Here is a 139,833-nt window from a genome sequence, read left to right as displayed (position 1 = left end):
GTGCTTTCCAAGATGCTAACCCTAGGCGTAACCCTAACCCTAACCCTAGGCAGGAAAAGCAGGCCTGGCCTAGGGCTGCTCCCAAGGAAAAAGCCGTGGAGGCAGGCATCTTGTGGCAGTTTTGCGCTCCCCTTGGGATGCCTTTCGCAGCTGCAGTGTGCCTGGAGCTGGGGGCTTTGTGCTTTCCGAGATGCTAACCCTAGGCGTAACCCTAACCCTAACCCTAGGCAGGAAAAGCAGGCCTGGCCTAGGGCTGCTCCCAAGGAAAAAGCCGTGGAGGCAGGCATCTTGTGGCAGTTTTGCGCTCCCCTTGGGATGCCTTTCGCAGCTGCAGTGTGCCTGGAGCTGGGGGCTTTGTGCTTTCCGAGATGCTAACCCTAGGCGTAACCCTAACCCTAACCCTAACCCTAACCCTAGGCAGGAAAAGCAGGCCTGGCCTAGGGCTGCTCCCAAGGAAAAAGCCGTGGAGGCAGGCATCTTGTGGCAGTTTTGCGCTCCCCTTGGGATGCCTTTCGCAGCTGCAGTGTGCCTGGAGCTGGGGGCTTTGTGCTTTCCGAGATGCTAACCCTAGGCGTAACCCTAACCCTAACCCTAACCCTAACCCTAACCCTAGGCAGGAAAAGCAGGCCTGGCCTAGGGCTGCTCCCAAGGAAAAAGCCGTGGAGGCAGGCATCTTGTGGCAGTTTTGCGCTCCCCTTGGGATGCCTTTCGCAGCTGCAGTGTGCCTGGAGCTGGGGGCTTTGTGCTTTCCGAGATGCTAACCCTAGGCGTAACCCTAACCCTAACCCTAGGCAGGAAAAGCAGGCCTGGCCTAGGGCTGCTCCCAAGGAAAAAGCCGTGGAGGCAGGCATCTTGTGGCAGTTTTGCGCTCCCCTTGGGATGCCTTTCGCAGCTGCAGTGTGCCTGGAGCTGGGGGCTTTGTGCTTTCCGAGATGCTAACCCTAGGCGTAACCCTAACCCTAACCCTAACCCTAACCCTAGGCAGGAAAAGCAGGCCTGGCCTAGGGCTGCTCCCAAGGAAAAAGCCGTGGAGGCAGGCATCTTGTGGCAGTTTTGCGCTCCCCTTGGGATGCCTTTCGCAGCTGCAGTGTGCCTGGAGCTGGGGGCTTTGTGCTTTCCGAGATGCTAACCCTAGGCGTAACCCTAACCCTAACCCTAACCCTACTCCTAACCCTAGGCAGGAAAAGCAGGCCTGGCCTAGGGCTGCTCCCAAGGAAAAAGCCGTGGAGGCAGGCATCTTGTGGCAGTTTTGCGCTCCCCTTGGGATGCCTTTCGCAGCTGCAGTGTGCCTGGAGCTGGGGGCTTTGTGCTTTCCAAGATGCTAACCCTAGGCGTAACCCTAACCCTAACCCTAACCCTAACCCTAGGCAGGAAAAGCAGGCCTGGCCTAGGGCTGCTCCCAAGGAAAAAGCCGTGGAGGCAGGCATCTTGTGGCAGTTTTGCGCTCCCCTTGGGATGCCTTTCGCAGCAGCAGTGTGCCTGGAGCTGGGGGCTTTTGCTTTCCGAGATGCTAACCCTAGGCGTAACCCTAACCCTAACCCTAGGCAGGAAAAGCAGGCCTGGCCTAGGGCTGCTCCCAAGGAAAAAGCCGTGGAGGCAGGCATCTTGTGGCAGTTTTGCGCTCCCCTTGGGATGCCTTTCGCAGCTGCAGTGTGCCTGGAGCTGGGGGCTTTGTGCTTTCCGAGATGCTAACCCTAGGCGTAACCCTAACCCTGACCCTAGGCAGGAAAAGCAGGCCTGGCCTAGGGCTGCTCCCAAGGAAAAAGCCGTGGAGGCAGGCATCTTGTGGCAGTTTTGCGCTCCCCTTGGGATGCCTTTCGCAGCTGCAGTGTGCCTGGAGCTGGGGGCTTTGTGCTTTCCGAGATGCTAACCCTAGGCGTAACCCTAACCCTAACCCTAACCCTAACCCTAACCCTAGGCAGGAAAAGCAGGCCTGGCCTAGGGCTGCTCCCAAGGAAGAAGCCGTGGAGGCAGGCATCTTGTGGCAGTTTTGCGCTCCCCTTGGGATGCCTTTCGCAGCTGCAGTGTGCCTGGAGCTGGGGGCTTTGTGCTTTCCGAGATGCTAACCCTAGGCGTAACCCTAACCCTAACCCTAGGCAGGAAAAGCAGGCCTGGCCTAGGGCTGCTCCCAAGGAAAAAGCCGTGGAGGCAGGCATCTTGTGGCAGTTTTGCGCTCCCCTTGGGATGCCTTTCGCAGCTGCAGTGTGCCTGGAGCTGGGGGCTTTGTGCTTTCCGAGATGCTAACCCTAGGCGTAACCCTAACCCTAACCCTAACCCTAACCCTAGGCAGGAAAAGCAGGCCTGGCCTAGGGCTGCTCCCAAGGAAAAAGCCGTGGAGGCAGGCATCTTGTGGCAGTTTTGCGCTCCCCTTGGGATGCCTTTCGCAGCTGCAGTGTGCCTGGAGCTGGGGGCTTTGTGGTTTCCGAGATGCTAACCCTAGGCGTAACCCTAACCCTAACCCTAACCCTAACCCTAGGCAGGAAAAGCAGGCCTGGCCTAGGGCTGCTCCCAAGGAAAAAGCCGTGGAGGCAGGCATCTTGTGGCAGTTTTGCGCTCCCCTTGGGATGCCTTTCGCAGCTGCAGTGTGCCTGGAGCTGGGGGCTTTGTGCTTTCCGAGATGCTAACCCTAGGCGTAACCCTAACCCTAACCCTAGGCAGGAAAAGCAGGCCTGGCCTAGGGCTGCTCCCAAGGAAAAAGCCGTGGAGGCAGGCATCTTGTGGCAGTTTTGCGCTCCCCTTGGGATGCCTTTCGCAGCTGCAGTGTGCCTGGAGCTGGGGGCTTTGTGCTTTCCGAGATGATAACCCTAGGCGTAACCCTAACCCTAACCCTAACCCTAACCCTAGGCAGGAAAAGCAGGCCTGGCCTAGGGCTGCTCCCAAGGAAAAAGCCGTGGAGGCAGGCATCTTGTGGCAGTTTTGCGCTCCCCTTGGGATGCCTTTCGCAGCTGCAGTGTGCCTGGAGCTGGGGGCTTTGTGCTTTCCGAGATGCTAACCCTAGGCGTAACCCTAACCCTAACCCTAACCCTAACCCTAACCCTAGGCAGGAAAAGCAGGCCTGGCCTAGGGCTGCTCCCAAGGAAAAAGCCGTGGAGGCAGGCATCTTGTGGCAGTTTTGCGCTCCCCTTGGGATGCCTTTCGCAGCAGCAGTGTGCCTGGAGCTGGGGGCTTTGTGGTTTCTGAGATGCTAACCCTAGGCGTAACCCTAACCCTAACCCTAACCCTAACCCTAGGCAGGAAAAGCAGGCCTGGCCTAGGGCTGCTCCCAAGGAAAAAGCCGTGGAGGCAGGCATCTTGTGGCAGTTTTGCGCTCCCCTTGGGATGCCTTTCGCAGCTGCAGTGTGCCTGGAGCTGGGGGCTTTGTGCTTTCCGAGATGCTAACCCTAGGCGTAACCCTAACCCTAACCCTAGGCAGGAAAAGCAGGCCTGGCCTAGGGCTGCTCCCAAGGAAAAAGCCGTGGAGGCAGGCATCTTGTGGCAGTTTTGCGCTCCCCTTGGGATGCCTTTCGCAGCTGCAGTGTGCCTGGAGCTGGGGGCTTTGTGCTTTCCGAGATGCTAACCCTAGGCGTAACCCTAACCCTAACCCTAGGCAGGAAAAGCAGGCCTGGCCTAGGGCTGCTCCCAAGGAAAAAGCCGTGGAGGCAGGCATCTTGTGGCAGTTTTGCGCTCCCCTTGGGATGCCTTTCGCAGCTGCAGTGTGCCTGGAGCTGGGGGCTTTGTGCTTTCCGAGATGCTAACCCTAGGCGTAACCCTAACCCTAACCCTAGGCAGGAAAAGCAGGCCTGGCCTAGGGCTGCTCCCAAGGAAAAAGCCGTGGAGGCAGGCATCTTGTGGCAGTTTTGCGCTCCCCTTGGGATGCCTTTCGCAGCTGCAGTGTGCCTGGAGCTGGGGGCTTTGTGCTTTCCAAGATGCTAACCCTAGGCGTAACCCTAACCCTAACCCTAACCCTAACCCTAACCCTAGGCAGGAAAAGCAGGCCTGGCCTAGGGCTGCTCCCAAGGAAAAAGCCGTGGAGGCAGGCATCTTGTGGCAGTTGTGCGCTCCCCTTGGGATGCCTTTCGCAGCTGCAGTGTGCCTGGAGCTGGGGGCTTTGTGCTTTCCGAGATGCTAACCCTAGGCGTAACCCTAACCCTAACCCTAACCCTAACCCTAGGCAGGAAAAGCAGGCCTGGCCTAGGGCTGCTCCCAAGGAAAAAGCCGTGGAGGCAGGCATCTTGTGGCAGTTTTGCGCTCCCCTTGGGATGCCTTTCGCAGCTGCAGTGTGCCTGGAGCTGGGGGCTTTGTGCTTTCCGAGATGCTAACCCTAGGCGTAACCCTAACCCTAACCCTAACCCTCACCCTAGGCAGGAAAAGCAGGCCTGGCCTAGGGCTGCTCCCAAGGAAAAAGCCGTGGAGGCAGGCATCTTGTGGCAGTTTTGCGCTCCCCTTGGGATGCCTTTCGCAGCTGCAGTGTGCCTGGAGCTGGGGGCTTTGTGCTTTCCGAGATGCTAACCCTAGGCGTAACCCTAACCCTAACCCTAGGCAGGAAAAGCAGGCCTGGCCTAGGGCTGCTCCCAAGGAAAAAGCCGTGGAGGCAGGCATCTTGTGGCAGTTTTGCGCTCCCCTTGGGATGCCTTTCGCAGCTGCAGTGTGCCTGGAGCTGGGGGCTTTGTGCTTTCCGAGATGCTAACCCTAGGCGTAACCCTAACCCTAACCCTAACCCTAACCCTAGGCAGGAAAAGCAGGCCTGGCCTAGGGCTGCTCCCAAGGAAAAAGCCATGGAGGCAGGCATCTTGTGGCAGTTTTGCGCTCCCCTTGGGATGCCTTTCGCAGCTGCAGTGTGCCTGGAGCTGGGGGCTTTGTGCTTTCCGAGATGCTAACCCTAGGCGTAACCCTAACCCTAACCCTAGGCAGGAAAAGCAGGCCTGGCCTAGGGCTGCTCCCAAGGAAAAAGCCGTGGAGGCAGGCATCTTGTGGCAGTTTTGCGCTCCCCTTGGGATGCCTTTCGCAGCTGCAGTGTGCCTGGAGCTGGGGGCTTTGTGGTTTCCGAGATGCTAACCCTAGGCGTAACCCTAACCCTAACCCTAACCCTAACCCTAACCCTAGGCAGGAAAAGCAGGCCTGGCCTAGGGCTTCTCCCAAGGAAGAAGCCGTGGAGGCAGGCATCTTGTGGCAGTTTTGCGCTCCCCTTGGGATGCCTTTCGCAGCTGCAGTGTGCCTGGAGCTGGGGGCTTTGTGCTTTCCGAGATGCTAACCCTAGGCGTAACCCTAACCCTAACCCTAGGCAGGAAAAGCAGGCCTGGCCTAGGGCTGCTCCCAAGGAAAAAGCCGTGGAGGCAGGCATCTTGTGGCAGTTTTGCGCTCCCCTTGGGATGCCTTTCGCAGCTGCAGTGTGCCTGGAGCTGGGGGCTTTGTGCTTTCCGAGATGCTAACCCTAGGCGTAACCCTAACCCTAACCCTAACCCTAACCCTAGGCAGGAAAAGCAGGCCTGGCCTAGGGCTGCTCCCAAGGAAAAAGCCGTGGAGGCAGGCATCTTGTGGCAGTTTTGCGCTCCCCTTGGGATGCCTTTCGCAGCTGCAGTGTGCCTGGAGCTGGGGGCTTTGTGGTTTCCGAGATGCTAACCCTAGGCGTAACCCTAACCCTAACCCTAACCCTAACCCTAGGCAGGAAAAGCAGGCCTGGCCTAGGGCTGCTCCCAAGGAAAAAGCCGTGGAGGCAGGCATCTTGTGGCAGTTTTGCGCTCCCCTTGGGATGCCTTTCGCAGCTGCAGTGTGCCTGGAGCTGGGGGCTTTGTGCTTTCCGAGATGCTAACCCTAGGCGTAACCCTAACCCTAACCCTAGGCAGGAAAAGCAGGCCTGGCCTAGGGCTGCTCCCAAGGAAAAAGCCGTGGAGGCAGGCATCTTGTGGCAGTTTTGCGCTCCCCTTGGGATGCCTTTCGCAGCTGCAGTGTGCCTGGAGCTGGGGGCTTTGTGCTTTCCGAGATGCTAACCCTAGGCGTAACCCTAACCCTAACCCTAACCCTAACCCTAGGCAGGAAAAGCAGGCCTGGCCTAGGGCTGCTCCCAAGGAAAAAGCCGTGGAGGCAGGCATCTTGTGGCAGTTTTGCGCTCCCCTTGGGATGCCTTTCGCAGCTGCAGTGTGCCTGGAGCTGGGGGCTTTGTGCTTTCCGAGATGCTAACCCTAGGCGTAACCCTAACCCTAACCCTAACCCTCACCCTAGGCAGGAAAAGCAGGCCTGGCCTAGGGCTGCTCCCAAGGAAAAAGCCGTGGAGGCAGGCATCTTGTGGCAGTTTTGCGCTCCCCTTGGGATGCCTTTCGCAGCTGCAGTGTGCCTGGAGCTGGGGGCTTTGTGCTTTCCGAGATGCTAACCCTAGGCGTAACCCTAACCCTAACCCTAGGCAGGAAAAGCAGGCCTGGCCTAGGGCTGCTCCCAAGGAAAAAGCCGTGGAGGCAGGCATCTTGTGGCAGTTTTGCGCTCCCCTTGGGATGCCTTTCGCAGCTGCAGTGTGCCTGGAGCTGGGGGCTTTGTGCTTTCCGAGATGCTAACCCTAGGCGTAACCCTAACCCTAACCCTAGGCAGGAAAAGCAGGCCTGGCCTAGGGCTGCTCCCAAGGAAAAAGCCGTGGAGGCAGGCATCTTGTGGCAGTTTTGCGCTCCCCTTGGGATGCCTTTCGCAGCTGCAGTGTGCCTGGAGCTGGGGGCTTTGTGCTTTCCAAGATGCTAACCCTAGGCATAACCCTAACCCTAACCCTAACCCTAACCCTAGGCAGGAAAAGCAGGCCTGGCCTAGGGCTGCTCCCAAAGAAAAAGCCGTGGAGGCAGGCATCTTGTGGTAGTTTTGCGCTCCCCTTGGGATGCCTTTCGCTGCTGCAGTGTGCCTGGAGCTGGGGGCTTTGTGCTTTCCGAGATGCTAACCCTAGGCGTAACCCTAACCCTAACCCTAGGCAGGAAAAGCAGGCCTGGCCTAGGGCTGCTCCCAAGGAAAAAGCCGTGGAGGCAGGCATCTTGTGGCAGTTTTGCGCTCCCCTTGGGATGCCTTTCGCAGCTGCAGTGTGCCTGGAGCTGGGGGCTTTGTGCTTTCCGAGATGCTAACCCTAGGCGTAACCCTAACCCTAACCCTAACCCTAACCCTAACCCTAGGCAGGAAAAGCAGGCCTGGCCTAGGGCTGCTCCCAAGGAAAAAGCCGTGGAGGCAGGCATCTTGTGGCAGTTGTGCGCTCCCCTTGGGATGCCTTTCGCAGCTGCAGTGTGCCTGGAGCTGGGGGCTTTGTGCTTTCCGAGATGCTAACCCTAGGCGTAACCCTAACCCTAACCCTAACCCTAACCCTAGGCAGGAAAAGCAGGCCTGGCCTAGGGCTGCTCCCAAGGAAAAAGCCGTGGAGGCAGGCATCTTGTGGCAGTTTTGCGCTCCCCTTGGGATGCCTTTCGCAGCTGCAGTGTGCCTGGAGCTGGGGGCTTTGTGCTTTCCGAGATGCTAACCCTAGGCGTAACCCTAACCCTAACCCTAACCCTCACCCTAGGCAGGAAAAGCAGGCCTGGCCTAGGGCTGCTCCCAAGGAAAAAGCCGTGGAGGCAGGCATCTTGTGGCAGTTTTGCGCTCCCCTTGGGATGCCTTTCGCAGCTGCAGTGTGCCTGGAGCTGGGGGCTTTGTGCTTTCCGAGATGCTAACCCTAGGCGTAACCCTAACCCTAACCCTAGGCAGGAAAAGCAGGCCTGGCCTAGGGCTGCTCCCAAGGAAAAAGCCGTGGAGGCAGGCATCTTGTGGCAGTTTTGCGCTCCCCTTGGGATGCCTTTCGCAGCTGCAGTGTGCCTGGAGCTGGGGGCTTTGTGCTTTCCGAGATGCTAACCCTAGGCGTAACCCTAACCCTAACCCTAACCCTAACCCTAGGCAGGAAAAGCAGGCCTGGCCTAGGGCTGCTCCCAAGGAAAAAGCCATGGAGGCAGGCATCTTGTGGCAGTTTTGCGCTCCCCTTGGGATGCCTTTCGCAGCTGCAGTGTGCCTGGAGCTGGGGGCTTTGTGCTTTCCGAGATGCTAACCCTAGGCGTAACCCTAACCCTAACCCTAGGCAGGAAAAGCAGGCCTGGCCTAGGGCTGCTCCCAAGGAAAAAGCCGTGGAGGCAGGCATCTTGTGGCAGTTTTGCGCTCCCCTTGGGATGCCTTTCGCAGCTGCAGTGTGCCTGGAGCTGGGGGCTTTGTGGTTTCCGAGATGCTAACCCTAGGCGTAACCCTAACCCTAACCCTAGGCAGGAAAAGCAGGCCTGGCCTAGGGCTGCTCCCAAGGAAAAAGCCGTGGAGGCAGGCATCTTGTGGCAGTTTTGCGCTCCCCTTGGGATGCCTTTCGCAGCTGCAGTGTGCCTGGAGCTGGGGGCTTTGTGCTTTCCGAGATGCTAACCCTAGGCGTAACCCTAACCCTAACCCTAACCCTAGGCAGGAAAAGCAGGCCTGGCCTAGGGCTGCTCCCAAGGAAAAAGCCGTGGAGGCAGGCATCTTGTGGCAGTTTTGCGCTCCCCTTGGGATGCCTTTCGCAGCTGCAGTGTGCCTGGAGCTGGGGGCTTTGTGCTTTCCGAGATGCTAACCCTAGGCGTAACCCTAACGCTAACCCTAACCCTAACCCTAACCCTAACCCTAACCCTAGGCAGGAAAAGCAGGCCTGGCCTAGGGCTGCTCCCAAGGAAAAAGCTGTGGAGGCAGGCATCTTGTGGCAGTTGTGCGCTCCCCTTGGGATGCCTTTCGCAGCTGCAGTGTGCCTGGAGCTGGGGGCTTTGTGCTTTCCGAGATGCTAACCCTAGGCGTAACCCTAACCCTAACCCTAACCCTAACCCTAACCCTAACCCTAGGCAGGAAAAGCAGGCCTGGCCTAGGGCTGCTCCCAAGGAAAAAGCCGTGGAGGCAGGCATCTTGTGGCAGTTTTGCGCTCCCCTTGGGATGCCTTTCGCAGCTGCAGTGTGCCTGGAGCTGGGGGCTTTGTGCTTTCCGAGATGCTAACCCTAGGCGTAACCCTAACCCTAACCCTAACCCTAGGCAGGAAAAGCAGGCCTGGCCTAGGGCTGCTCCCAAGGAAAAAGCCGTGGAGGCAGGCATCTTGTGGCAGTTTTGCGCTCCCCTTGGGATGCCTTTCGCAGCTGCAGTGTGCCTGGAGCTGGGGGCTTTGTGCTTTCCGAGATGCTAACCCTAGGCGTAACCCTAACCCTAACCCTAGGCAGGAAAAGCAGGCCTGGCCTAGGGCTGCTCCCAAGGAAAAAGCCGTGGAGGCAGGCATCTTGTGGCAGTTTTGCGCTCCCCTTGGGATGCCTTTCGCAGCTGCAGTGTGCCTGGAGCTGGGGGCTTTGTGCTTTCCGAGATGCTAACCCATGGCTCACAGAAGGAGAGCAAATGGGTGCTGTGGTCCCCTCCATCCTGGCTGCCTGATCTGATCAGAGAGCATTGGCTCTTACAGGCCCCCAGAGCATCAGTGCTCCTTCTCCTGGCAGGCACAGCAGGGCCCCACGCTCAGGCGCCCCAGCTCCCTATGCCTCAACTTCAGCTCCATGAGGTTCCTGGGCATCTGAGCCCATGTCTCCAGCCAGCTCAGAGGGGTGGCAGGAGCTGGGGAACCCCCCAGCACAGTAGCTGTACCACAGGGCCACGATGTAGCCCTCAGGAGTCGGAAATTCAACTAGAAACTGCTCACTATCCCCAGGGGTCAGTGCCTGTGCTGGCGGCGGAGCTGCCAGGCAGAGTGTCTCAGAGGGCTGGGGGCAGCCCCAGGACACTGGTGGCCACAGGCATGTGAGCAAGCACTGCACCCTCGTGGCAATGCCACCAACCACACAGCACACTGCAGTCTGCACAGCTGGGCTCACATGCCAGTGCTCCACACAAAAATGGTGCAAAACAGAGTGAGTCAGGTGGTGGACTCGAGCCAGGCTGTGGCTGCAGCCCTGCCAGGCTCCTTCCTCCAAAGGGAATGCACCTTTGTCTTCCCAAACAGGAGGTTCAGAGCAGTCAGAGAAAAGCTCCAGAACACCCCCATCCTCAGAGGCTGAGGGCCCCAAGTAACCTCTCAGATTCTCCCCAGCCCACATTACTTTAGCATGAGCCCCACAGGCTACCACAGGACATGAAGAAACAGGTGGCAGGGGGACTCCAGACCCAGTGTGGTCACAGGGGGTGGGGCTGCTCCTCACCTGTACACATCAGCAATATCCATGCGGCGGTAAAACTTGGCAAGTCTGACAGCCAGGATGATGCTGGGCAGCAGGAACAAGGTGCACCAGCCCAGGCTGAACCAGAAGGCATTCTGCATAGGGTGCAGGAAGCGCCATTAGGTCCAGAGAGCCACTGGGAGAAACTCTTTTACTGCCAGGACTCCCCAGTGACCACCCATTCCTTCTCAGAGCCTGGCCTTTCCTCTTAGCCACAGCACTTTGCTGGGCAGAAGCTGAGCACTGCTTCCTGTGCCTCCCTATTCCTTCCCTGCAGCCCTTATCCTTGCATGAAGAGGACAAGAGGACCTCACCGCCACCCCACACGTGTGTGTCAGTCTACACACCGCTGCCCCACTCACCACAGAGTCCATGATATAGTCACAGCCAATGACCTCCACATTATCCAAGGACTGAGCTATGGGCTTGCAACGTGCCACATCTTCTGTCACCTGGGGACATGGTGGGGACAGCATATGTCAGCATCCACCAAGCCTTGCAGCTCATTCTCCCCTTCTCTCCGCCTCACTGAGGAAGGTTCAGCTTACCCTGCTCTTGGCCCATGAAATGTAGGTCTCAAAGAAATCCAGCAGCTGCTCCAGGAAGGCCAATGTCTCCTGGAGGGGCAAGCACAGAATGGAAATGTTGCACCACCAGCCCCCTCCATGCCCCATGTCCCTTCCATGTCAGGCCCAGGGCTCTCAGACCACCTCAGCCCAGCAGCAACAGGGCTGAATGCTTCACTCCACCTCAGTCCCTTGCCAGGGATGCCATAAAGGAAGGGGGCACCCAGGGGTGCAAGAGACACTCAGGGAAGGCAAGCAGGATGAGCAGCCAGACAAGGTTTGGCTTCCCTGTATAGAGGGAGGTCTTGGTGAGGGGGTCTGGTGTGTGACCTGACAGCAGGGCAAGGCAAGCTCACGTTCTTGATGATGTTTGGCATCTCCCTCTCCAGGAACTCCTGGGTTTTGTTGGCTTTGTCCAGCGCAGCTGTTGTCTGTCCCTGAGGTGAAAGGTGCTCTCAGCTCTGTGATCTAAGTGGGGTCTCTGCCCTTCACTAGCCCTGCACAGCAGCACTCCCTGGGCATAGCCTCTCGGAGCTGTGTTGTTTCCAGCAGTCACACGCTGGTAGTGCCAAGTACCTCAGGTGGAGGGAGCCTGCACCTGACAGGGTCCATGGCCTCCCTCCCTCTACCCCATGAACAGCCCTGCAGCACATGAAGAGTGCCACAGCAGCCCCCAGACTGCAGGTTAGCCCCACCACCTCCACTGCAGGACCTCAGGGGTGCTTTGCAGGGTGCCCAGGACTGGCATGCATTCTCCTTGTGCAGCTTACCTCTAGCTGGGCAGCCCCACTCTGCACTGAGTAGATGTTCTCCTTCAGACTTTGCTGGGGACGGAGAGAAGGGGGATCAGAGGTGCAGATCCCAGAGCTTAGGCAAGACCCTACCAGCAGGCTCTGAGCTCTAGGGAAGCCCAACCTAGCATCCCCAAGACATGCCCCAGCATCACTCACCAGTGGCCCAGAGAAGCTCGCCTGCATCTCCTTTTCCAGCTCCCTCAGTTCACGAGCATTATCTTCCAGGTCCTTCTTCACGTCTGTGCCCTGAAAGAGCTGCAGTCAGCAGTGCCCAGCTCTGTGCCTCCTTCAACACCCAGGCAGGCACAGAGGAGCCCAGTAACCAGTGGCTTCGGGGACAGGGTGGCTATGGCTCTGGGGTCTCATGGTCTCTCACCACTTTTTCTGCCAGCTGCTCCAACTCTGCAGCCAGATCTAGGAGGCTTCCTTGGGTCATATTCTGATCCAGCTGGAAAAGGCAGAGACAGAGCCATGAGAATGAGGAATGGGGTTCACAAGGGGAGCTATACCCCTTCTTTGTGGGACTGAGTGGAGCCAGGGACTTCTAGGCAGAGGATGTGCCTTGTTACTCTATCAGGTTGCACAGATGGCAGAGGACTCTCACAGTGGCAAAAAGGAGAGTGCAGTCAACCTCCTCAACCCACATCCAATCCCCCACCCCAATCCCAAGACCAGCACACCTGCTCCAGGGTGAGGGTGAAGTTGGGAGGCTGTCCGGCCTGACTGGCACTCAGCAGCAGGTCTTTCTGGCTCTGGTTGAGCAGGGAGATGGGGCTTAGGGTGATGTTCATCTTCTCAAAAGCTGTGGAGATGTCTCCTGCGTACTGCCAGAGCAAAGAGGGCCATGATGGGACATGTGCTGGCCCCTCACTGTCCCCTCAGCTCTTGGTCTGGATTCCTGCCCTCAAGACCCTGGCACCCCCACGCTCACCTGGCTGATGTTCAAGAGCTCATCCAGGGATACACTCTGATCCAAGTGCAGAGTTTGCCACAGGGAAGCATCTTGCTGGCACTGCCTGCAGGATGGGGGCATGGGGTTTAAAACAGGGCAGGCGAGGGCCACCTTCTCCCAAGAGCATGTCCTCACCTGTGCAGGCAGGTTGCACCTTGCTCCTTCCCTGTGATCAGTGCCTACCCACAGCCTGGGAAAGTAGGGCAAGCTGCCCTGCTCCTGGAGATCATCTGAGGGCATTGAACAGCTCTACCCCCACCAAAGACACAGTGTCAGGGCTGGGACCCACCTGTATATCTCTGAGAAGTTTGTCGTGTCACCCTTCAGGCCCAGCAGCTCTGAGAGATTGAAGTTAGGGATCTTGCCAGGGCTGTCCAGGAGCTAAGAGCAAGGAAAGAGATGGAGAAACTAGAGATAGTGCGGGGCAGGACACCTTGGAAGAGCATCTCAAATGGCTGCCTCTGCTCCACCAGCAGCCCTCATTTAGGAAGCAGTATCTCCAGGCAGTTTCCCCACAGCAAGCTTACCTGGAAGAGCTGCTGGTTGCGCCAGGACTCACAGAAGAGCATGTAAATATTCCCCCCCAGCACAAAGATGATCATCACCAGCAGCATGAGCAGCCAGTAGAAGATGAAACTGAAGCCAACCCCTCTGCCGGGACAGAAATGCCATCACCACCAGCAGCCCAGTGGCCCAGCTCTGATGCTGGCATTGCCCCCAGCTCGCAGAGCCCAGGGGCTGCACTCCCCTCACCCCCCCAGTTGTAGGAACACCACCCTTATCACAAGCTTGTCCCTGTTCTGCCTTCAGACCCCAGAGCATGGCCAGGCTCTGCCCTGGAGCTTGGACTCCAGAATAGCTCCCCACAGCTTTGCAAGCCAGCACTCCCCTGCGGAGCTGCAGGACCCACACTGCCAGCCCTCGCTGCCACGGGCCACACGGCTCCCCTCAAACGCCTCTCACCAGCACCACGTTTGACCTTCAATTTACCACCTGCACGGGGAGTTGCCACGGGGCAGGCCATTAGTAAAATGATGATTTGGGAGCTCGAGTGTTCCCAGGCCAGCCCTGCCCACCCATCCCACCGCTCCCACACGTGTCCTTGGCAGCCAACTGAGCCTCACGCCATGAAGAAGTTCCCGCCAGCATGCGAGAGGCTGCTGCGCTGTGTGGGCAGCACACATTCCTTCAGCCCCAGGGGCCCCAGCAGCAGCCCAAAAACATTGCAGAGGACCACCAGCAGCACCGTGCAGCACAGGAGGGCACACACGATCAACCTGGGGCAAGACAAAGGGCAGGAGTCAGGCAGCAGAACCTGGGACACTGAGCAGCACCCTGCAGCCCACTGGCTGCCTTCATGGGGAGGAAAAAAGGTCCCAGACACCACAGCAGGGAAGGGGCAAGTGTGTCTGCAAGGCACAGCTCTGACTTCCCTGCACCCACAACCCCACCACCCTGCAAGCCCCCACCTCCAGCAATGGGAGGAGTAGGAGCCTTAAAATCCCCCAGACAATGGAGTCCAGCCCCTCTCCCACCTGAGCCCATCCCAGGCTATGATCGGCTCCCTGTACTTCTCCAGCACGGATGTGGCATTGTTCACAAAGGCCCCAACTTTCTGCTCCGCATCCAGGAGTGGCAACCTTCCCTGCACGTTTCTGATCTCCTGCCTGATGAGGAGCAGCTGGTCCTGGCTCTCTGCGAGGAATGGGGACATGCTGACATTGTGAACTGCTGCCCAGGTCCTGCAGGGCAGCGGGCACTCAGAAAGGATAGGAAAGGGGCAGTCATGGCCAAGGATGACATTGGCATGATGGCACCTGGGGACAGCCAGAGCTGCAGGGAAGGCCTCCAGGAAAGAATGGCTTGAGAAGAGAGAATCCTGGAAGAGGGAGAAGTCAGCACACAAAGCCCTGCTTACTTGCCACCACTTCTTGGGACTGCTCTTGCACCTTGTCGGGGGTCATGCCCAGTGTTCTGTTAACCTGCATCCAGGGAAGCACAGCATGAAACTCACATCCCTGCCTGCAATCCAGGGCTGAGCAGCACATCACATTGAACCCAGACCCTAGTAACACAGAACAGCCAGGCTCCCCACAGCACCCAGTCCACCTACCAGTGTGCAGGGATGGTTGAGATAGTGAGCAGACCTCTGGCCAGCCCTTCCCTTGGTGTGACAGACTGAACTCCTGACAGAGCTCTTCCCAACCCACACCCTGTCAGCACAGCCTCAGCAGTTGCAGCAGCACCCAGCTTTGTGCCTGGGTGAAGGAGACACCCCTTACCTTCTCTAAATCAGTCTCTATGTTTGACTCAGAGACCTCATGCAGTGCCTCCAGCTGCTGCTCCACTCCTGGGATCTGTGGGGAAGAGCCTGGGGTGAGGGAGCTGTGGGGGCTGGGGCAGGGGCTGCTGGGGCCCCTCACCCACACCTTGCCCCTCCTCACCGTGCTGAAGTTGGCAGTGAAGGTGAGCCCATCCAGGGACACTCGGCCGCAGGGGAGGCCACATTTCTGCAGGGTGTCATTGAGCCTGTCCCTCAGGCTGAGCAGCCACTGGCTGTAGTTGCTCTGCAGCTCCTCGAGGTCTGAGCGGCTGATGGCAATGTTGGCAAAGGTGCCGTTCAGCGTCTCCATCCCTGGGGAGAGAGCAGGGAGCTCAGGGCCTCATCCTGCCACTGTGGCAGGGACTCCACATCCAGCTGAACCTTGGGAACCCATGAAAAAATGCAACATACAGGCACCCCCAAAGTGCTCCCATGGGAGCCTTACCCAAACATGCACCCACCCCATCTCTTGATCCCCCTGAGTCCCTTGCCAGTCTCCCAGGGATGGGGCCAGTACCTTGCAAGAGGCTCTGGAGAGATCCCAGAGCCCCGTCCGTGCTCCTCCTGATGTGTGAGGTGATCATACCGCCCAGTTTGGGCCCAATGTCTGCAGAGATGGGAGAGGTGGTGTCAATAACAGGATCCCTGCAAGGTCCTGGAGCTTGCAGGAAAGCTGGTGAAAACACTGACACCACCAGCATCCCTCCCTCCCCGACCCGCCAGGTGGAGGGCAATGGGAATATCAGAAACTGGAGCAGAGCTGGAGTTTGGAAGAGCCTCCAGACCCTTTAGATGTCCCCATAAGAACAAGCCCAGTGGCCTGCAGGGTCAGCAACAGGGCAGAAAGGTAAACCCACACAACACTCCCACTGCCCAAGAACCCCCAGCCCTGGAGCAGCTCCCACAGGGCCCTGGGGATGCTCCGGCCGCTCCTGTCACACACCCTCACCCTGGAGGCTGCGGTTGGCATAGTCCAGCGGGACATCGCTCTTGTCGATGACAAAATCAACTTGCTGTAGGGATAGAGATGTGGTGTCAGTGAGGGTGGGGACCTTTCTCTGCTGCCAGCCCCTCTGCTGCCCTTCCCCACAGGGCTATTTGGGCTGCTCCTCCCGCCTGGCCCCTTGCCCCCAAGACATGGCAGGGGGACCATGCGTGCCTGGGGGATGGAGGCCAGGTAGGTGTGGATGTTGTCCAGGGTGTTGTTCACATTGGGGAAGGCGCTCTTCACAGCCTGGGAGAAGCGGGTGTTGCTGATGAGGGCACAGACACCACCAGCCCTATAAGGGAAGGGTGGCAAGGTCAGTCCCAATGCTCCCCCCCCCAGTACCCTCCAAATGCACCCACACAGACCCCAGCCTGCAGGGTCTAGAGCACACCAATGACTCCTGCTTCCAGTGCATCCCAGCACGTGCCCTGCCCTGAGGGACCAGAGAGGAGGGACGCAGGAAACTGAGGCACGGCAGAGCCCGGTACGCCGTGGGGAAGCTGTGGGGACAGGGCTGCACGGTGCCGGTGCGCAGCTCCCCCGGGGCCAGCTCCCCACCGCCGCTGCTTCCTCTCCTTTGTCCCGCCGTGCCGGGATCTACTCGTGAACAATGGCAGCTTCCTGGCACGGCCGCCAAGCGCCGGCATTTCCAGCCACCCCTGGGTTCCATCCGGAGCCTCCCGGCCAGCGCACTCACAGGAGGAAAGCGGAGACCAGCAGGACGGAGGCCCAGAGCGCCCGGCGCCGGCAGCGCATCCGCCGGCGCTGCTTCTGGTACATGCGGCCCCCGCAGTTCCCGCAGCAGCGGCAGCAGCAGAAGCAGCATCCCACCAGCGGCACGAGGATGATGAGGAGGATTCCAATGGCCGCGCAGACCAGGAAGCCCAGTTCGTAGTGTAGCAGCTGTGATAGGAAGAATGAGAAGCAGCGTAACACTGGTCCCTCAGCTCTGCGCACCCTGTCCAGACCCAAACAGACAAAATGGGTCCCCCCAGGGAGCAGAACATGTCCCCTTGCTGCTGCCCGGCATCCAGGGCTCAGCCTCAGAGCAGTGCCCACCAGCATTCCCCAGTCCATGGTGGTCTGGGGATGCCAGCTCCCCACCCCAGCTCCTGCTCACCTCATTGATCTCCTGGCTGAACCCGCTCTGGGACTGCTCAAAATTAATCAGCTCTGGGAGACAAGAAGCACAGAGGGCTGTAAGCAGGTGCTGGGTTCTGTGGAGCTCTCCAAGAGGGTCCCAGACCCTGCTCACCCCTCCCAACCCAAGGCATCACCTGCAGCTCAGACCAGCTCCGAGTATGGCATTTTTCTCCCTTGCAGCTGCCCTCCCCAGCCATCACATCCTGCAGCATTTTTGCAGCCAGGAAAAGTGCTGCCAGCTCCCAGGCTCGCAGGGGTTCACAGAGAAAGGGAGTTCCTCACCACTGTGGGCATAAGGGACACTGCCCTGGGGCTGCCCTCCTGCTGCCCAGCCCTACACAGAGGCCCAAGGGCACTGCCAGTGAGGAATGAGTACTGGGGCAAAGGCCCACTGCCACGCTGCCTCTTTCATTCCCAGAGCTGTCCCTGCCTGTGCCCTCATTACAAGCCTTCATGGCACATGGGGACATTGATCGTACCCTGGTGTCTATGTGACACAGGTCCACAAAGCAGGACCTGTGCTGCCAGCCACACCTTTGCCAGCATGTTGATGGTGAGCAGGGGTTGAAGCCAGTGAAGGAGGACGCACAAGTGGCAGTACCCAGAGTGGCATTTCCCTCCAGGTGGGCAGCACTTGCCCCGTGAATATGGAGCAGCTGCAGGGTCCTGGTATCACCTGTGCAAACCTGCAGATGCTTTGGGACAGAGCTGTGACAGCAACAGGAGCAAGGGCAAGTGCTGTCAAGCAGGGCAGTGCACAGGGAGAGCACACAGTGCTGCCACTGGCACCAGGACACACTGCTCTTGGTGGCCAGCAAACACCAGAGGGCTGCAAGACAGGCAAAGACCCTGCAGGCAGAGTGGGGATTGCTCTGCACATTTTTGGGGGCCTAAGAATAAGATACCTGGAGGGAGGATAGGACAGGACTCTGCAAGGTGGCCGTACCTCTAACGCCTGTCCTGGGGCCCAGCTAAGATAGCCCCCTTAAGACAGTTGTTATGGGACATGAGCAGGACACAGCTGGCGATCCTGGGGATCCCACTCCCGATTACCCCAGCCATTACACCCCTACCACCCCCCGCCATGCACCCACCTACAGGCAGGGCGTTGGGCTGCACCAGCCGCAGGAAGCCGTGTGCCATTGCCACCAGCCCCGGTGTGCTGCTCCCCGGCGCCTCGGGGCCAGGGCCGTACGTGGGCTTCGAGATGTTCCCCAGCTCCATCGCAGCAGCTCCTGTGGACACCTGGGCACCGAGAGGAGCTGTCGGTGTCGTCGGGGATTGGGACCACCCAGCCTGCCCTGCCTCCTGCCGCCGACCAGGAAATGCAGAGAGAAAAAATCAGGCACCTGCCCGGAAGGACAGAGCTGCGGGAGAGCACCGAGGAAGGATGGGCGCACACATCCCCACCCCTGTGAGCAGTGGGGTGGGAAGCCAGACAGGAGGTGCCCACGAGGGTCCGGGGGGCTGTGGGGGGTGAAGCGGATTCAGAGCACTCACCCTGTCCTCTGACACCTCTCTGCACCCACAGCTGCGGCAGGGTCCGGCCGCAGTGTGCCAGCGCCCAGGTCTGTGGTTTGTTTAAGTTTCAGCGGTGATTGCTGACAAGCTGTTTGCCGGGGCAGGCGGCGATGCCGGGATCGCCCCACCCTGCCCCTTACGGCTCTTGGCACCCGGTCGCCTCGGGCCGCCTCCCTACCCCGGGGTCAGGGTCACCACCGACCTGTCCCGATACAGGCATCGGGAAGAGTTTCTCTCCTCCCTCTTCGCTAAGCTCCCCTGCCCGTGCTGGTTTCCTCCTGCCCCAACCCAGGAGCTGGGTGGCCCGGGGTGATCCCGAGGGCAGCCGTCCCGCCCGCTCCGCCCCACACCATCTCCATCCTTTCGGGATGGGGTGCGTTGAGCCGTTCAGAGTTTCAACACAACCCAGCTGTAGCCACAGAAGCAGGTTTTGCATCTAAAAACCTTTCGAAATGGGGCACTGCGGCAAACCCGGCATTTTTCACACGCGTCCCGGTCCGCCCCCCCCCCAAGCGGGGAACAGCCTCAGGGGTCCCCAGACAGCATTTTTGCCCAAAGGCTGGGCGCCCGCTCGGCTCCATCCCCACTCCCCGCAGAGCTTTCCCACGCCGCGTGCCTCCATCCCCCGCCTCGCCGCCGGAGCTCCGGGAACCGCAGCCGGAGACAGGGGCGGGGAGGGGCCGGAGGTCGCTCCCGGTTGTGCCGCGGACGCACCCGGTGGACGCGGGGCAAGTACCCCGGGCGTCACGTCCCGGCAGGCGGAGCTCCCCAGCCGGGCACGGCTCCGCACCGAGCCCGCGGCGCGGGTGGCTCCGAGAGGTGCGGGGAGGGCCGGACAGAGCCGCCCCTTCCGCCCCGGCCCGCCGGGGTCTGTCCGGCCGCGCCGGCCCCCTCTGCTGCCGATGGGGAGCCCTCTGCCCACCTCTCCCCGCTGCACCTTGGCACCCCTCCTCCACCCGAGGGGCAGCCCTGCTCCTGGTCCCAGCTCACCCTGAAATCCTGCATCTCCTCCAGGAGACCCTGGCCCCTGCCCTGTCCCGCGTGGGAGAGCCGGCCGCCCACAGGCCCTCTGCCTGGGGATGCTCCTTCCTTGTCTAAGAGAACCAGCACTCATCCCACACTGCCAGAGCCACTGCTGGCCCCTCCAGCAGCCCACCCGGCTATAGCACCCTTGCCCAGAGCCCGCCCAGCTGCCCGCCTTGCCCCTATGGCAGCCCTCCACTGTGCCCTGCACTCCCCACCCCCTGCCCCGAAATAGCTGGAGCCCCCAGCATGGTCCTTGGCCCCTGCCCTGTGTCCCTCCATGGGACACCCCGGGCTTTTGGACAGGACCAGCAGGGACTCTGGGTGAGCTATACCTGAATGACCTTTGCATGAAGGGCTCCCTGGCCTCTCCAGCACCCACGGCTTGCTCATGGCTGCCTCCTGGTTACTGCTTAACCTTCCTTGGCAGAAGCAGGCATCACTGCACTCTGTGACCTTAGGTGAAGGTGGCCCAGGGAGGAAGGCAGCCCTGCTTCAGGTTTTCTTCCTGGTCTGGCCCATGCTGGGTGCCAGAGTGTCATGTGGGACCCTCTGGCACAGCACTGGCACTGGGGCAGAGCAGCCGAGGACACAGATTCATGCCAACAAAAAAAGAGGGGAAAAAAAAAAAAAGGCAACAACTAGTGAGTTTCCCACAGCACTGGAGCTGATGTAGGGGAAGGAGGTTTGGGAGATTCACAGGAACCCTTGGGCTTTCCAGCTCACACCTCAAGCCTGAAGTGTTGCCTTGGGACCCTCCAGCAGCTCTTGGGCGCATGTGCAGGATCCAGCCAGGTATATGGAGGATCCACCACAGATGGCAGGATCTGCTCCTTCAGGGCATTGCTCCCTTCCCATCCAGGGCGTCCCACTGAGCCTGCCAGAGCTCAGGGCATGTCAGAAATGAGGGTATTTATTGACACCCCAGCTCTGGGTGCCACACCATGGGCTCACTGGGGCCACCCTGCCCTCACCTGCCCAGCCATGAGCTCCTACCACAGCACCTGTGTCCTGCAGCCCTCCAACCTCAGCCCTGTCACAGCCTGGTGACATCCCTCGCTGCAGATGTCAACCCAACCCCTGCTCCTGCTTTGAAGATAGAGGCCCATCCTGCTCTCACCCTCTGCTGCATCAGCCCTGTTTTACAAGCACGGTTTCTCCCATATCTCTAATAAAGCTGGCACAGGGCACCCTAGCTTCAGGAAGGAGATTGTTATAGTGCCCTGTCCCTCTTTTGCTCCCCCCAGGACACCTCCATGGTGCTCAGCTGCTCCTGCCCTGCTCCCAGGCAGGATTACATGGCCCCCACTGCTCCCCAGGGAATGTGCCCACCACTTTGGTGTCCTGACAGGCCTCGAGCTGCTTGTTTGCTTGTCCTGAGGGACTGGGGCCATTTCGCAGCAACTCAGTACCTTACCCTTGCTGGGATTTCTGCTTTCCATGGCATGGCAGGGAGCCAGCTGTGGCGTGCCTGGGAACCAGCAGTCAGAGGCAGGCCAGCATCATCCAGGGAACACAGTGAGCCCTGTGCCCACACTCCTTGACAAGGTACCAGGGACATGAGGGGACAACTCCCCTCTGCCTTGCCCACGTCAGCCTGGTCCCATGCTCAGATATAAGTGATCAGGACAGCTTCAAACCGAAAAGTCATTTTATTGGTACCATACATGACTCATAAATGGCACAAACTATGGAGAGGGGAGGAAGGAAGAAAAAAAAAAAAAAAAAGAGAGAAACAAAAAGGCATTACAGTGTGCCCATGGCATTGAGGGCTCTGCACCCTCCACAGCAGCCGTGCAGCATGGCATGGAGAATCGTACCTTAATTGTGATGCAGAGCCCCCCTCCCTGCCACACTGGGCTCCCACCCCTGCCTGCAAAGGGGCTGTGGGGACCCCCGTGCCTGGGGGTCTGAGGGGCCAAGCCCTCCAGCTCCGGCCTGCCCATGGAGGGGTCCAGGAGCCAACACAGGCATCTCTCCAGGGATCTTCAGCTTGAGATCACACTAGGGCTGACTCAAGGCTCTGCCTCCCTGCCCAACCACAGGGACAGCAGGAGAGGACACACAGGGTGACCCCCATCCCATCTCAGCAACCTCCTGCAGTCTCATCCACAAGTGGGCAAAGCATGGGGCACTAGTAGCACCCCTGCAGCCGCCAGAGCCTGGGGCACAGGCAGGCCCTCAGTGACACCTGCCAGCCCCAAGCCCCATGGGGCGGTGGGACACAGGCTGTGGGATCCCCAGCAGGGAGCTGGGGGTGTCTGACAGAGAGAATGGAGTGCACCCCTCACTCCCCCAAACTTCAGGGCTGCTCTGCCTGCCCCAGGCTCCCTTACGCACGCAGACAGACACACAGACCTCTCGCACACACACACTCTTACACACACTTATACCCCCACTAGGGCAGTCCCCTCCCACAGCAGCACTTGCCGCAACCCCACCATGGGGCATGCCAGGGGGTTCCCACAGGCAGCCCAGACTCCCATCTTCCCCCAAAACCCCACTCCAAGGCTGCTGGGGTGAACTGGTTAGTTAGCACAAACACCCTCCCCCGGCACCTCCCATCTTTTCCTTGGAAAAAGCCTTGGAAGGGATTATTTTTTTTCTTTTTTTTTTTTTTTTAAACCAAAAAAAACCCCCAAAAATTATTATTTTTCTCATCGTTTCCCCTAACATCAATGGAGGCACCTGCTCTAGTGATAACACATTGAAAGAACAGTATCGTACACACTGTCTACAGCGCGGAAATGTACAAGCACGAGGTACACAAACCCGAGGGGGAGAGCAGGGACAACAGCACACAAGATTTACATTGAGAAGAGAGGCGGGGGGCTGCCCGCCCCAGCCTCTGGAGGGATTAGAAAGGAAGTCTGCAAAGTCTCTCCTTGGTTTGAAGCTCTCCGAACTGGATATAAAATGAGACTTCCAAGAGAAGAAGCCTGTACAAAAGTCAGGACAGGGTGAAAGGGTTCAGGACAGGAGGGGGAAAATGGGGAAGGGGGCTGAGGGGGTATTTTCCCATTTTTTTTTTCTTTCTCTTTTTTAAACTTACAATTTAATAATATTATTTTTTTTTCCTTAAAAAAAGACAAAAGTAGGAGGTACCAGGAGCCAGGGGTTGCAAAGGGGCCCCAGGCAGACTCACGCAGGGTGGAGGGAAACACAGGGGCTGCAGGCAGGGAACAAGGGCACCGGCTGCTCCAGCAGAGCCACGGGTCCTCCATGCCCCTCCCAGCCCCCCACCACGCACTTCCTATATACAAGAGTCCCCCCATGGCTGTGCTGCGCCCTCGCTCTGGGGAGCGAGGGGAAGGGGAAGGTGCAGGAGAGTGGGAAAATGCGACGGGGCCCTATCCTCAACACCATCCCAGCACCGCAGAATCTGACCCTGGCAGGAGGAAGCTCCGTGGCAGAGCCCGAGGCACAGGGAAGGCTTTCCATCACTGCCCCTCCCAACCAGCCCCACCTTGGACAGGGAATGTGCAACCCCACTGCAAGTGGCTGCTCAGCAAACACCAACCACAGGGCCCAGGGAGGAGGAGGGTCTCTGCGCTGTGCCAGACCCCAACACATGGCAGCCGCTGCCCACACCTCCCCACTAATTCCCCCTCACTCGGCAGGGAGGGGTTGGGCATGTTGGGACAGGGATGAGAAGCTCTCTGGGCAAGAAGCAGAAAAGAAGAGCAGAGGGGGAATAATGAAGCTACGGCCCCGGAAACCCACCCCTGCCCTGGGGTCCGTCAGGGAGGGAGGCGTGGGGGTGCGGGGAGGCGGCGGGGGTGACGGCTGGGGGCTGCCTGCCTGGTGTGCACCCCGGGCCGTGCACCCCATCTTTCATGTGGCGCTGGTCCGCCCCCGGTACCTCGCCGCTTCCCAGTCACTCTCCGTTGCAAATGTACAGGTAGATTGGTTGGGACTGAGTCCACGGGGCGGCAGGGGGGCCGTTACTGCGACGCCTGCGACGTGGGGTTCTCTGACTTGCTCTCCTGGCTGGAGGGCGGTTTGCTGTTCCAGGGGCTGTTGGCCCCCAGCGCCGGTGAGTTGTTGAAGCTGTCCTCGTCGTCGATGCCGTTGGCGGCGTCAAACTGTGTGTTCTCCAGCCGGGTGATGAGGCGCTCATCCTCGTCCCCAAACTCCCCCCCCATCAGCGTGGGCTCGCCTACCACCATCACATCCTGAAAGGGGAGACGGTCCCGAAACATAATCGAGGTGGGGGGAGCCTGGGCCACTAGACCCCCCCTCTCATCAGCACAGCCCCTTTCCCCAGCTATAGGGTCAGTTCCTCATCTCCACTGCAGAACCTGAGCTTGGGCACTGAGTGGGACAAACACATCCTCACTCCCTTGCAGGAGAGCAAAGGGACTCCGGGAAGGCAGCTGGGACATCCCTTCCTTCTTTTCCCCACCACATGGGAATGACTGAGGTGGCTCAGATAGGCAGTCCCTGGGGGTCTCCCCCTAGCAGCTCCCAGGGGCAGTGGCAGAGAACCCTCCCCTCCACCCCAGAGCAGGAAGAGAGAATGGAAACGGGATGCTTACAGGTACCTGACTGGACAGGGCAAAGGTGCTGGCTGGGCTCTTCTTCTTGCTGTTGCTGTTGTTGGTGTTTCCCCCACCAGAGCTCATGGTGCTGCCCCCTGACATCTTCCTTTTCCGGCGCTTGCTGGGCTGCTGCCGTGCTGGCTCAGCTGGTGAAGAATGGAGACATACATGGTCAGTCCCAACAAAAGGAAGCTGGTGCCCCCAGGCCCTTTTATGCAAACCCTACTTCTTCAAGGAACACACTTCCCCCTCCAGGCTGTATCACCACCCTCCTCACCTCCACAGCTCTGCCATCCTCCCAGAGCAGAATACAGGTGAGGGGGCAGGAACATTTCCATCCCAGCTTTGCTTTCCACTAGCAGCTGGCAGCCCCAAGACAGGGAGCACTGGCTGCCTGCAGCCCTGCTCTGCCCCACTGAGAAGGCAGACCAGCATAGAAGGAAGCCAAATGCCTGGTTCACCACCCCCAGCCTTCTGAAACAAAGCCAAGAACAGCTCTGGGGCTGGGAGAAGCCTGCACCGAGGGCAGAGCCTGAGCAGGCAGTCCCAGAAGGCAACACAGCAGGCAGTGTGAGACTCACCGGGAGGAGCGACCATCCGCTGCCATTTCTGGAAGAGGCAAGTCTTGAGGCAGTCCCGGGGACTGAGGCTGTAGGTCTTGTGCCGTGACATGAGCTCCTGCATTGGTTCTAGGATTACACAGAGCTGCAGAGAGCAGACAGACTCTGGGTTAAAATGCAATGCTCTGAGCCTCAGCAAAATGGAGACCCCATAGCCCTAACCCTACACCTCTACAGGCAGGCATCTGCTGCAACGACCCAAGCCACGCCGTGAGTTTGTGGGATTTGGTAGACCCACTGCCCCATAGCTCTCTACAGCCCCTCTGCAAGATCCCTTTCGCAAAGCCAGCTTTGCAGCCTACCCACACCCCAGAGCAGCCAGGCATCAAGCAGCTGAGAGCACAAGACATGGCAGAGCTGCAACCCCTCCTCTCCTCGCACACTTACTCGGAGGTAGTTGAGTGTGGAGTTTGAGAGCCCACAGCGTGTGATGTTCTTGGATAACTGGTCCAGCATCTGGGGATCCTGTGCCTAGGAGTGAGAGGGACAGAAGGCTCAGCTGCATCCAGGCTGGGAGCAGCCCTCCCATGCCCTGGCCTGTGATGCAGGACTGGGTTGAGGTCCTCCACCTGCAGAGCAGCCTGAGGAGCTCAGCAGCCCTCTATCATTCATGCCCAGGGGAGCTCGTGGAGCTGTACTCACATGCATGGCAAGGATGCTGCGGGGAATAAGCTCTCGATGCTGGCGGATGCTGAAATGCCACGTCTTTATCCTCATCATGTCATCAAACATGAACTCCAGGTAGAGCCGCCCCTCCACACACACCTGGACGGGCAGGGCACAGGGTCAGGCACAGGCTGCCCCAGTTTCCCCAGCCCAGATCCCCTGGGAACCCACTGCTGCACACTGGAACACACTTACAGTGGCTTGCCTCTGCCTCTCACAGAAGACATACCCATGAGCCCAAAATGCACAGCCTCGTGGGACTATCCACGTGGGGGTAGCCACCAAGAGGGCACAATAAACCAAGGCAGGAGGGCAGCAGAAACTGCGGGTGCTGGCAGTACCTGGGTGAACATGGGCTTGCCGTGCTGAGTGACCATGGTGCACTGGTCACAGTCCAGCGAGACAAAGTTGTTGTGGAAGGATTCCTTGGGGTGCTTGAGCACGTAGTACAGCTCTGTGGCTCCCCCTTCAAAGATGCTGCGGAAGTAACGGGGAATCAGAGTCCGGCCAATCGCTGCAGCAGGAGAAAGAGGAAAATAAGCTCATCCAGATGTTCCTTGGAATGTACATGAAGAGGGTCCCCCCATAACTTCTGGCTGGAAGCAGCTAAGCTGTGACACCCTACCCACATCCCCCATAGTGCACAACAGTCTCCTGCTGAAGGGCAATGCTCTTAGGAAGGAGGGCTCAAGCTGGTACTCACTGTATCTCTTTGGTCCATCCTCCAAGCAGAAAGTGATTGTTAACATGGCATCATCCTCAAAGAACTCTGTGGTAAAGGCATCCCACCACAGATTGTCACATTCCTGGGGATGGCAGAGAGATGCTAAGTTATGGGGAGGAGAGAGACAGACATACAGACACTGGCTGCCAGGCACAGCAGCCACGTGCTCAACTCAGGGAAGACAGCACTCTGAGCTGAGTGCTCTGAGATTGGGGTGACAAGTCCTGTCCCATGGCCACATGTGGGAAAAGGCAGTGGGGGCCCCCTCTACCAAAATACTGCCCTGGCCAACCCTCACCCTCCCAGCTGCCTACCTCTGTCCAGTTCTGCAGCCGCTTGTTGAGCTCAAATATCCTGTAGTCAGTCTGGTTCCCATACGGCGTGTGCCTCCTGCCCAGACAGCACAGCAAGCCATCAGAGGGGAAGGCTGCCACAGGGTGTGGAGGGGTCCTGGGCCCACAGGGGGAACATATACAGCCCCTCCAGGGCTGGCAGAATCTGAGCAATCCTCCCAAAAGCCCCAGCCAGCCAGCATGCCGGCCCTGCTGAGGCACCCCCAGCACAGGAATGAGCTCCCCCCAAGCAGGGTCCACACCAGCCCCTCATGCTTACCCGATTCCAGGCTCCAGGTACGTCGGTGGGTACATAGGAGTAGGTCTAGCAGTGGAAAGAGATGCAGGCACATCAGTGCTAGCAGGGATCTCCCTGCTCACCACAGCTCCTATTTCCCTGGCTACAGCAGGCAGTCAGGCTCACTGGAGCTGAGTGACTCCCCACAGTGCAGACTGTACTCTGGCTGCCAATATTTGATAGCCCCATGGGGCGAGCTGTAGCCCAAAACTGGGCTCTGATCCCACAGCATTGGCTCCTCCACCCCACCCCTGAGACCTAGCCAACTGCTCCTTGGGGACATACCCAGCTCCTCTGCAGCAGTGACCAGTGGCCGGGCAGGACAGACATTGAAGAAGGGGCTGTTTTGGCAGGAGCTGGGAGGGCTCCCTGTCATTCCAGGGGCTTGGTCAGGCAAAGGGCTTGGCCTGACAGAGCTCAGGACCTGGAGGCCTCCTTCATTCCAAATATCACTCATTCTCAACCCACTATCATCTGTGCCTGCTCCAATTCCCTCTTTGCTCTTGTGCTAACTGAAGTCCATGCACTGCAGTCTCTGTTTGCTGCTGGGAAGCACAACAGAGACCCTGGGATGCAAACTGCAGAGTGTCCTCAACATTGCAGACCCGTCCCTGGGCCCCAGCTCACCCCACATCTCGATCCAGCATGGTGCCTGGGTGGAAGGGGGGGAAGGCGTTGCCGTTCGGGGGCTCCTTTGGCGAGTACAGCTTGAACGACTTAGAGGAACAGCCTGGAGGGAGGGAGGGAGGGGGAGAGAGAGGGGACATGGGTCAGTCAGGGGCACCCGGTGAGGAGAGACACACTGCTGCTGCTGGAGGAGGAGGAGGAAGGATGCACTCCATCAGCACACCCCCGTCCCTCCTCTGCTTCCCTCCAGATGTCAGCCTACTCCCTTCATCCCACACACAGCTCCAGGCCTCCCCTGTGCAGGATGGAACTCACAGGGTCAAGGCTGAACTCTCAGGATCAGCAGCCAGAGGGGCCCAACCACATCCCAAGAGTTTCTCACTGGTACCCAAAGTTTGTCAGTTCTCAGCTGGCTGGGCTCTGGGGATGTGCCCGAGGGGGACAGTCCAGCTGGTGAGCCTGAAGAGGGGCTGGCTGGGCCCTAGCCCTCCCTCTCACACTGGTCCTAATCCCACTGACCGACCCACCCGGGAATCACACAGGATCTTTTTGCTGACCTTTCTATTGTCATGGTGACGGGTGAATAACTGCCCAGAGGGATAGATGGCGAATCCCCAGGCAGCCACCATCTGCCACTCAGAAAGGCCAGTGGCCACCCAGATCCAGGCAGACAGAGAGATCCCACACACCAGCCCCCAGCTGTGATCAAACCACCCCAAAGCCTCACTGCCCACGACAGCACCAGGGCAAAGGACAAAGAGCCCAGAGAGGCGCATGGGGTGTGATAGGGTCTGCAGCAGAGCACATGATCTGTGAAACCCGCACACATTCTGAAAGCAACCTGGGGATCCCCAGACCTGCCAATAGAAGACATTAGGTATGACGGGCAGAGCCAGCCCCATCCAGGCTCCTTAGGGGCAGCCAGGGGCTCCCACACTCACCAGCCCACTGCCACTACAAGGGCAGGGGCTGCCAGCACCGCTCCCAAGCCCCGCGGGGGCTGGCAGGACCCAGCATGCTGCGCCAGGATGCTGCTGAGGCATGCGGCTCCCTCCCTCCCGGCAGGCAGGCGGGCAGACGGGCTGACCTGGATGGGGCGCAGCAGTGGGCGAGCTGCCAGGCAGCTCCGGCTCCACCGGCTCAGCCGGCCCTGCCGAGCACAGACATGTCTCGCCCGTCCCGCCGCAGGCGGGGGCCCCGGAGCCGGCAGTGCCGGGCTACCGCTGCAGCCAGGGCCAAGGCGGGATCCCCATCAGCTGCCCGCCCGCACACAGCCCTGGGACGGGCACTTCCCAACGCCCACCAACTGACAGGATTGCCGCCCAGTACTGCAGAAAGCAAACCCAGCAGCGGAGGGAAGCGTCCCAGAGGCACCAGACACACCACTGCCCCTCTGGGCTCCACGGCCACGCTGTGCAGAAGGGTGCCAGGACAGGATCGGAGCAGCAGCTCGACCATGATGGATACAGGAGGGGAGCAAAAAGCACCAGAGTCAAGGAAAGCAGTGCCACCAGCACAGGGACCCAAGATGTCCAGCTTGTTGCAACAAAGAGCTCATTAGCCAACAGAGGTGAATAACCAAGGCATCACCTTCACCCCTGCTGAGCCATCTGGGGCCCCAAGTCAGCAGTCACAGGGATTGCACACGCTGCTGAGCAAGGGCTGGTCAAAAAATAGAAGGGGTCACCTCCCAAGCATTAAATCCAACTTGCAACGGGGGAAATGAGTGTTTTACTTCTTGATTTTCTTGGGGCCTTTTCACCACGTTTCCTCACAGCAGCAGAAGCCAGCTTTTCTCCAGCACTCACCAGGGTCTACCAGTCCTGTGGGGCTGAAGCCAGCCCAGCCACCGTGGCTCACTGTTCCCACTCCCGCCCGCCTGCAGTGAGGATAAGTGGGACATGGCACAATTTCTCATATGGCTGCTAACAATGTCGGCCCCCGGCTCTTACTGAATGTTTTCACAGATAAAAATTTTTAATAGGGAGTTTAGTGCTGGTCAGCTGCTGCTGAAGAGGAGTTTTTGCTTTCTGCTTTATCCACATCAATTTGTACCTAACAGACAATAATTCAGCCCAAACTGTACTAGAAACACGGCATTTAAATTTCCTCCATTCCACGTTGTTATACAACATGACACTGAAGCATGTTCAGCACATAGGAAACTTCCCAAAACTCCCAAACCCAAACTTCTGTTGAAACCAAACCAATTCATTAGGCAGAGACAGCAGTGGCTGATGCACTGCTTGTTTCTGGTCATCATGTCCTGAGGGGCAGAAAAAAATCAGACACAGCAGGTCTCATCCTTCAATTCTTTGTTTTTATTCACTGATGAGACATGGGAACACTAAATTCCAAAGGCTTCTTGCTATCCTCAGTCCCCATCTTGTTTTTCAGGGTGCAGGAAGGTCTCCTGGAGTGGTGAGACCAGGGAGACACACCACTCTCCATCTACTGTGCTTCTCATGCTCTTCCCTACCTCCCTGCTGCTGGGGACGGGACAGAAAACAAGCCAGGCCATCACTTCTACCCAAGCCTCCATTTCCATCCTGGGCCTTTCCCAGCAGGTTAATATGGAGACACCCTGCCTTTGGAGCTCTGAGTGACCTGTGCCAGGATCTAGAGGAGTTGAGAGAAGCCTATTATGTGACCTCAGCAAGACTGGCATCCTGACCAAGTATTATTTTCAATGAAGCGTAAAATATGTCACTGGATTCAGTGGTAACAACAGCCTTAGGATTTGATACAAGCTGTCTAAATTCCATATTCACTGTAGACACACTGCACACATTACATGAAGTAACACAATTACTTTACAGCAGCAGGAACACCAACTTTTACTCACACACAGGCCATGCTGCCTGGTCCAGGACATCCCTCCGTCACCACCTATTTTCTTCATACTGCCCCAGCTGCCTGCAAGCCCTGTCCAACCAGGTGCAGTGACACAGACACGCAGGATATGGCCCATCCCAAGCGCCTGGCCCTAGCTGCTGTTTCTGCATGCCCCTGCTCAGCCTCCTGCAGTGAGCACAGGACCTGGGGCAGGCTTGGTGCAAACAGGGATGCTGCTTGGTGGCTGTGCATACAATGCCCCTGTGGAACAAGAGGCAACAGGAGATGCTTCCTGTGGCCACTCACAGGTGCTGGCCCGGCAACATAAAAACATTAAGCAAGGGAAGAAATCAGGCTGATGCTGCAGCTGGTGAGCTACCGGCCCAGGCAGGTCTGAGCAAACAGCACAGTGCTTGTGGCCAGGTGGGAGGCTCCATGGCTTCCCCTCAGCATGGAGCTGCGGGAGAAGGGAACCCTGGGAAGGGATCTCACAGCTCAGCATCCTCCACCGAGGCCAGGTCCACAGACCTGCCACAAAAGCGTGGGCAAGTAAACAGCTCCAGGTGGGCAACTGCCCAGGGAACAGAAGGCAGGTGCTCTGACTTCTGATTCACATACAGCCCAGCAATGCCCGACCCTCCACATGCCTTCTCCTCTGCTGTTCCTGCTTGTGAACTGTCAGCCCTTCTGGTGCACTGTCTGGTGGGTTTGCTGGAGCAGGAATGAGTCACATCCTAGCCAAGCTCACAGAGCTGGGGAACATCAGATTTCCCAAGGCACCAAAAGCATGGTGGACTCCTCATAGAGCCAACACAGTCAGGAGATAGCAGGGTACTGTGAGCTGAGACCAGCACCTTGGAGCTGCCTGCCTGGTCAGGGGACATGGAAAGCAGAGAGAAAAGCCCTGCTTGAACTCCCATAACTTCAGTTCACCATCAAAGAGCAAATAACTGCTGAGGACAAAGGCAAAGCAGCACCATCTTGATCCTCCTATACCTGTAACTGCTGGCAGGAATCGGTGCCCCCCTACCAGACAGGAGCTACCTGTGTCTGGGCAGCCAGAGTGCTCTCTGTGTAAGCAGCAAAGCTCACCAACAAGGCAGAGGCTAAAAACATAAATGATGAAAAAAAATTAAGGAGTGGAGCATGAAATGGGCTGCAGGGTTACAGCTCAGCCGGGGAGCGTCCTGCTCCTCCCAGCAGCCGAGAAGAAGAGGCCAGCCTCTGCTAAAGGCGGCCGGGCTGGTGCTTCCCGGAATGCTCCGTGCCTGCTTCCCGGCTGCCTAACGAGGCTTTAAAGTGTAAATAGCGGCATTGTTTCGCAGGGCTGCCTCGATGGGGTGTGGGAGCCCTGATAGGGGAAGAAACACATCTTCCCAGGCCAGTACCGCTGGCGTGAGGGTGGTATCTGGGACTGGGTGCAGGGCAGCGTCTCAAATAATTCACGTGGTTTTGCCCAGTGACAGTGCCTGGTGTCCGGGAAGTTGGCAGGGCTGGGAGGCAAACACGAAGTATTCAGAGTGACTGGGACAGGCAGAGGCACATGGAGCAGACCATGGTCCGCCCCCACAAGCCTGCCTTCACCTCTTCTTTCTCCTTTTCTTTGGAATAGAGGGATTTGGGAGAGGCCAGTTGCAAACTCTGATGCTGTTGTTAAACCCACAGGAGCCCAGGTAGAACCCACCAAGACACGGCCTGAGACATTATCAGTGACAATATCAATTTGCAGAAACCCTAATTGCTTTAAAAATGCACAACTGGTAAAGCTGAAGCTCCCACGAGGCTGGGCTCTCCAGGGAAGAGGAGATACCACTTTTGGAGGAGACCATGCGCCACGTACTCAGTAGCATCCAGAGGCTGACCCCAGCCAGGACACTGCCTGGCCCTGACCTGTTGAAGGCAAAACCTCCATCGCCACCTGCATGCAGGGATTACTCTCTCACTTTTCCCAAGCTGCACATGTGAGCCATCCAGAGCTTATCTGGACCACAAGCTGCCTCCCTGCCCACACCACACCACGCGCACGGTGTGGTGCAGCCCCAGGTCAAATTCTGCAACATTAGTGCAAAAGTCCTGCCCAGCAGCACACAAAGCATCTGAACCCCAAGGTGCTCTTCTCTGCACACAGGGTCACAAATTTAGGGGGACAGCCAGAGAAGGGATAATTACCTACAGCTAATGATTACAAAGTGACAATCTTGATGTAGACTGCAAAGCAGTGCTATCTGAAAGCATTAGGTGAAGAGAACATGTCTGGGATGTGGATTTGCAGGTCAGAGCTCAGCCTCCCACAGCCAGGGCCAAGGGTCTCCCAGGAAGGCATCCTCTGGAGCTGGACACTCGCCTGGGGCCCCAGGGAACTGCACTGGCCTACAGCACCTAGGGACAATAGGAGTCTCCCCTTTCCAATTTTCTTCCTCAGATGATTCAGACACATAGACGGGGAATTCTCCAGGAGGGAAAAAGGGAGAAAAGCACACCCTGCCAATTGCAAAACAGCCAGAAAATTGAATCACGTTCACGGCTGCAAGCCCCAGATGCAATCCTACAGATAACCCAGTTTCAGCTCCACTACTATCAACTTACCACGAGGCAGTCATTTCCTGCAACTCTCAGGGAAATATCCCACCGTCCCTAATTACTCCTTTCAGTTCACTGTCTCAAAGATGATCCATAATCAAACGCTGTCGGTTTCAGCCCCAGAAATGCACCTTTCAAATTTTCAGACACTTTCCCTCTCTCCCAGACCCCTTCACCCTGGGGCCCTGCCACTCTGCAGCGACCAGACTCACATCCCTCCTGCAGCATGCATCGGCGCAGCGCTGGCAAACAATGTCATGTGGGAACCATGGGGCTGGAAAAAAACCCCTGTCAGCATACCTAGAATAAAAGCCTCCTGACAAACTAGGATTTTCATCATCAAAGGCTTGCTAGGCTCTGCGGCAACACAGAAAAATTCAGTTACAGCTAACCATGCCTATGGCCCTGCAGAACCTGAAGCCAACATCCCCACTCACAGCTGCTCGTCTGCCACGCACATGGTGGAGCAAAAGTACACAGCTCTGCATGGTATTGTGGGCTTGCTGCTCAGAGCAGCCCTCCACAGAGACAAGATTTGCCCAGGAGAGCAGGAGCCGAGAGCCACAGTGCAGGGAAGTGACAGCAAGAGGCTGCGGTCTGTGCATACACTGAGAGAGGGGGATCCACAGTGATCCTCCAGGCCGGCACGACCCCCAGCGCTGCTGCTTCGGACCGCAGGAGGCTGTCAGCCCCCACGTGGCGCATGGAGAATCGCGATCCCGGGATGCAACGCTCCCCTCGCTCCCTGCCGCGGCCAGGCGCCGAGAGCTGCACGCCGGGACGCGTAGTCTCTGGAGACGGCGGCCCTGCCGCCGCCGGCCGCCTTGCTCCATGTTGCCTCCTAGGTGGAGCCCCGCAGCCCTGGCAGCCGGCCAGACGCCCGCTCTGGAGGGGAGAAAAAAGCTGGATAACTCCCGCGGCGAGGATCCAGCTGGCCTCGCCGGGGCAGCATGCGCCCAGGGGCAAACCATGACCAAACCATGGTGCAGCGCCTGCCACAAGGTCTGGACTGCTCACAGATGCCCATGGAGAGGAGGGACAGCGCGAGCATGGCGGGAACCTCCTCGGTGCGGCCTACAAAGTGCCTCCATTGCTTCTTCGAGCTGCCAGGGCAAGCCTCTGCCCTCCTGCTCAGGCAGAACTTCTCTCTTCTCAGTACTTGGTTAAAAGACAACATGGGAGCTGCTGAACAAGGGACAGGCAGGCTGCCGGCAGCACTGGGGACAGAGCAAATGCAGTGGTTGCAGGACTCTCACCTCTGAACAGGCAGCACATGCTGCCACTGATGTCAGGCCTTTGGACAACCAGTGCAGGACGGGGCCAAAACCCCAGGAAGCAAAAGGACACGGTATGGTCAAGCACACCTGCCCAGTGCTCCTGAAGGCACGAGGAACCCAGCCCCAGGGAAACCCTCTAACCCCAGCATCCCCGGTTACAACTCCACCTGACACAACAGCAACCCATGGGGCAGCAAACCTCATTGCCGCAAGCATGACAACCCACAAACACACACACAGAGCAAACAAGAGCAGGAGCACTCTGTCCCCAGATCACTCAGAGGATGATGGGAGGTTTCAAAGGGAGAGGGCCAGGAGAAGTGCTATCCTGCTCTGCCACCACATAGGACTTTAGGTTCGTATGGACATGTCAAGCTCATGCCAGTGCAGAGCTGCAAGCACATGAAAGAGGGCACACTGAGAGAGACCACTCTGGGCCAAGCACCGCTGCCACCCTGCCAGCCATGGAACAGGAATGGAGTCCTGGGGCTGGACGGGTCCATATCATCCTCTGCTCCCGCATCCTGAGGAGCTGGGCAAGCTCAGGACCTCCAGCTATCGCTGCTCTCTGAAAATAAGTGGAAACAGGCTCCAGGTCCCAGCCTGGGGAACCTTTCCTTCAACTGAACCTGTGGCTTTTCACTGCCCTTTTCCTATTTTACGTGGATTGTGACCTGCTCCTGGTGAGGAGTAAAGTCACCAAACAGCAGCAAAACCTTTGTGTTACCAAACCTTCCAGCACCAGCCTGTCCCCCTTGGATCACAAGTTTTCCAGTTTGAGGCAACACAACTTTATGTCATTCTGCTCAGCACTGAGCACCTACTCAGTCTTCAAGGGGTGCTCAGATCACAAACCTGGGATTTCTACAGCATCATGAGTAGAAAGACCATATTCAGTTCAAATCATAATCCCCCTACAATGAGAACACTCCAAAACCTAAGGCTTTAAAGGAACAAGGACACTGATATTTACCCATACTTGCAACAGAAGCAGAAAGAGCTGATACCTGACCAGTACCGGAGGAGTCGCTGCAAAACTGCTCAGACAAGGTACTATCAAAAGCACGTAGAGAACAACTGGGAAGACCCTGGGAAGGGGTATTTGCTCTCACACCTGCCTGGCCCAGCCTTGAGCAGGCTCAGACCCTCCTGGTGAGAAGAAAGCAGGTGACGGTTTGCAGTGTGGGGTTAGTGCACACTGTGTGCCCCCAGAAGGTGACTCCATGTTAGACCCCACAGCCCTGGAACCCTTTGCTCACACTTCACCCTGAGAGTGGCTGACACCTCTGGTTTTGGCTCCTGCTGCAGCACTGGCTTTGGCTAGGGACAGCACTTGCTCAGCAGGTTCCCCATGGTGCCTGCCAGCTAAGGCTGCAGGGATGGGATTGGGGGCTGCCCAAGCCAAGGGAGCCCCAGCAGTGCTAATCACCCATCCCTAGCGGGCGGGCTGGCAAGGACTACTAGGCCAGACACCCAAGATCAGGGCAGCCTACCAGAGCAGGCTCTATCAGAGGAGCTCCAGAAAAACACCTGCTGAGCTAAGACACCCCTCCACAGCTCTGGCATGCATGCTGACTCCTAAACTGGAGCTGCTGAGGCTTCCCCATTCCCAAGGATGCTGTGCTCAACCTCAGCTTGGTCCCCACTTCTAGCTGGCCCAGGTAAAGCCAGTGCTTTGTCTGCCAGGGAGAATGAGCCCCCTATGCCCACAGCCCCCTGAGCCTGGACACCCAGCAAGGCAGCTTGTGAAAGATGTGTGGCCCTCATGTGTTTGCACCCCTTGGACCTTTTTATTCCCTTTGCACCCGTGGGAGGCTGGCGGGACCCTTTGAGCTGCGAGCAAGGATGAAGTTGCAGCAAGCATTCAGGTGCGGCAGGCAAGCAGCCCCAAGAGCAGGGCACTGGCCCTGTAAACCCCATGACAGCACAGGCAGGGGGACCAGGAGGGCATGGGGCAGCTGTCAAGGGGCTTCGGCAGGGGAAGGAACCCGGAGAAGAACAAAGGGAGCTGCGGGCTGGGATGGAGCAGGGCACAGCAGGGCATGGGGGCTGCTGGCAGCACCCCACCAGGTTGGGGGTGCCACTCCAAAAGCCAATACGTGGTGGAAAGAAAGGGTAGCCAGGGGAGGGGAGGAACACCACAGGCAGGGAGGGGGAGGCCAGACATGGGAGCTGGAGGGGAGGGAACGAGCTGAGGGGCCAAGGATGCACTGAGCAGCTGGGGAGGGATGAGGAACGGAAGAACTGGGTAAGGATGGAGAGGGAAGCCGAGAAGGGAGAGAGGAGCTGAGGAGAGGGAGAGCCGGGCCGGGGGAACAGAGAGCGGGCAGGGGGCTGCCGCGGGGACCCCGGGCCGTACGGGGCCCCGGTGGAGAGCGGCGGCGCGGTGCGGACGCGCACAACTTCGCAGACGCGGGGGCGGCGCAGGCGGGACCCCGGCCCTCACCTCCGCCGCCCGAGCGGGGCCGCCACCGGGGTGGGGGGGACCGGGAAACTTCCGCGGGGGGGAAGGGGGGCGCGGGGGGGCGGGGTGACTCACGGCGCGGCGGCGGGCGGGGGTCCGGCGGCGGCGCGGCGGCGGCGGGCGGGCGGCGCGGGGCCGCCGCGGGGCGGGGCGGGCGGGGCGCGGGGCGGGGCGGGGGCGCTTCCTTTGTCTGCGCCGCGGCCGGGACCACAATGGCTGCGGCGGCGGCGGCAGCGGGGCCCGCTCCCCCCGCACCGGCTCCCCCGCCCCGCGCCGCCCGGGGGCCCACGGGCCAGGGGTGACGCCCGAAAGGGGGTCCCCGGAGAGCTGTCCCCCGCCCGGTACAGGCACTCCCCGGGATGGGAATGAGGGAGCCGCGTCCCGCTGAGGAGCTCGGCACGAGCCGGGGCAAGGATTCTTTCCCTACTGCGAAAGTTTGAATAAAAATAGACCTTTTCCCTAGCTTGGTTTCGGGGTGTCTGAAGTTTTTTTCAGGATTTTTTTTTTCTTTTTGAAACTTGTTTCCCTTTCTCCCAGTTTCAGACGAGAAAAGAAAAATACAAGCGGTTTGTTTGTAAGGGGGCGATGAAAAATAAAATGTTCCAGTCTGCAATTGCCATCATACCCCCAGGGTCTCCTTTCCTTGATAAAAGTGCAACCTCTTCCAATTAGGAGATTTTAGAAAAAATTCCATTATGAAAATTTCCGTTATAAAAAAAATCCATTTTTCCCATTCCCCTTCTGCCCCACATCTGCCCCTTGCAGCTTCTGCTCCTGCCCTGGCAAGTCAGACTGGCACAGACCTCTGCTGCTAGTCCAGCGAAGCCCAAGGGCTCAGTGCATGCACACGCACACACACGCACGCACGCACGCGTGCTGGTAAAGCTCACCCTGCACACATGGGCTGCTGTTCACACCGATGGGCTGGCATGCACTTGCATGCCTTCCCAAAGGCCTCCCGGCACAGCCCCGGCTGGGTGTGCACCCGTGCCTGGGGCATGCACACCCTCCCACATCCCCCTGCTTGCAGGGCCAGGCCCGCACCTCATCCCCTCCCCAAGCCTTGGGGTAATGCAGGTACAACCAGTTGGATCCTGCCAAGCACTCTTGCTTCCCCCCACCCCCCCTCCACCCAACAGAGCAGACATGGTTGGTGCAAAACCTCATCTATGAGGTTTTGGGGGCTTCCTCCCCTCCATGCTTGTGCACCCCCAAAGCCCTGCACCTGAAGAGTGGGGGCAGCCTCCTGCTCCCCAAGCATGTTGCTGTCTGGGACCAGCACTGAATAGGGAAAGGCAGCATCCCTTCACTCCTGTCCCCACACTCATCGGCTGAGTAGGCTCCAACCCTGTCCTGCTCCACATTACACCACCATGATTTCCTCTTCCTCTTGCAGACTACCCTGAAAGTATCATTTTCCACAGCCACATGGCTAAACAGACCAAAACTCTTTGTAAACCCCAGATTTACAGAGAGAAAAACTCACTGTAAATCTATAAACCTCTGTGACACACTGCTCAGTGAAAGGCACGTGGAGCTGGAGGTACCCATGCTCTCAGTGCCTTGATAACTGGGCACAGGGATGCTGCGAGTGCCCCAGCACACCAGCCCTTCACTGCCTTGTCCTCCTGCCAGCCCAAATCTTGTGGCACTGGGTGAGATGGGGCTGCAGCATGCTGACCTCCACCATCATTAGGCCAAAAAAAGTGCTGGCTGCTGCAATGCTGGTGAGAGCTACGGGATGGCACAGCCCTCCTGGCCAAGACTGCCATTAAACACAGTCAACCTGCACCCCAGTCGACCTGCACCCCATTCCCACTCCAAGGCACAAAGACACACAAGGCACAACCACCCACCAGCACTGAACACCACACCGCTACTGCAAAATAGTGAAAAAAGAGGCATTTTGTCCCCATATTAGAGATTTCTGGCAGCAGTGCCATGGCCAGGGGATCAGAGAGCAGCCCCCATTCATCCCCAGGCCCCGTGCATCCACAGCAAACATGCCTAGAGCAATTTATCCTGGGGCTCAGCAGCCCTCCGGGACTGCTCACGTGTCCCTGCTCAGCTCTGACGACAGCGCTGGACTGGTCCACGTGGCTGCAGCAGCCCCAGCTGTTTATGGTTATAGCCGAGTTAATAATTAAATAGATGCTGGATGGAGAGCAGAAGGGCTGGGATGCAGCTGGGAAGCGTGTGTGGCAGCAACGGTGTGGGGGAGCCCCTTCCTCACCAAATGCTTATGTGAGGGGAGCAGAGGGCTACCCCGTGTTTGTGGTAGGGCACTACATCCCCCAGATCACAGCCTCCACTCTCCCCCTAGCAAGGGCCCCATGCCTGCCTGGTCTCCCCAAAGTCCAGCCCTGATCCAACACCCGGTACAGGTCTCAGCCCAGGGAACTGGCAGCAGCTGGGGAGCAGGAGTGAGCACAGGGATGCATCCCAGGAAAACGGACGGTGGGACCAGGGTAACCAGGGGATGTCCAGGTGTCTCTGATCCCTGCGGCCATGGCTCAGTGTGCCTGCAGAGTGTGCCTGAAGGATCCCAGGCGAGCAGGGCAGGAGGCAGGGCATGCTCACACTGACACCCGGCCGGGGCGCTGGCAAGCGCAGGCCTAGAGCAGGGCCATGGACACGCGCTTACATAAAGAATAATAATAAAAATCTGCCAGCTCTGCAAACAGCACAGCCTGCACCGGGAGACGGACTGGCCTGGCACTTCCAAACCTCATGGACTTGTCCAAAGAGCAGCCAGACCTGGGCACCATCGCATGCATGCAGATGCAGCCTGCAGCACAGCATGCATCCTGGAGCCCCCCCCCCTTCCAGAACACAAGAGCCAACCCCGCAAATCCTACCATCCTTCAAACAGAAATATTCTTTGTTTCCGTGTTTCTCAAGGAGGGGCTTCTCTCCTCCCTAAAGCTATGTATGACCAGATAAAAAGGGAGTTCTGGAACAGGAGGGGCCCCTGTTTTTGGCTGGAGAAGCCACAGATCCATCTCTCCAGAGGAGGTTTGGGGGAGGCTGGAAACTACATGGTGAGTCATGCCAGGCAGGCAGCAGATCCTGGGGGCTCCTGGGATTAACCCTTCAAAGCCAGAACCAGTTCCAGACACCCAGAGGCAGAAATAAAGCCAAGGGGCTGGGGAAAAGCTGCCAGAGCAGGATGAGAAATTACAGGGCCCAATCTTGAGCATCCTGCATGGGACAGAGAAATCAATCTGAATATGTGAGCAGCGGACAAGCAGCAACCAAGTGCATGCATTGGTTACAGTGGGATGCAGAACCCCAGAGTGCATGAAGATCATATGGGGTGTCCACCCTCACATCACACTCGTTCTGGTGTCGTGGGTCAGCCTCATCACCACTGGGCTGCCCAAAGGCTCCAAGGGGAAGGTGCAGTCCACAAGCAAGCTTTGGCACATACTTCTAGAATGGGATTTCTCCATGGCACCAGCACCTGAGAAATGCCGCACAATGTTCCTGTGCTGTCCCTGAGACATCGCAATGCGCGTCCTGCAAGACCTCAGCCCCAGCATAGCCACCCACACCAGTGAGCCCCAGTTCCTCTGCAGAAGCCCGGGGCCAGCCTGCCAGAGCTGCAGGGTTTTAAGGCTCCTCCAGAGCCTCCAGGTGGATTCTCTCATGTTACAAGAATGGTTCGTTTTACAGCCCCTTTCCTGGCCTGGGAACCCACAGCAGGGAGGCGGTGGCGTGCAGCATGGCTGCACAGCCCCAGCATCCTGCGCCTGCCCTCTGTCTCCCAAGAAGACCATCTACCTTCCAAGGGACAGGCACTGCTCCTTCAAAGACAACCAAAGGAAAATCCTCAACACCCAGCCCTGTTACTACAGCAACTCAGCCCTGGTCAGAGAGCACCCTGGTCCCTAGCCCACTGTTCCTCCTGCATTCCTTCCACTCTTGTCTCCCAAGCCACAGAGGACCCTTGGCATCCATAAGAGATTCACATAGCTAGGAGCTGCCACCCACCAAACCCCCACCTACTAAGGCTGACATCCCTCCTGGTACACACATGTCACTGTGCCCTCCCACACTAGAAGCTCCACTGGGAGAAGGTAAGGGACGTCTTACAGGGCCATGGCTGTACATGGTTGACTCAAAGCAGGTAACTCCAGCAGCTGAGCCCACCCCCTGCCACCCCCCCACACGGTGCTGCTGAACACTCCGGAGCAGCTCTCCGAATATATCAGCATCAAATAGCTCCATCAATAATGCATTGCTTCTGCTTCCTCTCACTGCCGTGTTTTTGTTGCTAACATGCGTGTCCTTCCTGTTAGCAGCTGCCTCCTCCCCACCAGCTAGGCCAAGCAGGGACACAGCCGTGGTGGGATGGTCATGGCAGCTCCCACAGCTCCAGGTCCAGTTCCTGTAGGGATTGACATAGAGCCCCATCTATGCCACTCGAGGGCAGCCAGGGGTTCTGGGGGGAACTCTGCCACCGTCCAAGCCTCCTGCTGCGCACGCGCTGGCAGTGACAACTCGGCATGCCGTGGCTGCCCAAAGGATTTGGCAGGGGCACCAAGCTGGGAGGAGCACAACGACATCTCCCCAGCCTCAGCAGGGAAATGCCCCTCCACAAGGACTTTTGACAGCCTGGCACTCCCTATACCCAGGCAGCACCCTCATTCCCAACTCCATGCAACGCCGCACCACATCAGGCTCCTCCAGCAGCTCCGCGCTGCCATCCCCGGCAGGGAGAGAGCTCCGCTGCCGTGCTCCTGCCTGCCCCTGCCCGCAGCTGCCCCGGGCTCACCCCAGGCCCGCCCTGGGCCAGTTGAAGCAGGCAGGTTGGGGTGCCTGGACCTGCCCCATGCCCAGCAGAGTTGCGTGCCTGCAACGCCACGAGCTGCCATGGGCTCCTAGTAGGGAGGCAAGAGCTGGTGTAGGCAAAAGCTGGCACCCACCACCCTGCAGCTACTCACAGGCAGGGGCAGCCTCTGCCCTGGAAGGGAGACCCCCCAGGCTGCACAAGACCCTGGTTGGAGGAGAATGCACATAACAGAGCAGAGGTTGGTGCAAATGGCTGCTGTAGAATGGTCCAGCCAACACCACCAATGTCCCAGCCTGGCTTGGGCTGCAATCACTATGTAAAGCCACTTGGGCTGTAATGCAGAAGCTGGTGGCATACACAACACCTGTCCCTTGGTGTGTAGTAGAGGACCTGAGGCTGCTGCTCCCGCAGAAAGCAGGGGCCCTCCCACTCTCTTCGTGCCACCCTCTCAGCCATGGGTCCATCATGGGGCAGAGGCACCATCACCTCGGTGCAGGGTAACCTCTGCTACCTGACTGTGGGTTCTACAAAGCTGGGGCAGAGAGACACCCTGCAAAAGGGGGGCTGGAGCTACATCCCACAGGGGCCTCCAAAGGAAGTGGCAGCAGAGGGGTGCAGGCAGGGTGTTATCGGTCTCCCTGTGGGCAGGGCGGGTCAGGGCTGGACAGGGGCCAGCGCCTGCCACAGCAGAGATTACGCCTTGGGTTTAACGTTCATCCCCATCCATGACCTGCCCGGGAGAGAAGGGGGTGAGCTACACTGGGAGGTTGGTCTGACAGCTTTAGAGACTCCTGAGCCCCACCAGCGCCCCTGCTCAAAAGGGACATCCAACACTAGTGCACAGCCCACTTTCCCACACCCCCATGAGATGCAGCTGCGAACCTTCCAAAAACCTGCCAAACATCACCCCTGCTGCAGCCACCCCAACCCTGCCCAGCAGAGACCCTGGGAGAGGGGCAGACTACTGCCACTATTCCTGCTCCAGGTGGGGTACAGGAGCCCCCTGGCAGCCCTGCCTGCTCTCCAGCACCCTCCCCCCGGCACCGGCAGGAAACCACAGCCGCAGCCTGCGGGCAGCTGATAACGGTCACCCAGCCCCATCCTGCCTACACCCCACCACCCGGGGAGCTGTCCCACGCCCACTGCTCCCCAGGCCCATCAGTGCACCCCCACCGTGCACAACAGCAGCCCCAGGGCCCAGGGTCACCCTGCAAAGAGCTGGGGGCTCTTGCTGACAGTGCAGCTGGTTCACCAGGACAAACAAACAGTTGTTGTGCATGGGCACCATGCTCCCAAGTGTCCCAGCATGCTCCTGGCACACCACACAGACCCATGCCTCGCATGTTCTAGCAACATGGATACGGCAGGAGAATCCCAGAGCAGAGTGGGGGAGGAGAGGGTGGCACGAAATCGAGTGATCTCACCCCAAAGGGATGGGCAGGGGATGCTTGAGCTGCTTAGGCTCCTGCCGTGCCTGGGGGGCACACAGCCACCTGGCCAGTGCATTCCTGGCCACAAGGGTACCTCCCTGCCCTGGAGGTCCCATCCCCCATGGGCATCCCCTCACTCCCCAGGGAGCAGCTTTCACAGCAGTGTGCTGAGCAGGTAACAACATTGCTGGAATAAACTTGGGGCCCAGTGTAAATACACAGTGCTGAACCTGCTGGCATTGGTGTGGCACAACCCATGCAGGACTCTCCAGGCAAATGTCTCAGGGAAATCCTGGGTGAGCTCACACTGGCCCCAAAGAGCACTGTGATGGTGCCTCACACCAACAACAGGACCCCTGAGGAATCCCCTCACTGAGCACCAGACAGCCACAAACCCATCATGATTTTGCCACACCATGCCAGAAGTGGGCAGGCAATGCAACACACACGGTATCAGTGTCAGGCACTTCGCTGCTGAGGGGGACAGGGCAATAACACGTTTCATCCAAACATCACTGGTAATATGAAGAAAGCCTGGACTAGAGCACACACAATGAGGCCTCAGTACCCCTACTGCTCCCCTCCTCCCCAACATGCCCAGGGGCACCCCAAGGTGCCAGGCACCCCTGGGGGTGTTTGGGAGCCAGAGCCCGCAGAGGTCAGGGCTGCCTGGCCCCCCCGCCGCGGCACTCAGCCCACTCGCTGCCATCCCTTTCCCAGCGCATCTGTCGCAGAAGGCATGTGGCACAGCTCGGCCTCGTGACAGTGGGGGATGCACGGCGCCAGCTCGGCAGAAGGAAGGGATACGGCAACGGGCTGTGCCCTGGCTGGACATGTCCATCCCAGGACCCAAAGCATGTGCCTTGGGAAGCTCTCCCTCCAGCCAGAGGGGTGCACAGGCTAGTTCTCTGCAAGGTGTCCCAGGGAAGGTGCTGACCTTGGGAAAGTTGCTTCCCTGCCATGAAGCTGGAGCCAGCCCGGCAGGGAGGGAGAACAACTCCACTCCGCTTTGCTTCCCTCCTCCCCCCCTGCACTGACACCATCACTACAGGAGGAAAAACAATGATAATAATAAAAATAATTAAGGAAGAAAGTGCAGAGCATGCTGGGAGAGTGAGAGGTGCCCCCAGGGGTCAGGGCCCCGCTGGGGTCTGGATGCCAAGACCTGGATGCCAAGACCTGTCTGCCGTCCCTGCTCCAAGCAGCCCTGGGCACAGCACCACTGGCACCAGCACCAGACAGCTGCTGCCCCAGCCGCTGCCACCTCCCCTCTGAGCCCATTACGCTCTTGCTGCTCACCCCTCCATAGCTGAGTGGGGGGCAAAGCACCCCTCAGGCCTCCACTGGCCCCAGAGCTCCCCACCATCCTCAGGCACAAGAGTGCACCAGCTTCCCAGCTGAGCAGCCTCCCTGCTCCAAAGCTCTTGCAGAGAGGAAGAAAGGAGCAGGGAAACATCTCCAGAGGGGTGCAGGAGGAGGTGCAGTGGGGCAGGATGCACCCCCAGGGATAGCAAGGAGTACATTATCCCTCTGGGAAGGCACAACTTGGAAGGGGGGCAGCCAAACCGCCCCCCCCCCCCCGACAGCAGCTCCCAAGCAGGAAACTCCTCCAAGTTAATGCAGCCCTGAAGAGCAGCCTGGGCAGAGCGGCTCATTAAATGTTTCTGGCTGGCGGGAGGCCAGCGGCAGAGCTTGTTTTTTCTATATTCCGATAAACAGTCCGGGAGGGGAAGGGGGAGGGGGGCGCAGGCTCTCGATGTGCCACCCAGCCCCGGCGGGGGAGCGGGGGAAGACGCGGGGAGCACATGTACATTGCACAGCAACACTGCACAGCAGCCTTGTGCCCTCCCTGCCCTGGGGCAGCGGGCAGGGGCGGCGTCGGGGGGACAGAACACATGAAGCCATCCACAGGGATACCTTCAGGTGAGGGGTGACCCCACGGCTCCCCATCACGGCACCGAGGGAGGACCCCCCTCATTGCACCCACCAACATGCCGATAACATTCCCAGGGGCGTGGGGCCAGCTCCCGGGGAATATGACGGGGCCCCACCGCTGGCCTTCGTACGGCCTTTGCCCCGCCGCGGCGGGACCCCCGCCAAGGCTGCGGGTGTCGGGAGGGGTGTCGTGCCCCCGGTGCGGGGTGCCTGCGGGGCGGGTGCTGTGGTTGCTCGGCCTGGCTCGCAGGGAGGTTCACGTGACTTTCTGCTTGAGGAAGCAGCGCTCTGGCAGCTTCCAGTGGGAGATGGAGGAGGAGGAGGAGGAGGATGGGGGAAGGGGCCGCCTGGCTTCATAGAAACACGGCGTCGAGGCGCAGGCAAGGCAGGGGCGGGGGGCCGCTGCGCAGGGGCACCCCTTCCCCACCCCGGTTATCCAGCTGCAAACCCCTCGGTAGAGGTGGCTCCAGGGGAGGCACGGGGACCATGTGCTGTCACAGCGCCCCACTGCCTCCAGCAGCCCCCCAGCTGGGGTTCTGGCCTAGCAGAAGGCACTCTCGGGACCACAGGGATGCTGCCACGGGAACTGGGCTGAGGAGCATCCCTGCTGTCCCCACACAGGGACCCCATGTGCCAGATGCCCAGGGAAATGGCAGAACCTTCTCCCCAGGGGCCCCCCCAAACTTGGCTCCCTGTCTGCTGGCCAGCACCACGGAGACCTGGTGATGGACAAGGTTCCAGCAGTCCTCCGAGACCCCTGCCCTGCCTTGTTCCTGGCACAGCAATGCTCTGCACACAGCAGCAGGCAATGCAGCCAGGGTGGCTGCCCCAAACCTGCCCCCAAGCCCAGGTGTGCAGATGAGTATCCCTGCAGCAGCACCCTTCCAGGTGCTGAGACCTCACCAACTCAACACACCTCCTGTGTAGTCCTGCAACCTTTCCAGCCCGCAGGCTCCAGAATTAGGAACAAGCTCTCCAGCAGACACCCCACAATGGCCAGGGTGGGGGGCCATACAGCATCCAAGTCCACCAGCAGTATTACCAAGCCTCTGTGGGGACACTGTGCCTCACACCTACAGGAGGAGCTGTGGCACCCCACAGGGGTACTTTGGGGTCACTCTTCACAGTGCCACCTGCATGCCTGCCCAATGCCCCTGCAGCACTCTGCCTGTGGGGTCCTAGTTCCAGGCTGGTACCAGCATCCATGTGCTCTTAAGTCCCAGATGTCTTAGTCCAAGAGATCTCAGGATCCATGCCATAGGAACCCCAGCACCCATGCCATGCAGTCCTAGTCTCACAACCACATCCCAGCACCCATGCTATGGAGTTCCAATCCCAGTCAGACCCAAGCATCCATGCTCTAAGGACTCCAGCCCTTCAGCTGGATTCCAACAGCCCGTACCATGGAGACCTCACCCCCATGGCTGGACTCAATAGCCACACCATAGTGACTAGGACTCCAGTCCCCACACCTTGCTGACACCCATAGCTTATCCCCAGCACCAGCACCATGGCCAAACCTCAGCACCTACACTGAAAAGCCCCCTGTGTTGTAGTCAGCTCCCAGCAGCCATGTCCTAGGAACCTAGCCCCATAACCAAACCCCAGCACCAATACCACAGAGACCTCAGCACCAGTGCCAGATGCCAGCACCAATGCCATGGAGACCTCAGCCCCATAGCCAGATCCCAGCACCAGCGCCATGCTCCAGGCGCCGATACCATGGAGAACCCATCCCCATCGCTGGACTCCACCACCAATGCCTTAAGAGACCTCAGCATCAATGCCACGGAGACACCAAGCACCAATGCCATGGAGACCCCAACACCAACGCCATGGAGACCCCAACACCAACGCCATGGAGACCCCAACACCAACGCCATGGAGACCCCAACACCAACGCATGGAGATCCCAACACCAACGCCATGGAGACCCTAGTCCCGTAGCTGGAGAGCTCAGCCCCAAAGCAGACCAGCAACATCAATGCAGTGGGGACCCCAGCCCCACAGCCGGGCCCCAGCGCCCATTCTTAGGGGACCCAGCCCCACAGCCGGACCCCAACACCAACACCATGGGACCCCAGCCCACAGCCAGACCCCGACACCACTGGGGCTCCCACCCCGTGAGTGGCCCCCAGCTCCCCACCCAGCCCCGATGCCGCGGGGACCCCAGCCGGAGGGGCAGCCCCCGCCCCGCGCCCCGCCGCCGCGCACTCACCAGGGCATGCACAGCCCACTGACATCTTCACATGCCTGGCCCAGCCGGGGGTCGCTGCGCGCTGCCCGGGCCGCGGGGGTCTCGCATGGGCGGCGCGCCGCGGGCTCCGGCGCGGCGGGCGGCGGGTAGCGCCGCGGCCAGAGGCGGGCGGGCGGGCGCGCCGCGAATCGGCGGAGCAGCGGCGGCAGCGGCAGCAAGAGCAGCGGCGGCGGGGGCGGTCGGGGCGGGGGCCGCGGCGGTGGAGCGGGAGCGGGGGCGGGGGCGGCTGCGCCGGCGGCGGGCGGGTGGGGGCGCCTCTGCGCGTGCGCGGGGCGTCCCGTTTCCCCCCCGCCGCGAGCGCGTGCGTGTTGCGTGCGTGCGCGCCCCCCGGCTCGTCGCTGCCGCCGCTGCTGCGCTCGCACGCACGCGCCCCCCTCCATTCCCCCCTCACCGTGAGGGGCGGGGGGGTTCCGGTGTGTGACGGGGGGGCCCGCGAGGGAGGACATGAAGGGAAGGACGAAGGCTCCCCCCCTCCGCTCTGAGGAGGCTCTCGGCGCTGCCCCCTGGGGTTTGCCGCCGTCGGAGCAGGGGTAGCGTTCTCCCCAGAGCCCCGTGGGTTGGTAAGGGTTCTCAGGGCTGCGGGGACTCCCGGGGGCAGCGCAGGGCTGAGGCTTCCGTCCCCCCTTCAGCCGGGGCTGCTCTTCCCAGGGCATGAGAGAGACCCAAGTGGAGGGACGAGTGCTCAGGGACCCACGCCCGGGGTGGCCGGTGAGCGCCCCGGGTGTCTCAGGGCAGCTTGTTGGGGTTTCCATCTGGGAGGCCGTGGGGACGAGCAGAGGACACCGCGGCTGTTCCGCATGGAGGAGCCTGCTGAAGGCATGTGCTTTTTGGGACCTTGCCAGTCTCCAGGCCCCGGGGCACGGAAAAGACACGGCGCTATGGAGGTTGTAGGTGGGAGGGAAGGGGCCAGCGAGGGCCGGAGGGCAGGAAGGAAAGGGGTTCGCAGCAGCGCTTTGCGCAGTCAGGGAGAGTGTGACCGGCGATTGCTGTGCCTTGTGCAGCAGGGGATGGCAGAGGCTACTAGACACGAGGCTGGGAGCTGCTCTGGTCTGTGCTGGAGACATGTGACAGCATCCTGGGTGAGGCTGGGGGCCAGAGAGATGCCAGAACAGAAGGAGCAGAGTGCCATACGGACAGGGTCTCTTTGGGGAACACCCACCCAAGAGGACCTCACCAGGGATCCTGGCCCAGCCCCACGCAGCTCTGCTCCTGCACACCAGCTGTAGGGTCAGAGCCCAGTCTGCAAAGGCAAGCACTGTCCCTCTACTGCCCTGCCAAGATGCAGCCCCGGCCCCACGATGGGAGTAGCATCCTGGGCTGAGCAAACTGCCCCAGGGACCCTCTCTTCTCTCTGAAGGGCCAACTCCAGCCATCTGCTCTTGCCTGGTTGGGATGCACATTCCTCTTTACTGAGTGGAGTATCCTTTAAGCATCACATGGTTTTTGAGCTCTCCTTTTCACGCTGTGCCTATTAGCCCGCAGCAAGCTGCTCACCCTGGGCGCTGCAGAGGCTGAAACTGGATGGCCCTGAGCAGCATCTGGCTGTGCCTGGCCAGGGAGTGGTCACAACACAGAGAGGGAAGGGAGGGGAGCCAGGGATGTAGAATGCACATTTTTCCTTTATGGTTGCTTGTTTTTCTTGTAAACCAGCAGGAATGCCTGGTGTTGCCCTGTGCCAGGAGTGCATCCCTGCTGGGGATTATACTGGGGGAGGGAGATACCTGCAGGTAGGACTCCTTATGGTGACACTCCAGGGTCCCTATGTGCAAGGAATATGGTTCCACTTTACAGGCTGCACGCCAGGCTAGGTTTGCTCTGTCAGAGATCAGCCTTGTTGTGCCACAGGGTCCTGCCACACACAGGGACAGAGGGATTAGGCAGGTCACTGCATGCCCTGGATGTGCCCAGGGGAAAGGACATGACAGAAAAAAGGGTGTGGAGCAGGATAAGGAAAGCTGCAGGGCTCCAAGGGGAACAGTGCTCCCCATCCCTGTCAGCACATCTCTGGATGCCAGGTTATAGACAGCTCCTCCTCAGGCCAGTGGACAGAAATATTGACATTTCAAAAGTGACTTGTTCCTTAACCACACCTGAGAACCTGGAACACTTGCCCATCCTCCCCAGCTTCCTCTGCAGTGCCAGAAGCAGGTGGTGGCCTGAGGAGCCACTTACATCCAGCAAAATCCCCCACACCCCAGCAGTGGGCTCACATTCGCCCATTGCAACAGGTGTGCTCTGCAGTACTCAGACATGGATCCATAGCCCTGGAGAAGGACACAGCCACCTGCCTGCTGCTCAGACAGAATCTTAGCCAGATAAAAGTGTTGGTGAGAAATGCTATGAGCTACATGGACGAAGAGAAGAGGTGGAGGGGAGCAGCTCCCCTGGACAGAGAGCCTGTTTGTGGCTAGGGAGGAGCAGCCCCTGCGAGGCAGGAAGTGACGTGGGACGAGTGATCATATTTTAACATCCCTTGTGGCAGGGGTGGAAGGAAGGAGAGCAGGATGAGGCCCCGTGTGTCAAACATAGTTCAGTCCGATGACCAGGCACACAGGGCTGAGAAAAGCAGCTCTATCCTGTGGATCCCCAAGGGAATCTGGCCTGGGCAGGCCTATGCTCCAGGGACTGATGTAGAGGCAGGCACAACTACCCCCTGCCAGGTAAATTGTGCACTTCAGGGCCCCAGTGACATGTCCACACTGCACCTGTGCTGCTGTAAGCACATCCCTGAACTCCATGAGATGATCCTACCGTCCATCTGGAAGCCAGAAGAAGAGCCATAGGAAGTGACAACGAGTCTCCAAAGGGACTCTGGGCTTCCCGAACAGAGGGTACCAAGCAGGGCCAGGCCAAGCACCTGTGCACACCGGCATCCCTTGCCTTCTTGAGGAGCCAGGCTGGATAGCAACTGTGTCCAGTGAGCGCAGTTTGGCTCCCTCACATTTTTCAGGTGATCTGTGTGCCAGCTTTGGAGACCAGCACAAGTCTAACTAAGCACAAGCAGTGACTTGGATACCCTGCCCCGTTGCCATGCCAGGAGGCTGCACGGCAGCTCACGGTGCCCATCCCTCCTTTCATATCCGATAGTATTTTTCATCCCCCCTGTGCCCACCGCACGTGCGTCTCACCTCCACCAGCCCCACACGAGGTTGGGCTCAATGGAGCACCATGGCAGTGCTGCACAGACACCTCAGGCAGAGGGAACGCTCACAACCAGGAGACGGCGAGCCGCTGCGCCCGCAGCAGCTCTGCCCCTGATTTCCGGGAAGCGCGGGGACACGCGGGACGACCGCGCACACGTGCGCGCCAGAGCCGGCGGGGCGGGCCTGTGGCGCCGCGGGAAAATGCGCGCCTGCCCCGCCCCCAGGGGGCGCTTCCCGCCAGTCCCGCCCGCGCCGCCCCTCCCACCGCCCGTCCCGGGGCTGGGCCGACCCTCGCTACCGCCCGCCGCACCGATGGCGGCGAAGCCCGAAGGTCTGCCCGCCCTCAAGATGGCCGCCCGCGCTGCCGAGGCCGGGCGCCCCCTCAGGCTTGTGCCCGCCTCTCGGCGCGCGGCCAGCGGCGAAAGGGTGCGCTCCCGGCGTGCCGCGCGCGGGAGGGGCGGCGCGGGGGTCGCCGGGAGCTGTAGTCCGGGATCGGTGGTGGTCACGTGGCGCTCTCGGCAGTGGCCGCGCAGGGAGCAGAGGCGCCAAGATGGCGGCGCGGCGGGGCGGAGCGGTGTCCGCCGCCAACGGGGCCGGGGCCGGTGGCGCTGCCGCTGCGGCCGCTCCGCGGGGCCTGGCGAGCGGCGGAGCTCTGCGCGAGTCGCCTTTCCGCGCCGGCAGCCCCCTGCAGGTAAAGGGCGGCGGGGTGCGGCGGGCCGCGCCGTGACACGTGGAGGCCGGGCGCGGCTCCCGCGGCGGCTGCACCACGTGTGCCGGAGCGGGCCCGCCGCACCGGCGGCAGGCGGGAGTCGCAGCACGGGCCAGCGGCGCCTCCGCTGGTCCCGGAGTGGGGTGCCCTTTCTATGGGTGGGGAATGGGGTGCCCGCAGCTCTCCCGCCGGCGTGGGGCGTCGGCGCGGGGAGATTACGGGGTTAGAGGGGCCGCACCACGGCCACGGGACCCGGCGAGACGGGTGGCTTGGTGTCCCCTTCAGGAGATGTCACCCCGGCCTTGGTAGGGGGAGACAGGGGGATGCCGCTCGGGTCATTTCCCCGCGGTCCCTCCATCCCGGCGCTGCTCTCTGCCACCTGCGGCCGCGCTGGGGCTGGCGAGGTTTGGGACCCCGACACAGGAGCTCTGGTTGCAGAACGTGGCCCGGGCCGGGAGAGGTTCCCCCAGCCGTACCGAGAGCTTATTCACTGGAAGCGGAGCTTTATCCCTAGCAAGAGGTTCCAGCGCCGGGGCAGGTGTGGGGCCCGGCGCTGTCGCTGTCACCGGCTCCGGTGGGCGCCTGCCGGGGCTGGGCTGGGTGCGGGTGCCCTGCTGTCTGGACGGGAAGCGCGGGGATGGCAGCACCCCAGGAGGGGACGCGGAGGCACCTGCGTTGTGCGTTTGTCGGGATTTTTTTGGGAAAAGCCCTAGGCTTCTGTCTCCGTCAGGGTCCTCCTGTGTGGCTGAGGGGCTGAGGGGCTGCGGGGGGAACCCCCCCATCCCGACCCCGGGCTGGAGGACGCCAAGCCCGTCTCGCCCCTCCCCGACGCGAGCAGAGTGGGCTGCGTATGAGGGAAGAGAGGTGTGTTCCCGCCTGGTGCTTCCCGAAAGCAGCAGAGGAATCCAGGGAGCATCCTCTGGCTGTGCCGCGGTGGCCGGGCGGAGCCCCCCGGCTTCCCGGGCTTACCCCGCGCCCTTGCCGGCAGCTCCGGCGCTGTAAGAGCAGCCTTGGCAGCCAGCCGGGGGCCATGGCCGCCCTGTGCTCGGGGCGTAGCCGCAGCACGCCGGGCACACGTGTCAGCAGCGGCCTGCGGGTGGCCTCCGTTGTCCCTTCCGGGGAGCAGAGCAGCGAGCGCACTGTACCCTGCGCCGGGTGGGTGCCGGAGGAGTTGGTGGCCTCGCTTAGACTGTGTCCATTGTAAGCAGTTAGCTCCAGTCCCGGTACCCCGCGTGCCCAAAGACCACTCTGGGGCTGTGGGCATCCTCCCTTCTCCCCGGCAGTGCTGGTTGCTTGGGCACAGCGTGGCCAGAGACGAAGCCTGTCCTTGAACATTCTCGTGACCCTCTTCCCTGCAGCGCTGCTTAAAGCAAACACAGGGAGCTGTGAAAGAAGGCACGGCGGGTTCCCCCCTTCCCTCCGGGCTAGGAGTGACAGGGGTCTCTGGCAGGGAGGAGAGCGGGCAGGGACGCTGGAGCAGGCTGGGCTGGTTCGTACCCCCGCCCCGACGCACAAGCGATGCTCAAGTGATGAGGGCGGCAGGAGGTGCCCGTCCCCAGGTGGATCAAAGGGAATCCTGGGGGAACACAGCCCAGGCCGGTGACTCACGGCTGTGAGACTCCTTGTTGCAAGGCGCTGAGTCAAGGGAGTCGAGAAAAGCATGGGAGATTGCCCGCCCTCCCTCCCGGGCTGCGGGCAGGAGCCACAGGAAGAGGCCATTTGAGTGGGAGGGTTTTACTTCCCTCCCTCCTAATGTCCAGCACTGATCACAGCTGGAAACCTTTTATTACATGTTTTCTTGGGGGAGAGCCTCCCTGTGGCCAGATGGGCAGGGCTGTGCAGCCCCGGGGTGTCCTTCGGATCCCTTTGCCATCTACAGGCAGAGGTCAGATGGTCCCCGCGTCCCTGGGCTGCTGATGCTCCATCATGCTGGCTCCTTCGGTGGCCCGGGTACCTCTGCCTGCCGGTCACCGCTGACTCAGGGTTGCGCTCCGGGGCTGGGCGTGTGAGCCTGGATGTCCTCCCAGTATCTGCGCGAGGATTGGTCGGGAATCGCAGCCAGGCTGCGCCTAGAGGGCTGCCAGCAAGCTCAGCGCTGCGCTCTGACCAGCAGCCAGCACCGGCAAGGGAGGGGACTGGACATGCTGGGCAGGAAAACTGCACTAAAACTGCTCCATAGCCTGATCTCTATGGTGGGGTGGAGTGGTGTCCTGGTGTCACTGGTGGGCTCCTCTTCCAGGCAGAGGGCCCTGGAACAGGCTCTGGGCTGGCAAGCCCCAAACCACTGTAGACTCCTGGTCCTTTGGGATGTCAGGTCACAGACTGGGGGAATTTGGGATAGGTAGCTTCGGGGTATTGCTGTGGGTGTCCTGGCTTTGATTCCCAGCCTGGTATTGGGCTGCCTGTCTTCTGGGGTTGCACAGGGCTCCTGGCTGTGCTGTGGCTAGCAGTGCCTGCTTAGTCTTATCAGAGGGAGTCTCTGAAGTGCCCCAGGGACCAGGGCCATGTGGCTTTGGTGCTGTTATATTTTAGAAACATCTATTTCGTGAAATGTCTGCTGTCTCTCTGGTGCAGTTTACTGCTTGCTAGAAGAGGATTTCAAAGTATTAGCAGCTTCTCTCTAGGGACAAGGTACAATTTGTTCTGTATGGGCACAGGCTCACGCAAGCTGTGGTACCTGCATGAAGCAGAGGTGAACTGCATCACATGTGCATCCCCCAAGTTTGGCTGTATTCTCACTGTGCTGGTGCTGCTCCAAGGGCAGGAAGGGGGGTTGCAGCCTGCTCCTGGCTAGCTTTGGGAGGGAGGTGTACTCTCCCAGGGCTCTGTCCTTGGTGCCCTTATCTTCCCAGCCTCTATTATCTCTCTGCCTAAGCCCATCTACAAACAGGAATTCGCATCCTGTCTCGTGCCGGTGGTACGCCTGCACTGCTGCTCTGCTCTGTATGTCCTGTGGCTCTGCTCAACTGGGGGCTGCTGCCTCTGCCCTTGCCCAGCATCCTGCTTTTCCTGGCTGTCCTGCAGCATGGTTGTGTGACACCCTGGAGTGCAGTGCAAATACTTTTTTGAAGTTACCCAGGGATCCCTGGAGCATCCAGTTACCCAAGCATCCCCCCTGGCTGGGGGACTGGAAATAATGTGGGGTTGGGTATTTGGAGGAGGAAGAATAACAAAGGTGGTTTGGTTCTGGATTGCAAGCACAGACCATGTCCTCTTGTAGCTTGCAGCAGAGGTATTGGGGTAGGGCTCCAGCAGTGGCAGCTGGCTGCACCCCTCTTGCTGACTCCTGCACTTTTGTTATGAGTTTCGTAATGGTTTTGGGCTTATCTGAAGCACCAACAGCCGGAATTGGAGGAGCGCGTGACAGTCCATGAGGTGGCTGGAGCTGGCCTGTCCCTCCCTGTCCTGCACAACCACTGTGTGATGTTGGGTAGAGCCTGGTGTTTTATCCATTCATCTTTCCCAGTCATGCAGCTGCAGAGTGAATCAGGCAGAAATTTTCGGTGTGGAGGCATCCTGGGTAATTGGAAAGGTCTCGGGCTGAAAGCAGCACAGGCCTTTGTGCAGTGGACTCTCCTGAAAGCAAGGGGGAAGGTCCCCTATGCCCCTTCTGACCTGCAGCTTCGTCCCACCTGCCTCCCCTGCGTGTTCAAGGTGCTGGGGGTGCCCAGCCAGTTTGTAGCACAGGCTGTTCAGAGCCCATGTGTGCTGTGAGGAGATCAGTGCTGGTAGTGGGGTTGTGCAAAGTGTTTACCTGGCTCCCCATGCTCCTCAACAGTGCTTTTCCCTCGAGGACGATGACCTGAACTTAACATCGTTGGATGCAGAAACCATCTTAGAGGCTGAAGAGATCCTAGGGACAATGCAGAACTATCTTGACTCCTCTGTGATCTCCATCATTGAGGATCTTTCTCTGAGCGAGGTGGGAGCTCTCACACAGATGCGGGATGTGGCGGCTGGGCTGGCCTTGGCTGTGGCATGGGTGGGGGTGATGGCAGTGTCCTCAGTGTCCAGGTCTTAGGGCTGTATCCCATCACCCTCTGAGAGCGTCCCTATCCTTGCAGCAGAGCAAGGCCTGCCTGGATGCACAGAATGAACTGTCCCTGCTGACTGCCATCACAGAGATCCTGGACAGCACAGATGATGAGACCTTGTCCCCCTTTGACACCATCATGGATGCAGAGCTGCTGACCTCACCTCGTGAGCGGGAGAATACCTCGGTAAGTTGGGGGGCAGATGCAGCCTGACCCCAGAGCCCATGGGAAGATGCTCAGGCAGGGCTCTGCTAGGTCCTAGCGTGAGGGTGCCCTGAAGCAGTAGGACCCTGGTCCCAAGTACCCTGAGATGTACTCTCATGACAATTCCAATGTGAGAGAAGTGCTCTGGAGGGCCATGCCTCCCCCTTGAGCCTTTATATAGAGCCAGAGATGTGCCAGAGGCTTTGGGGAGCAGCATGTCCCCAGTGGGAGCTGTGTGAAGTGTGGGTAAAAGGGCTGTTTGCTCTTGGTCTTTGTGGGGTGAAGTGTATGGGCACTGTGGGGCTGGGGGTGGCCTGTCCCCTCCAGCAGCATAGACCTGCCACTGTCTGATCTTCTGTCTGTCTTTCTAGTTTCAGAAGTTTCTCACCTTATCCCGCCCATTGCTGGAGTGTGAGAGCCCTACCCTGGAACAGCCTAAGGCTCTCAGGCCTCTCAGCAGCAGCAGCAGTGTCTCTGTGGCTGTGAAGGTGAGCAGCTGAGCAGGGCAAGCTGAAGCAGCAGTGTTGGGGTGGTGCTGGGATAACTGCCTCTGCTGCAGCCCCCAGCCCCGGCCTTCCCTCCTGGCATGGGCATCCTTTCCCTGAGAGGATGTTTTGCAAGGCACCAGTGGCAGTGGGAGCAGGGTCTGCCTCACGTGGTGGGTGCCAGGGACTGGGGATGCTCCCATAGGAGTGTCAGATTTCCAGCTCTGTTGTGTTTTACCGGGCAGGTCAGATGTGTCCCAGCTTTTTGTCTGCCATGGGGCTTTGCTGTAGAGTTGCAGCAGACCCAGTTGGCTGTCCTGGGGGAGTGCTGCTAAAAGCCCAGGAACTGATGTTTGCTGTGGTCCCCCTTCCCAGACTGACACAGATGTGGCCTGGGACCGTGCTACTCATAGCCTTGAGGACCCAGTACTGCCAAAGAAGCAAGTCTGCAGTACCCCGAGAGTGGAGAGGAAGGTGGGCTGGCATCGAACCCGAGAGCAGCCCCTGCCACAGCGCAGTGATGGGGAGGAAGAAGAGGAAGAGGCTGCCTTGAGCCTGGAGCTAGACAGAAGCATGGAAGCTGTGAATTTCTGTGTGAGCAAGGCAGGGGTGGCGCTGGAGGAGCATGAAGACCCCTGCATCATCAACACAGGTGACGTATCCCTGAGTGAGCTGGTGAAGTCTATGCACCCCTACTGCCTGCCCACCTTCACTGTGTGCCTGGACCCTGACACAGAGCCTGTGGCCAAGGAGCTTCTGAGCAGTCCTGTCTTGCTGGAAATAGTGCCTGGAGAGGGAGAGAGTGTGGAGATCCCTGTGGTTCTGCAGCCTTTGACTCCCAACTCCCCTGACCTGGAGCCCCAGCTCCTGGGAGTAGAGGAGACGACCAGGCAGTCAATCCCAGAAGATCGTGGGGAGCTGCCAGGACCTCCAGCCCAGGAAAATGGGTTGGAAGAGGAGAAAGAGGAAAAACTTCCTGGGAAGGAGCCTTCATGCACTACCCCAGAGGCCACCCCCCCACTGGAGACAGCAGCATCTGGAGTCTCAGGTCCCAACAGCTCCTCGCACAGCACAGAAGCCCCAGCAGGTGGAAAACGTGAATGCTCTGAGAAGGGACGGGGCCGTGAGAGAGCAAGGAAGAGTCGGAAAAAGAAAGCAGAGGAGGACCAAAGCAAGCAGGCCAGGCCTGGCAGGGACTGCGTAGCCCAACGGCTCCGTTCCACTGGCTCTGGACAGCCCCATGTCCAGCCAGCCATCAGCCGGCAGCGGGCAGAGTGTCCCTCTGTTCAGGTCTCAGACTTCCTGGCACAGCAGCTGGAGCGAGCCAGGAAGGAGGGGCAGATGGAACTGCATGCTGAGCGGGCACCTCGGCCCCGGGGCAGGCCTCAGAGCACAGCAGGGACCTTGCTGCCCAAGAAGGTGAAGCCGGAGCTGCAGAAGGAGCCAGCACCAGAAATCGTGAATGTGGCCCTGGAGAAAAACAAGACTCTGATGTCCCTGGAGAAGACTGCACCAAGCATGGAGGGGCAGCCAGCAGCTGCATGTCCCAGCCTGACAGACCGGGCTGAGGGCCAGGGAGATGCACAGCCATCTGCTGGACAGAGCAGTGGGGTCTCGGAGGCTGCCTCTCAGTTCCCAGAGCAAGGTGTTGGGCTGGAACCTGCCCAGAGGCTGCCAGCAGCAGAGCCGAGTGAGAGCCTGCCTAAGGAAGCCAAACCCAAGGCCCTGAGCCTGCGTGAGTACCGCATCCGCATGCTGCACCGTCAGCCCAGCACAGGTGGCAGCCAGGAAGGCAAGAAGCAAGTGGCCAGCAAGTGGCCCAGTGTCCCCGAGCCTCCGACAGAGCTGGCGGAGATCCCCTGCCTGGTGTCACCCATGCGCTCTGCCACCGAGACAGACAGTGCTCAGAAGGGACCAGACAAACCCACCAGCCCTGCTGCTGTTCCTTCTGCCAGCAAAGCTCCCACTGCTCTGACTTCAGCCCCAGCACCTGCCACAGCTCCACCACCGCCATCAACACCAATGCCTTTTGTCGCACCAAACGTGCCCCCAGCTGCTGGGGTGGCCCCCACTGGGATGCCACCAGCCTCTGCCGGTGCTTATGCCCTTTACCCACCAGTGCCTTCCTGGCCCTGCTTCAGCCCGCAGCCCATGGGCTGCCATGGTTTGCCCCCACCACCCAGTGCCAGCTCCTCCAGTACTTTTCACGTGGTGCCTGGCCTCCCGCCTCCAGCCATGGCCTGGCCCCCTCCACCTTTGCCACCCCCGCCTCCATTTGGCCCAGGCGGCCCCTATGCCCCAGTTGGGTGGGCACCACCATCCTACTGGCCTGGAATCCCTGTGCCACCTCCGGTGCCTTCCCTTGCGTACAGGGACCCCGGAGCAGCAGTGCAGGCCACCACTGCCTTCCCAGCTGGCAGCCACCCTGGTACAGCCCCTCTGCATGGGCAGTCTCCTGCTGCCCCTGTGCTCAGCTGCCCAGAGCCACCAGCCTTCCCTGCCCAGTCACCTGCTGCCCCAGCCAGCGAGATGGGGCCTGCAGGTGGCCCGGCCAGGCCGGCAGCTGGCAGGGTGTCAGATCCCAGGAGGCAGGCACGGCTGGCAGGAGAGAGCTCCCTCCCCAAGGCCCCTCTGGCTCCAGCCCCAGCCCAGCCCCTGTCAGCCCCCTCAGCTGCCGCTGCCCAGCCCAACAGGGTCCCTCCTGCAGTGCCAGTCCCCCAGGCTGTCCCCACCCAGCCTCTGGAGGAGTCCCAAGCTGCAACTCCCAACCAGCTCCCAAAGGCCCCCCCAGCTGCCATCTGCTGCCAAGCAGAGGTGTCTCCTACCCCTGTTGGGGAGTCCCCTGGCACCCACGCCATGGAGACGGCTGTAGGGCCAGGGAAGGAGACAGCCGAGAAAGCCCTGTTGGAGCCCAAGGGAGCTGCTGGGCAGGAGGTGCCTGGCCAAAAATCCACCTCCCAGGCTGTGGCACCACCACGGAAAGCAGGTCGAGAGAGCAGCCTTCCCACCAAGGCACCCACTGTGCGGCCATGGAGGCACCAGCCACTCCTCAGCCCAGCCCAGCCCAGAGACAGCAGCAAGGACATTGTGCAAGCCTTCATCAGCGAGATCGGTGAGTGGGAGGGCTGCAGGATGCTGGGTTGAGTGTCAGCAGCCAGCAAGGCTGCAGTGCTGCCAGCAGCCTGGGTAGCAGGACCGGTTCCTGGCACTTCTGGGGATGAGGGTGGCAAAGTCATGCCCACAGGCTTGCAGTCTCTTCCCAGTACTCTGCTAGGATGTTGCCTACAATGAATGGTCTGGGCTGGCTGTCTTGAAACTACTTCCTTCTGAGACTGCAGAGCTGGGTGCTCCTGTCCTTGCGGGAGACACACAGCTGCTGCAGGCTCTGTTACTGGCTTTTCCTCCCCAGTGCTTGTCCCACCATCCAGGGAGGCTGATGCAGGGGGAGAATGGGGTTGGGGTGCACCACTGTAGTGCTGGGGGAATTCTAGCTGATCTGACTTGCTGTGCTTTCTCCCTGGCCCAGGGATTGAAGCCACCGACCTGTCCAGCCTGCTGGAGCAGTTTGAGAAGTCTGAAGGTGCGGATCTGGCATGCCATCCCCTGCAGGGCTCCCTCCGTGCCATGCTGGCCTCCCTGGGCTGTCCATGCTCCCTGTGTCAGGGTGGTAGTGGGAGGGCTGTGATGCTGCTGCCTGTGGGCTCATGTTACCCTGCCTGGGTGTTTTGTCCTGCGACTGTCTCTGCCTCCATCTCCTTGGCCTGTGGACGTATCTGGGGGTCCCCATGGCAACCAAAGGGGTGGTGAAGAGTCTGTGAAGGAAAAAGGATGTGCAGCTCCTATCTTCAGGGAGCTGGGTTTCAGATGCCAAGCTGTTCCTGGGGTGCTTTGTTGACCCTGTCCTTCAGCCCTTCTTGTTGCCACTCTCACCTACCTCTTCTCTTTTCAGCCAAGAAGGAGGAAACTCCTGTACATCCCCCTGAGGAAAGGCAGCTGACAGGGAGCTCTGGGTGAGTAGCAAGACCTTGGCAGCTGGTGCCCAGCATGGAGCCCAGCAGAGCAAGGACACAGGGCAGCTTTCAGTCCTGGCAGGATTTGAAGTGTGCTGGGGCTGTGTCCATTGGCCCAGGAGGGGCTGAGCTTGTTGCTGGACTGGGACAGAACTGGCACTTAGGGGGGAAAATTGGGACAAGCGGTGATGGGTATGACCAGGCTGTACATGTTTTATCCTTGCAGCTCTCTTGGATCCTCTGTCCTCATGAACTGGCCAGTGGGTCAGATTGAGTGGGTGCCCCAGCTGTGGGAAGTGGGGCTGGGCTTTACTTGCTGTGTTTGACAAAGCTCTCTTCCCATTCTCAGGCCTGAGACCCAGCAGGAAGCACCATCCCAGCAGGACAGGAAGCCCCCAGATGGCCTGCAGGCCTCTGAGCTGGCCAATGTGGCAGGTAAAGAATACTTGGGACAAGGGAGGGTAGTGTGCCATGTCGTGGCAGGGCTCTTGTGTGTCTGGGGGGACACCCTGGGGAGTGAGGGGGGCTGGGATATGAGGGAGCCCCAGCCGGGTGAGTTGCAGAAAAGGGCTGCTCTTGTAAGTGTTCTGGTGCTCTCCCAGGCCTCACGCCCCCAGCGACACCTCCTCACCAGCTCTGGAAGCCTTTGCCTGCTGTCTCACTGCTGGCCAAGACCAAGTCACCTGGGTCCATGCCCCAGGAAGGGCCCCAGAAGTCAACCAAGCTGATGAAAGCCAAGCCACTGCTCCCAAACAAGATCCAGGTGAAGAGCATGGTGCCCGCCCCTGCCAGCACAGCCCCCAGCCACGTCTGCTCGGGAGACCACGACTACTGCATCCTGGGTGCACCGCAGCCCGAGAGCAGCAATATCCCTGGCACGCAGCCCCCTGCCGAAGGTGGCTCCCGCTGGAATGTCAAACACCACCGGGACATCACTATCAAACCCATCTCCTCCTTAACCAAACGGACGCTGGACCAACCTGAGCCCACCCCACCAGCCCCTAACACCACCAAGGGGCACAGCCCGGAGCCCCTGGGGATGGCCTGCCCAGCTCCCCTGGATTATCGGACTACCATCCCCAACAAGGCCACCACTGCGTGCAGCAGTCCCCCCACCTCAGTGCTCCTGTCTCCAGCTGCATCCCCCTGCCGGGACCAGGAGGTGCAGACTCACAGTGCTCAGCCCAACCATGCTGCTGCCAAGAGGTCCCTGCGCTGCTACCGGAGACCCCAGGACTCACCCAGCCCCTCTACCGACAGCTGGAGGGCTGGCCGGAGCCGTGCCAGCCGTTCTTTCAGCTCCAGTTCGGATGGAGCTAGCGAGTCCTCATCTTCATCTTCATCCTCGTCCTCCCGATCCCGGTCACGGTCGCTCTCCCCACCTCCCAAGCGGTGGCGAAGGTAAGCAGTGGATTGTTGCTTGCTCTTGGGGCAGTGTCTTGGTTTGAAAAGACAGGTGTCTGCTGAGGAGGGCAGGAGCCTCTCTTGAAATTGAAAACGTAAACTCCCTCCCTACAAATTATCAGAATTTTGAAATCAAGGGGCTCTCAGGCAAAGATAAGGGAATAGGATTAACAGTTCTTTACTAGGAAAATTAAAATAAAAATGCAGTAATACAAAAAACCACTGACAGAGTCAGAATACAACCTGATTAAATGGTGGCTGCCATCCTCTGGAGTGACAGGTGTGGTTCTGTTGAAGCAGTGATCCTGTAGAAGGGCATCGTTTTCCTCTGAAGGTCCAGTGGCGGTGTAGATGGGCCTGGTCTTCCTCTGGGAATCCTGTGGAAAAAGGCTCCCCTGGGTTTCCAAATACCAGATTTTTCTTTAGGTAGGAATGCTTGGCTCCTCCCCCTGGGTGGAGAATCTCACAATGGGATGATGTAATTTTATGCAGGGAGAGTCAATGGCCCATTAACTGAAGATATTTCCCTGGATGGAGGATGGGTCATAGAAGAGATAAAGAAAACTGTCCCACCTGGTTTTAACAGCTGGCCCATTAACCAAGGATCTGCCCCCCCCAACACCGGAGTTATGAGGGATGGACAATGGAAGAGATAAAGAACACTGCTCCACCTGGTTTCAACAGGTGGTGATAGAATAGCTACTTCTGGTTACATCTTTCATTGCAACCTAAGACAGGCAGTTGTCCAGTGGCCGGTCTTTTGCAAGAGCCCAGGCACGTCCTTATGGTCCTGCTAGATGGCTGGATTTGATGCTTTTGTCCTTGTGGCCCTTCTGAAGAGATGTTTGGCTCACAGAGAGTGGGGAAGCTGCAGCAACACCCTGCCCATCCAGTTTTGGCTGAAGCCCATATCTGGGCCCATATGCCTGCAAAGCCACCACTGAGCCAGACTTCCTTACTCCTTCAGGAACACCCAAACCATGTTACAAGTCCTTAGCTGCATCTTTGCTTTTGGATGCTTTTTCTGGAGTATTATAGCAGGTGTTCATATTTGTGCTGTGGGGCTGCTGCAGCCCTTGGTATAGAAATGAGGGGAGCCACGGTGGAGTTCCCCAGGGAGCTGCCAGAGGCAAGCAGGGGAAAAACCTGTCTGGCTTGGCTGCCTCAGGGGCTCCCTGTTCTCCTTATGCAGGAAAGTGGGACACCTTGGACTCTGTGGGATGCATTTCTTTCAGAGTACTTGTGCATTTGAGTGATGTGCAGCCTGTCCCAATTGGGCTGGGAGGTGGTGAAAGGTTTCTCCTTCTGTTGTTCTCTTGGTGTTCAGCTGGTTCTGGAATGTCCCTGGGCATGAGGGGCCTGTCCAACCAAGACCTCTTCACTGATAGCCAGTAAATGCAGAGGCTGGAGCTAGAAAGGGCAGGTATAAAAGTGCCATGTTCTGTGGATGTGCAGCTTGGGGATTGTGAAGCAACACGTCCAGCTTGGCCTTCCAGCAAATCAGCTGGCCTTGTGCTGGAAAATGTCCCCATGTACTCTGCCACCCTGACTTGCTGTCTTCCAGGAGAATGTGGCATAGGAATATGTGGCAGAGCCAAGCAGCATGCCCTGCCAGACCTGGGTTTGCTCATGGCAGGACCACCTATGGCCAGCATGTCTGGAGAGGGACTGTGCTCCTGGCTGGAGGCAGCACAGCTTAATCCCAGTTGTGTTTCGGTCTTGCTGTCCTTAAGCTTTCCCTGCTGCTGGAGAAGCTCTTGCAGTCTCTTGTTCACATGGCTGTTGAGCACAATGTGGATATAGTGTTGTCCTGTGCATTGTGTGGGGCTCAGCACAGAAGTCCCAGCCCTTTCTGAGCCCTCCCAGGCACAGCCCTATGCTTCACAGTTCCCCCATGACTATTTCTTGCTCTTTGGAAGCTGTGCCTCCTGTGAGCCTGCTCCCTTTTCTCTGTGGCATTGGGAGCCAAATGGAGCAAGTTTTCTGGAATGTTGTTGCTGCCCTGGCAATCTTGGGCAGAGGCTTCCCCATGCTGGGGATGGGTCCTGTCTGAGTGGGATTCTGGGTACCATGGGGACAATGGATATCTTTTTCTACTCTGGAGCCTTATGATACTGGACAAAGGGAGGGCTCAGCTGTATCTCTCCTTCCCCCAGGTACCGCTCAAGATGTTCCCACAGCTCTTCCTCTCGCTCCAGCTGTGGGTCATGTGGCAGGTCCCGGGACAGGTCCTCATCCTCATCATCAACATCCTCCTACTCATCCAGGTCCACATCCCGCAGCCAGTCCCGCTCCCCCTCGCCCCGCGGGAGAAGTAACAGGTGGAGAAGGTGAGTGTGGCCATCCTGCAGGGGTGTGAGCTCTCCCCAGCCCATCTCCCAGCCTTCTGTGGAGGAGGGATGGACCTACTCCTTCAAGATCTCCCTTGTGTTTGGAATCACTCTTCTGACACCCCCATGGTTCCGTAGCTCATGTGTCTGGTTTCTGCCCTGACAGATACAGTTATGATGCACAGGACCACTACCAAAGGCAGAGGATCCTCCAGAAGGAACGTGCAATAGTGAGTGATGGAGGGCTGGGAATCTGGGACTGGAAATTTGAGGGTTCGCAGCCCCTCTGTCGCTTCAGAAACAGAGGGGGTTTCTGCAGGGCTGTGCAGCCTTGCCAGCTGCATTGCTGGGAGGCCCTGGCCAAGGCACAGTGTGGTGGGAGGCCATGCAGGGAGGGTGTTCTGTGCGAGAGGTCCCGCTCATGGATGGGGCATCCCTGCCCGCAGGAGGAGCGGCGAGTTGTGTTTATTGGCAAGATCCCCAGCAGGATGACGCGGTCGGAGCTGCGGCACCGCTTCTCTGTGTTTGGGGACATTGAGGAGTGTACCCTGCATTTCCGCTCCGAGGGGTAAGAGCTGTGGGAAGATGGGGCAGTCCCTTGTCAGGGATGACTCCTCTTGGCCCTTTTCCTGTTACTCAAGGGGATGTTGCAGACCAGGGGGGTACAAACATGACTGTTGCTGCTGATCTCCTCCAATGTCAGGGATAACTATGGCTTTGTCACCTACCGGTATGCTGAGGAAGCCTTCGCTGCCATCGAGAGTGGGCACAAGCTGCGGCGCCCAGACGAGCAGCCCTTCGATCTGTGCTTTGGTGGCCGCAGGCAGTTCTGCAGGAGGAACTATGCTGACTTGGGTGAGTTGCACAACCTCCAAGTTGGGGGTTGGCCTCCCTGGGTCCTTCTCTTCTTTCCAGAGGCATAGGAGTCCCCGTCCTTGGGGTCAGTCAGGATTGGCAGCAGAGCCACATCCAGGAGCTGTCGTGCCCTGAAGGATTGAATGGGGGCTCCCTGTCTCTCCAGCACTGTGTTGGAGGCCGGCCCAACTCTGGGTCTAGAGGCTGGCAGGTGAAACAAGATAAGAAGTTTGCTGTGGGAATGGCCAGAACTGTGCCTGTGTTTCCATGGGCTCAAGACAGCCTCTCTCCATCTCTTCCAGATTCAAACCGTGAGGATTTTGACCCAGCTCCCGTCAAGAGCAAGTTTGACTCCCTGGACTTTGACACTCTGCTGCGGCAGGCACAGCGCAGCCTGCGGAGGTAGCGGCAGGCAAGGCGGAGCACCCGCCCCGACTTTTATACTCAAATACAAAAGGCAAAAAAAGAATGGAGAGAGAGATGAGATTTTTAATAAAATGAAAAAGGAAAAAAATTTGTTTTATAACCAATATTTAAGGAGGATGGGTCATTGGCCTTCAACTGGAGTAGTCCAGGCAAGTGGCAGCCCTGGGCTTGCCCCAGACATATAATAAATATGGATGCCCAAACAGCAGCACTGCCTTGTTTCCTCATTTGCATGGGCTATTCCCAGGTCTGGGCTTAGGCTGTGCCCCCCTCAAGACCCCAGGGACTCTGCCTGTGGTATGGCCCCATGAAATGTTGCACAGGTCGTGGACTGTGCATGGGAGTGGGATGTCTGGGGAGAGTGGGGCAGGACTGAGGTTACTGAGTGTGTGACTGTCACAGTGGCAGACTGCAATGGCCTGGCACGGGGTGACTGCCTCTTTGAGGACCCCTCTGACAGTCTCTTGGGCTCTGCTGGCTGCCGGACTTGGCACCCCGAGGCTCCCAGCCGTTTTGGGGCCACCTGCACTACCCGCAATGGCCACGGGGGGGCAGTGCAAGATCCTCCACCGCCGCTCCCAGCGTGGGCTGGGAACGGGCTCCAGCCCTTGGCCAGAGCTCGGGCAGGGCTCTGCTGGCTCCGAGCCCACGGCCCTGTGTGCCTGTCCCCTTCAAGCCTGCTTCTTGGTATTGCTCCGGCTCGCCAGAAGGAGAGGGGAGACATCTCATCTCTGGGTTTCCCCTGAGGGAGAGGTGTTTGTGTGTCTGCAGAGAGATTACAGCTCTCTGCAGTGGCATGGAGCTTGGCAGGAAAGAATGGCTAGTGGCAGGGAGGGATAGATGATGCCTGTCTAGGCCCTCTCAGTGCACTGCAGCTCATGGAGGAGAGGAGCGATCACACGCAGCCCCCAAGGGAGCATGCTTGGGCCTGCTGCCAAACATCTTTTCTGCTCGCTGCCCTTGTGCTGGCAGTCAGAGAAAAGCCCTGCCTTGGACTGCTCCTGGCCTGAGACAAGCCTGGGGTTCCCTTGCAGGTGGCAGTGCTGACTGGGAATGCTGAGATGGCATCGAGTACCCTGGCTTCAGGACTGGGATATGCTTGGGGTGGGATGCAGTGGCACCTGTTTGAGCCCTCTCTTGGCACACCCTGGATTAGGAAAGTCTGCAGATGCCCATCTGAGCAGTGCATTGCTGGGAGGGTGTGGAGGGAAGTGATGGGCAGGGGATGGACCCCCATCCCATTCCCAGGGTTTTTCATAGTGTTTGGGGTGGGAGGAGGCTGGTCAAAGTCCTTTCAGATCCCTTACTTGGTGGAGGCAGCACCCACTCGAATAGTGTGAGAGCAGGGAGGGGAATAGGGGCAATAAACCCAGGGTGGGGGTTTAGTCAAGTTGATGCTGATGTTGCCACTTGGATCATGTTCAAGGCTCTGAGCCCTTTGTGGCTGTGCCTGGGTGTGTTGCAGCACTCTTACAGACTGGCACTGTGGCTGGAGCCCACCTCCTCTCTTGCTGCTCCCTTAGATGGAGCAAGGTGTTCCTGCCTACACACAGGTGACTTGTGCTGCTGCACTGCTCAGCCCAGGGAGGCCTCCACAGTACCCAGGGATGTGGGGTACAGTAAGGCTGCCTGCAGGTGGGCCCTGAGTGAGCTCCCACCCTGTCCTCTCCTGCCTGGCCCTGGACTTTACAGAAGGGAGGGTCCAAGGACGCAGCTGCAGGCAAGGGTGTGAGTGGGATAGAGGGAGGCAGGCAGGGGGCTGTTAATCAGTAATGCTGTTCTTTTAGGGACATCGAAGGAGAGGGTGACAGCCAGGGCCCAGTGGGGTCTTGTGGGGAGGATGTGTGTCCCTTTCTGTGAGCTCAGCCCCTCTCCTGCCCAGAGCTGCTGGGCCAGTGGTGGTGCTGACCAGCATCTCCCTGGTCTCAGAGCTGCCACGGAGTGGCAGATGTGGATCCAAGAGTTACAGGGAGACTGTCTGTTAAACCAGCTGTGAAAACACTCTCTAGCTGTTGGGTGATTCAGGCCTGAGGAAACTCTTATATGCCTTACAGCTGGGCTTGTTTCTACAAATACTTTAGATGGTCTGAAAGTTTCTTTACAGCCTTTCCTTGTGACTGTGGAGTATCTGAAGAGGCAGGCAGGAGAGGGTAGTGTTATAGGCAAAATGGAGTTGGGCACAGGGGATGTTTGCTCTCAGCAACCCTGGGAGCCCCATAGCATATGCTGTTCCATGGACCTTGGGTGTGTGCATTTGAGCAGCCCTGTGAGCATGGCATCACCCCAAATATGTGCGCTGCTGTCTGTTGCATGAACAAGGCTGTGTCCTCGTGTTCCTACAGCTGGGCTGCACATGGTCCCCTCTCCTTCCACTGCTCCTGTGGGTGAAGAAAGGTAGGGGGTACGAAAGCGTTTGTGTTGCCAAAAGAATTAACACCCTGCTGTTGTGCCCTATAAATCTTCTGAGTGTTAGAAGTTGGCTTTATTCCCCTGTGTTACAGTTTAATGGTTTCCGTTAGCAATAACCTGTCACTGTGTTCTTGATTATTGATTTAAGGTTTGTGGTGGAGGATGTGAGAGTTGCAGAAAGGTGTTTTCCTGCTGTCCAGCTAGTGGCAAAGGCACTGTTGCAAAGAGGAGGCAGGAGCGTGGAAAGCAGTGCACAGCCAGCTTTCTGGAAGCAGGGGTGTGGGGGAAGCTGTCTGGAGAGAACTGGGGACAGTGGCAAGGAGCAGCACTCGGAGCGTATGCTTCGCCCTGGCAGGCAAGCCAAAGGTGAGGAGGAAAAGTGAGGCTTTGTAGGAACCCCAGTTCTGCTGGAAACAAATTGCTTCACCACAGGATAGCCAACCTTCCTCCCACAATCAGCAGCACCCTTTGCTGCCTGCACAAGTGGCTCTGCCCCAGGGTGCAGCAGCCCATGGCTGGGAACCACACAGAGGGTGTTTTCAGAGAGGTCACTAAGCAGAGCTGGGGTTTTCACTCTGTTTCTCTTTAAAGCACTCTCAGCCTTTCCCTTTCTGTTCCTGCTACAGACTCCAGTCTCCAGCAGTTGTCCCTTCCTGCAGCAGGCCCTGTTATCTACAGTCTGATTTTGGAGCAAATCTCTAAGGGATTGATGCTGATATCACATCTTCCTTCTCCCTTTCCCTTTTCATTCTCTCTTGCATTAGTATGTTCTGAACATGATCTCCAAGCTAGAAAACAGCTAGAAGGGCATCCAAATTGGTCTTTCATAGTGGGTAAAACCCACAGGATGAGGGACTTCTGCTCTGTGCATAAGCTGTTTTGGAGCCCACATGCAGAAGGTAGTGGGGCAGCAGGAGACTCTGACAGCAGCACTCCTTGTACATCTCTGCCCAGGGCTGAAGACTGCACAGCCCTTGTCCTCATTGCTTTGCAAAGCTCAACATTTTCTCAGCACAGTCCCATATCCTCAGGAAAGTTTATTCTGGGACCATGGAGCTGGGTGCTGCCAGGTGTGGAGTACCCACATTTCTGTGAGGCGGGTGTGCTTTCCCACACTTAGGATATTCACACTTAAGAAGTTCAGCATATTCATCCTGAAAGCTGACAGGGACCCCTGTGGGCAGAGGTGCCAGGCAGGAACCTGGCTATGGTCCTTGCTGTTGACACCCATTCCTGACCCTGGGACCACCAGTCCTCGAGATTCAGACTTACTCAACATACCCAAGGGCTCAGAGCTCCTGATCCAAACCAGAGATTGCTGCTGTGGCACATCTGGGCCTCCCCAACCTGGGCTCCCTCCACAGGAGCCTCACAGGGGTACGCAGCTCCAGGGTGCCTGCTGAGAGTGGCCATGGCAGTCTGGTGCTGGGATTGATGCAGGTGGGCTCAGAGGAGTCCCAGAGAGCTGGGAGAGGTGCTCACCCCACTTTGGCATGTAGCACCTTCAGGTTTGGGGCTCCCTCACTCTCACCACACTTTCTCTGCTCTCTTACACATTCCTCATCCTAAATCCCTTCCTGCCTCCTTGCAAATAAGCCCTGGAGGTCAGCCAGTGGTTGTGTGTCCTTTAAATCTGTGCTTGTACAGCTGAGAGCCTGGGTTAATACCCCTGTTCCCTCTTACAGCCACTACTGCAGTTACTGTGTGTGCTTGTGTTCATATTGGGAAGTCCTCCAGGGTCACCCTATAGTCCAGTGTCTGCAGCTGGGAGTAAACACGCAATGAACATCATGTTGGTGCCTCTAGTCTGGACACCTGCTCCACTCACCTCACAAAGCAGGTGCTACAAGTGCTTTCTGACTCCTCTCAGAAAAAGACCTGCAGCTGTAACATGCTACAGGAAGCAGGTGGGAAGATTAAGGGACCATTGGTCTGCAGCTTGGCAATAGCAGAGAATTAATGAAAAAAATTACATAAGGTTCTAGAAAATAGATGGGAACTTGGGGAAGTAAAAACCCGAAGCAAAACAAAACAAAAAGGCCCCAATCAAAACCACACACACACAAAAAATGCAACCGCAATTTTTCTGTCAATCTAGGAAAATTCCCTCCTGACCCTAATCTGGCAATAGCATTAAGCCTGATGTGTGAGCAGACCTCTGGGACTGTAATGCTAGGAGCACCAATGCATGAGACCTAGAGCTTGCTTTCAGTTTCCCAAAGGAAGGAAAACCTCAGTACCTTTAGGAGAAAATTAAGAGGGAAATTATATTCTTCATCATCACAATGACCAGCAGAAACCCAGTAGCCTGGGGTAAAGCACCACCTCCTCCAAACACCCTTAGTATTGCTGACTCCTTGGCCAACCTGGATCTGTATCCCAGGCTGAGCCCCCATTTCCAGGGCTCCTTCACTTACAAATTAATGGAGGGAATTCTATCAATGTGTGTGTTAAAATGATGCAGGTTTTTCTGCCTCATTACCCTTCTCAGAAGGCTGGTCCAGAACATTAATCCTGGCAGGGGTATAAGATCTCTAATTCACCATCTAAACTTAGTAAATAGTTTTTGCCATTATTGTACATATTGCATATTTTCATAACAATTTTATTTATAATTTTCTTTCAGTGGTTCTTCAGAAATACATCTGTCCCCTCTCAGCCCGTCTGGCCAGAAGAAAACAAACTCTTTTAATATATTCTTAATCAGCTGGTATTTGTTTGTCTCAGCATCCAAATTGTTTTTCTCTGTGCAGTGGAAATTTATCCCTCCTGGATGTAAAGCTGCAAGGATATTCTGGAGGAAGTCTCACAATGCCTTGCGCAATGGCAATAATGTTTCTGTCTCTGCTAAAAATAACTTGTCTGATGCATCCTAGCATAGTGCCATTCCTTTTCCACAGAAGCATCACACTGCTGCTTCATATTCATCCTTCAGTGCAGTAAGGTCTTTTTATTCATTCGGAGCTTTCATTTCATCAGTTTGTAGCAAATGTCCTTGCTGCTGGTCCCCAAGTGTTTAATCTGCCCTTTCTGCCATTAAATTTCACCCTGCTTCCCTCATCCCTTGACAAGGTCAAGGTCCCCTTCTTCCCCTCTGAGAAACTATTACTCTCAGCACTTGCAATACCTCCCAATCCTCTGCTCCCTCTGCATTTTGGGAGCTTGCACACAGCTCTTCTGAAATTACCAATGGATTTACTAACCTGAATTTATTCTCAGAATCTGTGGTTAATACCTGTCCTGCAGCCTGGTCATGCTTGCGTCTGATGCAGACTGGCCAGTTTCTCCTGTATCTCCTCTCCAGCCTTGGGACTAATCTTCACCATTAGCAGCAATCTCTTGTTTGTAGCGCACCATCCTTTACTCTGAATTGCGTGCCTCAGTCTAAGAGACTGGCAGCCCCATCTAAGGGCTTCTTTCTATTGTGCTGTTCCTGTTTCGCTAGGTACCTCCTCACTCCCCATGTTCCCTTCATCACTTTTACTGAAACAGAGTTAAACCCACTTTTGGGGTTTGAGGCAGCTGGTTCATGTCTCCTCTCCCCTCACCTCTCTTCCTGCAGGGGAACATTTGGTGTCTGCTCCTCCCTACAGGTCTGTTCCCTGACTGATGGAACAGGCTTACCATTCAGTGAAGCTGTGTCTGAAATGATGTTGTGTTTTATGTTATACTGAATCAATATGGAAATTTGCTTTCTGTCTTGTCAGAGGATATCTGAGCACTGCTATTCTGGCACGGTTTACTGCCTGGCATTCACTGTGAAATTAAAGACTGCTCTAATTGCACAGTTCCTACTCTTTATCCATCTTGTAGCCTTGAATACAGCACAGTTTATTCTCAAGGCTGTGTCTGGTGTATATGTAGCCAGCCCCTGAGCATAACTGTGCAGGGTGCTTTCTACCACCTTTTCACACCTCCTTAGGACATATCTTATCCATGTCATTCCCTTTTATGTCATTGCAATGACCTGATTTACTAGCAGTGCTTCACGACTTCCTGCTCTCCTCCTACTGACCAGGTGCTGCCAGTCAGCTTCTACTCCGGCTTATCTTTGCGGCTTTGTTCCAGGTGGCACACTCTGCCTGCGCCAAGCATTCCAACGCATGCTGGGATGCACTATTCTCTGGCTCAACACCTTTCCAGTATGCCAAAACTCTGGCTTGCCTGATGTGGCCACAGCAAATGACAAAATATGGGGAGAAGCCTACAAAATCAGTAGCACCGTCTGTGACAAAATCTGAGAAGGAAAAAAACTTGTATGAGGAATGGATGACGGAGATAAAGGCCATGGTGCCTCCAGTTTAACCTCACAAGAGTCTGGTTAGGGGATGACAGAGCCTTAGGTGATAACGCTGGTTGGACAAATGGCTTAACACCTCTCAGCTTAATCCAAAGGAGACCCACAAGTCCGCGTGAAAATGCTAAACAAGGTAAATTGAGTGACTGGAAGGCTTAGTCAATGGGTGAGTTACAAGATTGTGAAATTGTGTACAATATCAATATAGCATAGAAGCACTGTTCCCAGGTGAACTGGTATTAGAAACTGTATCTTCAAATAGCATATTTTTAGAGGCAGGAAGTATGTAGAGAAGTAGCAGAAAATACACTTTTTCAGTTACCAAGAGACAGTTGGAGCTTGTCCCTAAGTAAAGCAGCTCTCCTTCAAGTACCTGGGGGTAAAGTGATTCCTGCATCCCCCTCATTCACTAGAGCAATGCTGCATAAGCTCAGGAAGCAGGACTTTACCAGCTCTAGCCATGCGACCCATAGCAGACATGATTGACAGTGCCATTCAGGTGGTCTGGAGCACAACGTCTATTGCCCATCAAAGGACTTGTGAAGTGCACAAAGAACATTGATGGTGTGGTGCAATGAAGATGTGAAGACCAGGCAATGTCTGTGTATCGGAACTTCCAAGACCTGGGATTGCACTTAGCCTGTAGGCAAAGCACTCAATTTGTTATAAAAACAAAGTGAATAAGAGATGATCATAATGTTTGGGGAAACACCTGGTACAATGAATGAGAAACTACTTCAGGCTAAATTTTTATAGGGTTTTTATAGGCTTTGAAGTCTGGTTAAGGGACAGTTAGACCTCACTGTGGTCCATGTTCACCAGTGGAAAAGAATGAGTTCTACCTACAATCTCATGTGAGTGTAGAGACCTGCAGGATGTATCTGCTCATGAATTGTAGCTGCCACTGGAGGAAAATGAATAAATTAGACTCCTCTGGATGCTGGTGGAAGCAGACTTCAGAGAAGGCAATGCTATTAATGGCCCAGATAAAAGGAATAGGTCAGAGCAGGACGGGATCTCTAGAGTGCCAATAGCAACCAGGGAAAGAGGGGACAGCAGCCAACACCACTTACTGCTATGGACAGGTGTTCTCTTAATCCCCATCTCTATCAACATCTCTAAACATTTCCATGTGATAGCAAGGTTGGTGAATCCATAACCCCTCCCAGACCCACAAGCTGGGCTCAGTTTTGTCTTTGTATTCTCTCTCTCCTGGTGCTTTGACTACTGGCTAATTCCTCAGACCTTGGTGCTTCCCATTTGATTATTCACTTCAGAGCTATCTATTAATGAAATGTAACTTAATGGAGACTAAAACCTGATCTGAGACCCTCAGCCACCACCTTATTATTTCAACAATATTTCCCTCAGCATGCTGGAAGCCTTTAAAAAAAAAAAAAAAAAAGGAAAAGCTTCCCCAAAGTGGAAGCCATGGTATGCCATCAGCTGCAGGGACATGCACCAAAGCTTGTCCAAACTGATCCCCTCTGAAGGCCGAAATAGAAAAGAAAGACTTACGAGCACTCTGGAATGGAGATACCATCAAAGGAAATGAAATTGAAGGGAAAAAAAAAAGAAAAATGTTGGAATTTAGTGACTACAAGAAAATGGTCTGGGAGGAAATGAGGTGCAGTGCAAAGGACCAAGCAGGGCAACAATCAAGGAAGAAGACACAACTTGGAGGGGAAGATATGAGGGACATGCCATGGATACTTAAAAAAAAAAAAAAAAGAAAAATCTCTGCCAAAGTGAAAGCCATCAAAACGCATGGCATGCCATCAGCTGCAGGGACAGGCACCAAAGCTTGCCCAATTGATCCTCATTGAAATCGCAAGATTTTGTTCCCTTTCGGGAAGGAAAGGAAATGAATTGCCTCACATGTTGGATTGAGGCAATTACAAGGCTGGACCCAAACTTCAGCAGAGATTTTACATATACCCATTGCTTTTAAACCATGGCTACAAAATATTTGGATGTCCACAACTGTGCTTGGTGAGAGTAGTCTCTAGCCAAGGTAATTTTTCTGCACTGTTCTTCCCTTAAAGCTCTCTGTTGTGCCCCTGAGTCCCTGTAGGCTTCTCCCTACTGTGTAAACATGTCTTTATTAGTAATCTTCATGTTTTTAGAAAGCTGCTCTTTGAAAATTAATTTGGCTGGCTTAAATGTGTTGAGTTGTGAGGTCTCATCCTTTATTTATTTATTTAACTTGGCAGACTTTGGGGTCTCCTGTATTTCTTCTTTGGCCACACTTATTCTTTTTTTTTTTTTTTGTTTGGGTTTTTTTTTTTTTTGTTTTTTTTTTTGCTTCTAAATGTCATCTTTGTTCTATTGTTCTACTCTGAGTGATGCCATATTTATAGCTTTAAATGAAGGGTCTCAATGTCATTGCAAGCATTTGTCGTTTCATCAGCTACCTAAAAATTCTTCTTAATTACTCTGCTTACTTCTACACTTATTCCCTTTGGAAGGAGAATATGCTCATCTCCCTTTTAAATTACATTGCACTACAGTGTACTTTTCTGTTGCTTTTTCCTTCCTGGCCATAATACTGGATTTGAGCACACTGTGTTCATAAAGACAAGGTGACTCTTCATTATTACATTTCAAACTCCCTCCTATGTACTACTCATGGCTAAATCAAGAGTTCATCCTCTGCTTGGTTCTTCTGAGTGGTCATTCTAAGAAATATCCCTTTATCAGGGCTAAAAATGCAGTCTTTGCATCATTCTTTGACATGGTGTCTACCCAGTCTGTATGGGGGAAAATAATGTCTCCCATTATCATTATGTTTTCTCCCCTTACAACCTCTCAGGTCCTTCATGGTCAGTTGTTTATGCTCAGTATCACTTAGGCAAATATCAATGCAAAATTGTTCTCTAGTAGTTTAAACAACATCCCAGGTGTACTTTTTTCTCCCTCTTTTCCCCCATTCTTTTCTTTTCTTTTCTTTTCTTTTCTTTTCTTTTCTTTTCTTTTCTTTTCTTTTCTTTTCTTTTCTTTTCTTTTCTTTTCTTTTCTTTTCTTTTCTTTTCTTTTCTTTTCTTTTCTTTTCTTTTCTTTTCTTTTCTTTTCTTTTCTTTTCTTTTCTTTTCTTTTCTTTTCTTTTCTTTTCTTTTCTTTTCTTTTCTTTTCTTTTCTTTTCTTTTCTTTTCTTTTCTTTTCTTTTCTCCCTCCTGGACAAACACTCTGCTACTAGTCTGAATAATTTTCTGTGGCTTCATATCTTGAGCTGCTACTCTGGCAATCATTTTCCTACTGAAATGAGACAAAACGTTACATTGGGTATGGTTTTTGTTTCTTTTGTTGTTGTTCTTTTGTTCTTGTTCTTTTTTTAAAATAAAATTCACATGTTTGATTTCTAGCTCTGGACTTTGCTCCATGAAAATGTCTTCTTTCATCAGCTTTTTTTTCAGTTTGCTGAATGTACATTTGTAACTTGAAAGAAAACTTTTATCACCTTGGAGAAGGGCTAAAAGTGTAATATTTTAGCCCTTCTCCAAGGTGATATGTTCTATCTGCATGCAGTCCCCCACCTCTTCTGTAATGCAAGAAGTATTTTATGGTAATTGCTCATAAAAATTAGCTTACTGTGTATGAAGACACTCAGCTTTTTTATACACATACCGTTCTTCCGAGGGTGATGGGTATGGTGACCATTCCCTAATTTCCTCAATCTCCATTCAGAAACTGCAGAGCATTTGCCACTTTTCACTTCTTGATTATGAGAGCTAGCCTAAGTAGAATATAGTACACTACATCAAGTAAGTCAGTGGTTTCATATCTGAAGGCTTTGAAGTTCTTGATTAGTCACTTGTCACTCAGCCTACAGAACCTCCTTCACACTTTCACATGACCACAAACCTGTTTAACATTGATCAGAGTTTTGAGTGTGGCTGTTGAGTGCAGAACATGAACATCTGGAGCCATTTTGAGTGCTGCCTTCATTCTTGTAGTGTATATATATAAAGAGAGGTTTTATAAGTAGCAACTTTAAATTTTAAAAAACTTTTGCACCCTTTATTTTGGAAACACTGCACTTGTCAAGTTGCTGGTGTGGAAAACTTGTAAGGTGCAACTGCTTGTTCCACATGCCTGTCTCTTAGGATGCACCAAACCTTCCTTGGAGTTACATGCATGTTTGGTTGAATTAATATTTTGTTGTTTCCTGTTTCTACAGCATTTATAGTTTTGGCCAAGCTCCTTAATGAGCTGACACACACAAAGATACTGTTGTCTGCTAATCACTCTGCTAAGAACTTTGGAACTATACTGCGATTTGCCACCATTCTTGTAAATTTCATAGAATCAGACCAAAGTTGATTAAGTTCCTATGAATTTCCTGACAGTCACAGTGGCAAAAAACAGACAAAAAATAGCTGATCCTGTTCCCTTAAGTGGGGGAAAAGCAGAAGCCAGCAGGTATCTGTTCCTTTGGCAGCAAAATGGCTGAAGCATCATGCACACCCTATGACCAACAGTGCTGCCTTACATGAATGTGTCACACAGAGAATATACGCTTTGTGTGTGCCAGGGACAGTGGCACTGGAGCAAGCATTCACAGATTCACAGAATATCCAGGTTGGAAGAGACCCTCAAGAATGAGTCTAACCCATGCCCTTACACCTCAACTAAACCATGGCACCGAGTGCCATAGCCAGTCTTTTTTAAAACACATGCTGGGATGGTGACTCCACCACATCCCTGGGCAGGCCATTCTAGAATTTTATCACTCATCCCGAGAAAAACTTTTTCTGAATATCCAACCTATATTTCCCTTGATGCAGCTTGAGACTATGTCCTCTGGTTCTGTCAGTTGCTGCCTGGTGAAAGAGACCAACCCCCACCTGATTACAACCACCTTTCAGGAAGTTGTAGAGAGTGATAAGGTCACCCTTGAGCCTCCTTTTCCACAGGCATTCAGAGCATGAGAACTGACTCAAGTCATGCTGCAGTCTCAAGTCAAACATGTTGTGAACAACTTGGCTGTTCCAATTCCAGCTCTACCCTGGTTTCAGGTGAATGTTTCCTCATCCCCTAGAAACAGTTACAAGCTGACCTAGTGTTCACCTTGCTTCAGGGTGCATCACCCTTCCTTTTATTACAAAGATGATCTTTATTAGTCCATTCAACTGTCCATCTGTCAGCTGTAAACCCCAGATTATTCCCATCCACCTTACAAACCTATTGCTTTCTATTTATATTAATATTATAATTTCTGACCACACATTGTCTTGTGTCCTGAAATCCATCCCAAACTTAATGAGTATCTCTCTGCTTTCAGGCTGATAGTCTGTCCATCTCTAGTGAAGCTGCTATTGCATGTGACAATAAATCCCTTTGAAAAAGGGATCAAATTGCTTCTCTCTTCATCCATCCTGCACACACTCTATAGGGCTTCTTAGGCTCCTGCCCAGCAGTGTAAGTCACAGAATTTCCCTTACTGCTATCTGTGGATCATCATAAATGTTGCTCCGTGCTGTTAATGCCCTCTTGTCTGCCAGTTTCATCTCTTGCAGGACATTCGGTTGTACTCATTGTGTCAAAACCTGGCCCACAAACTTTGCTTGGATGGAGTGACTTTTGGTGCTCAACAAATGCTAAACATGTTGTCAAAGGTTAATTTTGTGTCTCTTCCCACTGACGGGTAGACTTTCCAAAGTGCAGTGCTCCTTTTGCTGGACAGTCTCCTTGGCCTGTGATCAGTCATGGCCTCCTCCATGATGTCACTTTCTACCTCATTACGATTTATTTCAGTGTAGGCTCACACACTTTTGTATGAGCTCCTCCCTGCAGTGGGCATGGCACAAGCATTCGGACTTGGCTTGCATTATTTTAACTGTGTAATCCAGTTTGCTGCAGGGAATAATCCTGTTCTGGCAAGAAAACTGAAGAGTTAGTATCTCTCTCCCTCATTGCTATAAACCATTTAACAGAAGTGATTTATTGGAAACATGCCACATTCCTCAGAAGAAGGCATGTTTTTCCCTAACTTTCAGCAAGGTCTCATTTGTTGCTCTCCTTGAAGGGACACAGTCTGTGTTGCTTCTGCTTGGCTGGGGCTTCTCAGAGGACTAGGTCACTCCATTCAAAAGCTTACAGAGTCTGGATAGAAGCAGAGTTGGTGTGATATGATAAATATACTTTGCTGATAACGGGCAGAGGGTTACAAAATTGAATTTGTGCCTTTTTCTCATTTGTCTTTGTTCATACTTATGGTTCAGTGCTTCCTTCCTGAGACTGTGGTACTTCACACTTCCGCAGGACAGATATCTTTCTCACCGTTCTGTGCTTCCCACACTATCTCTCCACAGCAGGAGTTCTGCCTGATCTGGACCCTCTCCAGTATGTGAGGAGTTATCCTAGGGAGAAATCCCTGAGTTCTGGTCTGGGGCCCACAACAAGGGCTGACTGAAGCTAAGGAAGCCACCACACATCCACAGACTCTTTCATACCCTGTCTCTGAGGGTTCAATCACTGACCTGTACGTTTGCATGCACTTGGCAACATGCTGCTGCCTGGAGCAGATTGATATAAAAGGTTTTGCTGAAATACCCACTGAAGAAAGAGGATAGTCCAAGGCTGCTTGTGCAAGTCTCACTTCACTGCAGCTGGCCCCTTTCATTCAGACATCTGCTGTGCTGATAAAGAAGGTACCATGTTTTGAATGGCATTGCCTTGAACACCAGCCACACAGGAATCAGGCAAAACAGCAATTTAGAATCTATCCCCTTCTCTCATTCTGGTGTACTCCTTCTGCAGGACCATAGACAGGGGCAATTAATGGGACAAGAGGGTAAATCATGTTTCTACGGAGTCCCATAAAGGTCATGCGATTCTATAGGGCCATTCTTAACTCTCACTGTTTCCCCACCTCTGGCATCTCTCGGGCTGTAATGATATTGGGTGTGGTGCAAGACTGTGAGAAGACAGGTTTCTGCTCAAATGTCTTCCTGAGTATTTTCTGTTCTTATGGCAAAACAGATGTTGGAGAGACCTGCTGTAGGATCTGCCCTGAAAGGCTTACCTCTGAGATGCCAGGCCCTGCTCGGTTTTAAGTGAAGTTGTCTGCAGCTCACTAACATCAAAGCATTTTCGCCACTGGGCTGGGCCCTGCCCAGCAGTAACCAGCAGATGGGCCAGAGAACAGCTACACTCTCCGCTAAGCTTTGCCTGCAAACAATTAACATCAAAGGGGAGCCACCGTGAAAAGGGGGAAAACAACGTTTCAAATGTAGCAAATCTCATGGCTCATGGGAAATGGGGGGGAGGCCAAAGCTGTGTCCCAGCTAGAGAGCTTGTGCTGAGATGTCTACAGGAGCAAGTACAGGAGCAGCTGCTGGGGCCTGCTGGTGGTCCTGGCCAGGAAAATGGTGGATCCACTTTGGTTTAACAAACCTGCCTGACCGTGTTGGTGGCAGCATGGCGCAAGCTCTGGTTTATCAAACTTGGTCCAGCCTAACTCTAGGATCAAGTCAGATCTGCCTGTTGCCTTGGTAGTTTCATGATTACTCACTTAGCTGTCATTCTTGATGAGACTCTTGAGGCCAGTCCCACTATTCTTTTTACCCTTTTGCTCCATCACCCTGAACACAAAAGTTTTAGCTTGTTATTCTAGATGCTGCTGCTCTTTTATAAACTGGACCTTAGCCCTTTGTTCGTTCCTCCCCACAGGAGGCCTGTGGTATTAAACCATTTTTTAGATTACAGGACTGCTGCCTTTCTCTAGCTCTCCAACAGCTTCTCCTGCTTTATGTGCTGGATCTTCTGGTTCATGCTTTCCTCATCCTCTTCCTTCCTGTTTTGATCGCGGGTAAGAAATCCAAATTATTGGTATTTATCATGCTACCAGTTTGTGATTAGCCCTGGGAAGGGGAACACATTATAGAATATTAATTAATTTTTATATGGGTCCCAGTCAGGAATTAGAAGCTTTATGGTAGGTTCAATTCCAGCACAGGGTAGAACCATGGGGCTGTCTCAAAGAGTTTGCTATCTAAACATCAGTCTAAGAACAGAGGATTGCAAAAAAACCCTAAAACTAGACATCTCTAATAATTAGTGCCGGGAGTCCACCCACTGTTCTAGCTGGCATGCAGACTGCAGATAGAAGTTACCTGCTGGAGTTTAGACCATTCATGTTTAATCCCTTTGTTTGGATTATCTACCTCTCAGGAAATGCATAGTTCTGTGATTAGTACAGTGCCTATCAGACTTAGGAACTCAGGCTCTAGTGAAAGACTTTGAGTTGAATGGAGATTCCCCACTTCTGGATATGAAGACATGTAGACCCCAATGGCTCATCACACTGAAAAGAGGGTGGAACAAAGACCAGGATATAGTCAACAATTGGAATGAGATGCAGCTAAGGGGATCATTCTTGAGCAGGGATGTCCAAAGAGCTTTCCTACTCTTTGTGGTATAGAAATTCTCCAAAGGTCATGCTTTCCCTGTTTTCACTGTTAATGGCTTTCAAACCAGGACTGGGATTCCCTAAACCTGCCTGCTCTGATCATGAAAACAAGCTTCACCTTGCCCTCCTCGCATGGAAGCTGCATCTTGAAATGGGCTTTTGCCTCTTGCTACTGAGGTTGCTGTCTGCTATGGGAAGTTCCACCTCCTACAGTAAGATATTATCCTCTGGCTTCCTCCAGGAGAGTATTGAGAGCCAACCAATAATCCTTCCTTATACTACCATTGGCCTTCAGATAGCTCTATCCATCTTTTCCCCACTGCAGCTTCCCTGGGAGATTGGCAGAGCACGTACACCTTGGGTTTGTACTGCCTTTGCTGGACTAGCCAAACTGACCTGTCCTGATCTCCTTTTGTGGGACAGGTTCATTGCTCTCCTGCCTGCCCACACCAAGTGCCTCTTAGAGTTCCCTTTGAACAGGACAGGTGGCTTACTGGAGCTAAAACAGCACCTGAAGAGTAGCTCAAACAGTTATTTCTGTCCAGGAAATACTTTATCTGGGACATCCTAATACTGCAGCTGCATTTGACCAGCAAGCTTTGCACAGCCAACTTTGAGCTCCATGCCTTTTTAACTCCTTAATCATGTGTGGCTAGGCAAGATGAGGGTATTGGCTCTAGTGGTTAGAGTGGGGAAATAAAGGCTCAAACACCTTCATTATGGCAAGGTTTGGAGTAAGAGATTTCACTTTACAGTCCTATCCCCTGAGCTTGAAAGAAGCTGGCACTGGTGTTCCTGTCCTCCTGCACGGGCACAAGGCAGTGCCATGCCTTTCTTAGACTGTCAATGTATTCCCTGCTTGTTGTCATAACAGGTGCTACTACATCACCAGCGCCCTTACAACATCTGAGCACATTTGGAGGGAGTGTCTTGTGCTTGCAGTGCAAGGCTGCAGCACAGGAGGTGGCCGAGTCATGGAGCTGTCAGTGCAGGACCTCCCGGCCACTGCAGGCCCTTGTGCCTTCCCTTTGCATCATGGCCACCAACAGAACTGGTGGTTTTATAACTACACGGTGGAGCAGATGAGATTTAATCTCATTTTCCTGATGGAAAGCCTTGCCATCCCTTCAGGACTGAAATGGCCCCTCAAGGCAGGATTGCAGCTCTGGGCACAGCGAACCCTCAGGAGTGGGCTGTCCCCTCAGGACACAGCGTCCCCTCAGGACACGGTGCCCCCTCACGGGTGGCATGTCCCCTCATGACACAGTGTCCCCTCAGGACACGGTGCCCCCACACGGGTGGCATGCCCCCTCAGGACACGGTACCCTCTCACGGATGCCATGTCCCCTCAGGACACAATGACCTCTCAGAGCACGCTGACCCTTCCGGGCGCTCCCGCTCCCTCACGAAAGGCTCCGGGATTGCACAGCGCCCCCTAGCGCATGGGTGCGGCGCCGCCGCACGTGCGAGCCGCTGAGCGACGGGCGGCGCATGCGCGGGGCGGGGAGAGCACCGAGCGCGAGTGGGCGTGCCAGAACGCGGCGCGCGCGGCCCTCCCTCCCTCCCCCCCGCCCCGCCGGCCGCCACCGCCCCCGCCCCGCCCCCGCCCAGAAGATGGCGAGCCCGTGCGGGCGGCAGCAGTGCTCCATCCAGAGGCGCGGCGTCCGCCACCAGCTCGATTCGTGGCGACACAAGCTCATTCACTGTGTAGGTGAGGGACGGCGGCGCGGCGGGGAGGCCGGGCCGAGCCCCGCGGCGGCGGGAGGCTCCGCCGGAGCAGGGGCCGTAAGGCGAGCGGCGCCGCGGCCTGCGGGCCCGCCCCGCTCCCCCTCCCCGTCTGCCGCCGTGAGGCGCCGCGCCGGGCCGGGCCCCGCCCTGCGCCGAAGGGGGGGAGCCGGGAGGGGGTCCTGCCCTGCCCTTTTGTGCGGCCCCTGTCAGCTCCGCGCCCGCTCCTCCCCGCTCGGCACGGCCCGGCCCGGCCGCGGCCCCTTCAAACTTGTTTACGGCGGGGCCGCGCCCGGCGGCGGAGAGCGGCCCGCCTGTCACTGCCCAGGGGCGAGCCGGGGCCGGCCCGCCTGCCCCCGGCCCGGCGAGGCGGGAGGGAGCGAGGCCGCGGAACCGGCGGGAGGAGCGGCGGGGGAGGCGGAAAGTTGTGGATCGCGGTGCCGGATTGTCGCCGTGAATCCGGAGCGGGGCCGCGGGGTTAAAAGGATGTGTGATTGCTTTTCTGTTCTCCCTCCACCTCCTTTTTTTTTTCCCCTCCTCCTCTCCTTTGCGCGTTTCTTGTTGGGTAGGCTCCCTGGAATCGAATGTTTAGGGTTTTGAAAAGGAAGTCCTTTCATCTCGAGTAACTTTTTCCATTCAAAATACCTTTTTTCCATTCAAGATTTTGCCCTCTTATCTTTCCCTACTAAGAAATTGAAACCTTTTCTGCGGGTCCCAACATTCACATAAATGTCAGCTCTAGGCCAGTCATTCAGTGTCTGCAAAGAAAAAAGGTTTGAGAACAGTAGACTGTGAACTTGCAGAGTAATCATAAAAATCCCTGTCTAGAGCATTGCTGTTTCATCTTGTTTGGCCTTCTGTTTCTAATTGAGCACAAATCCTCGTTTTATTTTTAAATATGCAAATATGGCCATAATCTGCCAGTGGCTGCTCAGCATAGGTAATCTGTAATAACAGTCGCAGATTCACTTTAGTTCCTTGTGTGCAGAGTTAAACCTCTTATTGTCAGTTAGCTCAGCATCCCAGTTCATTATCAGGGATTTGAAATACCATTTTTGGTTACACCAGGATGTGTAACTGCTGTGTATATTTTTGGCTTCATCTAGATATTTAAATTTCTGTAATACAAAAGTGTGCTCTAAATGCTTGTTAACTTCAGATTAATTCAAGCAATTAATTTGTTTTATATATGGAGCAACTGATGGGCAATATGTTACTGAGAAACTCCCACTACATAAAAGTGTTGAGTTTTCTTTCCAACGAATATTTGATATTTCTAAATTCAGTTTGTGGGATTTTATTTTGATTCTATCTCTGCTGCATTTTATTCCATGTTTGCTTGAATCAGATTTATTTTACTTCTATCTCTTTCTCAATTCGTCTTACCTCAAGCTGCTGAGGTTCAGCTGTTCTAGTCCTTTCTAAACTCTTTATTTGCAGCATGTCATCTTGTCTTCCTCTCAGTCCCTGCTTCTCTAGCATTGGGTCATTGAATGCTCCAGTGGAGCTGTCCTACTGCTCGGAGTTTAACATAGCTGTGAGGAGTAAATTTGGAGGGAATTAAAAAACCAAAAAGGACAGTTTCAAAGCTGCTGCTGAAGATATTGTGTTGGGGTGAAATGCAAGAATTGTCTCTATTCATTGTGCTGCTCTTTGGGAAAATCCTGGGTAGAGAGAGAAGTTTATGTCTACAGACTCAAGGAAAACACTACGTTATTGAAGTTCTTAGCAACCCTAAGTGCTAAAACTTAAAACAAACACTCCACCTCCACCCCCATTAATACACACCCTGTTCCATTTCCCTAAAGCCATTTAAATTGCCAGCTTCTGGTGAAGTTGCTTCCTCCCCTCCTCTCTTGCATATCTCTTCCTCATACCTAAATTTGATACGTTTTCTTCTTCCAAAACACTTCTCTCTCTGAAAGTCCCTCTGTGTGTGTTTAACAAAGGGTACTGAGAACGCTTTTAAGCACAGAATTGAATGGGGTTTTTTTGAGGTAAAGTACAAAACCATTTTAGAAAAATAAAGTCCAAAGTGTAATAGTGCTCTGTGACTTTTATCTTGATGGCCGTATGTTGTAAATAGTTTCAGCTTCAAATTGATCAGTTTTATGAGGTTTCAGAACCTGCTCCTACTATACCTGCTCCTCCTTCATTCCTACTATGAATCTTGCATAAATCGTTGGATCATGTGTTAATTGTTACCTTTTTTGTTTTCATATTTTTATAAAATTATAAAGGGTTTATTGCACTTGCTCACGATCTCTAGCTGAAATTATGTTGTGAGCTTAACCCCTTGCTCTGAATATATCTCTGTCATCTTTTTAAGTGAATTTTGACAATATTCCATGAGATTTGGAAGTAGACTGTTCAATGATGCAGTGTTCTGTTTCACCTTGGCTGTTTGTAGAAGTCTTTGAGAATTTTTTTCCTGTAATAAACACTCTACTTTCCAGTATTTATGCATCAGGATGTAAATTTTTTTTTGTAGTTATCAGAAATACTCATTCATATTTAGTTCTGAAAATAAATGAGGTGTATGGGATTTTCTGTGTTAACATCATTCCCTGAAAAGTCATTCTAATACCACACCCTGTGGCATTCAGAAAAAAATACACCTGTGGTTTGAACTAGTGCATTTGGCAATAAATATGGCTTAAGTAATTCATTTTCCCCTCTTGTTTCTTGCTTCTGCAGTTGTCTGGTCCTTTGGACTTTGCAAACTAAGCTTGTGCTCTTAAGGGAGCAAAACCACAGAGGGACTGACAGACCACCTGCCCACAAGGAGCCAATTCAGGGGAGCTATCCTAGCAGAAAACATCTTTGGGAGGGAGTAGAATAATTTTCTGCTGGTCTAGCTGCCAGAATTGGCTGGCGGGTCAAGCAAATACCAGCACTAGTATGAGGAAGAGTGTGAGAATGCAAAGCTGGTGGAAAAGAAAAGAGTGACTACAAGGCAGCAGAGTTACAGATAAACTTGAACTGTCATAGAGTTGCATCTTTGGTTGTCCTAGTGTGGCCTTTTGTGGGAGATAGCTCAGGGAACTGATCTGGCTGAAACCTTCCTTCATTGTCATGCATTTCATCCCCTTTCTGTGAGGAGGGAGGCGGTGAGGCGAGTGGAGCTCACATAGGTCTGTGAGCAGTTCCATTGATCAGTGATGAAATTTAGGGAGTAGTATGCCATGGCCTGGAGGTGGAAGGAAGTGTGGAGAAAGGATGTCTAAGCTCTCTTAGCAGTGAGTTGTAATGGGACTGTGAACCACAGAGCAGGGGTAGCTGGGACTGGCGCATGGATCTTGATGCCCTGGTAGCACTTTGTAGGGACACGATGTACCAGATCACAACTATTTGATGCTGACATATGTGTGTGTTCTCTTGAGTGTTAACATCTTTTTCAGTGGTCAAAAGCAGATACCTAGACATAAAGGCATGTGGTGATTTAATTTTTTTTTTCCTTCTCCCAGCCTCTAATCATCTTGTGTTCAGGCACTTGCTGAATCTGAAATGGTTGATGAGATTGGATCTGCTAAGGAATGGGGAGTTTGAGGAGTGAAATAACCCACAGATCTCTGAAACTCTCCTGACACCTTTTATACAGGCAGTTAATAGCATGGCAATGCTGCGTGATCACTGGAGTAGTGTGAGGGGATCGCATGCATTTCTTCTAGCTGGTGATGCTTGGCCCTTTGTTAAATATTAGCTGTACTCTTGGAGACTCCCTGACTGAATTATGTTCTGTGTTGGGGGTGTGGGGGCAGGGAGGGAATGGTTCACTACCCTTCAGAAGTGATCCTAGTTTTGGGAGCAAAATGAGGATTTCAAGGGAAAACCTGTAACATTTTCATTAGATTTCCAGTCATCTTGAGCTCTGCGAGTGTTTCGTTGAGATTCTGCTTAGCTGTTAAAGTTATTGTTGCTGATTAAATACTGCAACCTAACTACCTGATCTCTTTCTGTTTAGTTCATTGTATGGTGGTGGTCTTCTGTGACCTTGGATACTTAGGATTAAAGTGTGGATTCTGAGGAAGAAATATGATACATCAGGAAGTGTTAGAATATAATAATAATCAAGAGAAGGTGTAGAGCAGTTGAATAATTCTGAAATCTTTATTACTTTTCTTATCTTGATTATGGCTCCTGTATAGCTCCAGCCTGTGTGTGATATGAATTAGCTGCTGCTTCCAAACAGTTAGCTGTGTTACCTTGTTTTGGAAGCAGGCTTGAGTCTTCAAGTGTTTAACGTGGTTCTAGTTCAAAGGTCAGATTGTATTTCTTTGTTCCAAAACGAGAAAGCTTATTATAGCTGTGATGTTGATGAAAAATAATAATAAAAAGCAAGTTAAAGTTTAAATGTAGGGCTGTTCTATACTGGTGTTTGTTTTAGATACACCCCTAGCCTTGTCCCCAGCAAATGTGAGTGGTACTGTTTGCCTTATCTCAACCTGCTTGCAACGTAGCTGCAGATTGTGGCTTCTTTTATTAACATAAATCCATTGTACAGCAGTTTTACAATTTAGTAGCTGAAGGCTCGTTCAAGAAGATCTGTTCTGTGTTCCAACATTTCTGCTTGTTGCAGTGTGAATAGAGGGAAGGAGGATTACCCTTTTATTACAAAGTTATGCCAGGAAAGGATTTAGGCAACTATCATTTTAAAATGAAAATCTTTCGTTGGAAGGAGTAAAATTTACTGTGTGATTTTTAGTTTTACTTTTAATGTGCATGGAAGGATGGCATGTGTCTGAAGAACAGTAGAAGTTGAACTGTGGGAGATGAATCTTGATCAGTTTCAAGTTCAAATTCTTTGAATTCACTACAAATCACTCTGGATTTGCCCTTATTTCCCTGCTTGCACATGAAGAATAATTTCTGTTCTTTCAGGGATGATGTCAACCAATACTCAAAAAATTATTGATTATCTCAAGATGGTATAACTCAAAGTGATTTTCTTCTGATGCCTGTAGAAGACTAGGCCTAATAATTTGGGGTTTTTTCACATTTCGACAAAAGCGCATTTTAATTTGAGTGAGGTAATAACAATTATTGCAAGGTGGGATGTTTCCTTGTTGGGATATGTTTGTCCTGCAGGAAGTATAGGCATTTGGACTTTTTAACTAAGAAATAATGACATTCAGAATTCATCTGCTCTAATAGAACTTCCAGAATTAATTACGGTAATCCACCTAGATAAAATCTATTTAGCATTTATGTTGGGATGTATATATTACAGATTTACAGCTCTGTGGTACAGTACCATTTTAAAAGTACCTGAAGGACGGTTCCAAAATTTTAAGCCATTTCTTAACAGTTTGTGCCATATGTTGATGATAGTCCAGATGCTGTTATGTATAGAAGTCCAGTAACTGCACTTTAATTTATAATGGGTGATAAAAGAATCCCAATTTCTGTGCTCCTTTGTCTAAATCCTTATTGCCTGGTACTTTAGTGGCTCAAAAGTCTGCCATCTTAGGCTATTGTATATCCAGGCAAGTACTGTCATGTGTCCTTATGCCATTTTGGGGGTTTGCTTGGTTTTGTTTGCTTTGTTTTTGTCTGAGAACTTATGTTCTTTCACTGCTATTGTAAAATCACAATGAGAATACTTCCTAGAAGTCAGTTTAGGCAAGGTTTGAGGAAAAACAATCGTTTAATAGGGTTAAAGAAAATTAGCCCTGTCTTACAGGTTGGGGCAGAGCAAACACTACTGCAGTATTTTACAGGAGACGTTCCAATCCTCTTCCTCACCCTTCTATGTATACATGTTTACACTCTTAAGAGGATGATGCTTTGGTTCTCAAAGTTTGCTGGGATGGATATTTATAACTCTCTGAGGAATACAAAACTTTTGGGATTTTCTGAGGGCAGGGTTGAATGGGATGGGCTAAGCCAATTTAGGGTCTGCCTCTGGCTAAGAGGGGCATTAGTGCTTATTTTTACTAAACTGATGGAAGTCTTCAAAACCAGCTAATCTTCTGGTGATGTGCAGTAACCTGAGTCATCCTAGGTGGGAATGAGATGATCAGGAGAGCTCTGCTGATGGGGTCACATCTGTGGGGGGAAGGGAGGTGGGTAGAATAATCTATTCCAAAGGCACAGTCTTCTAGTTTGTGTCTTGTTTCTTGTAACCATGCTACAGACTGTGGTTATGTTTGACAGTAGTGCTGTCTAAACTGGCTTAAATAGTCCCCTCTGTTCAAGCACAACTGTGTGTAGCAGCTGGGTGAATCAGTTCCCTGACTAGACCTGACTGGAAAACAATTTTTTTTTTTTTTTTTTTTTGGCTACAACATCTGCAGAGGAAGAAGAGGCACAGAGAGTGAGGAGTTGGGACTATTCAACTGGTTGTCACACATGCAAAAATACTTCTTTCACTGAATAGGTGTTAGTTTTTGTGTGCTTCATGTTCATTGCAGAACTAGGAAGATTGAAGCTGTCTCCCTCTTCATGCTCTCTCCCTGATAGTGAACAGTGGGCTTTGCTTTCCTAACCTGTGTCTCTTTAATAAAGTTGCAGCTTTATACCTCCTCTCCTTGTATCTCTGCAGGCCTCTGGGGTTTCTCATTTCTCTCTGATAAATCTGTTAGGGCCATTTTGGGAAATGAGAGCTTCAGCTTCTTTCTTTTTCTCTTGAAGAATGCCTTACTGTTGTTTCTCTAGATATCTTTAAGTGATTTACCTTTTTCCTCAGATTTAGTTCACCTTGTATGTTGTGTGTAGTATCACATGCTCTTTATGGTGAATTGACAAGAAATTGAACTCTCAAAGCTAAGTAGGAGATTTGAGTTACACATCAATGCTGCTGACACATGAAGTAGAGGTTATGGTTTTGCAACATTTCTGCAGGACACCAGTTCCTCTGTGGTAAAATTGCTACTAGATGATGTCTCCATCTGCTTTTTTCCACTGTTCTTACAGAGAAGAGAAAGGGTGGTACTCCTCTTGTATTTTCTAGGAGGGGTGGCAAAGTGGCTGCACAGGGAAGACAAAGGATGTTCCTTATGCCCTGAAGACCATGATATTTTATGGGAGGGAGTAGAGGGGGAGAAAAGAGGACTGGACAAGAGCCTAGTATTCATTAACAAAGGAAGCTTTCAGAAGCTGAATCCAGCAGCATGGAAGGACATCAGAGGCCACCTGGCAATCTTAACTCTTGAGCTGAGTTTACTAATGAAAACTTTCCTGGTTGTCTTTGATTGCTTTTTGCATGCACCTATAATACAGGTGTTTCAGTATGTAACTGGAGAGGTGAGTCCATCTGATGTCCTTTGCCCTCTGCTGCTGCAGGGGTGGTGGTCGTTTTGAAAATGGTTTAACTGCTAGAACAGGAAGAGGAACAGGTAGTCAAGAGTCAGAGTTCTTCATTTCTTTATTTCTTTTTTTGTTGGTTGCCCTAACAAAAGGATGTGAAAGCTTCATCCCACAGCCTCTAGTTCCCTGCTCCTAATACTTCAAGGCTGGTTCTTAGCACTGAGGCTTCTGTGCTTGTCGTGGTGTCTGTAATGAGTCTGTAGCAATGTGCTGTTTGGTTCCCTTTTCTCTTGTGTTTGTGTGACAGGAGACAGCTTGCTATGTTACCTGTGTAATAAACTTCTAAATTCAGCCTGCAGCCTTGCAAGGACAGGCTAGTCCTGCAGCTGGTAAACTCTCCACAGAGATTCATATACACTCTCTTTGGTGGTCGGCTTGTGCTTCATGTGCTGGCTAACTTGCAGGTCAGTTTTGAAACTTTGTTGCAGATTAGTCAGAGTAATGGAGTTCTGTGCTTGTGCACTTCAGATGGAGAGTGTTGTGATCAGATGAGTCCTCTCAGCCTGTGCCTTGTGTCCTGTAGTCTTAGGCTTCTAGAGAAATATTTTTATATATTCGAATTGAGAAAATGGATTTACTTTGTTTTTAACAGCAACCTGGCTTACTTCTTGCCTCCTTTGGGAGTTATTTGTTCCTGAGTGTGAACAAGATGAAGATAAGCCAGTATTGCAGAAGACCTTTGTCGGAAGTTTGGTCATCTCCTGGGTTAAGGTCTGTCATTGTGACAAAAAGGATGAGAGCTGCTGTCTAGGTGGTGCTTTATCATGGCCTTTAGATGTGTTTCTGAGAACATGCATAAAGTAAATTTTTGCAGAAGTGGGTGCTTAACTTCCATTTCACTCTGCAAAAGCAAGAGAATAGGAAAGCATGGAGGTAATTTCATTTTCTGATCTAAACAAACTTAAAAGCAGTCTTCTTAAAGCAGTCATTCCATTTACATCCTTCAGAATAGGAGGAGCATGGCTACCTTATCCCTAGCTTTCTCTCACTATTTTAAAGTCATTAGCGAAACTTAAGTTTAACTTAACCCCAGCTCTCTTCTGGGGTTTCTCTCAAGGGTCTTACTTTTATCTTATGAAGAAAAAAACCATCTGACAGTGTTCACTTCCAAATGAGCAGTGAAAAAACTGTTCTCAAAAAAAAAAAACTACTGCACTTTTTTGCCAGTGATCATTCCTTGATCTAATTGTCCTCTTTGGTAAGTAAGAGGAGTATTCCTTGCTGATTTTGGAAAAGTTGTGCTCCTATTCTGCTGGAAATCGAAAGTTTCAGTTGCCTTAGTGGTTATTCTTTATCTGCATGCCGTACCTTACTATCTTTCAAAATATTACAAGATTAAGAAAAGGATGAAGACATGTGAGGGAACATATTGCCGAATGTGTTGTGTAAGACAAGTGCACTGAGTCTTTGTCAAAACGAAGTGTCAAAGTCTCTTGGAGGGGAAAAAAGTAGTTTTTTCCCTGAAATATTTCCCATGAATGTTTAGATTATTCTAACTTATACTTCATGGCAAAATTGTATCAGATATAACACTAAATTTGGTATTTCTGGTTAAATGCCTAACTACTGCCCACACATTCCTCTTGGTTTTTTTATACTTTTCTGTCGTCCTTGTCAATCCTGTGCATTCATACAAAATAAGAAAAACGTAATCATCTGTAACTATGGTAAGAGGCTATGAGAACCTAGTTTTTGTATCTTACAGGAGTACTTTTGTAAACTCCTCACAAAATCTAGTGCCTTGGTCTTGCCTCTGCAGCTTTCTTTGAGTGCTATACAGTCATTTGGGAATGAATGGCTTTAGTGCTCAGTTGACATAGGCCATGCAGGGGTCCATTTTGCATATGATCTTTTGAATTCAGCAGGGATGCTGCATTTATTTCTTGAACAAGCCTAAACCATTGAGGGAACTGTGTTTTGCCAGAGCTCTCTTAAAACAGTGTTTTTCAATCTAAAGTTGGCAAGGAGCAACTGTGGAAAAACAAGGCTATTGCCAATAGTTTAAATTTTGTGGCATTTTATGCTTTTCAGGATTCCACAACTTGAAAATGACTGCTCTAAATGATTTGTAAATGACGGCTATTTTTCCCTTCCAAAGTGGCTTTAGGTGTTAAGAAGTATGAGCCGATACTTAGTGATCCATTAGATTAGGACTGATTTTTTATCTTTCTTTCCTCTTCTCATACTTTGCTATTTAAAAGTATATTTTATCCAAAAATGGATGTCATGGATACTAAGTCTGGAAAACTTCAGTTCTTAAGCTGACTTCTGAAAAAAGGTTAAAGTGATGTTAAATAGGATTGTTTACAGAACTGCACTTTGTGAATGTAGAGCTTCTGTATTTTGCCTTCCAAGAATCTTGCTATGAAGGCCAAACTCCTGCTAGTTTGTGTTAGATCTAAAGATTCCATTGCATTCCTCCCTTACACAGTTGTGAAAGAACTTTAAATGTGCAGGCTTGAGCGTAAACTGGCATAGTCTCCATGCAGTGCATTGGCAGATGCCCTGAACCAACAGGTAAACCACCTTTCGGGTCTCAAGAGGACATGGATTTATTTATTTTAATGACTAGAAGGCATTTGAAGTATAGGATGGACGGTAAGCTGTTTGCTAATCCCTTGGTGCACTGCTGTTCTGGGCATCAAAACCCAAATAGTCTCCATCCTGGCCACTGTGCACCTGACTCTTTTTTTCCTAGAACCATAGCTGAGGTCACAGTTTGAGCTTGCTAACAGTACAAAATTGAATAGAGTTCAGAGGTTACTCTGCTCAACTAGTTACTCAGTTTTAAAACAGATTAAAATTTGACTTCTTAAGTTAAAGATATTGCAGAACTGTAGTTGACTTGCCATGGAGGCTGCACTCCTTTCCTATGACAGATTGGTTCTTGTTCTTAAATCATCTGTTTGCCTGTGACTAATCTTGAAGTTGTATCTTTCTGCTGCGTGTACTTTGAAGTGAATTTGTGCTCCAAATAAGAATAGCAGACAGGGCTTTACATTTTTTCAGCTCCTTGTAGCCCAGGGACTGCTCCTGGCCCTAGGATAGGAAATGCCTTACGCAGCTTGGTATATAATGGGAGGTGCTTGAGAGGAAGGCAAGAAGTCGATCACAGCTGCTTTGGTCTATACTTACTGGCATGGTGATGAACTTTAGCACCTAAATGCGCTTGTGATGACACCTCACAAACTTCAGAAAGTAAGCAGTTATTTTTGGAAACTTTTTTCCCCTCAGGACTAAAACTACTAAACCTACTTAAAAAAAAGTCTATGCAAAAGCACTTTTCCCCAAGAAATCGACACCTTCTGCTTATCATGTTTGTGGGCATTTCAGCATCCCAACCCTATATGCCTCTTGATGTTCCTTCTTTCTAGTGTCTAAAAGTTGGAGGGCTTTCCATTGTTGTAGGGAAGAAGAATAGTTATTTCGTATTCAGCTAGAGGAAAGAGATAAGCAATCCTCTGATCTCATCTTTAAGGCAGATGGATCTTTGCTCTCAGCATGCCATGGTGCTGCTTAGGAGGGGTCTTCATGATTGTACTGGTAAGCAGCAAACAGAGCTAATTTCTGAGTTGGTTTGTACTAGCAGACTTGAACGGTTAAAAGTGCTGAATTAATTGTGCAGTTTTGAGATTCTGTTGGTGGTGTCAAAAATTTCTTTAATAAGTAAATAAATCATGCTCTGAACACTTGTTTGCTGCCCTGTAGTTTTGTTGGTGTAGCTCTATTTGGTCTGTTTTTAAGCTGGGTTGTGAAGTCAAGGTTGAATAACCCTTGACTCCAATGAGAAGTCGCAGGTTAGTATGGACAGAGGCTGTGGGGCCTTAGCTGTGAGTGGGCCAGAATGAGAGCCATGGATGTGGGTGTGTGGAGGAATCCCTGTCAGGGATGTCCTTGCTTCTGAGCTGGGAACCGTCTGTTCTCAGTGGCAGTGAAAGGACACCAGTGCCTGCAGGAGCACCTTGTAGTTATGTGTGACAAGTGAGGCTCTCCTGAGGACTAATTCCTGCTTTCTGTCAGTGTGGCAGCCAGTGTGTAAATGTGCTTTGGCTGTAGTGCAGTAACTGCCTCACCCTCTGCTGTCAGTCCACACGCATGTAGGGCTGGGGTCTAAGGCAGCTTGAATCAGGTGGTCTTAGGAAATTGATCTCTTGCTTCAGATGACCTCCTAGAAGGTCATAAGCTTACTCTTGTTTTCAAAATAACATGTAAAATACTTGTCCGTGGCTTTCAAACTCCTTGGTAAGGCATTGTTTAACTCAGTTGGCTTCTCCCTGCTAATTCCTTTTGAGGGGAGGTAGAGATGAAAATTTAACAGGACATCATAGCCTTGAAATATCCCAAGAGTTTTTCTTCTTGGAACTAGTGAAGGAAAATGAATATATCTTCAAAACTAGGTCTCTTGAAAATCCAGATTTAGCATAAATGAGGATGCTTCATAAATGAGCATAAAAAGAATGCTTTTAGAAAAGGAGATAATGAGCTTTAATAGCTGTGTAAAGACTAAACTCTTCCAAATGCATCTTAAAGCATTTTTGGGGAATGGTCAAAATATTTCCCACTTCAGAGAAAAAAAGAGTTTCAGGTAACTAACTGCCTGATCTTCCCATCAAAGAGAAAAGTGTATTCATTTGAAGCCTTTGCTTATTAAAGTTCTAATGTGAAACTTGAGGGAGCAGTGCTTGGGGAGGCACTGGTGGGAGAAGGCAGCCAGGTTCTGGTGGGTTTGTTTTGGTTTTTTGTTCCTTTGGTTAGGTTTTTTAAATCTTGTTTGGGTTTGTGTTTGGTTTTGGTTTTGTTGTTTTAAGCTTAAAAAGTCAAATGGAAGTCACCATGAAAAAGCTATTCTAAAAACATATTGTTTTCAGTTAAAGAGTTAAAGGTTAGGATGGCATAGGGATGTGCTTAGATAGATAGATTCTCTGAATCTTTTTTTAAAGGAAATTAACAGAATATGGCCCTCAAGAATATCTAATAAAATTACTGTTGGCCTTTGAGCCGTGAGTTATTCTTTGTCCACAATTAAGTTAAACATGATGCTGTTTTTTAAACTGTATTGCATGACATTAAGCAAGTTTCTAGAGGGTCAGATTTCTGAAAAGGCATGAAATTACTCTCTTTGCAATATTACTGTTTTGATGAAAAATATTGGAATGTATTGATTATAGTTTATATACCCTAAAAGTGATGTTCAGTGTTTGTAGAAGATGCTGTAGGAAACATTAAGTAGACTTTTTTCTTTCTTAAAATAAAGGAGAGGTTATGCTAGAGCAACTGTAATAAAGTATTTCACCCTGATTCTGAAGAAACTGAAAGTCCACATTTTGGACCTTGCCAGACTGCAACTTAGTGTTACATTTGGAGCAGGTACAGGTTTGGGCAGTAAGTCCTACCATAATTTCTGAGAAATCACAATTGTCCTAAATGAACAGTATGGGAGAGCATAGTTGTTTAATGCTGACCAGTATATAAGATTATTCAGGAAAGATTTCGGTTCCACCTCAGGTAAAAAGAATACGTGTCCAAGGGATGCACAGCAGTAGAAGTGAATTTCTGTATAAAAACACAGGTCATGGTTGCACAGCAGTTTTTACTCTCATATAGATTTAAAATGCTGCAGGAGAAGAGTGATCATACCACCCCCTTTGTGCCACTGCCCTCACTTTGTGTAAATGCATGCTGGGTTGGATCAGGAAACTGATCCCTGAACCATCCTGTCGTGTTACTGTGCAAATGCGAGATGAGTGAGCATCTGGGGGGTGGGGAGGATGAGTGGGATCAGCTCTTTCAGTGGAGAGGTGGATTTATCACGGATTAAAGCACCAGGTGATCAGTAATCATAGCTTCAAAACACTGAAGACATGCTGCAGAATGAACTTCCCTGGTACAGTAACCTTCAGTTTGCAGTAATCTGTCTTCTAGTGACTTGGGATAAGTGAATTGTGGAATTTTGTGTTTTCTTACTCTGCTTCTTAGAGTTAACAATTTTTGCACAGTATATTTTGCAGTCATACATTTTGCACACACATGCACTTTACTGCTGTTTAATTTTTATCACCCTCCTTTAATGCACTTGAGTCCAGCAAGCCTCATTTTATTCGTGTTGCTGCCTTATTAGTCAATGTGCCTTAAGTTGCAGTAAGTCTTGAGTAGATAAAGATCTTTATCCAATATGTTTATTTTCCATAAAATTAACAGGAAGTTACAGAGAAACTGATGCCGTAATGGGGACATTAGAGACATCACTAGTTAGCAAAAAGTGGTTTTCAGGGATGAAACCAGCTGAATCTATCTTTATATCCCCTAGTAGTCATTCTCATAGGTATTTCCTTGCTCTGGTTCCTTTGACATAATGGTAGTCTAAATTCTCCTTTCAAAGTAGAGTCAACACATTTTTGAATGTTGGCCTAAAGGAAGGGATTCTCTTTACCTCTTTGGGTAATTTGTGTATTTGGGCTTTAGCAAAATGATAACAATCTCTTCTAGGGTACCTTACACCTTAGGTTTGTGTTGCCAACTGAGGAGATGGGCCAGTGCTCAAACAGCTTGTTTGGGCTCAGTGTTCTCCCAAAGCGCAGGGATGCTGGGTTTCTAGCTTCCTGAACCTCAGCCCCTCATTACACCAGACTACAGAGCATTCTTGGTCTAGTGCAGTATCTTCCATTTTCAGTGAAAACAGTCCCTACCACAGAGGGATGCATAGGTTTGGACTGTGCTTTTTATGTGGTCAGCCAGTCAGGATGCATATTCAGCACAACTACTGGTTTTAGGGATTTTGTGTTAAGACAGGGTTTACAGCTGTCATAGGGCTTGCCTCCAAACCAGAGTCATTAGGGAGAAAAAGCAGGTAGAGCTAAGGGCAGTTAGCACTTGTGCTGAGTTCATCTGAGATTCATCAGCCAGCATCTCCTGATGGCTGACCAAGAAGTGTGGCAGGGCTGTGTCAGACCAGCTCTGCATTCACGAGAGAGAGCTGGAGTAAGAACCACTCCCTGATAACACCTGTCTGCTCATTCAGCAGTGGGTCCCATTGCCTTCCATAAGGGCTGTGTGATCTGTGTGCTGGCCTCTCCTACAGGAGTGTGGGTTTGTCCTGCTCCTCTGTGTGTCACCTGTTCTCTGCAGCACACTGTGCCAAAACCTATGGACCATGGAATATTGTTGAGTCTCTCTCTTCTCTGTTTTAATAGGCCTTGATTTACCAGCAGCTTTACTTTAACATGCATCTCTCATGGTTTTCATTTGCAAGGAGTCCAGTGCAGTTATGCATCTGACAAACTGGAGTAATTGCATGCTGTTCTTTACCAGACTTTTAAGCAGCAGCTATGCTTCTACTTCTGAAAAGAGGTTTTCTGTGATGTGCTGGCTATGCTTTTCACGATGGCATTGTTTAAGTCATCTCCTTGTATTGCCTCTTACACTTTTGCCCTTATTGGAATTGGGATTCTGAGCTAGTTAAACCTTTGTCTTAACCCTGACCACCCGTTCTCATGCAAGGTGAACTTACAGAAGTTACTGCTTAAAAAAAAGAGAAGTGAGGGGTGTGTGTGCAAAACCACTTATCCTTTCTGCAGTCTCATGAACTTCTAGCAGTGTAACTGATGCAGTGTAGGAGTAGGAATGAGTGATGGAGTAGAGAAGGAAAGGGCTGCAAAACCTGCTGTTGCTACTGCTCCGGAGACTGTGCTTTGAATCTCTAAGGTGATTGGACTTTGCCTCTATGAATCTTGCCTCATGATCTTTTAAAAGGGGCAAAAGATTACAGAGATGCTTTGCTAGTGTCCTCTGGTGCAAAGTCAGAGTTTTAATTTTTGTTACATCTGAAGCCTTGCATCTTCCTGAAATACATTGAGTTCTTCAATGAGATTATGTGATTCTTGGTTTTGTACTGTCTTTATAGTTTGAACTAATTAAAAACCCAAGCTGTGTTTCATGTGCCTTTGGCTTAAGGGATACCTGGCAACATGTTGTTTAAATCTCCATTGAAATATGCAGGGCTAACCAGTTTCTGTCAAAGATGAGGCAAACTGGTAGAAGCTGTTTTGTTCTTGACATCACACCACAAGCAGCAGCTGAAGATGTGCACAGGATGACTTATTTCAGAAACCACATAGCTTAGCAGTTGTCAAGGGGAGGGAAAACCTTCAGTCTTCTATTTGCTTGTGATGATGGGATGCATAAACTGGAGCATAAGTCTCCATGCTGGAGCTTCTCCTAATGTTCGGCAACATGATAGGCAGAAAGATGCCTTATGGTAAAATGTTGAACATTTTGGTTTGGGATGTTGGTTTTATGTTTTGGTTTTGTTTTGGTTTTTTTTTTTTTTTGTCTATGGACTGCCACAAGTATAAACCATCTACGTGGTTGCCTCATGGAACCCTTGTTACTGAGGGAAAAAAATTCTGTAAAATTAGCCTATTTTGTTAATTTGGGAATGAATCAGAATAAATGATTCTTAGTTTGTGTCTAGAAATATTTATTGTAAACAAAGGCTTGACAATCCTTGAAGATGTATGATGGTTGCTGTAGCTTTTACATTTACATTTGTCTGCTGTGGGTGGGGAGTCTCTTGTAGCCTTTCTGAAGGCAGAGTCCATGCTTTCCTCCTGTTATCTTTGCTGTTAAAGCTGGATAGTGCTGACATCTGCCTTGATGGATGAGTGGATGTCATTCTTGTGAAAAGTAAATTTAAGGCAAAAAGTAATTGGTGAAGGATTTTTTTTTTTAAGTCTTTCTTTTTAGTAGTTGAACTAGCTGTTTTGGTTTATTTTCTCAAGGACCACAGGAATAAATCTGAACAATGCAAGGTTGAGTTGCACCTGTAAAAATGGATTCGTTTTCTTAGCTTCCTCCTGTTCTGCACAAAGCCACAAGCAGAAGTACTGGAAGAGCCTGCTGCGTAGGCTTATGCTAACCGTATGTTAACTTTGCTTAAAAAAAATTAAACCCTACCTCCTGCAGAACTTGATTTGCCATTGAGAAGAGCTTTCCACTTGCTGGGCATGAAGGGGAATTTTTCAGTCCCTGGCAATTGTGCAGAGAGATGGCTATTGTTATTGGCTCAAAGACTGTAGAAAGAACTTTAATTTCCCTGCTCTGTTTGGTGCCTCTGCAACTCTAGACTGTCTTTCAATGCAAATATTTAGCTGACTGTCCACTGTTGCTGCTTCTAGGTGCCTTTCATTTTACATTTTATTCTGCTGTCCTTGTGGTTCTGCTACATTGAGTGTTTGGAGTTACTTTTCATGAGGTGTTTTTGTTTCCAAAGTAATTTTATTTTTTCTCTGGGTCATTTATGTATTTGTCTTCACTAATGTTTGCAACATCTCCGAACTTAGTATCCTCTGTGAATTTAACTAACGTGCTGTTTACCCTTTCTTCCAGATCCAGTTTCTGATCCTACTTCCACATTTGGGAGTATGCAAGGGACAAACACATCTCTTTGCGTAGCTTGACTGGATATCCCAAGACTAGGATGTTAGTATATTTAAACATTTTTTTTGCATTAAAATGTTGCCAGTATCTTAATTGCACATGGACTATTATTTCTTAAATGTAATTAACTTTATTGGCATTATGCATATTCAGAAGCTTGCTGATAAAAACATTCTGCAGTCTGACTAGTGCTTATTGGTGAGTTTAAAATGGGTGCAGAAGTAAAAAGAATTTCAGGGTTGCTTTTTAAATGAGCTTATTTAGTGTTACAGCTTTAGCACTCATTCTTGAAAGTGTTGGCTCTTTGTGTAATAAGATTAACTGTAGGTTAATCCATGAACATATAAAATCTTTAGACTATGTTCAAGATAGTTATGAAAGACCATTTCAGACTTATGAATGCATGAAGAGATATTTTTAAATACCTGAAATAGTCAAATATCTGTAGAAATATTTGCATCAAATAAGTGTTAACAAAACCCAAAATTGCACACTGAAGTCTTCTTTGATTCCCTGCATCACAGGTCATGTTATTATTATGGGTCTTGTAAGGAGCCAGTTGTCTGGAAGAGTAAACCCTATGCTAAACTATTTTTGAAGATTTGCTAATGCAGTTTCCTTAAAAATGTGTTTTGTGATTGTATCACTACTGCAAAATGAGGTACTGCATGTTTTCTGTGCAAGTAATTGTATGGAGGTAATTAGCAATTCAAAGACAAAGTCAGCATTAAAATATGTGCTGTTTTGAAAAATGTTGGGTTTTTGACTTGGCTACTCTTGGAGCGTTCCATGTGTTCAACTACTACTGTATTTAATTGAATTACTTATTGAACACTAATATAAGCAAGTATTTGAAATACTGAAGTCACTAGGATACTGAATACAGTGTTCATTGTGGGGCTGTGGATTTTGCAGGTTCCTTTCTAGCCTTAGTTTTCCAATGTGCTTTTGTTCTTTTTCTCCTGTAAATGAAAGGAACCTTCTCTTCATGAGGTTTGAATTTCTTTCGTTAAAACTGCTGCTGACCTTCTTGGCTATGATTTTATAGTGATTAGGTATAGTTTCTCTGCTTGGAGTTTAATTGGTACTGTTCAGCTCTGTACATGGGTAATAAATCCAGGTAAAATTGCAATTCTTCTTTACCTTGGCTACTTCAGCAAAAGAAGAACTAATGCAAGTTGTTCTGCAGCACTGGTTCTAGTATCCCACTGCATTTTGTTTTAGTGTCTGATTTCCTTCACTCATATCTCTGGTATTGTTGCTGTGGTTTTATAGAGAAGTGTGTTATGGTCACTATAATAGTCCTTGAACTTGGAAATATTTCTGGTGTCAAAGATAACTTTTTTGAAAAGTTGTCTGTATTTGAAATAATTTTCAGAGTACTTAAGATACAAGATTAGCGGTAGTGGGGAGCAGGGCACTCACATGAAGTAGTTATTAATGCTTCTTGCACACACAGTCATCAGTAATTCACTGTTCCCTCTTTATGCCATACTTTGTTCATTATAGTCTTTTTCTTTTAGAGAAACTTATGTATGAAGAATTTTGTAGGGGAAAAAAATTACCCTAAGGGAAGATATTTACAAAGTATCATAGACATCAACAAACTGAATAGTTGTTAGTGGTACTGTAGACTTTTAATCCCTTAGGATCAGATTATTAGGGTGTAGCCTGCAGAAACTCAGTTTGCATCAAATTTCTTTGCTGTTTATATGGCTGTACTGCTGGCAGTTCCTAGCTGTGGATTAGGAAATCCACTTCTGAGATTTTCCTCTGAAAGAACAATTAAGAAGTTACAAAAAGAGCTGCTTTGATTATAAGTGGACAGTGATGCTGATCATAAAAGCTGAATCTTCTAGCAAAGCAGCACTCAAAATTGGGAAGGGTTTCTACTGTTTCTTCTTGTAAAGGTTGTACCAGATACTTCAGTTTCTGGTGCATTTAGGAATCCAACAGAGTGGGCAAGTTTGAGAAGATTTGTGTGTAGGTTACCTGGAAAATTTAATTCTGATTTGGAGCAGAGGACTAACTTGTGATTTGGAAGGCTGAGTGCTCTCCCAGTGTTTCTTCACTTAGCACAAAAGAATTGGTTTCAGATCTTCTTATCATCCTAGTGATGATAGTGACTTCATTCTTTGAAAAGATCTGAGGGAGGTATGGCAGGTTTACTGAGACCTTTTTATTGAGATACTAACTGTAAAATTAGAGCAAGACTGACTGTTGTAGAATTCTTATCTTTTGATGTTTTGTCTTTGTAGCAGTTTGATGTTCTTGACTAGAAACCTGTAATTTGTTTAACTGTTAGCATATCCTGAGATTCTGCTGCAACACAGTGACATTGAGAAACTTAGTGTGCAGGAAGTATGGGACTGCTGTCCTCTCTCAAGTTCAGATCATGAATGATGCTTTGAAGCAAGGAACTTCAACTAGATTGAAAACAAATGTGTGAGGGTATAGGGTGGCCTCAACCAAAGTACAGTGGATTAAACATTTGACTAAAGAAGGCCAATAACATATGCTATATTTCGGGAATTCCAGAAGGTCTGGAATAAATGAGATGGAGAAGACGGCACTGTCAAAAAGCTGCACATAACTGCTTGGTTTGAGGAAGACTTAAAGATGATGATAGGAACTGAAATTACTATGTATATAACTCAGTTAAGTGCACTATAAGCTGTTAAATATACCATTAGACACCAAATTCACTGTAGCTACCCAGAACAGGTACTTGGGAATAACTTTGAAATCCCGAATGGCCATCATGAAATCTGTGTTCTCTATCATGGTACTTTTGCATCATCCAGACCCCAAGGGATCTTTTCTGGCTATGATCTTTGCTTCTGATCCAGTATTTATTTCAGATATCTGTCTTTAATCTGAATAAGGGAAAGGCAGTCTGAGGGAGTGAAAAACTAAGTTGGACAGATCTTGATTTCTGCAGTCTTGTCTAAGATGTCCCTCCCTGGTCCTGCCATTTGTTCCTGCTGATGTAACTGGACTAGGCCAGGAAATTGTTCCAATCTAGAAGAAAGGCAAGCAAAAAATGTTATTTTTAAAAATTTTCTGTATGTTCTTATGTAGTAATTTATATTGCCAGTCAAAAGTGTGATTAGAAATGCTGATGGTTAAGCAGTCTGAGTTCAGCTTACAGAACTGGTGATGTGTGTCTGAGGCTAAAGGGTTAGTAAGACTCCAAGAGTTGCGACATGAAATGATGGTAGACATTATGTGACATCAGATGTGAGATTTATCAGTCACTTGCTCTTTGGGAAAATTTCACTGAACCCCAAAGGTCAGGCTTTTTTACAGCTATTTATTGTGGGTTTCTGGCATCTGAGTGTAGTTATTTTTTTTACGAAAAGTTTACTGGTCCTCATCTACACTGAGTAATGTTCCATCACATCTGGCAATTTCAGTTCCTGCAGGTAATTTCAGCACCAAATTGTTTTTCTGCTGTAATATTTTGTTACAAAGTTGTCAGCAGCTGTGCTGATGCTTTTCTGTTTCCAGAGGAATATCAGGGCTTGCAGCTTCTTTAGTGCATATGCATAACCCGAGGTGTGACTGAAGGATAGCTTAAGAATATTTCTGTTAGTATTTGGTTGTTGACACAAGAATAACAACAGTAATACAGCTGTATCTTCCTTGCTGTATGCAAGAGTAGTCATGTGCTTACTTTGTACCTTTGTGTTCTTAATACTACTGCTGTGCAAACAACCATAAAGCTGGAGAGGATTGTTAGGCTTAGTTTTGCTTCCTTGGGGTTTGCACGTTGTGTTGTAGATTCATGGAATAATGCCTCGCTTGATGTATACTTGCAAGAGTGACTTCAGTGATAACAATTAGTCACTATAACCTGCCCTTTAGCTGGTATGAATTCTTTGTCTTTCAGTGTTAAGGTACTCCTCTGTGTGTGTTGATTTGTTTTGAGGGTTTTTGTTTAAGGTATATAACTTGTGACTCCACGTCCTGCTTTCATTTACTCTTTCATTTATATGTAGTTGCCGGTATCACCTTCTCATTTCACCTAGATCATCCTTCCTATTGAGACAGAACTGAGCTGTCCATCTGAAAAGGCTAAGGATGCTTTTCTAGCCTTCCTGGAAAGGCTTCTCAAAACATCACATATGCTTCATATTCACTGTAGTCATGATTCAGCTTTCTTTCCATGATCTAGGGCTCTTCTTTGCTTTTGTTAGCTTCTTAATCAGAATTTAGATATACTCACTGGTGTGGTGAAATAATCACTTGACTTAATAGTGTTATATCATTGCATACCACAAGATTTTTCAGGATGCTCTGAGCTAGCTGGAGTCAAGGTGTACTGTTCATTGAGGCAATTATGTAATGGCTTATTGTGGAGGTTTATTTTAAACCAGACAGACTTACAATCACAAAAAACAGAGTAAAAATACTCTTGGTGATTTTTACGTTACAGGTAAACTCAGTATATTCATCTCTCAACTCAGAAATGTTCAATTGTTTTTGTGGGTCTGTTCATTGAAGGTCATCAGATTTTCAATGATTGGTGATAGAATTATGTTTAGTTTCCTAAAGAGAATAATGTTTTCATTCCCATTTGCTGGTTACTTGAATAAATCTGAAAAATCTCTATAGAGATGGTGAAAGGGATATCTACAACTTGAGCTGAAAGGAAAGAATAGTGTATTGAGTTAATTCAATAATGAATCATGGTATAAATGACCTCTTGTGGTTAAGAAGTTGAAACTGAGTCACACTGCAGGAGTTTTCTAGATCACAGCTGTGGTTTGGTACACGCTTTTTCTGCTGGCAGTCCTTGTTTAAGTGGATCGTACCTACCATTTCTGGGCTGATTTTTAGCTTTGAATTATTTCAATGAATGTGGTTTCAGTAGGTGACTGTGTTGCAGACAGGGAACAATGTCAGGCAAGACTGAATTGCTGAGGGAAGGCAACCGTCTTCCAACAGGATAGTTGTGGAGTATGAAATATAGCTCACATCTCAGCCAGTTCATTCATCCTCTATTGCTAGAGGATGCATTAATGCTTCTGCACTATGCCAATATCTCTTGAGGTTAGGGTGAAAGCCTCTGGTGTCCTGTGCTTCCACACAGACAGCTTCTGTGGGAGAGGGAGGGTTCTTCTGTGCTTTAGACTGACTTGGACCTCTGCTGTACCTGTTTGTGGCAAGTTGTTCCTGATAGCGCACCTGGCCTGATCTGTGACACGAGCATTACTGTGGCCATAAAATAAAGTGGAGCAGGGAATTGATGCTGCTGGAAATCCTATCTTTTCTGTGGGAGGCATTTTCCAGGCAGATCAATTTCATCTACTGTAAGGCTGTTCTTAAGTTTGTGCTTCAGGAGCATAGCATATGGGGATAAATAGTGGTAGTTAATGAATGCCACCTTACCTTTACTTGGGAGTGAAGGATTAACAGATTGTCTCCAATGGGAAAAGAGTTTCAAGGTTTTTATTTTGCTGCAATAAGTAATGCAATACGGTTAAAAATAAAAAAAATTAGCCTCAAGTTTGAGAAATGTTTGGGTCTCTGTATTTTGGTCCATGCTGATTTGTGCTAGTGCGCATTCTCATTCTTGAGCTATTTGACTTTTCTAATCTGTAAACTTCCTAGCTAGTTCTTGAAGTTTCTTATCAGTGAAAGCTGTACCTGATTGCCTGCTGGAACTCCATATCTGGAGGTTGAACAAATAAGAGTACTGTCTTTGAACTGAGATACTGAAAAGCAAATCCCACTTCAGTTTTTTAAAATTCGTATGTTTGGATTTTACTTTAGTTATTATTTAAAAAAAAATTAGATCCTCTTCTACCATTAAGAAAAACCTATATTTTTTTAAGGATGCATAGAAAGTTGATAGTTACTGAAACTGCTCTGTTGTAATTCTTTGTCATTTTGTGCTGTCTGTATTTTCTGGTTCATTTTCTAAGGTAATAAAATGCAAGTATTTACATGAGAAGATTCCAGTTAGGTCCTGCATTAGTGGTGACCGGCTGTGATGGAAACCAGATGGTCATACAATACATCTCCTGATTTTGAGTTAAATGTAAACCAGAAACCCACAACCCCTGACTTGAACAACTAGGTAGATTAGCGGTGCAGTATCTATAAATTGGAGGATCCTTTCACCTCTGCAAATCCATATGAAGATTTCAACTCAGCCTGCCAGAACAATTGATGTATCTTGAGGGGATCTTGAGACAGCCATTGCAATATCCTTAGCTTTTCTTGAATTCTTCTTCTGAGACTTTTGATTGGAAATAAGAAGTTTGCATGCCTTTGTGTAATTCTCTTCTTGATATCAGATCACTCACACAAAAATACTCCTCGTGGGAGGGAAGCAGGAGATGATCCATATTTTGCTGTACTCTGCACTCAGGCAACAAGCTTTATAACTTGTCACTTCTGGTTTTTTGAGGTTGAATTTTCAGTTGTAATCAGTGAGATAACCTGCCAGTTAGAGTGCTGACGTTGGATGGAGAGTCTCCTCTTTCCATTTCTTGTACTGCGACACAAGCTGGTAACTTGCTTTGCTTCTCTGCTCTTCCTTGTCGAGCAGAGAGATCTCCCCTGTTCTAGGGTGTTTGGCAAGGCACTTTTCTGCTGTGAAGGCAAGTGCATTGCAGCTCTGTAGATCTGATATGTAGCTGTTATGCTGTCATATTTAGCTCATTAAATTTTAAATGCCTTGCTGTGTGTTTGGGATTGCATCAGAGAAAATGTTGTTAGACTTGGTTCTCAGAGGAAAAGGAATAGCTTGGTTGAGAGGGATGTTTGGAGAGCAGAGTGAGGATGGTCTGCTTGCAGCTTTTTTATAAAAATTACAAACTAGTAGTGGAATTTTAATTAAGTCCTGCAGGATTGATGGTCAGTCAAAAGCACTTCTATCAACAGTTCTTGTAGTTTTTTGCTGCTGCTTTGATTTCTCAGCTTACTGCAGCAGTAAGTCACTATAACAGTGACATAGTGGCTGTTTGGCAGAACATGCACCTTGTTTGCTTCTTGATTGTTTCAGATGAAGCTTCTCTATTGGAGATACTCTTCTACCGTGAATAAAGCATTACTCTAAGGCCAAAATTCTTTTTCTCTTGAGCTCCAAGGTCTTGTTTAGGGACCTCAGCACATGATATTCTGTATTCTGTCTTGAGAATGGAAGGGGCTTTGGTGCAAAAAGCTACAGAAGAGCTGTGTGTTGCTATACAGAACTTGGATATATGTTCTTTTAAACAGTACCTGTCTTACCATTCTTAGTTCTTTTCTTTTGTATGCATGTGTCTATATTGCTCTTAAAGAACCAGGTTGATATTTAAGGTCCTCATAATCCTCTGGGGCAGGAATGTCTGCAGTAAGTCCCTGGACAGTGCAGTTTCATTAACAGGAATGGGGAAGCATGAAATTTGAAAAATTGGTTGAGTTGCACAGCTTTTACTTTGTTCCCCAAGAAGCTAAAGCAAAGTTGATTTAACCTGTAGTTGGAGTCCTTAATTGGTCTCCACGCAGATAACGAGATCTCTCATCATAGGTAGATGGGAGTTTCTTTTATTTTGTTGCATGAATAAAAGAATATTCACAACTTATAATTATATGCATGTCATGAGACTTAGTGTATATTAATAACTGTCCTGTGACTTTTTTCCACCTCCCTTGTTGCTTGGTCTTGCTTTTCTATTAAGATGCCTGTGACTGAAACATTCAAGTTTAATAGATTTTTGTCCTGAAAGAGACAGAATTCCCGTGTCACACATAGAGTGTAGGATTTTTTCTGAATTAATTCCTGCTTCAAATCCCATAGCTGTGGATAAATATAACCAATCTTGACCAGAAAATGTAGGCATGAGAAATCCAGTAAAAACCTGATGTGATGGTGGTGGCTCTTGCTTCAAACTAGTTAATGAGACTCCTAACATGATGAATCCAATTGCTGGGAGGGAATGAAAAGGAAATAGATCTCAGCAACCAGCCTATGCTTCCTAAATAACACCTTCAGAGTCCTAGAGTAGGGAAAACAATGATCCAGTCTTAGGGTGCATGTCTTGTGTCTTCAGTTGGACCTTTGTAAAATTAAAGAGTGTCTTATGTCTGTCTGAGTTCGATCAGCTTCCAGTTTCAGCTGCTGGACCTGGGTATGTCTTTGAGAAGCTGTTTTTCCTGTTCCTAGATGTGTGATTTGTGGCTTTCTCCGTTCCCCCTACCCCCCTTTCCAAGTTGTGTTTAATTGCATTTGCTTTCGTAAGCAGCCTCTGTGACCTGGGCCTTTTGTTAATTGCTGCTCTTCCTGTCTTTGTAGCTCCAGCAAATTTAGTGACTGCTTTCTTCCAAGTCACTGACTAGGACTGAAATGGCAAATGGCACAGGGCCAAGAACCAGTACCTGATGGTCCTCACTGCCAGTAGTTTCTCACTGCCACCAATATTTTAAGAGCTGTCACAGAATTGATTTTTAATGTTTTGTATTTATTTGACTGATTTTTTTTTCTTTGGTTTGGCTTAGAGTTGGGGTTTTTTCCCCCAAATTTTGGGGTTTTTAAAAAATATGTGGTTTTAGTCAAGATGTGTCATGCCAGCCCAAAAGTCTAAAGATATTATATCAAACCTGTTGTTAATTAAAATTTTTGTTTTGTTAAGATTCTAATAAGAATTTCTGTAAGCCCATGTTGATTGACACCATTTTTGCTATCAATTCCTGGGAAGTATTCATTGGTTTTGAAAATCTTTACCAGTTTGAGACCCTGGTACTAACTTGTTTAATGTTGTGGCATTTCAAAGTGGTTTTTTTTTCTTTTTTTTGGGCCCATTGGGCTTCCACAATATTTCAGGATTTTCTGGAATTCAGCATTGCTGCAAATACTCTGAATTAACTCACTGAAAAAAACCCAGCACACGTCCATTGAATATTAAAACAATTAACTTACAAATGTTAGTAACACCACCTTGATAGATTTTGTTGAATGATTATATGCCCTTCTATTGAATGTGTTGTAATATACTACCATACTCCTATATATTTTATCTAAAAATTCCAATCTGTATGTGCCTTGATTTTGATTTTATCTTTGCTTACTTTAAAAATGTTTGCATCTCCTCTCTGGCTTTTGCAACATTTCTGAGTTTTGATTTAACTTCTGTGCTCTGAATCTCCCTGTCCATCATCCAACTGCTTGTCTCCTCTTTGTGCATTTACTCCTAGTCACTTGGGTTTGGGTTTTGTTGTTTCTTTGATTTTTTTTCCCCCATTTAGCAGGTCAGGTTTTCTCCCCCATGGGTTTGATGGTTCTTCTTAGATGGTTAAGAAATTTAAACAAAATATATAGCCAACTAATGTCTTAAGTGACCTGACTAACTTTCCAGCTTTTTGAAGTTGTTCTTTTAATGTGTAAATTGCTATATATTTGGCTGTTTATTATAAATAAATGCTGACGAATCACTTGTCTTAATTTCTGTTGCAACTGATCCATTGCAGATGGATTTGATCCTTGTGGATCACTTCCAACTCTGGATATTCTGATTCTCTGGTTCTGTGACCTACTGTACTTAACTGCTGGCCTGGGTAGTACTCATTAAGTCCATTGAGGTTTAGTTTATAAATTAATATTCACCGATTAAATTGATATGCACAGATAAGGGCTGCGGAGTTGACAACTATGTACGTTAGTTTTAATTTTCTGCCCTTGCTATGTTGATTTATTTTTGAGTTATTAACAATTTATGTCATAATCCATTCAGAGCAATTTTTTTACTTCCCCCAAAATGATTTGTACTTGTAAGTTAAAGTCAAGCTTTACTGCTTTGACTAGATACATACCTAGGGCTGAATTATGTAGTGACTATTGAAAGGTATATTTGAGCTGTGCTGCCTTGAGGGGGGGAAAGCATTGTTTGACATGCTAGGCTCTGTGTCAGTGGCACTCCAGAAGCTCATCCCTATCTTTTTCTGAAGATCTTGCATTCCTGTTTTTGTAGCAGATAATGTGTCTCTGGCTAATCTGCATTACTAGGTACTGTTATCCCAAGGAGCCTGGTAGCTCCTTAATGACCACAATGGCTCTTAGTTTTAAGGGAGAAGATGACATGAGGGCTTAACTGTTTTTGTTTTTTTTCCTTTGCAAAGCTTAAATTAAACTATTGTGTTAAATTGTTGTCTTACACCATTAGCCATCAAACTACAATTACAGTTTGAATTTATGACAAAATACTTGCTTACAGATGGGTAAAAATGCCAAGAAAAGATGAAAATAGAACTGTTTAGGTGCAGAGACAAAACTAGTGAAGACTGATCATGCTGAAGACTGCATAGTCAACCTTCCTTCCCCCCCCCCCCCCCCACCTTCTCTTTAGTTTTAATTTCTTTCCTTGCTACCCTTTGCAGAAAAAATGGCACATCTATATTCCGATTTTTACCAGAGGATGTCTTAGGGGAAGCTTTACTTATTTACAGTTTAACTGTTGTGAAATAGGAATGTGTAACAACCTCTGCATTTAAAAAGTTATTCCACCCTGGCTTCAGTACTAAGGGTTTTCTTTCTTTGTTCTGGGATTTATTTTTTCTAATTCTTCACTTCCTAGAGAGCCTTCTGGAAAAGAAAGATGTTTTAAAGTTTATACATTCAGGTGTTTTTTTTTTTTTTAAATTTTAATTAAAATATTTTTTTCTAAATTCTTATACTAACATCCAGAAAGTGTTTTTCATTGGAAAGGTCACCAATAACATTTGTGAGAATTAAACATGTGGCTGCTTTGATTGTGAAGAGCATATCAGAGATCTAAATACAACTGATATTGTAAATCTAATACTGATTTCTAAAATACTGGAATTTTCTTTTTCTTTCTTCTAATTCTGTTATTCCTGCAACTTTTCCACTGACTCTGCTCTTCAGCTGCTATGAGCTATCAGACACTGAAATACAGATTATGAAAATATAGAAACTGGAATTTAGCAGAGAGAGCCACGTTAATTTCTGTTCCATTTGAAATGCAGGAAAATATCATCTGCCAAATGGAAAAGGACAATCGGTGGGAAAAGAAATGTTCTTTTCAAGCTTCTAAGAGCAGTGACAATGGAGAGAAAAAATACTATAAAAAGTAGGCAGCTCCTTTTTCAAGATTTTGTTTTCAATGTATTCTGCATGATTAACTGTACACAGTTGCTCTTTTGGAGCCCTGAATGACTGAACACAACATCACAGGGTTTAAACTGCCTTTGCTGCATTGCACTTTGCATCTGGGGGGAATAGGGCTCAGCTTTATGGCAGTTTTACCAGTCTCTAGTATAATTTTTGAATGCATTCATACTTCCCTTATTTGCCTTTTTTAATGTCAAACATTGCACATAAGATGTTCTGCTGTTGCTATGCAACTGCTAAATCCAATATTTAATATTAATAAAACCCGAGTGGCATTAGCATCACTCAGAACAGTGGGCTAGCAAACTACGATCATACAATATCCAAGCTGTAAAACTTGGCAGGGACTTCAGTGTGCAATTGCATGCATGGCAAACTGTGGGGCATGAGTCACTGGCAGTTACTATTAAAAGATTGATGAGTTTGAGTAAAATTTCTAAAGTCTTTTGATTTTTATACATATATATATATATATATATATATATAAAATAAAGGTTCTAAACAAAAAGGTCAAGGACAAGGTTGGTTAGCTAGGTTGGTTAGCTATTTTCCTTAAGGTTTCATTTCAGAGTCAAATTCTGAGGGTCTCTACCCATATGTTAAAAACGTTATAAACTATTCAACGTTATAAACCTATGGGTCAATACCCTGATTTTCCTATTTTTCTTCTAGGTCAGGTTGGTCGGCCCTTTCCCACTGTTCCTGCCACTTCCTGAAGCCTGAATTGGCTTTTTTTGGAGGCAGTGCTACTTCTCTGCCTGACAAGGTGCTGTTCAATGGGATGTGTTTCCAGTTTCTCCTCTTCCACCTTGTTTTCTGATTTCTCCCTACTTCTCTTCACTCTTGACTGTTATTTCACTTTTTTTTTATTTTTTTGATTCTTGGTTCTGAGATTATATTTTTAGTATAACTCAGCAATGCTTTTGCCATCTAAGTCATGTTGCACCCTGCAAATTCTGTAGCATCCTGCATCAGATTTCTGAAGTTGTTGGTGCACTGACACTCTTGCTGACACCCAGAGACATGAAACACTGTCATTTCCTTTTGAAGACCACTCTCCAAAACATAACTTAGATATTAGATCTGGATGAAGTCAGAATTATTTTAGAATTACTGCTCTTTTGAAGTGAAAATAAACTATTTCCTTCATAGTACAGGATCATTTGGATTTTGACTGATATCTTAAACATTGCTATTTTGGGTAGTTTATCTGTCCCTGATTCACCCATGCAAGTTTCTCTAAATTTAAGACCACACTTTTGTTTCTTAATTTGTTTTTTATTTCTTCTTCTGCCACTCAAAGACTCAAAGAAATAGGAGAAGCTAGAAGTCCCTAGCTACTTGCAAACCATTCTTAAAGCTACAAAGCGAAAAGCATTGGAGGAGGGAGGGAAGGGCAGGCAATAGTAAAGTTATAGTCTTGAATTTTTCTGGTCATTCCATTTTTATACATTTTTATAAGGTGGAATTTGTCTATCACCCTAAAGTAATCTTTGTACTTTTCATACTCACTCTGCTAACCCATCTTGTCATGGTACTGGGTAGCTAATAGCTCTGTAGATTTTTTACCACCAGCAGGGGTTTAGTGTAATATTGATTTAACTTTTCCAAATAATGGCAGTAATTTTGGTGCACGTTTTCCCTCTTCTGGAATAAACTCAAATTGATTAGGTTTATCTAATGTGAGGTATAAATCGTGGCATTGAAGTAGATCGGACTGTGTGTGTCTTGGATGCAGATCTGTGATTGAAATTTCATTCCTTACCGATATGGCAGCACTGAATCCTTCTCCTTTTAATTTTCTCTCCTCAAAACTGCAGTTCTTGAGGAAACACTGATTCTAATGTGTACTGAAACTTAGAAAAGTAACTGAATGCCACTGAGATGAAAGAATGTATTTTTGAAATTGGGAAAATATACCTTTTTTCAGTTTGGAGGCTTAAATGAGAGTATTTTTATTTGTGTAGAAATTACTCGGTTGTGTTGTAGAACCTGCAGCTTCCTATGTTCTTTTGAAAATGGTTTATTTCAATGTTATAATATTCTTTGTTTTTAACCTAGCTACTTAGAAAACTGCAGGAGTCAGTGGACTCTAGGTTGTGCTATGATTTATCAGTAGTTCAGTCATCACAATTGACCCGTGTATCTTGTAATACTTGGAGAAAACGTGTTGAGCTCTGTTCTTGGAACAGATAAATATAGAACTGCTATTGTGAATATTGTAGTGACGTACTAATCTAGAAAGCTAACAATTCTTTTATTTGCTTTTAGGGTTTGAAAGTATTCTAGAAGGCCTGTTTGGACCTGGATTATTAAAAGATCTCAGTTTGTTTAAAGGTATTCAATCTCTATGTTTGTATCTTGTTCTGCATTTCTAATGACAGAAGCAGCCTCAGCTCTGCCTCTAGAAAATGTGTGTTACCGTGGTGATTTGTGCTTTTTTTTCCCCCTCCCCCAGGCAGTGCTCACAGTTAGTTTCATATTGGCTAAAATTACTAATGAGTGTGCGTTCATCTTTATGTAGCTGGGAGTGTATTTTGCAGTGCTCAGAAAAACAGATTTGTTGTGCATAGATAAAATGTATATAGTTTGGTAATCTGGGGATTTAGAAAAATGGCCGAAATGAAGCCTGAATCCTCAGAAAGCAGGCAAGAATGTTGTGAAACAGGTATTTAATTCAGCATTTCTCTTTTGGCTCCAGTTTTGTCGTGGTTTATGAATATGAAGTAATTTGCTATTCTTCTGATTTACAGACTGTGAGCCTGAAGGTGTTTCTGATTGGTCTTTTGATGAAAATTGTCTTTTCTGCTGCCTCAGAAGAGAAAAAGTGAAGGTAACAATGCAGATGTGTGAAGCTAGTAGTTGTAGGGGAGGGACAAAGGGAGGGAGTTTGCTGCTCCTAGTTAACTGAATATGGAAAATCTGCAACCTCCTACCCCTTTCTCCTTTGGAAAAAGGTTTTCTGTATTAAAATATGCAGGTTAATGAACAGACTTGCCTCTTTCTCTGCAACTTTTTCTTTGTAATATGTAATGCACTTTTTCTTCCCTGTGCATTAGCTCTTTCTGTTTGGTGTTTTTTATTTGTTTTGGGTTTTCCTGAGTTCTTTGTAAGGGATCTTGTTGGGAATCATGAAACCTTCCCCAGGGGAGCCAGACTGTGGCTTGTGCATGTTTACTACAGTCAGATGATGGGCTTATCTTCAGTATAAAAAAAGTGGTCCATTTTAACAGTCTAGAATCTCATTCTGTATCTTGAAATCTTCTTCCCTGTGGGCCATATCCCTTTATTAAAGTGCTCTTGTGCATGGTAGATTTTGTACTGTGCTTGTTCATAATGAAGTCAGAACCTAAACATGGACGAGTCAGGTTTGCCAACACAATAAACTTGCAGTTTATTTTCTTAAGAAGATCATAGTTGTATATAAAACAAAAGCTATGGTGCTATACTGATTGTAGTTCAGCCCACATATTGAAATTGTGATTGTTCTATAACATAGGAAGGAAGGATCATCTGTCTTGGCAAAACTTCATTTACTGGAATTTGTAACTACTGCTTCTTCCTGCACAGTGTAAAACAACACCAGAATGGATCTCTAGCAACTTAGGAATTCAACAAAAGCACTCTTTCCTCTGCAGCAGCTAACATGTAGCTACATGGCTTGTCCATAAAGGAAGTACCTTGTTGACGCTGATATTTGCTATGCTGCCAGTTCATGCGTGTTTCTGTATTACAGGTTTTATTAAGGCAAAAGAGGAGGTTTAGGAATGCTTGCATTTAGAACAGATGTAAGTCTGTTGTAACAGATATAAGTTACTTTATTGATACTGACAGCAGGTAACATGTATGTATACTTGTTGTGAAAGGAGCTCTGCCTATTTTCTTACCTCATCTCATAAAAGGACAAAATCCAGTGTAAAGCAAAGCCATTGGATTGATTCAGAAATTAATTTTGTGCTGGGTGAGAGACTGGTCATAGTGTGGGCCAATTGGATAGTGTATGGGTAGGTGTTCAGAAAGGCAGTTTTACTGCCCTCCAGCCTCTCTGTCAATTCTGTTGGATTTGGCTATTTTGGCTTTTTGGCTTGTCTTTGTTTGTTTTGTTTTTGAAGGAATAATATGTGTCCTTTTAGGTCTAGAGTTTTTGTGTGTCATCTGAGAGCTGGTAGGATGGGAGTGCTTCCTTTCCCCTGTGGGTGCAGCAGATTGCTGCCCTGCTGGCACTGATGTCATTAGCTTCCAATACAGAGTTAAATATGATTCTTTCACAAGATTCTTCAAATAGTGTGAATTTGACAACATTAATTGGAATTCTAATATGTGAGACCGAATTGTTGGAAAAAAGGTTGTAACTTAATTTGGTATTTAGCTAAATAGTGGATAGTCTTCAGCTAATTCAGTTCAACTAAATTTGGAATGGTACTAGTTTATTTGACATCTCTTCCATTGAACATCTGGACTGATCTTTAATTCTTAAGGGAGTTGCAGGCTGTTCATGAGCATCCTCTCTCACCTTGTTTGGAAAAGAACTGGGTAGGGTGGCATGGTTTGGGTTGGTGCTTGCATGAGTGCTGAGTTACAGAATAAAAAGGTGTGTAATGGACTATGTAGCTGGGAACTGGATAGCCACAAGCTGTTTATTGTTATAGTGTGTGGCTGTGGCTGACCGGTTTTTTTGGGTACATCATTACCAGCACTTCCTTTTGGATTAGTTGAATAATCAATCAATGTACTTGATTTTCACCTGTAAGTGACATGTAGATGCCTAGTGTAGCAAGTTCAAAACCCATATGTATCTTCAAGGTTTTTTTCTGGATTTCATTTGCCCATAAGAATTACCTGTAACTTAGGAGACCAGTAGTTGTGCATAAGTAAAAATGGAGTTCTGGACTTGTAGGATGAGAATTGGAGGCCAGTTTTAGTTTATTGGCAGAGCTGCTTACAGGGTAAGAATCTACATTAGCTTTCTGACTCTTTCAGTGGTAGTTGTTACTGCCTTTGCAGGCAGTCAGGTTCAATTACATGGCTTCTTCAAAGGATGGAAAACCATCTACTGAAGTATTCTGAAAAGATTACTTATTTTTAACAACAGTTCTAATTGCAAATACTGAGCAAATGCCTGCATTTTTGGCAGTCAAAATACAAGACAAGTTTCGATTGAGAAATGGACTTAAGTGTTTTCATTTGAAAGAGATACCAAAATACAAAGTAGGGAGCCAGCATCTTCTCAGACATATTTTTTCCCAACTCCAAAGGGTTATGTGCAGTAATGTAGAACTTTTAGAAACTGGATTTCTTTTTTTTCATCATAGAATGCAGAGTACACATTTTTTTCTGTATGGTGTGATAAGAGAATAACTGGTCACCTAAGGTGCTGCTACCAGGTTATTAACGTGGGTGCCTGTGTGCAGAAATGGACAGGTATCTTGAAAGACAAAAAAAACCCTTTAGCAGCTCTGGCTGCCTCCGTGAGGTGAGGGAAAGATTGGGTTTTCTGGGACCAAATCTGACAAATTCACATTTGGATATTATGCAGTTGTGGTAATTCTCTATTGCCTGTGGTCTTTATCACTTTTCCTTCTAAAAGGTTGTGGTACAGCAAAGACCCATCAGTTGAGATGGATTGAAGTGTACTAGCCTTATCTCTTTTTAATTATGATTCTTAATTTTTCTGTGTGGTTTGTTAAATAATCTGAATGAGCTATCTTTACCAAAGAGATCTTTGGCTCCATGTAGAATGTTTGTATCAAATTAGGTGGTCTCTAGTGTCATTTGCTCATAGTTGAAGCTCAAGCCTAGTGTAAGAAAGGCCAGAAGAAAAGGAGAAACTGGAAAATGAATTCTTTAAGCGTATTCCGTTGAGTATATTCATGTGGAAAAGAAAACACTATTGTCTACAATGACATAAAGCAATTCATATGTGTTAAGAGAAAAAAGGAACACGCATACATGGACACACAACTAATCTCATTAGTTGGTGAGAGCAGAACAAGAAGGATAATACTCCTAAGCACATTAACTATTTTATAGATATATTTAAGCTACAAAAATAGCAAGAGAGAAGATCACTTCTAGGAGCCTATTCTGGATTCATAGGCTGTTTGATGCCAGAAGATTGATTCTGGTCTGCAAAGTTCTGTAAAATACCTGGGCTTCAGTGAAAGGATCTCTCACAATTCTTTCATTTGTGACGAAGTGTGTTAAGGTACAGCATTTGAAGAAGTTATTTTAAAATTCAAAATTACTCTGTTATGATTTGGGTATTTTTAAAAGCTTGTAATTATTTTATACAAATCTGTTGACCTTTGACTATGGAGGAACATAACCAGTAAGATCTGAACTGTGGTAAATGTCTGAATAATTCTGAAGAGAAGTTATTGCTCATCTAAAGCATTAACTTGTAGAAGAATTGAAGATGGCAAAGGAAATATCTGAAAATTAGTTGAAGTTGCAGAATTCTTAAAATTTTTGGTTGCTTTAGAATGTGTTTAAGCTGTGTACAGAGTTCCCTAAGTGTGCTGGAACGTGCTCTAAAACATTTTAAATGGATTTCATCACTTAAACTCAAGTGTTTAGACTGTCACTTTTGTATTGTGTCATTTTAAAATAATTTGATATGGAGGCTAAAACTTGAAAAAATTGTTTGTGATAATCTCCGGATGTGTTTAGTAGTAGTGCAGGTTTGCAGCTTTTCTTGTGCATCAGTGTTAATGTGAGCATGTTGTGGTTCCACACCACAATATGCTTACATTTATATTCCACTGATACATTTCTTTTCCCCCTACTATAGATAATAAATGATAATCAATAGCTATGGATCAGTCAAGTTGTATGTTTTGAATTTGATAAATATGATGTCAGTCATCTTACTATAAAAATATATATATATAGTAAGTGAGTGAGGTCTTAAAACTGATTAAACCATCTGAATATTTATTAATACTAAGCTGGGAGCAGTCATAGGACATGCTCAGGATTGAAAATAATCTTGATAATTTTGAAAAACAGGACAAGACAGACCTATTTTGTCAAGTCACAAGTTACAGATGTCTTAAAAGTGTTAGGAATGTAAAAGTAGTAAATGACCTTATGGACTGTTTCCAGAGAAGAATTTGTGTTAATACCTGGAGAGGAAAACCTGAATGCTGGTGTAGCCTCAAATGACTGTAGCATTTTGAGAGATGTAAACAAACTGAGTAGCATTGAAATGAAAGCAACAAGAATGACACTCTCTTGCAGGTAGAAGGAAAGAAGAGTGTCTGGTACCCTTAAAGCTTGTCTACAGAAAATTGTTCTCCTTTGTGTTGCCTATGAATTAAAAAGTCTGTTCGGTCTTAAGGAAAAAAACGCATTGGAGAAGACAACCTAGGGGGGTTTTAACCATTCTTTCTTACTCAGTGTTCCTGATTTGGCTTTGAGGTAGGGTGAGAGGCTGGATTTTATCCCTGGGGTCCATGGGTTGACCAGTCAGCCATGGGTGGTCTCTGGGCAGCCTCCCTCCTTCTTCTCCCTGAAGATGGATAGGAGTTATCTCGTTGTGTTCTAGCTTGTGGGCTCTTCCCATTCCATCTGTGTGTGTGCTGTGGCTTAAACATGAAATTCCTGCTTGCACATCTACACAACAACAGCCTGCATCATACAGTTCTCTTCATGTCAGCAGTTTAGCATTTGGAATTGCTGTATCAACATTTCCTACAAGGAGGCTCTCAGTGAGCATCCAGCAGTAGTGCTGACGAGGCCGGGCTGCCCAGGATTAGGTGGTCTCCCAAGGTCAGGCATTGACCTTGCCTTTTAAAAACCCAAGCTCTGTATTTCTATGGCTCTTTGACTTAATTACATAGTTATGCTATTTATCTTAATGCACAAGAAGAGCTTTAGCCCACAAAGAGCATGTGCAAACCACTACAGGTATCTTACCCTGAAGGTTTATTGTTCAATAGTGATGCTGCATGTTCACTGGTGGATTCCAGGAATGCTCTGGTGCATTCTCTTCCCACCTGAAGAGAAGCACAAAGAGAATAGAAAGAATCCTGTGTTATAAATAATACCTAAAAGTAACTGCATGGCTATAAATACCCTGAAAAAATGCCCAATGAAAATGCTATCTAGATATTATTGGGTTTTTCTTCTTCCTACTACCTGCATCTTGCTACTGAAAACTTTGATGTGATTTAGGACTGTAGAGTGAGTGGGTAAACCTGAAATTAGTGGTTCTAAATAATGGTTATTGGGAAGAAATACTAGAAAATGTGAAAAAACGACACCTAAAAAATCAACAAACCCCCCCACCCTAACAAAAAAAACCAAAAAAACACCCAACAGAAATCAACCAACCAGACACTCCCAAGCCAAACAAAAACACCTCACTTTTGGAAGTAGAATAGTAATCACAATCAAATACTTAGTGTGAAAGCTTGAATTTTCCTTCTGGGATGAAGAAACCTGCAGATTCCTAGAATAATTATGGTACAGTGGATAAGAAAACAATTAAAAAGTTCAATAAGCAGAACTATTTCCAGTATATTTTCTTTCATGTAGTCAGTGCTGTACTGAACATGCCCGATGACTTTTATTTATTCAAAGTGTGAGGTTAAATCTGACTCTTTTACATAACTGTATTTCTTTGTTTTGATGTCTTAGCATGGACACTGACAAAAACCATGCATGTAAGGAGATGCTCCTTAATTTGGGGCGTAAAAACTAAGCACTGCCATTTTCTTCCTATTATTCCTCTTCTCTCCTAAATGCAGATCAAGAGATCTTTTACTGAGCTGTTCACCAGCATAAGCCACTTAATATTTTTTTTTCTTCTGGCTGATCCCTTTTTCTTTATTCCTTCTCTATGTAGCAAGTGTACAGCTTTATTAGTTTCTGAAGATTAAATGGTACTCTTCTTATGTTGTCTTTGTATGAGTAATATAAAATATATTTGTTTATGGTGAGGCAGGGTGCTACTGGACTATTTTTCCACTGAGTTGCCAGGCTAGTATTTACAATGTCTTGTTATAGATGTGAAAAGTGCTAGGAAGATTTGAAATGTATTGTGTTGGCCAAGGGTTATTTTTATTTTAGGCTTTGTGCAGAGCTATTGTCTGTTAAAGAAGGAGCTTCTCCTGTGGGAGCAATCAGGTTTGAATCTCTGGTATGGAAGAAAGCATCAGTCATTTTGTGAAGCCTTCACTTCTGCAGGCGCTTACCTTCACAGAATCAAAGATGTTTTTACTCACCTGTTACCTCTGTCATTGCTTATTCCCTATATTTTTGTTTGTCATAAAGTACTGCTTTGTCTCTCTACCCTGAGATAGTATCTCCCTTTGGTTTTGGTAGAGAGCTTTTGGAAGCTATTGAATCACAAATGTGAAAGCCTGTCCATGTGGTTCAGGCCAGAGTCCACAGCATCTAGTATTATTACCATTAGCACACAGTTCATGTGACTGCTGCATTCGTTAAATCACTGTGGGCTTGTCATATAATCTTGCTGCTTAAACCTTTTGAAGATGAGACAACACAAACTTAAGAATTGCTTATTTTTCATTTATTGTGATTTATAAATGAATTTCCAGTTCTTCTCTTCTAGTTCCATGTGGATATGAGTCTGAAATCAACTTATACAGTAGAGGCCAAAAAAACAGATGCAGTCTAAATATTATGGTAACTGATACTTTATAAAGGTTAACAAAACAAAACACTCCCTGAAGCCAAAGAGTAGCTCTGTATACATTCCTGCAGTAGGTAAATACAGGTATATTGAATATAAAATGAAAGTGGAAGGAGAGGGCCAGTAAAGAGATTTTTCTCCTGAGCAGGAGGAAGGCATTAGACTGATAGAAATGAGTAAAGGTGTGTGCATCTGGGGGTGGAACCTAAGCAGTTACATTTTGTATTTTTGTAACCTTGTCTTTTAGTTTCTTGACTGTATTTAAAATGAATGATGTATCCTGGCATCTCACGTTCTTAATTATCCTTGTTTGAATTTATTCTTGAGATTACTCAGCTGCTTCCAATTGTGAGAATGGATTTTATTTCATTGTAGGTGTTGTAACAGCTAACTTAAATTTATTTCACTTAAAAGTAGCTACTATTGAGCTTCTTCACAAAAGGGCCTGTTTGTTGATAATGCTTGGTCATTTTTTGCTTAGTTTGCGTGAAGGATATATGGAGTAAGGAGAACTGTGGGTGTTTTGCCTTCAACAGTTATTTCTGGGATCTAAAAGTAATAGCCAAAGAACAAGTGCTAGATATGAGATTTGCAGCCAAATGGTTTTCTTCTTAATAATGGACTCTTATTTTCTGTATTGTTATCAAATCTTACAGGGTTCTGTTGCATTTATGTCTTGGGTTATAGTGTAAGGTGTGACCACAGTATGTATTCTACCAACCCCATCCATCACTTTCTGATGAACTGTTAGTGATGGGTCCTTTGTAGCAGCTGCATAGCCCACCTATGAGTTGACTGTAGTGTTCTCTTTGTTACACCCAGCCTAAGGGTGGTCATTTCTGTTAGTGCTGTCAAGGACTCCCCAAAATATCCTATGCCTGATAGGTTTACATCATTCCGTTGTAAAATTCTTTGCCCTGGGGGAGGTACTGAACATTCCTGCCTGGATTTGAGGGTGGTGTATGATCCCAAGGTCTGGGGACTTGGGGGAGCGACCACTGGGCCCCCAGGGAAGGAGCAGACCTTTCCACAGGACCGCTGCTTTGGCAAGTCCACATCCATCATTTAAAGGGACTGCAGCCACCACTTAATCAGACTGCCGCCACCACCCTGACCAAGAGCATGCCAAAACCCTTTGTCAGTTTAAGCCCGTGTTTCTGTACTATTGCCTTTATTGTGACTTTCCTATTAAATTGTAGCTCCGTGTGGAAATCACTTGCAAGTTATTTATGTGGGGTTAATTCCTCCCTCTGGTTGACCTTCAAACCTGCACATATTTTGGCAACTACATGTGGCATCCTGAGAGATGTCAGCATTGCAGTTTTGCATTGTATCACAGAAACTGCCTATTCACCATGATGCTTGACATGTTTGTATGGATGTTGTACCTTGCTTTCCATATTTTTCTGCACATGGGGAAGTATTTGCCAGTTGTGATACTCCTTTTGAGACCAGGGAATGCTAGGAAAATTGCTTTGTTAGTTCTTTATGTCTACTGTATGATAATATCAGAGGCAGTGGACCTCATTCAGATTATATATTTAGTTTTGTTCACTGTCCTGGTCTGGGCTGCTGATTACAGAACCTTGTTAATAATCGCACCCAGCCAATGGCGGGAAGAGTAGAGAATGATTTCTTCCAGCCTTTCAGGCCCAACACAGCAGTTTTTGAAAATACTGAATTCTGTCTGGATGTCAAGGATGGCATAATCTTGTTAGTTTTGCTCTGTCTTCTCTGTATGCCCTGCGCTGTGTACACCATGCTTGGAGTCAGGACCAAGCTTGGTGAGGTCCAGCATATTCAGGAGGAGGAAGAAAAAAGAAGCCAATCAGCAGGCACTGTGTCCATACAAACTGTCACTGAGCCAGGACAGCCTAAGTCAGTAACAGTTTCCCATCTTCAGAAAAGGAAATTGAAGAGCAAATTGGTCAGCATCGGGACTGATGAGGAGGTAGCAGGACCTTCATACGCAAGTAGAAGAGACGCAGCTGGAAATCATCAGTGGGTCTCTGTCCCTGGGTGAGTTGTGTGAGCTGCGGAGCGAGTTCACCTGCCAGCTAAACAAGTCCATTCTGAGCTGGCTGCTCCACATCAGGGACGCTGCAGCTAATGACACCATTCTGAAAGGATGTGAGGCTGGGCAGCTGGGATCACTGTCCCAGGATGTGGTCATTGACCAGGGGATCAGGGAAACCCAGGAAACTCTCAGCCTCTGGCAGTGGCTACTAGCAAGTAAAAGGGCTAGATACCTTTGTAAAGGGGACATCCATGTGCAAGAAAGAATATGGAGCACAATGGAACAAGGTATCAAATGCCTAAGGGAATTAGCTGTGCTGGAGATCAATTTTCTGGAAGATGAGAGATTCCCTAAGAGCCCAGACGGTGTCCAGTGCACATCACAAATGTGGTTGAAAGTCGCATGGCTCAGACCAGAAATATATTCCCACTACGTAGCGACCCTGCAATGGAAGGAAGGAGAGGACAAGGTGGATGCATTGGTCAACAAACTAAGACTTCACAAGGATGCTGTCACTGCCCTATTATGCACCCACTTTTCATCTGTGGAAACAAAGCTGGCTGGGCACATCTGGAGTTTGGAAGACAAAATTGAAGAGGGCCACCAGAAACTGAGGAAGGAGCTTAAGGAAGGAATTTACCACATCTTGCCAGAACCAAGAAGAGTCTCTGCCATTTGGACCAGATGTCCCCCAGCCAAGGAGAGAGGATACACTCCATGAGGTAATCTCTAGTTTTTCCTTCAGGAGTCTGGAGAAGACATGAAGAAGTGGGGTGGAAAACCCACCTCTTCCTTAGCCACCCAGGTACATGAACTGAAAAGAGAAACAACAACTGCAAGAGGCTCATCTAGGGTCAGTGCTGCATTGGTCTCTCTCAGACAAGACTCCAGGTGGTAAAAGAATGATGATATTACCGACCCTCTTGAGGGGACCTGAAGGTTATATTTACAGGAGGAGAGCAGTGTGTACAATGACCAGGATTTAGAGGGGCCCTTCCTTTAGCCAGGTAGGGCTTGGCATGTCTGACCCACAAAGGTTTATGGCTTTGGTTGACACCAGTGCTCAATGTACCCTGATGTCATCAAAGTATGTGGGAGTGGAATCTATTTCTATTTTTGAGGTGACAGGGGGATCCCAGCAGCTGACTGTATTGGATGCTGAAGTGAGCTTGACTGGGAAGGAGTGGCAGAAACACCCCATTGTGACTGGTTCAGAGGCCCCATGCATCCTCGGCATAGACTATCTCAAGACTCAAGATGACATTGCTGGGCTTTTAGGATAGCTGCTCTAGAGACAGAGCAAATCAGACTACTGAATACCTTTCCTGTTCTCTCAGACAACCTCTCTGCTGTAACAACAGGTACCAATTGCCACAGCAACAGTGCACCATTGGCAATATCGCCGCGACTGAGGCTCTCCCATCCATAAGATGATTCGTGAACTGGAGAGCCAAGGGGTGATCAGCAAGACTCATTCACCCTTTAACAGCCCTCTATGGCTTGTGCATAAGTCCAGTAGAGAATAAAGCCTGACAGTGGATTACCTTGACCTTATCATGCCACCACTGAGTGCTGCTGTGCCAGCCATGCTGTAGCTTCTGTACGAGCTGGAGTCCAAGGCAGTAAAGTGGCGTGCGACCAGTGACATTGTCAATGATTTTTCTCTGTTTCTTTGGCAGCAGAGTGCAAGCCCCAGTTTGCTTTCATGTGTAGGGGTATGCAGTGTACTTGGAATTGACTGCCGCAGGGGTGGAAGCAGAGTTCCACCGTCTGCCATGGACTGATCCACACTGCACTGGAAAAGGGTAAGGATCCACAACATCTGCAGTACATCAATGACACCATGGTAGGGGGGAACACAGCCGGGAAAGTCTTTGAGAAAGGAGAGAAGATTATCTAGATTGTCCTGAAAGCTTGCTACTAAACGAAGTAAGGTAAAGGGACCTGCTCAAGAAATTCAGTTTCCAGGAGTAAAGTGGCAAGATGGACATTGCCAGATTTCAACGGAAGTGATTTACAAAATAACATCTATGTCTCCACCCACCAACAAGAAGGAAACGTAGGCCTTCCTAAATGCTGTGGGCTTTTGGAGGTTGCGTATCCCAGAGTACAGTACAACTGTAAGCCCCCTCAATCTCATGATACAAAAGAAAAATTATTTCCAGTGGGGCCCTGCACAAGCTTTTGAATTAAACAGGAGATACCCATGCAGTAGCCCTTTGGCCAGTCAGGACAGGGCAGGATGTAAAAAATATGCTCTACACTGTGGCTGGGGAAAATGATCCTTCCTGGAGCCTCTGGCAGAGACCTGAGGAGACCCAAGGATGGCTGTTGGGATTCTGGAGGCAGGGATACAAAGGGTCTGAGGCCAGCTGTACCCCAGCTGAGGAAGAGATTCTTGCAGCCTACAAAGGGGTTCAAGCCACCTCAGAAGTGATTAGCACCGAAGCGCAGCTGCTTCTGTTAATCCCACTAGCAGTGCTGGGCTGGGTGTTCAAAGAGAAGGTTCTACACATCACACCACTGATGCCATGTGGAGCAACTGGATCGCACTGATCACACAGGGAACCTAGATGGGAAATCCGAGTCTCACTGAGATTCTGAAAATCATAACAAGATGGCCTGAGGGTGAGGGTTTTGGACTATCTTCTGAAGAAGACCAGGAGCAGGTGACATGTGCTGAGGGGGCCCTATCAAATAACCAACTACCAGAGAATGAAAAGCGATAACACCCTCTTCACCAATGGTTCCTGCCCAATTGTAGAAACAAACCAGAAATGGAAAGCTGCTCTAAGGACCCCCACACAGCAAGCTGCAGAAGCTACCATGGGACAAGGCAGATCAAGTCAACTTGCAAAGGTTAAAGCCGTCCAGCTGGTTTTGAATATTGCTGAATGAGAGAAGTGGCTGAGACTAGACTGACTTGTGGATGGTAGCTAATGCTCTGTGGGGATGGCTGGATCGGTGGAAAAAGGCCTAATGACAGCTCAGAGGGATACCCATCTGGGCGGCTGAGATCTGGCAAGACATTGCTACCTGGGTAGAGAAGCTGACTGTGAAGGTCTGTCACATTGATGTATGTGTACCCAAAAGTCAGGCTAATGAAGTAACAACATGCAGGTGAATTTTGCTGCCAAGATTAAAGTATCTCAGGTAGATCTGAACTGGTAGCCCAAAGGAGAACTGCTTTTAGCTTGTTAGGCCCTTGATGCCTCCAGTCATCAGGGAAGAGATGGGGCATACTGATGATCCTGTGACCAGGGGGTGGACTTAAACATGGACAGTATCTCTCATGGATGACTGTGAGAGGTGTGCTACAATCAAGCAAGCCAAGTGGATGAAGCCTCTTATGGTATGGTGGACAGTAGTTGAAATATAGGTACGGGGAAGCATGGCAAATGGACTACATCACCCTTTCCCAAACCTGCCAAGGCAAGTGCTATGTGATGACCATGGTGGGAGCAACCACTGGATGGCTGGAGACCTACCCCTGTGCTTACACTGCTGCCTGGAACACCATCTTGGGCCTTGAAAAGCAAGTCCTGTGGAGACATGGCACCCTGAAAGAATTGAGTCTGACAGTGGGACTTGTTTCAAGAATAAACTCATAAAACCCTGGGCTAGGGAACATGGTATTGAGTGGGTGTACCATGTTCCTTATAATAAACCAGCTGCTGGGAAAGTTGAATGGTGCAATGGACTGTTAAAAACCACCCTGAAGGCATTGGATGGGGGTCCTTCAAAAACTGGGAGCTGCATTTAGCAAAGGCCACCTGGTTGGTCAACAGCTGAAGCACCATCAATCAAGCTGGTCCTGCCCAGTCAGAGCCCTTGCACATAAGGTCCCTGTGGTACACATGAGAGATATGTTAGGAAAGATACTTTGGATTAATCCTACCTCAGGCAAAGGCAAATCCATCCATGGGATTGTTATTGCTCAAGGACCTGGTTATACTTGGCGGGTAATGCAGAAAGATGGGGAAACCTGTTGTGTACCTCCACACACCTAATTTTAAATGAGAACTGTGTATAATATTTCACTGTGTATGTGTATATATATATAAAGAAGAGTTAAAGAAGGGTATTAATTTGGATATTATGTAGATGATTTAGAATAAGGAGTGAATAATGTCTTAGGTTACAATGCAAGGTGTGACTAAAGTATGTATTCTACCACCACATCCATCACTTTCTGATGAACTGTTAGTGATGGGTCCTTTGTAGCAGCTGCATGCCCCACCTATGAGTTGACTGTAGTGTTCTCTTTGTTACACCCAGCCTAAGGGTGGTCATTTCTGTTAGTGCTGTCAAGGACTCCCCAAAATATCCTATGCCTGATAGGTTTACATCATTCCGTTGTAAAATTCTTTGCCCTGGGGGAGGTACTGAACATTCCTGCCTGGATTTGAGGGTGGTGTATGATCCCAAGGTCTGGGGACTTGGGGGAGCGACCACTGGGCCCCCAGGGAAGGAGCAGACCTTTCCACAGGACCGCTGCTTTGGCAAGTCCACATCCATCATTTAAAGGGACTGCAGCCACCACTTAATCAGACTGCCGCCACCACCCTGACCAAGAGCATGCCAAAACCCTTTGTCAGTTTAAGCCCGTGTTTCTGTACTATTGCCTTTATTGTGACTTTCCTATTAAATTGTAGCTCCGTGTGGAAATCACTTGCAAGTTATTTGTGTGGGGTTAATTCCTCCCTCTGGTTGACCTTCAAACCAGCCCAATTTACAACAAGAAAACAGGACAAAGTACAGTGTTCTGATGCAGCCAAAAAAACAAGTTTTGATTTAAATAAATTTATCTCTGTGCTGAATACCTTAAAACATTTTGAATTTAGTAAAATATTGAGTGCTTAGGAACTTTATTAATTTTGGAGTCTGGAAGATCTTACAAATATTAAATATCTTTGCAGGAACACTTAGTCAGTCTGGATGAGCCAGCCTCGGAAGCTGGACAAGAAGCTCTGCTTAGACAAGAGCAAGCAAAAATCATTCGTTTTGAAAGGCAAGCGGAAGAATTCCTCAATGCAGTCTTTTACAGAAAAGGTTGGTTTTAATGGGGGAGAAGGATGTGGGAAATGGTCTCTCTTGTAGTCTTTTTGCATGCAATGTAGGTATCAAAGATCTGTGTTCAAGTGAAATGTTCAGTATTTTTCAATTATCTTCTTTATATATATTTATCAAGGATAAAAATTGACTCTGAAGTAATGTAGCAGCATAACAGTGTGGGCTTGGGACATTGGAAGAGAGTATTTATGCCTAGGGAGCATAAAACTGTTTAACCCTAAACCAAATCTCTCCATGAGATTACTGATGTTTTCACTTTTGGAGAGATGACTCAGCTCTTACCCCGCAGAACTGTTCCCCATAACCAGTGTTTAGGTGGGTGGGCTGTTTGGAAGAAAGGTCAAGTGGCAGTGGTGGTTGTAGGTGGGGAATGTGGTTTTTTAAAAAAAATAAAATTTTATTTTGATGGGGTATGTACTAATGCAGTTTTTCTTAAAGGTCATCAGTCTTTTCACTATTGGTAATGATTACCCACCCTATTCCCAACAATCTAGAGTATAAAATATTATGGGGATAGTGCTAAGAGGAATATATGAAGAATTCAAAATGTGGTTAGCAAAAGAATTGCTGTAGAATATGCCAAGAACACACTCGGTGCTAGAAAATCACCTAAATATCTTCTGGAGAGTTGTTGCTTAAACTGCTCTTAAGGAAGGCACAGAGCTCATTTCACTGTTTTCTACAAATCTGAGAAACATTAATCCAGAGGTTGCTTCCAAATGCATCCTGAATGAAAGTACATCGTACTTATCAGTCTAACCCATGTGTGAGAAAATCTGCCAAATCAGTAATTCCAACCTATCTGCTGGGGGACAATGCAAGGCTTCAGTTTAACAAATTAGAAATTGCTGTAGCCAGTCCTCAGCCCCTCCTTCCAGTGACCAAAATATTTAAAGGTGTTTTAAGTAGATAACAGTATCTTCGCCTTTCTTTTATGACTCAAATGAATAAATACAAGCTATACATTATGATGCTTCTATACTTTTTGCAATACATGCAGGATGGTAGGAAGGATAGTTATTGCATTACTACTGATAGTTCAGATAATACCTTTATTCCAAGGCTTCCTTTTTAAGTTTTCTTTTTTTCTTGTAAGCTTAATGTTTCCTTTTGCCTTTGATTTTATCCCATTTATCTTCAAATCCAGAAGGAATTTAAGAAAACTAAAATCTAGAGAAAATACAGTTTTTTTCCATATTGCTTTTTCTGGTGACGAAAATAAAAGCCTTTCCATCATTTCCAAATTGTTTATTAAAGACCTTATTTCTTTACCACTAAACTTAAATCTTTATGTATGACGTGTGTCTTTTAGGAAAGTATGCTTTTTTAAATTCACTGAGGAGCCAGCAGCAGAAATTGCAGTGTGTTAATGAAGGGCATAATACTCTGTCCGTGGCTGGATACCCAGAATAAAGATAATGAAACATGTCAGATGTCTAAGAATCTTTGAGAATTTTTTAAAAATATACCCTTGTTTTGCTTCCTTGGACAAAGCTGTGCTTGGTGCAAGAGTAACAGGCGAGGGATAGAAGCCTGGCAAGAAGTCAGTTCTGAACCTTAATGCATGATTTTTAAGCTTGCCTGTATTTAGATTGCTTGAAATCTAACTCATGCTATTGCCATAAGATCCCAAGGCACTGTCATACCAAAGAGGACACAGAATGGCAGAACTATAACGTTCCTACATTGCTCAGAGATGCTGAGCTCTCCTGGCTTCCTGCCAGCAATTAGTTTTTTTCTTCTTTCCATCCTCACTGCCAGTAACATTTGAGATGGGTATTTTGTCGCCTAGGTACATCAGAGAAAATGCAGCTGCTCTCTGAACACTGGTCACACATTAATGTACTGAACATGAATAGAGAATTAACAAGATCAGTAAACTTTTTGTACAGGTTTACTGTCCATCAGTCCTAGTCCTTTCTCCAAAGTTTGTGTCCCTGGCATTCCAACCCAGTAATGCTTCCTTCAGATATTCATATTTTTCCAGTCAAAGCAGAGTGGTACTAATTAGTGGTCTGTTTACCTTCACTTTGTGGCAGGACAGGACCTTCTTCTGGTTTAATGAAATCATACCTTTATTTGTTTGATACTGCCCTTTTAAGATTTTGATATAAAAATACACAAAAGCTATTAAGGCTTTAAAGCTCAGAGGTAGTGCTTCAGACTATGTATAGCTGATAATTTTTTGCTGTATTTTCTCTTCTCAGAGAATTTCTATCTTTTAGTTAATTTTAGTTTTATTTTCCTAAAAAAACCTGGACAGGTGGAGTCAAGATAAATATGTGGTTGATTTCAAGTGATGCTGGATGGGCACCAGCACATATTTTCCACTCACTTTTGAACAGCTTTAATCCTCAGCATACAGGCTTTATATTAAGCAAGAAGCCTTTAATGTGCTAGGTACCTACCCTTCTGCTTGAAAACAGAGTTTTGTGACCTGAATTAGTGCGTTTATCTTGAACAGCACTAGAAGGTTGTCATTCTGGGCTGATTCTATGAAGTTGCATATTACAAGAGTGCATGGCTGTAGGCATATGTAATATTTTATTTCTGAATGTATAAATATGTTCAGATGTAAGCATTTTTGAACTGAACGTATGAACATGGTGCACAGTAAAGGCCTGATTCTTCGTTCAGAAAACACAAGTGCCGTAAAGCTCTGCATTCCTGCCAGCCCCACTTGTATATGCTGCAAGCACGTGTCAAACAGTTGGTATCTGTCTGGTCATGCCATCGAATCATGTCCCTCTGGGCCTCCTTAGAGCCCTTCTATGTCCTTCAGGAGGTTATAGTGAAAAGCTTAGAAAGTAGATTAAATGCCACCGCAGCAGAACAAAACCTCCACACTTTTCTAGGCTGGTGTCCTTGGGAACCATTTGAGAAGCAACTGGGATTATAAATGTACCAAAATTTAAGTTTGGCTCATTTTTTGGTGTCTTTTTAAAACTGTAGTATTTGATACTTAACAACAAGTAAAATCTACAGGATGTTTTAAAGAAAATGGTTGCATATTTACATAAGCATCCTGGAAATTTATAGGAATTACAGAAATTTACTGTAAGAATGTATGTGGTGACTGTATAAGATCTTAGGTGTAGAAAGCTGTGCTTAACAGAAAGGAATTCGGGCCTGATAAGTATTTAAAGCTCAATATGGTGTTTCATCAAGAAACAGGCTGCTGCTGCTGCTCTTTGATTTGTAGGCAGCTCTGCTCAGGCCTTCATGTCAGTCGTCTTTTACACATACCATAAAGCTAGTTGTTGGATTGATGTACTTTTGACAAAAATGGTGGCAAAAGGCAAATCTAACACTGAAAGGTCCCACAGATGATTTTCCTAATGCTTCTAATAGCTCAATCTCAATAGATTACCTTTCAACCTGGGCAATTTTTTAAAAAGCGGTAGTAAACACTTCTCTATTGTTCCCTCTTGAGAGCTACTTTTAAAGATCTATTTGGTCTTCTGCTGTACAGTTTTTTTCTGAATGTTTCTTCAGTAATAGAAAATCAAACATTTTGAGCCATTTCTGGAATAGTAGCGTGGTTTTCTGTGCTTTGGGGTTTTTTGGGACTATTGTGGGTGGTTGGTGTTTGCTTCTGTTGTTTTGGTTTTTTGGGGGATTGTATGTTTGTTTAAAGACCACAAAACTGATTCAGCCAGAGAACACAGTGTTTCAAGTGAAGCGGTAGGACTTAGCTTTTGTGATTTAGGAGTTACAGATTTACTTTCACATCACAAATTACTACTGGTCTAAAATAATGATTTTTGTCAATAAATTTATGTGTTGTCCACATGCCCAGATACCTTTTTATTTATACACTATTTCATAGAAATAAATTGCAATGCCTACTTGTTCTATTTCACATCTGTTGCTAATAGATTTAGCAGCTCTTCTAGAAATAGAATTACTTGTCATGCGACATATCTTGGGGTTTTGTGTATATGCAAGTTCTTTGGGTGATTCCTGATCCTGCATTGATTGCAATGTTAGAAATATCAAAGACATAGAATGAGATGGAAGACACTTGAACATTTGATCTTCCTGTGAATTATTTTAATTTATCAGAACTACAAGGCTTTATTTCTCAGTAAACTTATAGGGGACTGCTGCAAATTTATTTTCCATTTTACCTTTCTGTAGCTGCAGGTAAGTTATGCAACTCTTCCACTGTATAACCTGTTCAATATTTTTGGATGAGCTCCATTACTTGGCACTTCAGATCTCCTTTTCATTTCCACACCTCTTAAAAGTCTGGTAGAAGATATGTATATTTTAAAACAAAATATGAGATTGTGTATTTCAATTAGCAAAGTGTTATTTTGGGAAGGCTGTACCAGAATTAGCAATAGTTCTTATTCAGGTATTCCAAGACTAAAGTACATTTTCTACAGAAACTATTTTATCTTTGGGTTTTGTTTTTCCCCCTGAATTTGTTTTGGTAGATAAACAATGACTTAATATAAAAGCTGTTTTACTTAAAGTGCTTCCTTAAAAGAAATCTCTAATATTTGCAGACAGTCCTAGGGTCTCTGACCCAAATATTCCCCTAGTGGCCCGTGAGATCATGCAGCGAATGATCCGACAGTTTGCTGCTGAATATACCTCAAAAAATAGCTCTACTCAGGACTCCAGCCAGCCCAATAGCACAAAGAACCAAAGCCTGCTGAAAGCATCTCTGGTCGCCTCCTCTCCCACGGCTGCAACTGCTCAGAACCCTGTGCTCAGCAAACTGCTCATGGCTGACCAAGACTCACCTCTGGACCTTACTGTCAGAAAGTCTCAGTCAGAACCTAGTGAACAAGGTAGGACTCTTACCAGTGTCTTGCATCCTGTGGCAGTCCATTAATGGCATTCTTATTGCAGAACTAATTAGAAGGTTGCACTTTTGCATAAAATGTAAAGTGGAAAAGCAGTAGATGTTTTTACAATTAAACAATGACTAGTTCAGTGTGGCTGGGAGAGAAAAGACTTTTTGAAAGGGTGTAGACCCATAGACATGAGAGATGATTCTGAAGAAGGGCAAAGGGGATGGACATGCTCTAGACTCTGAGGATAAATGTGCTGTTCCTACTGGGAGCTGCAAGAAGCAGTCTGCCAAATAGACTGTATGCTTGCTGGTAAGAGAAGTTCACATGGTCATGAAAATCATAATGTTGTCTCTTCTCTGAAGATTAGTGCACAATTTGACTGAAAGGCTGATTTATTTTCTTTCTGATTGTGGTGTGAGAAGAGTATCTTTAAAAAGTCTGTGAGAAATTGTTTGTGAAGGCTCTGAAAATTGTACCCATGAACTGCACTAAACTTCCAGGTTTGTGTGTTTGGAAGAAATGTCTCTTTTATACCTTAAAAATAGACTTGTTCTGCAGAGCACAGATTGAATAAACTTCCAACAGTGTTTCAGAGCTTATTTAATTCAAAAACCTTCCTTTCCATCAAAAATGCGTTTTTTTAAAAGAAGCAAATTCTGTGAGTGATACAGTATATGAACTTTTCTTTTCTAAAACTATGAATCCTAAGTGTGTCGTACTGATTAAAATTAGACCCTTTATCCTTCTTCAGAAAAATGTTAGTGCTTGAAGTCATTCTGTCACAGTAGGCTGTCCATCTGCAAATGGAAAAGTTGCCTAAAGAAAAAAAACCCTTTTTCTAGCTATGACAGAAAAGTAGGTATCCCTTTATTCTTTAAAATTTGGTTTATGAAGCTTTTTGTCAACAAGTTAATTTTATGTGTCCAGTAATAGGCAACTTGGACATCTGGACACATACTGCACTTAGGACACTTACTGAAAGCTGTCATTGCCATTCAGTTACAAACTGCAGTGAGAGGTTGAATAGTGTCTCTCTTGAAACGTGCATGTACAGTTAGCTGATAGGCATTTGTTTCTAGCTGTCTTTATTATAAATGCATTTTGTGAGTGTGTTTTGCATGTATGTTTATAAATGTTAAACTGTTCTTGTTAGACTTTTTACTGAAAGAAAGAGGGAGATAATGAGTTTTGCTTTTGGTTTGTTCCCTTTTAATTAGAGAATGGTATGGTGAAGAAGAAAGCATGTACATGAACTGTTCTTTAGCTACCACGTGAACCATGTGCATGAACTGTTCTTTAGCTACCACGTGATGGAAGAAGCTGTAAGATAATGTGTAGTGTTCGTAATGCTCGTTATGAGAGTAGAACATGTGCATATTGAATTATACAGTAATCTGTTTGCTGATGTAAATTTTTTTCCCAATTTACATTTAATGTAATTGGAAAGAGATTTTGCCAAACTTGTTAATGAGAGATTTCAGAGGCTGTCATGAAAGATTGCTAGTGGTGCTTTGTGCTGTAGTGGTTGAAGGGAACCCAGCTAGTCGTAAGCTTCTCCCTGGGGTGTGAGGTTGGCCCTGCTTCTCCTCAGGGGCTTTTAGGTCATAGTGACTCTTCTGAGGGAGGAAGCATGGATGCAAGTGCTTCTAACAGCTGCCTGTTCTGTCCAGCCTCTTGAAAAGAAAGAAAGACTTGATCCAGTCTGTGTCTCTTGTGCCTGCATAAGTGTTGTTCAAAAAGAAAATTTAATTTTCTGCTTGCTTAAGTTTGGGTTATGGTGTGTTCCCAAATGCAGTGGGTGGAACAGCTTTTCGTAAGTTAATTCTAGTTCACTGTTTATCATGTTTTTTCTCCATATGTCAAATGAGAACTTTAAGCAATCTGAAAGCTGCCTTACATTGTTCTTGTGTTGGGTGGTATTCACTTGATTAGACGGAGTGAGTAAGGAGCTCTCATATGTCTCAAGTTCACCTTGCCAACAGGTTTCATTTATCTCTGTCTCATAAAGTCCTCGTTTCAAAGATTCCAGGAACTTCAGATGTCTGGGCTGCTTCAATGACAATGTTGCCCTTATTAAAATGACCAGAATTTCAAGCTGCTTCAGTGCAGCAGGAGCAAGGTTTTCCTGGTGAAACACACTCCCTTTTCTGGTGCCTATAAATGCAGAGTTTACATGAGGGGGAGCATGGGGGGAGCTTGAGTATCTGCCATTAGTGAGAGTGGAGTAAGCAGTCTAACAGGAAAACCAATTTTGCATATGGAAGAGAGGGAATAAAACGACACAATAGAGGAGAAAGGCAGCAGCCTTTCCAGTAGGGACCCATTGGAGATATGAAAAAAAAAAGATGAAGCTGGCTGCTATGTGAGAAGGAATCTCACATCTATATGTGTGTTCATTTAATTTTCAGTATGAAATTCTCAGTGAATTTTCCTACAAGAGATTTGGATAAAAAAAGAAAAAAATCCTAGTACTGGCTTGCAGCCACCCTTTAAGGAGGGGAATATCTCAGGTTGACAAATCTTAAAGATTGTCTCAGTTCTGGACCCCTGAAAGGTAGTTAATGTGATAGGCTCTGTTGTATCCAGAACTGTCACTTGTAGGTAATTTGTTATGCTATGTCTCCTGTAACAGATGCACTTTTAATTTTGTTAATTTTGATTATGAGCTCTGAAGACTGTATTGAAGTCACATGTAAACAATATTGCAAAAAAAAAAGAAAAATTCCAAGCCTTATTTTGTTTAAAAATACAATAAACCAAAAAATGTGTGCTAAAAATGACTTCAGCTCAGAAGACTTGCTTTGTCTTTTCAGCTGAAAACAAGATCAGCATGGCTGATCCTGCTTCTTCAAACACTGAAGTCACTCTTTTGTCTCTACAGACGGTGTGCTTGATTTATCCACTAAGAAGAGTCCTTGTGCTGGCAGCACCTCTCTGAGTCACTCTCCAGGGTGCTCTAGTACTTCGGGAAATGGGTAAGAGAAAGCAACTTACTATGACCTTTTAAAACAGTTTTTTACTAAAAATGTGTGCTTAGCTCCTGTTAATTTTAAGTTTCTTTTGGTGTTAACCCTTTGGAGTAATGTGTTTTCAACTGGTACCTTTGGCAAATACCTTCACCCCACCTGCCAAATAAGAGTTGTTGCCAACTGAGACAGGTTTCACGTGCAGTTAAAGACTCTAATATCTGTTATTTTTGCCAATTTGGTGCTTATCCAGAGATCCTTCCATTACCTGTTTCTTGGGGTTAGTGATAGGTGATTTCCGTGAACATGCAAGTTCAAATAAGTGCATGAAGAGTCTTAGAGGCTTTGCAGTTTATTTAGACTTCATTTCACTTAGGGAAGGTTAGCTAATAGGAGAGTTTATTTTAGAGGTAGCAGTGATTTGGGTGATAATCCATGCTGAATTAGATTTAAATCACTGTATGATTTTTGTTAATATTTCCTAGCATAAACCACAGCTTAGAAGAAGACATGGGGCAGCAAGTCTGGTAGTTCAGAAAACTTTAAATGTAACTTTGGATTTGTGATTGTTCTGTAGTGTTGAACAAGTTTTTTTTTTAAATAATCACAAAGTATGTGGTGTACTACTCTTGCCTAATCAGTTCAAGGTGTGAAATACTGTTAAATAAAAAAACAATCTTTAGGTTTCATATTTCTAATGGTCACCATTTGCATACATTTAGAAACCCCTTACTCTTGGTCAGGGTGGTACTGGAGAGGCTGACTGGGACTAAGAGGGGGTTTGGGTGTTGATTATCTTGAAGCTACTATGAACAAATATTTTTCCTGAAGTAGAGAAATAGTATATGGTTTAAAGTGCTATTTAATTGCTGGATTTAGCTTTATGATAGCCTTTGAAAAATTTGAAAATCTCAACTAGCAACCCTTTTTCACCACCATTTCCATGTACTGCTAACAGCTGATTGAATTTTTGCATTTCTCTTTGGAAAAATATACTGTCTCCTTTCAAGATTACTTTTTCATTTAATATTTCTACTAATAAAATACTTCAATCTCTCTTTAAATAACTTAGTATTAATACTTTTTATAATTCTTCAGCATAAACCTTCCCCAGGAGTGCTTCTCCTCTAATTCTGACCAGGTTATTTCCATCTTTATTTTCCTAGGAAGGCAACAGAAGCCACTGAGGCTCTGTTCTGTTTGTTCCCTTGTTTGTGAATCAAGTGAGGGCCAAAGTCCATCAGACAGGGATGGCAGGGCCAGCATCTGCCACTGTCCTGCTCAGTCCTGTGGGTCCAGAGAGGATGTGGCATACTGGCGCCTGTGGGTACTTGTCCAGGTGTGTGGCATACGAGGCTGGCTGCAGTTTGTTCAGCATCACTAAATTGGGTGTAGCCCTCTATTAACTGCCAGTATGACCTTTATTTAGGTGTAGAATTGCTGGTGCACACTGTGATGCTGATACATGCTGTAGAAGGGGTGGAGAATGCACATTGTCTGGAAGAGTTCTCTGGAACGGCAAACTTTGATCCATTTCTCTGGATTTTGTTCTGAGTCCTTGTTGACTTTTGTTGTGCACATCCTATGACTTGTTGCATCCTGGAGAGAAGTGAACAGCATGTGTATCAAGCATTGTGTATGTTACATGCCAGGTTCTTGCAGTGGATATCTTTTCTCTAAAGACTCTTTTAAATCCCAGTGTGATGTTAAAAATAATAATGTAGCTTTTCAGTACTATGTATCCTATCCTTAAGTAATGCTGACTTAGCCAGAGGGCTTGTCGCCAGTTTAGCGTCCCAGAGCATTAAAATAGATTCTCTTTGTTAATTTGTATGCTGAACATGGAGAAATTTGGAGGTGGATTTTGAAACGAATGTGACTTAATAACTACAGGGGGCTAAGCAATCAAAGCATTAAAATAGATGTGATTCTCTGCAGCAGTAGTACTTAATTTCATAGAAAGAACACTTGTGATGAAAGGGAAATGGTAAAAATACATACTGCTTTTTTTTTTTTTTTTTGCTAACCCTTGATCTGGATGACAGTTGGTGCTTAGATCTTCCTTTTCCTAGGCATGCTTTTTATCAAATGAGATTCAGGGCTCTGTATATATGCAATTAGTTGTTAAGAGAGCAGTTTGGTAAGTCTAGTGTAAGTGTTTTCTTTGTGATCCGCAGTATCCCAGCTTTCATATTTGGTGCTTAATGAAAGTCAGGCAAATGCCTCTGAGGCCTGCTAAGCTTTTTCTTTTATCCTGAGCAGCAATTCTTCAATATGATGTAAGCAAACACTATCCAGGGTTTCCACCTGTGTGTAGATACTGCAGGTGGCAGTCATATTTACATGTTGAATATGTTGCACTTCGGCTTACTCTTTTATTACTGTGCTTGTTTAGTGGTAACGTCACACCAGTAACACAGTTGTGTGTAGATCTATGGCGATTGATTACTACTCTGTAATTAAGGTGCTATTTTCAGACGCTTGCGCGAAGTCTTTTCTACTCCGAGAATTTGTGAACCCAACCAGAGCCCAGCCAACAGGTTTCATTTTTCTTTGCCCAAAAAGCTTCTCTTTTTTTGCGAACAAGTTTTAAAACTGACTGATGCTGAGACTTTAAAAAAAAATTAAAGTAATAAAAAAAAATTTAGAGAAAAATAAATAACACAAAAAGTGATGTTACCCAAGCAAGGCCTTCTAATAAAGGAGTGGCCCCCTCACCCATCCCTCCCTACCTGTGCAAGTCCTGCTCACATCAGTTTCCTTCCATCCAATTAGGCGACCTGGGAGACCCAGCCAGCACCATCCGGAGGGACTACAGAGTGGTGATGGGGTACCTCCAAGAAGCTTGCAGGATGGAACCAGGGAAGGTTATGGCCACTCCACATCTCTTAAAGTACCGCTGGCTCGATCACTCCAGATTAGTGAAGAACTGCTGAGCAGAAACCAGTTTTCTACAGCTGCCAGCCATGGGCCATCTGGACTACAGAATCATGGACAGCACTTAATATTATCCAGGGAGGCTTCTTGGGCAAAACCACACTACGAATTCAATTTCAGCCGCATGAAATTCAGGGGAAATGGTGCACTCAGCAACATCAGTGACCTTCCTTTTCTTACAGAAAACTCTGCCTTTCAAAAAATGGCACTTCAAACTAAACAGGATGGGAAAAAGGACGTGAGCCATTCATCTCCTGTGGATTTAAAGATACCACAAGTTCGAGGCATGGACCTTTCATGGGAGTCCCGCACTGGTGACCAGTTCAGCTATAGCTCTTTGGTAATGGGTTCACAAACGGAGAGCGCGCTTAGCAAAAAGTTAAGGGCTATCCTTCCAAAACAAAATAGGAGAAGTTTGCTGGATGCTGGACCAGATTCCTGGGGCTCAGATGCTGAGCAGTCTACCTCTGGACAGCCATATCCCACCTCAGATCAAGAGGGAGATCCTGGCTCCAAGCAACCTAGGAAGAAAAGAGGGAGATACAGACAGTACAACAGCGAGATACTGGAGGAAGCAATCTCTGTGGTTATGAGCGGGAAAATGAGTGTTTCCAAAGCTCAGAGTATTTATGGGATCCCCCACAGTACACTGGAGTACAAAGTTAAAGAGAGGCTGGGCACTTTGAAAAACCCTCCAAAGAAAAAAATGAAATTAATGAGGTCGGAGGGGCAGGATGTTTCAGTAAAGATTGAATTAGATCCCCAGGGAGAAGCAGCACAAAGTGCGAATGAATTGAAGGATGAATAGGGATGTTGTAGAGTGCCAATTACTTTGCAAACTGGGTGAGCACTACTGCATAGTTCAACCATCACTGAGCGCACCTGAGTCTCCTGTTTACTGCAATGCTCTTTCCTTTGCAGTTTAGCATAGACTTATGTGAACACAGGTGAAAGATGTGCTCTGAATGTCACATTTGTAAATTTTTCTGGCCTAGTATGGCACAATTTCCCTCATTCACCTGCCCACTGCCCTCTTTCTTTCTTTGTTCCTTTTTTTTTTTTCTTTTGCCTTTTGCATGTTTCTCTGTAATAGAGAATTGAGTTACCTCACAAAGAATGCAGATCTGTAGAAGTGGACATCTTGCCTGTAGAGCCTGCCTGAACTTCTGATGTTCGATTTTTCATATCTGCCTTTATAGAAATAAGTCCACTTTGTTAAACTGACACTCTCCTAAAACCAGGCAATTTTCAAATGAAAATCAGACTGTCATTCTTCGAAAATGTTTCAGAAATCTTTTTTTTTCCCTTCTTATTTTTTGTTGATCCAGTTGATTGAAAGGTTTGAGCTAAATCAAATTATTTAGGAATGGTATCTCTCTTGAACTCAGATTTGTCAACTAGATAGATAATCAATTGGGTCTAATTAGGCTCTCCGCTGTTTTCTTTCTAAATTAACCGTACTTACCATTTGCTGTCTGCTTAGTGCTCACCCGGAGGGGAGGGGAGGGAAAACTTACATACACTACCTTCAGAAAATGTCAGTTAATTATTTATAACACTACCTTCGCTGTAATTTTATTTGGTGTTTTTGAAGGGTGATATTTACACTCACCTGCTTGAGGATGTAGCCTTATCTCATGGAAGACAAGCTTCTCACAGTCAGGAGCAGTCAGGGTACACTAAATGATGTATTAGGGTATGCCTCATTATACCAGAACTATGGTTCTTTGTGACCTTTACAATTTTACAGACTTGGTTCTGAGTTTACTAAACTATGTGGTCCCAACAGCTAGTTTAAATGACTCTAATCCAGGGATGGGGGATTTGTGTAACAAACTACTGTGATACTGGGGAGGAAAAAAAAAAAAAAAAGAAAAAAAATAGCCCACAAAATGGTGATCTCAAACGTTACAACCTCAGTAGTCTGCCCAAATATCCACATTAGTGAAGGAGCTTGTTAATGTTCAGGGAAGAAGTAAAACACTGGTAGCCTGATCTAATTCAGGCTCTGCATCATATCTATCTGTAATACTGTCAGGGTCGAACACTCAATGAATGGGTGTTTCCTTTTTAAATATTACAGTTGCCAGTAGCAGGAATTAAGTCCTGCTTTTTTGTTGTTGTTTTTATTTAATCTATTTTGATAGTGGTTTAGCACATGCTAGAATAAGCATTTAAACACCATAAAAAAAGCACTCCGTAAACCACAATTCTGGGTTTTTTTTCAGTATGGTGGTATCTTTGTGCTTATATGGAGATCCAGGATAAGTTTTGTACTGAACTTTTATCTTTGATACTTTCTGCGGGAGTGGTCAGTAACTAAGTGGAACTTACTGGACTTAACCACAACATGACCAAATCATAATTGCTGGTTCTTCAGGTAGAAGCAATTTGGTCTTAATCTGTGCAAAAGGTAGATAGACTTACCATTTTCTTTCCCCATTTGCACAACCAAAAGAAGCATTGGAGTTTTTGTGTGAGAGCATTAAGTGATGTCAGTGAAAGTGGTCTCTCAAAGTTCCTGGGAGGGTGACTTAGGTAGCCCTAGGGATGCTGAATGACTTCTGGAACAATTGATTCTATTAGCCTCTCCCCCTCCCCAGCAACTTCATATTTTCAAAGGTTAGGCACACCATTGCTGTTGTTTTAAATATGCACTGCTCATTCTTGAAATGGACTGGGCATTTGGCCCCAAGTATACTTTATTTTTGTTTACTTAATATATTTTAGTCCTCAAAATCCTGGTTCCTTGTAGCTTTCTAGTTGTCATCTTGGCATTTAAAGCAGTTTAAGCTCAGTAGCAGTATATAAACTCTGCAATATGTTCCAGTTTAGCTGGTGATTGCAATAAAGGTGCAGTTTAAGGTGTGGTTTCATCTGCTGTTGGAGGTTATGGTAGAAAGTTTGTTGCAAGTTAAAAAAAAAGTAACACAGTTTTACTCTTGAGAGAGGTTTAACCTTTTGCAGTTGTCCTTATTTAAGAAACATGAGTTGAGTTTTATAAAACTTGTCACTGTAGTGTACGTGGAGTGCTCATTTTACTAACCTAAATATTTTGTACGTGTATGTTTAAGTGGGTGACAATCGTGCAGCAGAAGAATGGTGTGCCTACCCTTTAATGCTGCAGTTTTAAAAGAGAATTTGTCTTGTCATTTCAGACTGTAGGCTAAGAATTGTAAATAGATAGTGAGAAGTTGAGTACTCTTTATTTGCTTTG

The 139,833-nt window shown here is 49.6% G+C and overlaps 4 protein-coding genes across 7 annotated transcripts in view; 2 read left to right on the top strand and 2 right to left on the bottom strand.

Moving 5' to 3' along the window:
• LOC311156571 (prominin-1-A-like) overlaps window positions 1–18,562 on the bottom strand; it is a 62,043-nt gene extending 43,481 nt beyond the window's left edge. The window contains exons 1-23 of the mRNA XM_084210582.1: window positions 18,430–18,562; window positions 18,024–18,237; window positions 16,907–16,959; window positions 16,484–16,689; window positions 15,958–16,078; window positions 15,748–15,811; window positions 15,316–15,405; window positions 14,920–15,110; window positions 14,758–14,832; window positions 14,394–14,457; window positions 14,011–14,170; window positions 13,600–13,752; window positions 13,003–13,126; window positions 12,765–12,856; window positions 12,455–12,539; window positions 12,204–12,347; window positions 11,900–11,971; window positions 11,680–11,769; window positions 11,500–11,553; window positions 11,086–11,166; window positions 10,712–10,780; window positions 10,526–10,615; window positions 10,146–10,258 (exon numbers count right to left, since the gene is read on the bottom strand). Of these exons, the coding sequence (XP_084066708.1) occupies window positions 10,146–10,258; window positions 10,526–10,615; window positions 10,712–10,780; window positions 11,086–11,166; window positions 11,500–11,553; window positions 11,680–11,769; window positions 11,900–11,971; window positions 12,204–12,347; window positions 12,455–12,539; window positions 12,765–12,856; window positions 13,003–13,126; window positions 13,600–13,752; window positions 14,011–14,170; window positions 14,394–14,457; window positions 14,758–14,832; window positions 14,920–15,110; window positions 15,316–15,405; window positions 15,748–15,811; window positions 15,958–16,078; window positions 16,484–16,689; window positions 16,907–16,959; window positions 18,024–18,153 (2,321 nt within the window). The 5' untranslated portion in view covers window positions 18,154–18,237; window positions 18,430–18,562. The remainder of the gene's footprint in view (window positions 1–10,145; window positions 10,259–10,525; window positions 10,616–10,711; window positions 10,781–11,085; window positions 11,167–11,499; window positions 11,554–11,679; window positions 11,770–11,899; window positions 11,972–12,203; window positions 12,348–12,454; window positions 12,540–12,764; window positions 12,857–13,002; window positions 13,127–13,599; window positions 13,753–14,010; window positions 14,171–14,393; window positions 14,458–14,757; window positions 14,833–14,919; window positions 15,111–15,315; window positions 15,406–15,747; window positions 15,812–15,957; window positions 16,079–16,483; window positions 16,690–16,906; window positions 16,960–18,023; window positions 18,238–18,429) is intronic.
• Window positions 18,563–20,976: 2,414 nt separating this feature from the next.
• On the bottom strand, window positions 20,977–46,941 carry LDB1 (LIM domain binding 1). Of its 3 annotated transcripts, none has more exons than XM_084210330.1 (11): window positions 46,816–46,941; window positions 27,282–27,384; window positions 26,637–26,681; window positions 26,339–26,414; window positions 26,004–26,106; window positions 25,642–25,814; window positions 25,277–25,399; window positions 25,022–25,105; window positions 24,596–24,719; window positions 24,018–24,160; window positions 20,977–23,648 (listed from the first exon to the last, which is right to left on the bottom strand). In XM_084210330.1, exons 1-11 carry the CDS (start codon window positions 46,838–46,840, stop codon window positions 23,418–23,420), a joined length of 1,230 nt encoding a protein of 409 aa, XP_084066456.1. In that variant the 5' UTR covers window positions 46,841–46,941; the 3' UTR covers window positions 20,977–23,417. The 3 variants fall into 3 exon arrangements, with proteins under 3 accessions (XP_084066456.1, XP_084066457.1, XP_084066455.1); XM_084210331.1 differs by lacking the exon at window positions 46,816–46,941 and adding an exon at window positions 36,513–36,570 and having other exon boundaries at window positions 20,978–23,648; window positions 24,012–24,160; XM_084210329.1 differs by having other exon boundaries at window positions 20,979–23,648; window positions 24,012–24,160.
• Window positions 46,942–50,532: 3,591 nt separating this feature from the next.
• Window positions 50,533–64,598, top strand: PPRC1 (PPARG related coactivator 1). 2 transcript variants are annotated; one of them, XM_084210062.1, is made up of 14 exons: window positions 50,533–50,688; window positions 54,485–54,628; window positions 54,771–54,926; window positions 55,316–55,432; window positions 55,805–58,541; window positions 58,956–59,009; window positions 59,379–59,439; window positions 59,789–59,874; window positions 60,042–60,840; window positions 63,000–63,173; window positions 63,340–63,403; window positions 63,620–63,741; window positions 63,877–64,028; window positions 64,331–64,598. In XM_084210062.1, exons 1-14 carry the CDS (start codon window positions 50,548–50,550, stop codon window positions 64,432–64,434), a joined length of 4,911 nt encoding a protein of 1,636 aa, XP_084066188.1. In that variant the 5' UTR covers window positions 50,533–50,547; the 3' UTR covers window positions 64,435–64,598. The 2 variants fall into 2 exon arrangements, with proteins under 2 accessions (XP_084066188.1, XP_084066189.1); XM_084210063.1 differs by having other exon boundaries at window positions 50,551–50,688; window positions 54,500–54,628.
• A 16,586-nt stretch (window positions 64,599–81,184) lies between these two features.
• Window positions 81,185–137,739, top strand: LOC311156673 (ligand-dependent corepressor; the record flags this gene model as incomplete). Its single annotated transcript, XM_084210839.1, has 7 exons — window positions 81,185–81,281; window positions 111,429–111,494; window positions 111,911–111,990; window positions 125,752–125,884; window positions 130,420–130,707; window positions 133,595–133,688; window positions 136,455–137,739. The coding sequence occupies 7 exons, from the start codon at window positions 81,185–81,187 to the stop codon at window positions 137,422–137,424; spliced, it is 1,728 nt and encodes a 575-aa protein (XP_084066965.1). The 3' UTR covers window positions 137,425–137,739.
• Window positions 137,740–139,833: the final 2,094 nt, after the last annotated feature.

Source organism: Fringilla coelebs (assembly GCF_963513975.1).
Source record: "Fringilla coelebs genome assembly, chromosome: 8".
Taxonomy (NCBI): Eukaryota; Metazoa; Chordata; class Aves; order Passeriformes; family Fringillidae; genus Fringilla; species Fringilla coelebs.
This window is presented reverse-complemented; position numbering and strand designations above follow the sequence as displayed.

Excerpts from the sequence above, each read along its gene's own strand:
- LDB1 (XM_084210329.1), bottom strand. The coding sequence starts at position 46,840 with ATGTCAGTGGGCTGTGCATGCCCTG. Across the intron at positions 25,400-25,641 it reads GCAAGCCCATGTTCACCCAG|GTGTGTGTGGAGGGGCGGCT; the intron begins GTACTGCCAGCA and ends CTGCCCGTCCAG. Across the intron at positions 23,649-24,011 it reads CCCTGTCCAGTCAGGTACCT|GATGTGATGGTGGTAGGCGA; the intron begins GTAAGCATCCCG and ends CTCCCCTTTCAG.
- PPRC1 (XM_084210062.1), top strand. The coding sequence starts at position 50,548 with ATGGCGGCGCGGCGGGGCGGAGCGGTGTCCGCCGCCAACGGGGCCGGG. Across the intron at positions 63,404-63,619 it reads TCCAGAAGGAACGTGCAATA|GAGGAGCGGCGAGTTGTGTT; the intron begins GTGAGTGATGGA and ends CCCTGCCCGCAG. Across the intron at positions 64,029-64,330 it reads GAGGAACTATGCTGACTTGG|ATTCAAACCGTGAGGATTTT; the intron begins GTGAGTTGCACA and ends CATCTCTTCCAG.